The following is a 144,179-nucleotide window of genomic DNA, read 5'->3' as shown; positions in this document are numbered from 1 at the left end:
ATGGCCTCTATGAACCACTGCCGCAGTGCACATGGAGTCACAGTCTACCAATGCAAGATTTATGCGTTAGGTGAGCTGGATGCATGAACTGATACCTTGAAGGCAATGGAAGTTGGTTTGAATGAAAGTGTCTGCTAAATGCATAAATATAAATATTATTCCATTTCAGGTGGATTTAATCAGGGGGGTTTCTTGTCCAGTGTGGAGTGCTACTGTCCAGGCAGTAATGTATGGACGTATGTAACAGATATGCCCGTTGAGCGCAGTGGAATGGGTGTTGCTGTAACCATGGAACCCTGTCCTGGAATCCTGCCAGAGGAGGATGAGGACGAGGAGATGTAATGTAGAAGTTTGACCTGTGAACTTGTGCCATTTTGAAAAAAGCACATGTTGCATTTCCTTCAAACGACTTAATGCATGTAATGCCAATAAGGACATTTGTATGTAATTTAGGTTCATTTGAATTTTTTTTTTTTTTGATAGATCTTCCTTCTCTACAAAGTGTGTGTGATTTAAAGAGAGAAACGTTGATAATCACTGGATTAATGAACCTCTGATCACTTTATATGGACTAAATGAATATCCTGTGACTGAGACACACACAATAATTTTGTTGAACTGCTAAATACGTAATTTTGTGAGCTCGTTCTATAATACTTTTCATGCCTGTAAATGCACTTTTTAATGTGCATACCTGATTAAACACTGATATCTAAAGAAAGTTTGGGTTTCGTTTCTGACGACTTTGGGATCTCTGCTGTCAGGAGTGTTAGCAGTAACATTTTAATCCAAGACAGGAAAAATAAATCAAAAAAAAAATCTAAAAAAAAAAGATATTAAACCAAACATTAATTACAAAAAAAACACCTTATAATAATAATTATAATTTCATTTTATAATACTATTATGATAAATAGGTAAATATTATATTACATGTAATTAAAAAAAAAATCACAGATACCAATAATGCATTAGAAATATCTTTATGCATAGCCCATATGCAACAGGCTTCATAAAAAGTGTTACCATAATTACTTTTCACCACTAGGTGGCGGACTTCTACTTGCAAATGCAATGGGAGCACGTCTCAACCATACCAACACGTGTCTTTGCACTTGTAAAGTTTTACAGATCTTTACTTACACATTTTGATTTTCAATACTTTGCACTTTAAAATAAGCTTCTGGATGTCTGTTCACCAGTGTATATGTAACAGATGACGCCACAACAATTTAAATGTGCTGCTTCTACAGTAAATAGTTAAAAACAGTTACTAACATTCTGTACCAAAAAAAAAAAAATTTCAACACCTATGTTTTAAAGCCAAATTATATGTAATATCGAATTCATTTAACTTTTATATAATTTAAAGTTTTCCTCAAAATCGTTCAATTGCTGAACATAAAGAATGATGGGATATGCTTAGCCTAGAATTCTTTAGTGCGTTAAAAGCCACTGAGCTTTGGCATTATTCAGACCTGGGACAGTCTTGTGCACTTTGTAGTGGCCAAGAGAGCAAGTGTGTGTATTGGCACAGGCCCTTAGTATTGAATGAAGTGATGTACAGTAAATTGACATGATTTTAATGCAGGTGTTCTATATTAATGATTACAATGATAAACAGTGTTAATTCATTTGAGTAATTAAATCATTCAGAAACTTTAGTTTGATTAAATCTTTCAGAGATTAGTTTAGAAAAATAATTTGTCCCTTTTTTGAATAGTTATTTTTTGCATGACAACAGTTTGTGTGCTATTTTTTTAAAGTAATAAAGACAATTATTGTTGTGATGTCACAATATTAGTCATCCGTCAAAGGCTTGTTTACAGAAACTGCCAGAGCCTTTCTTTGCTTTGCCTCATCCACAGGTTTCAGTGCATTTTTGCATTTTGTCTCAGGGAAACCAGCACACGTGGAAACTTTTGTAAACCGTAATGTGTTAAGCGTTTGTATTGTTATGGTTAGGTTTGTTGCTGCTGTGTTAGAGCAAGGTTTGTGATTCCTACTCACTGTCTCCACATGTCATAGTTTACAGAGAGAGGCTCGTTACATTTCCACGGTGAGACTCAATGGTTTGCTTACCTAGTGATAACTGTTTAATCCACAAACACAGGGGCTCCACTTTATTTCTGCAGGTTCCTGGCTTTATCCGTATCAAATCATGAGGTGTCATGTCAACACTGGCATACTGGGCAAACAGATTCCAGTCCTTGGGCGGCTGGCTGGCAAATCCTCACCGTGTGGCAGGATGTGAGATGTGTGATCAGCGGGCAGTGGATCTGTCACACACAAACACACATGCTGAGAGACACATAAGAGTGTGGGTAAGAACACAAGGCCTTGTTTTGGCTCATCCTGAACTCTGATTGGACGGAGAGCAGGGGCCGTCTCTTCCCCGAGCCTAACAATATATCTGATGACTCACACAGCAAAGTATGACGCACTCTCCAGTACACAGACACATCCACACGTTCATGTTGTTAATGGATATTATTGTCAGTTGCCGCATCCAAGAGAGTCACATAAATACGCAAAAACCACAAGTTATCTTTACACCCTGATATTAGCAATATAACTGAACAAAAGAATTGAAATACGTAGTTCTGTAGGCCTGTTGACTTTATTTGTAACGTAAGGCGGGCATTTGTAATTCGAATGTGGCAGGTTTCCGGTGTCTTCCACTTCAAGTTATTTTTTTAAGTGTACAAAAACAGTCCTTTATGCTGCTTGATGTTGCAAACTAGTATTTGTTATCATATTATTTTAATCTATTATTATAATTGTAAACACACTGGTTTAGTGCACTCTTGTCTATCGGCTAAATCGGAAGACACATTTATCCTACAGGAAATAGCTAACTTCCGCGTTGGAAATAAAGGTGGATCAACTTAATCGGTTTACCTGTGTTAAAGGTACTGGGCCTACTTCTATGTAGTGTTAATTAATGTGTTAATCTTCACATTCACACATAGGAGGCGCTAGGATCCTTTCTGGGGCTGACAGCAATGACAAAATGACTGTTTACCCGTGCTGCTTTTGTCCTCATGTGGGGGGAAAAAATGATAAAATAGCTATAATGTCACCGCCTAATTTAAATAAATAAAACATCAGTCCTGCGCATACATCAATTGTCATATTTAAGTTCTAGACTACTTTTTAAGGCTTAAATAATATGCATTTGTCGTTGCTGGCTTGATGATTAAGTCACAACACATCCAACTAACCTTGACAGATGTCAATCATAAGTGTAAAATGTAATATTTCTTTACACTTCAGAGATGTGAAATCCTTGCAACGGTTCAGTAATCACAAACATTTACAATGTATCCGCTCGCACAGAAAACGCGTAGCCTGCGTAAAGGGTAACCATAGCAACAACTGCTCGATCTGTATCTGTATCTGAGCGTGCATCGTCAAAATACTGTATTTCACACTTTTGAATATAAATGTACACATAACAGATATTTAAATATATGTTCCTTTAAAAAGTTGCTCACTGAACGTCCTGTGAATAATTCGCACACCAAATCTAAGCAACAGATAATATATAGGATATAAAGCTAGTCTTAAAATGATAAAACTCGAGTTTATACGACACGTAACAGGATTTGTCTGTATGTCCTTGGCCCCTGACTTTGGGATAAAATCAACTGGAGTTGCCGTGGCTGAGGTTTTATGTAAGTGGTCCACAACATATTTTAGCATATTAATCACAATACCAGATAAGAGCATATTTTATGTATATTTCATTTCATTTCATTCAAGTATTTTAATAACATTCTAAACATGGACTTTAATGTAAATACAGACGCCCGTCCAGCCGAGGATGACCGATGTCACGTAATGTCAACCATAACTTAACTCTGCGAAATACCAGCTGCATAAGCACGTAGAAAGATGGTTATCTCGATACGTGTTTGAAGAACAGCGTCGGCTCGGTCTAATAAACGCAAACTCGTTTCATCATGCACGAGACCATCTCTAAACGGTGTTAATGTGGAGGTCGTGTGAAATAGCGAATGACTGAATTGCTGCAAGAACGTCGCAACTTCTCTCGCAGACCACATCGTACAACTTTGAAATCCAAACTGTGTTCAAGACTTATTTTTCCAAACTAAGCTGAGAAGCACGAGTGGACGGTTTCAAGCTCCCCACTGTGTGAATTGATTCTACTATGGGTCTGCCTGAAAGAGGGCTTCCGGAGCCGGGGGGAAATGTAGACATTATTCCCGTTGACGCATTCAGTTGTTCAAATTATATTTAATACATGCTTGGCTTGATCACTAAATGTCTTTTTTAATTAAGTTCAGTCTTACTAACAGAAATTTCAGAACTTTACGCTCTTTTTCATTGCATACAGAACCTTACGCGTCCCTGCCTGAAAAAATGGAACATTCCACAATTTATTCCAGGGAAAGACTGACAGTTTTTTGGGTCATGAAGCAGCTGTTCAAGTCAGCGTCTCACCCTCCCTCTGCGGGAATAAGAAATTAGTACATTTGAAATTAGATAACCAAGATTTAAACTTGCGGAGCGCAAACAAATACAAATTTCACAATGCAACATACGGATGATAATAATAATAATAGCAATAACAATAATAATAATAATACGGGTTATTTTGCATATGTAAAGCAATGTTTATTTATATTTTGTAAATTGTCTGTATTTCAAATATCTTTTTTAAAACTGTTATTAACCTAAATTCACTGTTTGGTCAATATTTAATTAATCCTAAAACATTTTTTAAAACCATTATTGTATTTTCTTTGGAAAAGATAAAACTTAAAAAAGGTGTTGTTTACGTTGCATGGCCAGTTGTTTTGTCATTTATGATGCATTGACCATTGGTGAAAGTCTCAGCTGAAACGACTATGGGCACATGCCACCTCTTATGCCAATCATTTCTAATCAATTATTCAGATGGGAATGACTTCCGCTTGCAACATTACAGTTCTTTTGCCTCTGGGACTTGCAGTGAGTACCAGCCATAAGATATGCATATTTCACTCAAGATGATGGCACAATTTTATGCATATATTAGCATATCTGTGCAGTTAGTACTTGGCGGTGAGAATTGTAAGGCACTGTTGCATGCTGATACTGTAGAGTTTGGCATGAGAATGAATAGTGCATGAGAATCGAAAAGGATGAGGGATAAAGATGTGAATTAATGTGAGAAAAACTTTATATTAATATGAAAATCCAAGGTATTTATTTAATATTAATACAGCAATAGTATGAGTCACATTGAAACAAATGCTAAATAAATTAGGATTCCTGCCTAATTCTCTCTCTCTCGCTCTCTCTCACTCTCTCTCTCTCTCACTCCCTGCCACTGTCTCTGCATGAGAACAGCTGCAGATGCCCACTCTGCGTAAGTGGATAAAAACTATAATGCAATCCCTAGAGACATGAGGACATTGGTCAATTGGAGTTAGTTTAGATAAAGATTTAACCTGGATAATCGCTGCTGCTGTCCCTGTTGACGTCTTCTCTCCTGCAGACTTTCTCCTTGCTGTTTACCAGTAATCCATTGAGTTATATCAGGAAAGAGAAAGCATGTTGGTTTTAAACCGTGACATCATCTAACATGTATGACATGTTTCCAACAAGTAGAAAAACTGCTAAAGATAAATTGTTCTTTTAGAGATCTTATTGTCATCTCTTTTAATCTTTCATTCTTTAAACATGTAAAAGTATAGCAGAGTCCACACCTCAACTATAACAATAATGACACAGAGCAATGTTATTGCTGGAATGACTTCCAAAACAATTTTTTTTTCCAGCTGATGAAAGATGAAAACAATGACAGCCAATCAGGGTCCAATTAGTGTGCTTATAATAAACATGACGTTATCATGCATTGATGTAGACGCTAATATGTTTATTGTTATAGTTATTGTTCTTGGTGTGAATGGGCCTTAATGTTGGGTTCCATGTAACATACTTTGGAAATTGGATGTCAGAGCTGACGCCGAACCCGTGTTGACCATGTTCCAGTGCACAAGTCAAAAAACCAAGATGGACACATCATGTATGCATATGGAACGCTTCACAAAACCCTCTGCAAAACACGCTTAATTCTTCAGATGCTGGTCATCAGCAATACTTATTGAATTTGACATGTAAGTCAAAGCACATAAGAGATGACCTACTAATTTATACCCACCTCGGCCAATTCCAATAGATATGTGTGCATCTAAACACTGCCGCCAGAGCGGTACCTGTTAACACTTACATCGCCCTCAGTCTGTGCAAACCTGCTCTGTTAGACAGTGAGGGGCGCGGGGTCCCGCAAGGCCCTAATAGGGATCATATGTAGTCAGCATGTAGACAGAATCCAAGACCTCTGGCTGTGCAGAAAAACCCTGTCAGCAGCGGATCCTGGCCAGCCGAATGGCTAAAAGGCTGAGATTTGATTTGATGACTATGCACCTCTACCTCCTCTTTGCACTTAATCTTTTTTTCTCCTCTGTTGTCTAACCTGTGGTGCCGAGGTGGTCGAAGATGAGCTGTCTGCTGCAGGGTCCTAATCTAATATAATTATGGCTTCTCACCAAATCATCCCAGTGGAATCATCCACAGTCTTTGGTTTCTCTGTGTAACGGCCAGTGAGATACGGTAATGGTGAGTGCTCGGACGAGGAGGCTACTAAGAAGAGACAGAAATGGTTTTGAATGTCCAGATTAAGTGTCCAAGCTCTTTCCAGTAGAGACAACACACTCAAGGTGCATGCGACAAAAAAAGTCCAGCCTCAGATATTGTTTTAAACCTGCTTTACTAACTTGATACCTTTCTTGCTTTTGATTGGCTGTTCTTTTCTAAAGTATCATGACAGTATTATGTGATATCTAATAGACATTTTAAAGGCTATTGTTGAGATTCATAATACATAAATCAATACATACAGACACGCTGTGTTCACCTGCAGCTTTGTTGTTGTGTTTTGCTTTGCAAAGTCTGTTTCTCACATATGTGTCCCTGGACCACAAAACCAGTCATAAGGGCCAATTTTTCGAAACAGAGATGTATACATCATCTGAAAGCTGAATAAATAAGCTTTCCATTGATGTCAGGATATGACTATACATGATCTTTACTTAATATCCTAATGATTTTTGGCATAAAAGAAAAATCCATAATTTTGACCCATACAATGTATTTTTGATTAAACATTCAAAAATATGTACACTTATCACGTGATGACCACTAGCCTAAATAAACACTTTAAAAAAAAAGTTCCTTGATTGTTGCAGGTAAAATGTTCTGTGCTACAAACTCTGAATCCAAAATGTCATTTATGTGATTCAATGTGGCATGGCTGTCCCTCCAAAATATTAGATATTTAGAAAACTTCAGTTGTAAACAAGTAGAGATTAAAGTGATACTCTATCCCAAAATGAAAATATTGTCATTAATCACTTACCCCCATGTCGTTCCAAACCCGTAAAAGCTTTGTTCGTCTTCGGAATACAATTTGAGATATTTTGGATGAAAACAGGGAGGCTTGTGACTGACAGCCAAGTAAAATACACTGTCAAGGTCCAGAAAAGTATGAAAAGCATCGTCAGAATAGTCCATCTGCCATCAGTGGTTCAACCCTAACGTTATGAAGCGACAAGAATACTTTTTGTACACAAAGAAAACAAAAAATAACAACTTTATTCAATAATTCCTCTCCTCTGTGTCTCTCCAAATCAGTGTAGCACCATTTTGACAAATCTGAGCTGTACGCAGATGACATACGCTCTTCATAATGTTACAGTTGAATCACTGATGGCAGATGGACTATTCTGACGATGCTTTTCATACTTTCCTGGACCTTGACACTGTTATTTATTTGGCAGTCTATGGGACAGTCAATGGCCTCCAGGCTTTCATCCAAAATATCTTAAATTGTGTTCCGAAGATAAACAAAGCTTTTACAGGTTTGGAACTACATGGGGGTAAGTGATTAATGACAAAATTTTCATTTTTGGGTGGAGTAACCCTTTAAGTATTTATTGTAAATGTAAAGGTAAATGTAGGCTTTATATAAAAATATATTTTATACATACATACATGCATATATATATATATATATATATATATGTGTGTGTGTGTGTGTGTGTGTGTGTGTGCACGCAGCTCTGACTGAGTACACCTTTAATTAGACCTGTTGTTCATCAAATCTTCTGAAACGGATGCCATTGAGATGATGGGTGTCTCTACCAGGGTAGAACGTTTACAGAAAGGATAAACAGTTGCTGAGGCTATAATCTAGTGTCGAAAGAGTAGGACATGTGTGGATTACTGTCTCTCTATCCCTCTCTGTATCTCTCCTCTGCTCTCTCGGCACCTCATGACATTTCTAATTGAGTTAAATCTCATTATTCACAGCAGGCTTTGGGTCTGACACCCCATGCAGCCGTATGTCTCAAAACAGATCAACCTTACTTGCCACTGTGGTTAGCGCTCTGCTTGTCGGTTGAAAGAAGTGAGGGATTGGTTACTCCTCTGAGAGTGCTTCCTTTACTCTTGCCAGACTTCTCTCCCCTCAGCATTCCATTGAGAATACGTCCTCAAGTGAGTTTTAACACATACTAGAAACACTCTGAGTATGTGAATGATTTCCAGAGAAATCTGTGAATGAAATGTACCCCCCCCCCAAAAAAAAAAAAATCAAATTCAAATTCTACTTGAGATTTTATGATAATTTTGTTGACCATAATGAAAAAAAAATCATTTGCATATTGTTTTGGACTTTTACTACAGAGGGTGCTTTGTAATAGTTCTCTTTTAAATATAATTATAATAAACCCTTAGAAGAAAATGACGAGATTGACATTTGGTACAAATAAAATAATTGTGCATCTTTAACAAATAAATTGAGAGAACTGTTTAATCAAAAGTTCATATTAAAATCTGGTACTTTTTTGATTCTTGAATTTACGTCTTGTAATTGTCTCATGTTTGTGACTTCACTCTCACAACTGCAGATTTATTCCTCATGATTACAATCTTATAGTTTGTAATTGCGACTTTATATCAAATAAAAAAGATAACTACGACTTTTTATCTTACAATTATGAGAAAAAAATTCAAATGGCGAGATATAAAGTCAGATTTTTCTCTGTATTCTGAGTTTACATCTTGTTTTTTTGTTTTGTTTCTGCCATAGAATAAAAAATAAAAAAGTGCAATTGCAACTTTTCTCACAATAGACTTTATTTTAGAATTGCAAGTTTATTTCAAGACAATTCTGAAAAAAGACAGAATTGTGAGAAAAAAGTCAGAATTGTGAGATCAATGTTGCAATGACTTTTTTTGTTATTAATTTTTTTAATCCTGTGTTGGAAATGGGCTTCCATAATATCTTACATTTGCATCTTTGTATTGCACAAGTGCAACTTTCTTTTTCGTAATTGCTGTCTCACAATGTAACTTTCTCCCAACTGCAACTTCATTTCTCATTTCTCATAACTCTGACTCTATATCTCATAATGACTTTTTTCTAATTTAATGTTCATACAAATACTTGCTTTATTATTTACTCCGAGGCTAAAACAGGCTTCCACAGAAATTTCTTATTCTGAGATATGAGAAGGGAGAGATTTATGCAGTCATCTCCTTTTAATCTCATTGCTATTTTAGGGAAGCAATTGAGAAATTAAAGAGATCTCATTTGTATTCTTCATTCCTATGAAATTCTTGTGTGTTTGTGAGTTTAAACCACTCAGGCAAACAGACACTATTTCTCTCATTAGGGTTACGCCACTGTTTGTTTTAAAATACGGCTTTATGTGTGAACGATGAAGACTCCTGTTTGTGAGGAAAGAGTGTATTGTAGGGTTTTTGTGAAGTGCTGTCAGGAGTACTCCAGTGTTAACGGCTGAAGAGACGAGACCTGGCCCTTTGTACCTCTCGCTGTCTGTAGTTTGTACACATGCTGTGTGTGTAAGGGAATGGGGGCGGGGGACCACAGAGGCCCTGAAAAGGGTGGATAAGAAACTCTACAGCACTGGCTCAGGGCAAGACTGTCAACAATTTGTATTTCACCCCATTGAGACAAAACACACAGGCCTACAGCAGGGAACTTCATTCAAATCACTTCAGAGACATCTGCTTGTAATGTTTGTCAGTGTGTGAACATGTCACACCAAGAACTGGTGGAAAATAGTCCAATGTTTCCTTAAGATAGCATGAAAGTTTGTTTGAATTTATTTTTATTATTGTGTTTTTGACAATAGGGTATTTTGTTTTGCATTGAATATTTTATGTTAATGTAAAAAGTATTCAAATGAAAATAAAAATGATTAAAATTGATATATTTGCTTTTAAATGTAAGTCATCACAATTTCATGCAGGAAAAAAATAAAATTATATCACAAATATTGTATAGAACATGGTCATGATTTATTCAACCCAGGATTGTTATTGTTAACTAAAACTAAAACCATAAAACCACTTTTTATATAATAAACTGTAAAAGCCAAGACAACATTTCTCATTATCATTTAGTTTAAGCTGGTGTACTAAAATAACTAAAACTGAAATAAAATGAATAGAAACTATATAGATTAGACATACAAAAAAATTATAGTGGCAAAAAACACAACAAAATAACAAAAACATTTAACTAAGATTAAAAATAGAAAATAAAACAGAATTGAAAAAAAAAAAAACTATTAAAAATAATATCTCAGTGATACTAAAATAACACAGATTCACCCTAATTAGCCCTTTGATGCACAAGCTGTGAAAACCCCTTCTAATGCACAACATGGGTCTAAAATGACCCGTATTTATTTGCTATGTTATTTCATACTTCACAGGGGCATTTTTTTTTTTTTTTATCTTTTGAAATCAGTTTATTTCAGCATTCCATATTCCCTGTTCTATAAATTCCTTGATCCATGAATATTCAAAATATCTTTTTACAGTGTCCACAAATTAATATTTTATTTAATATTTAGGTTTTTTATTACTACATCAAGTTTATACACATGGGTCAAAAATTACCCATCTATGCAAGCATGATAAAACAAAAGAATAAAGACATTTTGTTAAAATAAGTAGCAGTTATTTAGACCAGCACATTTAACACTTGAAATATGTTTATTTGCCACTTTGTCACACATAACATGCACATATCACTGACAACCGATAACACTGAAATTAAACTGTCTGGAGTGCAACTGTAGTGAATTGTAGTGAATGTGACCGAATAGATGAAAATAAAATTAACAAAATAAAATCACACAGGTACAGCGCTACATCAAATGGCCATTTCAGTGCTTACATGCCTCACAAATGACAACCGGTTTGCGCTCCTTGCAAACAGGCCTGACACTGAACACCAGCTGCTGACTTGCCTGTCTTTGGCAGCTGGGCAGATCCTGCACCTCTTCCTCTTCGATTGACACTTCTGTCTGATGTATACCTGTGGCCGGGTGGTGGCTGTGTTTGTTTTTTTATCCCACGTCTTCCAATTGCCTCTGTAATATGGGTTTGAAGGTGATAAAGATAAAGATAAAGAAGATAAATAAAGCACAACAAGGAGTTGATCACGTATATACTGATTATATTATGTCACTGTCAGACAGAAACCTTGTATGTCCAAAACCATTACTTTTCAGAATCCCTGACAGACATAAAGGGGGACCAACAGCACTGATTTATGACAAAAAATGAAATGTGGAGATACAAGGTTTCTGCCTGACAGCATATATACTTGTATATAATAACATATTATTTTGACTTTTATTTTGTTGACCTAGCTTCCATTAGCTAGCTAAAATAGAATATGTCAACAACAAGCTAGCTAGTAGTATTGGACATGTTTCTCTGTCTCAATAGTAATAGATTTCAAAGTCCTTAGCCTAACATTCAAATAAAACATTTTCAGTGGTAATAAATTATAAAATGAGACTAAATCATCAATTATACAAAAGCAGCCATATTGAGTTGTGAAATGTGTGGCAGGTGAAAAGAGTTTTCTGCAGTAAATATGTTCCTACTTGAAAAAAAAAAAGGTTTCAATATGGGTCATTTCTGACATGTGTGTGAAATTGATGTAGTAATATTATATATATATATATATATATATATATATATATATATATATATATATATATATTATATATATATATATATATATATATATATATATATATATATATATATATATATATATATATATATAGGGAAGAAAGGGCAAATAAACAATGATTTTAAGGAAGTCTAAAACAACACATTAAAAGCCTATCTGGAATAATAAATGATAGAAAAAACATTTCTTTCAGATATTCAGCAAAGAAACACTGGGGTTGTGATACAAAAATGATTTTTATTAAAAAAGTAACAAAATAAAAAATAAAAATAAGGATTTGTGATGATCACAAAACAAGTTAATTGAGGAATTCCAGGAATTCCGAATGATGAAATTAATTTCTTGCAAAGATATAGAACAAATAAACTCAGTCGGGTCACTTTAGACTCATGATGTGCATCAAAGGGTTGAATAATTAAATCAACAGCTAATCAAATGGTATTTTTGCATTTTGCAGAGCTGAAATGTAGGTAAATAAAATGACTACTGTCATCTCCTTTGAAAAGCAGTGACTCTCTTAAATCTGTCATTTCTAGGTCTGTGTGGAGAGTAGTCAGAAATAGGCCAGGTTAGGTCAGGCTTTGTTTTATAATCTCACACTGACCTCTTTACTCGCTACTCTCTCGCTCTCTCTCTCTCAATCTTTCCTTCCAACCCCCAACTCTCTCTTTTTTCCTCTAATTCTCTTTTCCTCTTCTATCATCTCCCCCTCTCTGTTCACTCCACCACTTCAAAAGGCTGTTTATTTCAATCATAGCATAGAGTTTTTGTGCAAACATAGTATTGTTTTCATATACAGTAAATGCATGAAACTGTTTTTATCTCAGCCACCTCAAGTCCCTCCACCGACGACTCCTGGTACTGATAGCTAAAGATGCAAGGCATTTTCTGGCCAGCTAGTCGCCATACAAATTCACTGATCTCTTGGAGAGTTAGTATAGTAGATGCATGAAATAGTGCGTTGGTTTGTCCATTGATACACAGCCCATAACCTCTGGAGAAAAAAAAAATTATATTTGCTTTTTTATAGGTCTAGTCCGACAAGAGCCGTTTTATTGATGTCAGCATCCAAATTCTGTCTGTTGCAGGCCTACAGTTTTTATGAGGTCCTTGGAATTGGCAAGCGTGGAAGACAAGACGAGCCAACAGGAAAGACCGGCAGTGCAAACATGTTCATGTGGTGTAGAGGAAAGGAGAAAAATATCTGTAAACATACATACAACACACACGTCGCACGCACAAGTTTGTTTTTTTATTTTTGTAGGGACTTTCCATGGACTGTTTTTTTCTACTGTTCTTTTTACTCTAGCCAATTATTTTCAGGGTTTTTTATTTGTTGAACTGTTGTTGTTTTTATATATATATAATTTATTTACATGCAGTTTTGTCATTTATTATATTTAAATTAATTTTCTTATCTACAAAAAAGATACAATTCATTATGTAAATGTCCTGTCATTTGTGACAGTATGCCAGCAGTGTGCACACTGTCATATTATATGGGGTGAGTTGGAAGCCATGAAAGCAAATGAAGCAATAGAAGTCATGCTAATTAAATACCCCGTTTTAGGTATTTCAGCTAAAATTTTTTTTTTTTTTACATATCTATAATCATAGCTATAATATAAGCTATTATTTTCTTTTTAATATATTTATTTTATTATAAAGGATTTTGTAAGTTCTTTCACTTCCCCTAGAGACAGCCCTGCTCTGAAGGTCAGCAGCGATGCACTGATTCTCTGTGTAACTGTGATTGCATCCTCTGGAAATTCATTAATGCAAATACACAGAACTCACAAATAAGCTGATTGACATGCAAACAAGTCTATTCAATTAGCATGAAATCTGAATAAAAGCACTTTGAAAGTGCAGTATTGGGGCTGATGAGAGATGCAGGTCTGTAATTGAGCATGACCTACAAGGAAGTGCTGAAGAGGGTCTTGCCCTAATGCTGCTGGAGGGCTTTTGTTTTTCTTTTTTTCTTTTTTTCTGGCATCTGGGCAGGAGCAATTAAAGCTTTGCCATTTAAATAAATCAATCTAAAGATAGCAACAGATCAACCTCTGTTAAATGCCTAATTACTTAGGCTCCTCCCCCAGAATACAGGCCCCAGTTAACTATGCAAATGAACTGGCTCCTAACGATACTCCCACCTAAAAATGACAACCTAAAAATGGTCAAAGTCAAAAATATGATTTTATAATATATTATTATAAAATATATTATGTTATTTAATATATAGAAGTCCATCCTCATTACAGTCGCATCTCAGTAACCTGTCACTTAAGCATTAAAATGTTGCTTTTCTCTTGCCCCCCCCCCCCATTTTTGAGCACTGATTTCAATATTTCCATGGCTGATGATACATGTCCAATATGATTGTCTGTTTATCTCACAGGCCATAAGTAGAAACTGCTGGATGTGTAAGGGTCATAAACTCTCCCTGATCTCTGTCCTTGCTGCTGTTACACCCAGCCTCCACCAGCCCCTGCCCCCACCGGTAATTGGATGCAACAGTGCTTTCGCTCGGAAAGGGTGTCATTATTCTACTAGGTGCCAGGGACCACATTCAATTAAAATGAACTCGGGAGATGGGGGGGATTGCAGCTTCTGTCTGCTATGTTGAGTTCAGCCTAACAGAAGTTTCAAAGTAGTGCACTGGTGTGTGTGTGTGTGTGTGTGTGTGTGTGTGTGTGTGTGTGTGTGTGTGTGTGTGTGTGTGTGTGTGTGTGTGTGTGTGTGTGGCGCGAAGTTCTGAATATCTGAAGTTAAAAGTCATAGACTCCTTGATGAACAGATGCGTCCTTTGAAATGGAAAAAAAAATCAAACATAGCTGATTGTGTAGCAATCGATTCCATCTAGTTACACATCCTTATAAATCTTCAGCGCATATTCGCATGTAATCATGACTGGATGACGTTCTTATTACAGAGCTCTGACTTTGACACATTTTTAGTAATATACTACTGATTTTCAATGGCAATTCACTAGTTGTTTTTGTTTGGTGAAAACTGTGGTAAAGTACATAACTTTGATAAGTTTCTAAGGATACAGCATATTTTGGTCTTATTAAATCAGTTAGAATTGGTTTATTGTTTGTTTTACATTTTTATGTTCATGTTATTATTTATTATTCAATTTCAGTGTTATTCAGTGTTAATGGATACACAACTTGATCAGTTCTCATTTAGACAGTTATGCGGATCAAATTATGTAAATTTGCAGAATGATTCACTTACAAATCATTTGTTTAATGTTTAATGTGTATGTCAAATATAGCTGCATCAGGGCAGTACTAAATTAAAAATGCCTTTTTAAAACTGTACTGCACTGATGCAACTATTGCACATATTTACATACATTTTAAACAAATGATTTGTAAATGAATCATTCTTTTCAGTGAACTGGTTGATCAGGTCACAAAACCGGTTTTGATGAATCATTCACAAAACGAACCAATCAATTTCTAAAACTCGCTGAGTCAGAGATTCACCCCCCATATTATTTTGTATTGTGGAATATATTTAAATATCTATTTTGCCAGGACTTAGACAGAGAGACAAACAATTTTATCTTTTCTCTTTGTTGTCTTTCTTTTTTTTCTAGAAGAAAGCTAAATAGACTCTGCAAAAGATGGGTTATGAGAATGTGTTGGTTGTTTGTGTGTTTTAGATGTTTTGTGCAAAACAGTGTATTATTGTGGTGTGTATGTGTGTGCACAGAAAAAGCTGGAGAGAGATAAAATGTTTGTGTGTCCTCCTTGAGCCAGCACAGCAGGTTATTTCTGCATGCACGGTGCATCCACTTATTCCATGAAGAACATCTATCATTTTATCCTGTGATTAATGGCTGTCCTGAGCCCGGCTGCTACTAACGCAAATGCACTGAGAGGGAAATGACGGAGAGAAATACCACCAGCTGCATAACACACACACACACACACACACACACACACACACACACACACACACACACACACACACACACACACACATTCACTTACACCGTTCCCTTTGAAACCACATTCTGGGAACTCACTTTTCTGTAGACTTCAGAATAGTAATAATTCATCCGAACCATGAAATTCTGCATATTTTAATCAGGTTTTCCAGACAGCGAAAACTCTGCCATGGAATAAAAAGCAGAGAGATGTAGTTTAGGCATCATTATATATCCTTAGAGATCCTTAACAATTGGCTTCTGTCACGTTAAGCTAGTTTCTCAGGTTGTGTTGCCTGCTCATAGCACCATCAGTGAGAAAAACCACACGAGCGGCCCCGCTGCTCTTGGCCCCTGAGAGCAGCACAAGAGGCCCACCCATCTCAGTTTAATTAAATATTTCCCTCCTGAGTCGGCGAGGTGATGCCGTGAGCATTATAAATCAAGAAAAGGGCATCTGCTGATAGGCAAATGAAAACAGACTCGCTGAATAGGCAGCACGGGATGAGTGCAGCAGATTAAAATAAACAAAGAGGTTGACGTAAATAGCTCTCCATCCTCTCCCCCCGTCTCAAGTCACTGCCGCTTATTTGTCGTATACACATATGTGAGTTATGTTAATGAGATACTGGGAGTGTGTGTCTGTGTGTTTGCGTAAGGGGTATGTAGGTCACGTTTCCCTGTTATACCCCCCACCTCTCCTCAACCTCAGCTGGGGTTATTGTGATCTGGATTCTCACCAGACATACACGAACGATACTTATTGGACCGCTAACAGACTCTTTAGAATGCAGAAGTACGTACACATGCAAATAAGCAGATATTTGCATGCATACATGCACACACCTTAACTATATCTGGTGTCATTTATCAAATCTTTATATAGCACATATATACACACATGCTGCAATATGATACTCCCAGATCACAATATGCAAGCGTTCTTCTGTAGCTCTTTTCAGGTTTATTATAGTTAACTAAAAAAAAAAAAAAAAAATTTATATAAAAAATTCAGCTAGCTGCCAAGGCAACATTTGTTTTTTGCTCTTTTTTAACGTTGAAAACTAATAAAAACTATATAGGCATATTAAAAAAAAAAAAAACATAAATAAATAACTAACAAAAGCACAATAAAATTTATTTAAAAAAAAAATAGCATGATTAGCATGATTTTTGGTTTTGGCATGCTATTTATACACAGAAATGGACTTTACCGTGTATATGAAATGCACGTGTTTAACATGCATATATAGTAAGGTAGTAAGGACATCATTAAAATAGTCCATGTGACATCAGTGGTTCAACTGTAATTTTATGAAGCTACAAGAATTGAACTTTATTCAACAATTTCTTCTCTGCCATGTCAGTCTTCAACACAGACTGTTTTAACAATGTCCTTACTACCATTCTGGGCCTTGAACATTGTAGTTGTGTTGCTGTCTATGGAGGGTCCGAAAGCTCTCGGATTTCATCAAAAATATCTTCATTTGTGTTCCGAAGATGAACGTAGGTCTTACGGGTTTGGAACGACATGAAGGTGAGTAATTAATGACAGAATTTGTATGTCAGAAATAGTAAGAGTATTATTTAATTTCAAATTCACTTCTTGCTTATAAATGTTCTTCATTCAGTATTGGTAGTGTTTCAAATAACAAACAATGGATTACTGGTGCAATGTATTTTTATGCTTACTATTGTATTGCATTCATAACTTGGCAACATGCTAGCATCAAACTCTACTGTTGTCAACTGAGTCTGGTCTCCCATATGTTGTTTTGAACTGCATTTTATGTACAGTGCTCCAAATAATTCACTTATGAGGCTCTAAGATGGTTAGTTTGCTGCATTAGAAGCCACATAAGTAGGCAGTACGCAGTGGCAGCTCACTATAGTTTTTGAATCTGAGCTACTGTCTCTAGTATCATCTATCACAATACACTATACAGAGGTGGGTAGTAACGAGTTACATTTACTTCGTTACATTTACTTGAGTAGGCTACATTTTTTGGGTAATTAATACTTTTGGAGTATATTTAAAGATGGGTACTTTTACTCTTACTTAAGTACATTTTTAGTGAAAAAACTGTACTTTTACTTTGTTACTCTGGGCCACGCTCCTCTCGTTACTTTATCTTAATGCAATACAAGTTATAAATGCTTCAGTTTATTTCAAACGCGCCATCTACTTTTCTCTTGGCAATGAGCGATGCCCATTCGCGAATGATTCATTCTTTTGAATTCTGTTCAAAAGCTTGATCAAACCAGTTGGCAAACCAGTGAATTGGTTCGCAAATCAGATTCAATGATTCTTTCAGTTCCCTGCCGCGCGCGCTGAGCCGTCTGAAGTGGTTCACTCAGAGTTGTAACAGAAAGTTTAAGAACATCAAGAGCGTTGAAGACGTGGCTTTGGATCTACAGTCAATTGAAAGCAAATCTGCAAAGGCTATTGTTTGCTAGTGATGAAGATCTTTATTAGATGAACACATCGTGTGCTGTCTATGGTTCAGCAGGTATAACATAGATACCACTATGATATTACCAGTTTGTTGTACGTGTAGGCTAACTTATAAATTAAATACAATGTATAATTTTTTACATTAAATAAGCTGTCAGAGTATGAAATGAATACCCTCCAAACCCGCGTTAGTTCTGTTCCAGGAGGAATACCTTGGCCTAGACACAATTAATATTGATATTTCCACAATATTTATGTTTGCAGAAATGTATATTTGTTCACATTTTGCAGAACAGATGGAAGAAGATACGTAAATGTGCATTTGGTTCGTTATGTTCAGATGTTCGGTAACTTAGCCGTAGTGTGAGGAGTTTTAACTCTTCTGTGTCCGAGCTTATTTATACATAGGCTAATACATAATTAATATACTTTAAAATATAATTTAATTCAGTGATGCAAATCAGAATTTTCATCAGCTGTTACTCCAGTTTTCAGAGTCATTTGATCCTTCAGCGATCATTCTGATATATTGATTTATTACCAGCGCTGTAAACAATTTTGATGCTTAATATTTTTTGGAACCTGTGACAGTTTGTTTAGGATTCTAGAAAGCTAAAAAGAAAATCATTGATAGTAAATCAACATATTGGAATGATTTCTGAAGGATTATGTGACACTGAAGACTGGCGTAAAGGCTGATTAAAAAAAAATAATATATATATATATATATATATATATATATATATATATATTATATATATATACACACACACACATACATTACATAAATTGTATCTATATATCTAAATAAAAACAGACTATAGATATACAGTATATGATCCAAAGTAACTAACTACAAGTAGTTTTTTTATCCAATACTTTTTTACTCTTACTCAAGTAACTATTACTTTTAGTTTTACTTGAGTAAATATTTCTATAAGTACTTTTACTTTTACTTGAGTACAGTTTTTGGGTACTCTACCCACCTCTGACACTGTATACCACAGTACTGCATCCCTAGTTCACAATGTGTTAGCTTTCTTGTCTAGCTCACTTAAACTCTCTTTCTCCCCTTTTCTCTTTCTCAAGCGCACACACACACGCACACACTCACACACAAACATTCATCCCCCTCCTACTCCTTCAACACCCACAACACGCAACAGAGAGCAAGGAAGATTTCTCACTGGCACTAATAATGAGATCCTTTTCTCGAAGGCTACCCCTACCAATCCAATTCAATATGGAAACCACAAACACATTATGCACAACTGTCGTGACGAGAATCTGGCTACAGTGCCCACACTGCGGATGTCAAAAATGAGGCACATTTCACAGAGCACCGAAACCACTTTGTGCAGCTTAGCATTATATCTTCAGGGTACATTTAGTTTTAATTCTTAATTTTCTTCATTACAGTGCTTCCAAGGCAGTGTATTGATAATTCTCCAACTTTCTGGTCTGGGGTTATTCTAAATCTTTAACCTTAAGTGAACTTTTATGAATACCTCTTTCAGAACTCCATAACATTACACACTCATAACTCAGTTTTAAAGGGATAGTTCATATTCTTTTATGTTTTACAGAGGAAAAAAGTAATGTAGGTTTGGAAGGTGAGTAAATGATGACAGGATTTTAATTTTTTGGGTGAACTGCCCCTTTAAGTTTATTTAAAGTGTACTCAAGTTTGGGGTTTTGGAAATAAAAAATAATTTTTACGAAATGTAAGATTACATATTAAAAATCTCTCATTAACTTACACTAAATGTAACTGTGTCAATGATGCCATCTTAATATATGCATACTTCATTGTGACTGGTCTTCTTTTATTTGCGTAGCTTTTTTTTATTTTTACAATACACTTTTTTTTTTTTTTCTTCAGAACAGCTTTACAGAAAATCATAATGTTAATGTTTATTAAATCCTAAAATCTTCATGCCTGGCACTCTAAAAAAATATTTTTAGTTGTAAATAAAGCAGATTTATTGTAGTATGTTTTTTTTTTTTTATGAGAAAATACTATTTTAGTATTTCTGCTTCAAAATTTCATGTTTAATTCAACGTGTTACATGCTGGCTCTTTGTAATTGTTTATGAAATTGTTTTCTTCATTTTTTTCAGTGCTTACAGTCAGATTTTGCAGATTAGAGCTGCTGCAAACTATTTACATATTTAATTTTGTTTGTTATTTTCAACTATTTGAAGATGTTCTTTAAGTTTCATTCTCACCACCAGTGACTTTTTGTTATTAAGATGGTTCCATATGCACATATTATTAATTGCCATACATGCAACTCCATATTACATAGTTCGACTTGTAACACATGCTATGTCCTTCAAGCAATACCATTCTAGTTTAATCGTTATTGTACATTGTAGAGATTTAGGAAGGAAGGTTCATAATAATGATTGGGATGGAAACTGCAGCATTTATGTAAGAGTCATCACTTATTATACACATCAGGAAGACAGACTGACCAAAATAATATTTACATAAACCACTCTGAGCTCATCCACATCTCTGGAGTTGTAGCATTTAACTCAGTGAACACTTACAGGATTCAGTTGCTGATTACATTGTGAAGTATGTGGCCTGCCCACCTCACTTCCATGTATCTTGTGGCAGGGATGTTTACACGGGAAAGGGGGAAATCATGTTCCTGTTTATTGACTGCAACAGTGCATTACAGCAGACTCATAAGCAAATGACGTATTCCCAAAAATGGTGTTAACATTGATCATTAGATTCATATTGAGTCATTTTTCACTTTAATAGAGAGACAATATGTCTGCGCTGGAAGGAGAATTGTGTGGATTAGATGATGAGACAGCGTGGTATTATCTTCTTTACTTATGAGTATGAACAAATCCCTATGAAGGCTTATAATAACACCTGGAGTAAGCTATCCATTAGCATTCATATTAATCTCAATGACAGTTGCTCACTGGTGCATCATAATCTTTGCTGGGCATTTAGTTCTGGACTCATAACCAAGCCAGTCATCTGAACCATAAATGCCATGTGACTATTACTCTAGAGTTTTTGATTGGCGGAAGGTGCCAAAAACATGCACAGTCCCAATCCTTTCATTTGTAACTATCATGACCTGTGATGATATCGTTTAAAAGTTTGGGGTCATATATTTTTGTTAAATAAAGAATTAATATTTTTATTCAGCAAATATGCGTTAAATTAATCAAAAGGGACCATAAAGACATTCATAATCATATCCTGAATCTTTTTAAATATTAATCCACACAACTGTTTTCAACACTGATAATAAGAGTTGTCACTTGAGCAGCAAATCAGCATATTAGAATGATTTCTGAAGGATCACGTGACACTAAAGACTGGAGTAATGATGCTGAAAATTCAGCTTTGCCATCACAGAAATACATTTCATTTTAAAATATATTAAACTAGAACATGGTATTTTCCATTTTAATTATGTTTCACAATATTCTTGTTTTTACTGTGTTTTTAGTCAAATAAATGCAGCCTTGGTGAGCATAAGTGACTTCTTTTAAACATTTTTGTAGCACTAGTGTGTTCCTTAAATAACATACAAATAAATATTTGTGATGAACAAAACATTTAGTCAGAATAGGCTACATGGCTTCTTCTGAAAGGCCATCAGTGGATAAAGACACATTTTCCCAGCAGAATGGTGTAATTCCAGCATCTGCCAGCAGGGGCATACCTGCCCATGCTAACCAGTCAAACACAAACCCCTTGGTACATACATACAAGGGATGCTAGAGAATAAGAGCAACATAGAGTACTATCAGGCATTTTTAACTCTCATTCACAGTGACTTTGCCACGATTTAGCATACTGCAATACTGAGCTTCTGAGGTTTGGTGTATTTCCATGCAGTGATGCCATTCACCACACTTGTTCACAGCGCAGCATTTTTCCACAGTCACTTCTGCACAATCTGCCTTTACTCAGGCAATTCATAAGCAGAGGCACTTTCTCAGTGGTCAACAGTGAATGTTGCGTCAAAAATGCAATTGCACCCGATTGCCATTTAACTGGGTGTGTCTGTTTTTACTTATTACATAGCATGATTAGGAACAGAACTCCATTTTGCATGCTATTTCAGGCTAGATGAAGATAATATTTTGCTTGAATGTTTAAATGTTGGATGTTTTGCATCTGGTTGTTGTGGCAGTGCTGCAGAGGTGGAGAACGCAGGTATTTGCTATTCTCAGAGTGTCTCACCAAGTCCCTCTCACTATTTCCCTCGCCCTCCATCTTTTGCGTTCTCTCTATCTTCACCTTACCCTCCATCTCTCTCTCTTTATATCTTTTCCTTTCTTTTTCTTTCACCCTCCATCTCTCTCCCTTGCCCTCTCTCTCTCTCTCTCTCTCTCATCGGGAGACGCCTGTGGAATATAGTCATCAACATGATTTTTTTTTCCGCTCTCTGGAAGAGGCAAACCCTAACAAACATGTAGTCAGCTGTGCAGTGGCTCTGCCTTTCCCACACAAAAAAATAGCATGAAAAGATCACCCCGGCTTCGGCATCCCGCTCTTAACTCTTAAAGAGACACTTAAGTCACGACTCTACTTATATTCAGATGAAGCGAGTGACTCAGTTGTAACAGGTAAGGTGTACATTATCCAACATATTGCCTGGCTTACATGTATTGGTATTTACAAGATGTTGCTGGAACTATTGCCATAAACATGACTCAGCCATGCCTCATGAACCACAGGAGGAGGCCGGAGAGTGTGGAGGAACATTCTGGGTAAACACCACTTGTGTAATGGAGACGATGTGGTCAGGCCTCCACTGGTGTCCTTGTTGACCTAGTATCATAATGTGCCTTATACATGCTGTAAATCAGAGCCTGACAAATGCATTTCAAAACAAACATCACTTTTTCAACATTGATCTGTTCTTAATAAATGTAAATCACTTGGAATAAATGTTTGAATAAAAATAAATGTGAAATTTTGCCAGTAAAATAATATGAATATGAAGCCTATATTCCATTAATTTAAGTAATTTGTTTATAATTTTTTATCCTGATATTGAATCAGCATAATATTTTGACTTGAACTTGAATGGGCAAAATTAGAAAAGAAAAATTGATTAAAATCTTTATGAATCAAATGGTGGTGTAAACCTTGGGAATGTGCTCTGTCTAGTAATGTTTAACAATCTAAACAAGATTGATCAGTTATTATTCCCTGAGTGTTTAAATATCCAGTGCATTTTCTTGAAGAGCACATTTTTTTTTCCATGTTAATGTATTTCCTATTGAAACAGGAAGTTTGGGAAAATGAGACACAGCAGTCAATTGTAAATGTGGGATTCAAGCTAAATGATTGGAGAAGTTTGGCATATGTCACCAGACAGTGTCAGTGTAATTTCACCAGAAGATCAAGTTATAACATTATGACAATATGAGGTAAAAAAAACAAACAAAAAAAAAAAAAACACACTAAGACCTATAAAGTGAAAGTGACCTGACATACAGCCAAGTATGGTGACCCATACTCAGAATTCAACCCATCCATAGTGCACACACAGCAGTGAACACACACACACAGTGAACACACACCCAGAGCAGTGGGCAGCCATTTATGCTGCGGCAGAGCAGTTGGGGGTTCGGTGCCTTGTCCAAGGGCACCTCAGTCGTGTTATTGCCCGAGACTCAAACCCACAACCTTAGGGTTAGGAATCAAACTCTTTAACCACTAGGCCACGACTTCCCCCATAAAAATCTTATTAAAGGGCTTGTGTTCCTTTTTATTTTAAGAGCCGATAGGCTTTAGTTATATCACAGCCAAGAACTACGATTTGCTACTTTCAAGACATCTGCAGAGAGTTTTGGGGTGCAGGAAATTAGAATTAGAATTAAGACATAAATCTGTAGTACAATAATTAAAAACAAAAATTTAAATGTGTATTTTTCTAAAAATTAAGCTAACAGACAGACTAAAAATTTATATTTTGTGGTCTTTAAAACTGAATTTCAGAGAAACAACAACAACAAAAAAAGATAAATAAAATAAAAAATAAACGAAACATGGTCGTAGCCTTGCTTCTTTAAACTTTACAAATAAATATAATTGAAAAACAAATCATATGCACATTAGTTTCAAGCCCAACATGAGATAGAGGGTACTCTGTAGCCTTGGTCTGGCCTCTTCTTTTGATAAACAAATATATTTATTGCTGAAACAATTCCACAATTATTATTTTTTTAATTTTACTGAGAATTTAAATATTAATATTCAGTAACAGTAATTTTCAGTTAAGTTTGTTACTTGATTTACACAGGGCTAGACAGTACAACACTCCAACGATTAGAGCGTGCCTTTCCCTTTAAGGAGCCCCCCCTTCTCTCCACAGCAGAGGGAGGCTGAGCATAATCCTGGAACAGCGATTGAAAAAAAAAAATCCACCAGTAGACTGTTTCAAGTTCCCTAGCAGAAACTGTGCCTGATTTGTGGCCAATGCTGGAGATGTACGAAAAGGGAGGAAAACACTAAGCGGGTAGCTATGGAGATAGACCGTCTTCCTGGCCGCTTCCTTTGACAGGTGTTGAGTAGGTTAAAAGTCTTCAAACAGTGTCCACCATGTACGCCAAAGGGAAAGGAGCTGTCGTTCCATCCGATAATCAAGCCAGAGAGAAGTAAGTGAATTTGTGCAAAAACCTGCATGTTCTCTGATGCACGAGACGGCTTTCGGCGACTCTAACACTTTACTAAGTAGTTTCTTTTCAGATTCTGTGCGGTGTGATTGTGCAGTGTTCATCTAGCTGTGTTGCACAGCTGTTTTAATGTGTTTTTCCTTATGCATGCTACTTGTGCTTGCTTTGGAGCAACTCTATCATGCATTCGGATGTTACATGAAGGTTTGTACTGTGCAGATGCAGAAGGCTTGGATCAATGCATCATGTAGATGCTCAGATGCTTCTTGTACATGAGGCATAACGTTACAGGAGTCGCGAGATCACATCATCATGTTAGAGCAGCTGTACAAACTAATGTAATGAAATAGTTTGATTTGATGAGTGAGTTTGTGAAAGTAGAAGATTTTTCTTGATTCAACCCCCCCACAATTGCTCATTACTGTTATTATAAATTCTCAGTTTCTTACCTTTTCTGTTAATGATTTTTTTTTTTAGGTCTGTTGTTATACATACATAAGCCGGGGTTTGTATTTTGTGTAAAAACAGGAGGAGTTGCAAGACACGCAAGTTATGATGCTTTAGCATAGTGTAGTTTAAACAAAAGGGATGTTTAAGCTCTGCCATGTTTAAGCCACCAGACTTTAGTCTTTATTGAGTAAAACATTTGTATACTAATAAGTTTAATTGTTTACATAATTCATTCCAAAGCTTGTTGCCTGATAATGGAAATTTATAACTGAAATATCTATGATATATTTTTTAAAAGCCTTGCTTGGTGATTATGAATGACTGGAAAGGTCATTTAGTCAAAAAATGCAGAAACCCCTTAAATAAAATGTATGTCTAATCTGATTGTTGTGCTGATAGTGACCACTCAAAATGATGAGGATCAGAGTTAGACAACAGACTTTAAGGAGCTTAAATGGAAAGTAAGAGATGCTTAGTTTAAGAAAACGAACTGAAAGCTCATCCACCGTTTATACTGCTCATTCATATTTGTATTCTGAATGTTTAAGGCCTTTTGCATGTCCAGAAATGGCTTGAATGAATGATGCACCTCAGTGAACGTAATTCTAGCAGAGCTCACATTTATGTTTGTATTCTCAGTAGTGAGGAGTTTCTACGCCTGGTATAAACTTGTGGCAGAGCATTAAAGCACTTTAAAATCCAATTTATGAAAAACGGATCCATTGGAAGCACACCGTCTCTGGCCAAAGGAGCAGATGGATTCTCAGTTTGGCAGTGTCGATGCAAGGATGCAGCGCTTTCGTTTTTATCAGAGAACTTTTTAGGAACTTGTCATTTTCACCCTTTTCCCCTGTCTCGTGCATCTGTGCTGGGTGAATAATTGATAGGAGAGTTGAAAACATGATTTCCTAACGGTGCCTTTGTAGGACGGTTATGTGTGATTCATTCATGTTTAAAGATGGTTTTATCAGAAAGCCTCGGGCGAGATGTCAGGTGTGCTCAAGGCATACATTTGGCAGATTTCTTTGATGTGAGGACTCTGTGTGGGCTCTGTTGTGATGAGAGCAGAACAGGGGGACCCGTTTATCTCTGGTGATACTTTTTAGAGATTTTCCTTTGGAGCTGTCATAAACTGTCATCTGATTTGTCCTCACCTTGGTTCATGTGTAATGAAAAATGTCACATCCCTGAGTGAACTCTTCTAAAGGGAGGATTCATCCAAAACTTACTTATTTACCCTTATGTCATTTTAAACCATTATGCTGTTAATATTTACATGGAACACACAGTGGGACATTTGGAATAATTTCCAATCCCTGTTTTCCATATAGGCAGTGGCATAGTGACTAGTCTGTCAAGCTCCAAAAAGGTTGTAAATGTACAATAAAAGTAGTGCATATGTTTAGTCCAGCATTATTATTTTTTATATATTATTTAATTATTTTTTAACTAATTTTTTTTTTTTTTTTTCAAAACATTTAAAAGTTTGTGGTTGGTAAGATTGTTTTAATGTTTTTTAAAAAAGTCATTAGATCAACATCTGGTTGATTAAAAATACAGTAAAAATAGGAATACTGTTTAATGTTATTGAAATTTAAAATAACTTTACTTTATTAACATTTTAAAATGTAATTTATTCTTCTGATAGATTATTATCAATGTTATCCAGTTGTGCGGCTTAATATTTTTGTGGAAGCCATGATACATTCATTGTCTGATTGATATTTGATCAATTTAATATATCCTTGGACTCCTTGCTGAATAAAAACATCATATCAGTAAGATTTATTTTTGAAAGCTAGTAAATGATTTATCAAAAACTAAAACTAATTTTATTTTTACATTTAGTTAATGGAAAAGTTTTCATTTAGTTTTTATTTGCAGATATAACAGTGTTTCTGAAGCCATATGATAACTTTTTGTGATTCATTTTTCAAATCAAATAATGCATGAAATGATGCATCTCAAATATGCCACAGTTCTCACATCATGATGTCAGATGTGAAACCACTGCCACTTGATGTTTTTGACATACAGCCTGCGGCGTATTTTATTTGAGATAAATTTTACATCTTTAGGTGAACTATACTTTAAATGGCCCTTTTTTCTTCACTGAGAGTAAGGGGAAAAATAGCTATGACAATAGTGTTTTGCACCTGGTATTATACTGTAGGCCAAGCAATCTGACCTGTGTTTAATGTTACCTGTGCGCATGAGACTCCCCACAGTGCTACAAGTTGTCATGGTGAGGCTATTTTGCAGTAAGACCTTATGTTCCAGCAGTAACGTAACATAAGCTCTTTTTACCTCACTCACCTCAAAACAAACCCACCTATGCTGAACTACTGGAACATCACTGGACTCTGGACTAGGTCTTCTGAATGCCTCTGATTGGCAGGGCTTTCTCCTGCAGGGACATTGGAGATCTGGAAAAAACTGAGGGGGAAGGGGCTGAGAGACTCAGGGGTCGTCCCCCTGGGCATTCTCTCCAGCAGACCTCTTTTTGGGGCTTTTGAAGAGGGAGGCTGAGCTTTAAGACGGCATGCCGCAAGCTCCTGAGGCCCAAGCCAGTGACACTGTCTCCACCACCCCCTCCCCGTCTCCATAATATAGCTCTTTATATGTCCTGTGCTTCTCTGGGGAGAGAGCGCACCATTTAGATTTTGCTGATCAGGTTTGCATACATTTACGCCTGCTTTCAGTCATTTGAATGTGAGAGAGACTGGCATATAAAGACAGATGGATTAGAATGGTATGTTTAAAAATAAAATAGAATGTATTGTTTTTATTTTTTTTGCAGTACCTGATAGGGCAAGTATCACTATTACTATTGCTTGTACGTTTTCCATTCAGCATGTAGCCAAATTTCTCACACTGTTTGTGCTGCAAACATGAACAATACGTAAAATTATGTGGCTAAATGAGCAAAGTAGGCTTTGTTTTTCTAACTGACTTAATGTTTATAATTAATATTTTCACCTGGATGGTCATGTTACGTAATGGCAACAGTGAAACTTCTGTCATCATTTATTGATCCATAAATCTGTATGACATTCTTCCCTGGAACCAAAAGAAGATATTTAAAAAGATCTGTGTTCTTTTTCGGTCCAGTCAATGAAGTCAATAGGGTCTATTAAAGGGATAGTTCACCTAAAAATGAAAATTCTATAATTGTAATTCTAATTACTCACCCTCATGTTGTTCCAAACCTGAAGATCTTTGTAGATTTTCGGAACACAAATTAAGATATTTTTGATGAAATCCCAGTGCTTTCTGACCCTGCATAGACAGCAACGCAACTACCACGTTTAAGGCCCAGAAAGGACATACTTAAAATAGTCAATGTGACATCAGCAGTTCAACCTTAATGTCATGAAACTATGAGAATACTTTTTGTGCAAAGAAAACAAAAAGAACGACTTTATTCAACGATTTCTTCTCTTCCGTGTCAGTCTTCAGCGCGTGTTCTCAAGAGTACTACATTTGTTTCTTCTGTCTGCTTTCTTACACTTTAACGTGTTCATTGCGTTGCACTCTATGTAGGGCCAGAAAGCTCTTGGATTTCATCAAAAATATCTTAATTTTCATGGTAGGTAATTAATAACAGAATTTTCATTTTTAGGTGAATTATCCCTTTAAGGGTCTATTAAAAATCTATTATAATGTTCAAATACTACTTTGGTCACAATTAACCCGATATTTACATACTTATGTATTGAGGTTGTTGTTAGTTCTGTACTTGTTGTTATCCAGCTGAAATTGCTGTGATTAACTGTCTAATGAACTTGATCTAATTTATTTTGGCCGTATCCCAGTATTGCTTGTAGTGTCTGCTCTCGTAGCCAAGCCAGACGTTTCTTCCTGCCCGCAACCCGGGTGTTGTCCCATCAGCTGTAGTTCCCTGTTCCCATCCCTCTGTGATGTCTTTAAGTGTTTGGGCTTCCAAACAGGACCCTCAGAATCCAGAGGTCCTGTTCTTGGCTCTCGCACTCAATGTTCCTGACAACTCTACACGAGGTGCTCCTTGAAGGCACAATTGAATGAATGGTTTTCAATAATGCATCAGGGCCAGGCGCACAGTACCCCCCCTCCACCCAGATCACATGGGCCTCCCTGCCATGAAATTTTTATCAGCCCACTCCTGGGAATCCACAGTTTGATCCAGATCGTCTCGCGCTTCCCTCAATTTTAAGCAGATGGCAGCTGCTAGATGTTTTCTTCAAGCCCAGAGGTCGAACTCTATTGGCTTCCAAAACCTTGTTTATGGTGAGACAGGTAGTGAGATAAGTGGCTAGCAAATTGCAAAGTGGTACAGTTGTCTTGACTAAATTGGTTATGAGTAAGTCAGTCAGAGACATGCAACTATGTTTTTTATTTCTTTGGAACCCAAAATAATTTCAGTGTTTTGTCCCAAATGACAAGTCTCTTGTAGTTTATTTTGTGTGCTTCTACAGATAAAATGCCATGGTAGAATGTATCCCATTTTTTTGTTTTTCTTTATTCTTACAGAGAGTATAGGAGCTATGGACATTTTTTCATATGAATTAAGGTGTTAATATAAAAATGGCTGTGAGGGACAGATGTACTGTATGTTCAGTTACTCATGCTTTTTTAGAAAATGAATAGGGAAAAAAGATGTGACTATTGAATGGACGGTACATCTGAATGGACTAGGCTATATCCTAACAGCCTCGTTTTCATTCATGTAAAATTAAATATGGCATTTTTCCTGACTAAGCTCCTTAACAGAGCTTGTATGAGTGTCATGGGTACCATTCGAATGCAAGGCTTTGAAATGTATAGTGATATTCACTGAAATGGCTTTTGCTAAATAAATAATTATGCCGCAGTTCCGAAAACACAGTAGAGCCAATTTCTTCTTAAAGCAGTTTAATACTTTCTCCCTCTAGTCTCTGTAACAAAACCTAGACTTTCTGACCTGTTATTCTGGATGTAGCCTACATGTTCTGTCGTTCTTTTGTTACCTTGTAGGGCTATATATTTTTAAGGGAATTTAGTAAGGCTCAGTCTTGTTTACTCACCCTTATGTCGTTACAAAACCATTAATCCTCAAAACAGAAATTGAGATATTTTTAATGAAACCTGCAAAGTTTCTGGCCCTCCATTAAAAGTCCAGATAACCAAAACATGGAGGTGCCAAAAAGGTTATAAAGGTGTCATAAAGCAAATCCGTATGAATCGATCAGTTTAATGCAAGTCTTGTGAAGAGATGTGGTGGTGAACAGATTAAATTTAGGCTGTTATTTACATCTAAACATTGAAAGGTTGACAGGAGGGTAAGTAAACAATAAGAGAGTGTTCATTTTTGGGTGAACTATCCCTTTAAAAACCATCATAAAAAATAATTGTGATAAGATCACGATTCTGCCTTTTTTTTGCCATATCGCCAACTTCTGCTTCTGTTTGTCATGGTGTCAACAGGTGAACTGAAAGGCAGCTTAAGTTTAAAACCTTACAAGTAGATATTACTGACTTGCTTAAATTGCTTATTCCGTAGATCCTTTGTGGTAATAGTATCTTTTGATGGACTTTGTTTGAACCTCTCATCCATGGTTTTATGGTCGTCGTTGACTCCCTTTCCTCCACTGTCTCTCGGTGGGAGGCATTGTCATTCTGGTCACTCTCCCGCGACAGCACTCGATGGATGGAGTGCTGGATCTCCTCCCTGTCTTTCATATCCAACTTTATCACAGTCATTGACTGGCTGATCAGAGGGAGCTCTCCTCTGCTATTTATGAGCCTGCCACCCTGGACGCCTCCTTCCACTGACTCATTCAACTCCTCGCTGATGCCTGGGAAAGCTTCCTGCTCCCACACAAATACACGATTCTGCCCACTGTATAGCCCCTTTCACACTGCGTTTCCGGCAAATTCACCGGTATAATGTGTCCCGGCATTTGCACCCGGGTCGCTATATTTTGCACTTTCACACTGCCAGTCATTACCCGGAATATGTGCGTGCGTTCACACACAACCCGTAAAGCTCCCCGTAAAGACAGGTGATATCAGGGTGTGACGTGTAATGTACGAGTCGAAAACGCTAGGCACGTTAACTTTCACTGAAGCTGGTGAACGATCTCTGCTTCAGCGCAGAAAGTGAGGAACTAACTGATCTCTGCTTCGTTACAGTTTGCACATATTTGTTTCATCGCGAACGTTGATCTGCCTTCAAAACACGCTAAAAGAGTCGCGCGATAACGCGCGTCATCACTACGACACGGCATTAGATCTGGCTTTTGTTCACACAGCGCCCCTTCCGGGACTGAACCCAGCAATGTTACTAGGTCCCCGACCCGGATTCAATCCCGGAATAAATCCCGGGACGTGTTTGCTTTCACACAGAAGTCGACCCCGCAATGTTCCGGCAATTTGCCTGGTCCGACGTGCAGTGTGAAAGGGGCTTATGTGCATTGGACTGTATGTGCAAGGTTCCATTAGAACAGTGTTATCTTAGTTTATTTATATACTGTTATAGTTTAGTTTTTATTAATATTTTGAATTTGCTTTTATTTTTGTATTTTCAGTATTCATTTTTAGATATTTTATTAAGTGCTTTTGTCCTTTTTTTTTAAATGACTACTTTTTTTTCAGTTTTAGATTAGTTTTAGTTTTTAATAGTTTTCAGTTACTAATTATAGTGCTACAAACATCACTAAATTCTACAATTTTTTTGTTTCGTTTAAGTTTTCCATCCTTTTTTTTTTTTTTCTTTTATTTCAGTTTTATTTCAGTTCAAATGTTTTTAATAGTGGTAGTTAACTGTAATAACCCTGCATCATACAAATTTCAAGATTGTCAGTGGTTTTTATATGGTATTTAAATGATGGTTATTGTTAGCACATGGTTATGCTCCTGAACATTGAGTTGTAGTGCTCATGTGGGTAACACTAGTTCGAATCTGGCTCACAACATTTTCTGTTTCCCATTTTCTTTTCTCAGTTTAAGTGTATCTAGACTTAAAAGTGGAAAAGGGCGAAAAAATTTTGTCATCATGTTACTCATCCTCAAATCTGTAATAGGGTTCGACCTAGGGCTGGGCGATATATCGAACGATATGATCATGCGTATCTAGTCAGTAAAGCCGGCTCCCTGATTAGCGCTAAATCGCCATCACCTGCTTTCAAATGGAGCGGCATTTAATAGACAGAGCCGTAGTTCACTGACAAGGTACGCAATGAACGCGATATGAACTTTTCAGGGGTGATGCTAATACCGATTACCATTCAGATCAAGTTGACCGATAACCAATATTATGAACCGATATGTCTTGTGTAAAAATGACAATTGATGTCAAAATTAAGAATAACAAGGGCTCTGACAAAATCTTTCCTTAAATGCTCATAAATTATTTTATTGGCAAATCGGTTTTGAAAATGACCAATACGATAACCATAAAAATGCTTTAGCCTATATAAACACCAATAATTGCCCAGGCCGATAATCTGTCAACTTCTAACCTGTAAGACTTTTTTTTCTTCAGTGCAACGTAAAAGAAGATATTTTGAAGAATGTTTCAGCTCTTTTTCTTCATACACTGAAAGTGCAAAACAACACTGGACCATATTGACTTTCATTGTATGAGCAAAAAGCACCATTCCAAACCAATTTTCTAAAATATCATTGGAATATGAGGATGAGTAAATGGGTTAGGAACTATCACTTTAAGTCATCTTTCTTGTGTTATCGGTGTTTAACTTTACATAAATTGACCAAACTAGCCTATCCCTTTGTTGAGACATCAGATTTGGATGTCAACTCACGTCGTCATGAAAGAGCCACTCTTATGTATGCCATTATTGCCTTACCCATGGTGGAAATAAATGTTCTTGCCCCAAATACACTGCAGCCAGGCAAAAACCATGTTTCTACCAAATTGTGCCTGTCTCTGAATGTAATTTTGCCAGGAGAGCTTTGCGGGGCTATTTTCTCTCATGGCTGATGGAAGAGAAAAGGAAAGGACAGGAGCAGAGGTATGGTGCAGTTTCAGCCCCGCGGTACACTGGGAGCTGGGTAATTGCTAGCCCAAGTGGCTAAACAACAGACATAATGGATACAGTAAATGACAAAAACACAAGAACCGCAATGGTGCCGTCAGATTCCTGTGACAACTCCAGCTATGCATGCTTTGGCTGATCTTTCTGTGCTTTTCACGGAGCAAATGGGCTGTGGAGATCGGACATGCGGTCGCTACCGTTGATGGGCGTTTTGTGTGTTCCTGTGTACTTGTGTAATCAACAATCTCTAGTGAGGTGTCTGTAGCCACTGATTTTCTTTCTGAAACTTTTGAACAACATCCAAACTAGAGTGACGGCACACAACTGGGAATGAAAGTCTATATCTCTGTTCTAAAACCTTGCTGGCTGTATACATAAGCAGCTACCTTCTTAGGCAGCGTTCTAACCTTATAAGTGACTGATTTTGACACTCTACATAGGCAGCAGCATACTTAGCGATCTGCAGACGGAGCTTGACTTGTAGTTGATTTTCATGAAGTTTGTTGGTGTGTTTCTAGGATAATGATGCAATATTCAAATAAACAAAAAGACCTAGCACGCAATATAATCTAGTGATTTAAAAAAAAAATATTTTATGTGAATTTTTTATGATTGAATGACAATGTTTATATAACAATTTCTTCTTGTCATCTTGGAGTTATTATTTTCACTTACTTGCAAAGAAATCTGGGATTTCCTTCTCATGCCCTGAATATAACGCCTTTTCCTCTCTTGTTCTCTTCTAGATTAGCTTTATACGTGTACGAGTACTTGTTGCATGTTGGGGCCCAGAAATCAGCACAGACCTTCCTCACACACACAAAAACACACTTAAACACACACGCCACGCACACATGTTTGTTTTTGTGAAAAGTGGGGACATCCCATAGGCGTAATTGTTTTTATACTGTACGAACTGTATATTCTATCGCCCTACACCAACCCTACACCTAACCCTACCCCTTACAGGAAACTTTGTGCATTTTTTACTTTCTCAAAAAAACTAATACTGTATGGTTTATAAGTGTTTTGAAAAAATGGGGACATGGGTTATGTCCTCATAAGTCACCCTCTCCTTGTAATACCTGTGTCATACCCATGTCATTATACAAAGTTGTGTCCTGATATGTCACAAAAACAAACACACACACACACACACACACACACACACACACACACACACACACACACACACACACACACACACACACACACACACACACACACACACACACTTTAGTCTCTTTAGTATGACTTTAGTACATATTTTTGTAAAAAAACATATAAATCATCATACACCAAGTTGACATTTTATAAACATAATACTGTATATATTGAACATTTTACATAATGTATTGTATAATACACTGTATATATTTTATGCAGTGTGTCGAGCATTGCAATACACAATTTTTTTCTAATGTGGTGATATGGTATCACTTACAAAAGCATGTTTCCTATCAAGCTTGTTCTTTTCCGCTTTGCAATAAAATCTAAAATAAATCCACTTGTTTCGTTTGAATGGGTCAGAATGTTGTGAGTCTGCACTGTACTGCCACAGTAACATTGTTTTTGATTTTTCTTGTTCCACATTTAAATGAGAACCTTATAATCCATTTAATTTAACTGTTTGTGTCAGGAAATAACTTAAAACATTCCAAATATTCACTTTAATAAGAACATTGAGACTTCTGCATTAGTGCAGTGATCTGTAGTTGATTGCAAGGATACCATTTTTTCAGAACCGATCTGATCCAATACCAAAAATTCTGAGTATCTGCAGATACCAATCCAATCTGATACCAGCGCAGTTTTTTTTAAAATAAATGTAGAGTATCTATACATCTCTGTGTTGACCTGATCGTCACTTTTTTGTGTGTTAATCACAATCTACTACATATAGACAACTTCATTTTAATGAAAAATAACAAAGGAAAATTATATAATCTTAATCTATGACAAAAATACTATTATAAACTAGGTAGGTGGATAATTCAGCAGCAAAAGATACTCTAGAAAAATCACGGTTGCACAATAATTTTATAAAATCTAGTGAAATATTTTATTTAAAAATAAAAGTGAATATTCAGTTCTCTCTTCACAGCAGTTCAGTCAGTGTACTGTTTGAGTAAATGAATTATTCCGGGATATTGGTTTATTTCGATTCAGAGGGAGTGTCAGCCACGTTAAAAAAGTGAATAATTTAAGTAATTTGTGGATTAATGCTTTCTGGAGACGCGAACCATTTCAAACGATTCAGTCTGATTTGGTGAACTGCTTCAACCTTTTCACTAAGAAGAACCGGTTCAATCAAACGATTTGTTCGCGAACCGGACATCACTAGTACAAAATCTGTGCGTTAGTTTACTGAGCCTTTTCTTTTAACAGTTTTAAACCTCAGTTACTCTGCACTCTTGAAGAGAGTTTAATCATTTTGACTGTAGTAACCGAATGCAACACACAGTTTGATTGCTGAATGGAGGATGACAGACAGCTGCAGCGGAGAGAAGAGTTTATGTGAACTTGAATTTAATGTCTTCGATATTAATCTGTACCTCACATTGAACTATGGACCAAGTTCAGAACACTTGAAATATGTGCACAAAAATGTTCTGGTGCTTTATAATGTTTCTGTGCCTTTCGTGGGGCTCAACAATAACAAAGAATAGTATACACACAATAGCGGATTTGGATCGGTCTCGTCTCACCGATACCCAATCCGCAGAAAATTCCAGTATCGGAGCCGATACCGATCCTGAATATCAGATCGATGCATCCCTAATTTTAACTATATTGAAATGTTTGTTTTTCCCCATATTTGTACAGTCTCAGAATCTGTGGGCCAGTATGTGTACACCAACCATGTGCAAAAATATTAATTACCCATCATTCATTTCAGTTAATAGCTGTTTATGATACACGACTGGCCGGACTTTTATTTGCCGTTTGTTTGTGAGCAGTCATTTCCGTCAATTGCTCTGTTACCCCAGGGTGTTTTTCTTCCCTGTTGGCTTGGCAGCCTCTCTGCTGTGTTGCTGACTTTCTCCAGCACTTCTCAAAAGCACCACAAGTTGGTCAGATGTTTATCATGCAGTTTGGCAGGCCAACAAGGTGAAATTGACTGATAATGTGTTCTTAACCTTCAGACCTGCTTCGGTAATCCACTTTCAGCTGCAGTGAACAAACCTATCCTCTCTATCCTCTTAGATTTTCTCTTTTTCTCACTACATTTTCCTGTTTAATCATCCATATATAATTGTTATAATAGGCTAATTCTTTCCCTGCACTTTCCACGGTCAGTTTAGGTCCTTCTACTCCCTTATTACAAAGGAGAACATTTCTTAAATACACTGAGATTATGGCCTTAATGAGAGTCGCCCTGGTCATTTCCACACAAGCAGAAGGGATGGAGGGTGAAAGTGAGCCCCAAGGCCTGAATGAAGTGTAGGAAAAACAGAAGCCATGATTAATTTTGAGGGTCATGGCTCTGGATCGCTAAAGCCTGCTGTAGGTCTCCACACTGGTGGATTGACCAGGATGAAGTCAGTAATGACTGCCAAGAATATGCGCTATCTTTTGGATGTTGACTTCTGCAGAACACAAAAAAGATAGGCTATTTTGAAGATCATTTCAACTGTTTTTGTCCATATAATGTAAGTCAGTTGAGCCCAAAACAACGCTGGACTCCATTAACTTTCGCTATATGGACAATTTTTTATTTTTTTTTAATACCGAAATCAGTTTTAAGGGATACTCCACCCCCAAATGAATATTTTGTCATTAATCACTTACCCCCATGTCGTTCCAAACCTGTAAAAGCTTTGTTCGTCTTTGGAACACAATTTAAGATATTTTGGATGAAAACCGGGAGGCCTGTGACTGTCCCATGGACTGCCAAATAAATAACAGTGTCAAGGTCAATAAAAGGTATGAAAGTCGTCATCAGAATACTCCATCTGCCATCAGACGTGCAATCTGGGTTATATAAAGCGACTTTATTCAACAATTCCTTTGTCAACAGTCTCCTCTGTGTTTCTCCATATCACCGTATGCTTTTCCGTATCATCTGCACCACAAGGATGTGCTGTTTCTACGTGTATTTAGCTTTGATTTGAAAGAAAACAGCGCATCCTTGTGACACGGACGACACTGAAAAGCATACTTAGCATACAGTGATATGGAGAGACATAGAGGAGACTGTTGACAAAGGAATTGTTAAATAAAGTCATTATTTTTGTTTTCTACGCTTACAAAAAGTGTTCCTGTCACTTCATATAACCCAGATTGCACGTCTGATGGCAGATGGAGTATTCTGACGACGACTTTCATACCTTTTATGGACCTTGACACTGTTATTTACTTGGCAGTCTATGGGACAGTCACAGGCCTCCCGGTTTTCATCCAAAATGCCTTAAATTGTGTTTCGAAGACGAACAAAGCTTTTACGGGTTTGGAACTACATGGGGGTAAGTGATTAATGACAAAATTTTCATTTTGGGGTGGAGTATCCCTTTAATGCACTTCACATCTGAATTATGACTTCCGAGTTCATACGTAGGGGCTTCCCAGAAAGACTTTCTCCTCTCTGGCTATGGCATTTTCTCCAGTGTCATAGAAGGATGTGAGGAAAACAAGTCTGTTGTTGTGGTGGAGAAAGCAGGATGATATATGGGATCTGGATTGGGTCAGAGAGCAGACTGCGCAACGTCTTACAGGAGAATGTTACATTATCTACAATCTCACAACCTCTCTTTCTTTTTCTCGTTTCTTCCTGCTCCCTGCCTGTTGTAGATCCGATGGGAGAAGAACATTACGCTAGGAGAGCCTCCTGGATTCCTCCATTCATGGTGGTGGTAGGTCTCATGTGTTTTCTTTATATTTTATACATGCTGTCTATCTGTCTGTGTGTAAGCTAGTACTAATAAGTGTGTATTTCAAAATGGACAAATAATTTTGTTTTATTATTGATGCTCTGACATCTTGTCTAATCCAGGCTCATTGCAAGTTATTTCTCAGTTCAAATGTTGCGTGAAGTTCATCTGCACATACTTAATAGTGTTTACTAAGACAAGCATCTCTATTACTGTTATCCAGAGTTAGTTTGAGCAAACCTCAAATGTCTCATCATCATGCGGCGTTCGTTATGGCTGGTTTAAGCAAAAACAAAACAAAAAAGTTAGGATTTATTGCTTGTCACTGTATCGCATTGCACCTGCAGGGCTCAACAATAAGGATGGAGGATTCTGCCTGTCAACTTTTTTAAGCTTGTCAATTAGGTACAGTTATCTAGCTGGATGTCAGATGAGATTTTGTCAAATCCACAAAAATTACTCATGATAATTTACTGATTTATTGACTTTTCAGTATCATTTCAGGTACCTAACGATGTTTGTCATTTGGTGACACTGAATTATTTTCCTGTTACAATAAAATGTCAATACCAATTTACTTCGTATAAAATACAAAAAAAAAAAAAATTATAATAATTAAATACATCATAAGAATACACAAAGTTTATTTAAAGTCCACACATATAGGGAATAGGTGATCTCCTGAATTTTTCTGTTCGGCATCTGGGGATTGTCAGTTTATCTGAGTGGTGGTAGCCAGTCTCTAAAAATAGACTTGTGTACAGTAGCTTCCTAGCAAAATCAAGATGCAGTGTGCACAATCCAAGAAGGGAGAGGGCATCAGAATATCTTTGATTCCTTTCTCCCAGTATGGTTTTACAGACCAGTTTCTACACATTTTAGATGTTTTGATAAACTAAGTTGTGTCATTTAGAGTGTGTCGAAAAATACAAATCAGACAGAAATGTTTTTTCAATGTTAATGTTTTGAACTTCTTGCTGTCTTGGAGATTCCTGTCTAATTATAAGAACTGTCAAAAAAAATTAAATAATAATTGACGTGAGAAAAAAAAATTATAAGTATAAAAATTTATCATAATAATACATTCAAGTTTAAAAAAATAAAAAAAAAAAAAAAAAATATATATATATATATATATATATATATGTTTTAATTCTGTAAAAAATGAGTATTAAGGTAAGTTAATTGAATTTTTAAATGTGTTTTTTTTTTGTGTGTGTGTGTGTGTGTGTGTGTGTGTGTTGTAGACAACAAAAATGTGGACAGGGCAAGTTAAAATCTGAACTATGTCCCAACTGAGCAAGCAGAAAAAAAAAACAATTGGTGTTGAACCCTGACCTGGTTAAGCAACATTGTGAATGATACAGTTGAAATACACTGTATATACACTGTAATATACACTGAAAATATCCTCACTGTTAACTTAAAAGTGACTCCACCATAAAAAGAGAGTATATCTATTACAGTCTACAAGATTGTTTGTATTAACTTTCACTGTATTGATTAATACTAATCCAGACTTAAGTTTGGCTGTGACACCAGCCGTCAAACTGTATGTTTAACCTGCTGTGGTTTGACCCGTGGCAGTGGGTGTATTATTGGGTCAGGCAGCCTTTACGGAGGGCACGTCTGCCCGGGCCTGGCTCTCCCACCCCACTCCTTCAGACAAAAGGCCCAGATGGTGGGGCAAAGACATGGCCCATCCCTTTTCTAAACCCCTTCCATCAACCTTTGTCTCTGCTGCTATCCTTTGTTCCTGTTAAAGACCCCAAACACAGATTAACTCTTTGCATACCGTTCCCCCTTTGTGGCAAGTGACCGAATCCCCCGCTGGCCCAATTTGGTTATATTCTCCTCCATTGGGGGTGGCCCAATGACAAACTGAGGGCCAGCGGGAGGCCAGGGGGTCAAGACAGCTCACCACTTGGTAGTAGTCATATAGGATAAAAGGAGGATGAGAGCAGACTTGAGGAAAGAACTTCGTTAAGAGTCGTTAAACCTCACCTCCTGTGTGTTAGCGCCTTGTAACACTTTGTGGCGGCATTAATCTTCGCAAATGTGTTGGGTTCTGACTCCCCAGTAATATATTATTATTATAGTAGTATATTTATTCGGCAAGGATTTTCTATTAGTCATGATTCCGTTATTAGCCACCATAAACCGTGCCGATGTTCCAGTACCTGAGGTCAGCAGCTGCCTGAGGGTCAGGATTATCTCGTTTCTCAAATGCAAATGACAATCCACTGTACTCCTAATAATACACATGCAAAATAGGTCCTCACTGTAAAGTCCATATACGTATGGATGTGGCTGTATTACCCCTGCTTTTGTCTCGTAGCATCTTCACTAGTAGGATCTGCTTAATTGCCCCCAGAGAAAAGCTTAGTGTTTAAGAGAATCTATTAACATGAGAATGTAGTTAACTCTAATTAGCATCAGAGGCACGCGTAAAACCAGACTCATTGTAATGTCATTGTTTTATTTGCAAGGAAGTGCCGTGACGTAATTCGGGCAAACCTGCAGGTGGTGTTTTGAGGTTAGGCCATGTGTATGAGTCAACCGTAAATCTTTGCTACTCAGTTTATTTGGTTTTAGAAGGGCCATCCCTTTTGCCCTTTTTACAATACAATTCAAAAGTTTGGGATCAATAAAACCAGTTATGAATTGATCAAAACAAGTGATAGTAAAGACATTTATAATGGTAGAAAAGATTATTTTATATTTATTAAAGAATTCTGAAAAACTTCCGTTATGGTTTTCACAAAATTATTAGGCAGTACAATTATTTCGAATATTGATAATAATAAGAAATGTTTCTTGAGCACCAAATCAGTGTATTAAGGCCTGTTCACACCGGGACGAATTTCACGCGCGATATTCGCCGACGTTTAACGCCTCGTGACTAAACAAAGGGCGCCAATGTGAGTGTGCACACCGACGCGAAAAAAAACGCCACGCGTAAAAAAAGCGTCATTTTTTAAGAAACGCCTCGGGTTCGTTTTTTTTGCTTTGACGCACCGCGTCAAAAACTATACGACCAATGAGGGGAAATGGCGCTTTTGCACACGTGGCTGGAGCTTCTGAAGTTACAGGAAAACACACAACTGGGGGGCGCTCAAACACAAAACTGTCTTGCTGAGCACACATACGTAACGGCGAAGAAGAAAACGCCAAGTAGCGTCTACACTGCCGGGAAGAAATAAGACGAAGATGCAAGGGCAAGATGAATGTAGAGTTGCTGGTCTCGTTGGTGTCGGAACACACAGAAAAAATTGTATATGACAAACGCGACATGCGATTACAAAAAATCTTGATAAAAGAGAACTAGTTATTTCTAGTATTTCTGTTTTACATTAAGCGCCATCTAATGTCAGGGAATGAATTTGCATGTTCACTCGGCTCATCGTCAGCAAAAATCGCTTGGGTGTGAAAACAAATTAGAATCATTTGTGACATTGAAGACTGAAGTAATGGCTCCTAAAAATGTCCCAATGTCAACAAAAAATATTTAGAATCATTTGTGACATTGAAGACTGAAGTAATGGCTGCTGAAAATACAGCTTTGTCATCACAGAATACATAATTCTTTCAAACTGCACCACCCAAGTTGTCTAAAGCATGGGCACACTTTATATGAAATACGTCAAAGCTGATCATAGCACATATCATAACATATCCATTCATCTGTCCAAAACGCTCAGAAAAACTTACATAATAAAATAGCCAAAAAAATCAACAAATACAAAAATAATTCCAAAACAAATTTAATAAAAAAACAGTTTTATCTGTAAACGTTATTAATACAGAGTCAAATAAACATTTAGCTACGTTTAGCAGAACTGTCTTTTAACAGCAAGTGAGCCACCCTCAAATAATTCAAAAAGCGGAAATGCACATATGCATGCTTAATAATTCAGTTTTTTAGAAACTTTTTAAACTGTTTATAGGTTTAGCATAATATGTAACATACATTAACATTAATTTGTGCAGTTATTGTTACTGCTGTAAAATCACAAAAAATTACTTTGGAATCTCATGTAGACAGTATAAAAGGCATTCAAATTTTTTTGATATTTTAGTTGGTTTCATTTTTAAATTAATTTTTTATATAAACAGTGGCCAAACCATGGTAATATGCAATTATCCTGTACATTAGTTACAATAACTTAGAACTATAATATTTTGGTGGAGAGTTATTTAGTGTTTATAGTTTAACACATAAGCATCTGTGCATTTAGAAGTTTGCCATTTATTCAATTTTATCATGTAAAATTATATTAAAATGTGCAAGTCTGTGGTTACGTTTTATCTAGCCATTTATCTGGAGTTTTACGGTTTCTCCCTCACTTCCTATCTCCCTCTTTCTCTCCCTCCATTTCCCCCCTCTCTCTTTCCATGTATGTTTCTAGTTTCCTCTCCCCATTAATGTTCCCTTCCCCCTCATTTTTATCCTCTCTTCTCTCCTTTTCCTGTGTAACTCTTTCACTTGCTGTACAAGTGTTCAGGAATGTTCTTTATCCTGGTAAACATTTGCAGGGGACAAAAAGAAAGTTTCCCTTGCATTGGCACAAAATTATCAATAGGTTTTCCAATGCAGGTCTATAATATCACCAAATAGTTTTATCTGATATAAATATATCCTTGATAACCAATGTTTATTTTCCACTTCTTGGTGAGAGCAACAGCAGGCACATGTCGTGTGCCGGTGGTTAGTCTTTAGCCTTTCCCCCCGCCGGCCTTTTTTTTCCAGGAGATTTTATAGGTTATCCATTAAATCGATATCTGAAGACCTGGAGCGATCTAATTTGGGCCATTTAAACAGGTACTTAGTTTCAGTGCAGTAATTAAAATACCATTTGGACACAAACCTTGTTCCCCCTCCAAACAGCCCTGCAGGACCCAAAGACTCTTAATTGAGGAAATCCCTGGCTTAATTGATCTGTAACCTGCTGTTTGTGCCAAGCGGGTGTGAGAGAAAGAGTGTGTGCAGTTCTCAAGTTTGACTGGACTTCATTTTTACCATGCTGGCTTTGCTTGATGCAACTTTTCTGAAGAGTAATCAAGCTCAGATGAAGTTAAAGCAAATTATTGACTGCTTTTTTTGTGGTAGGATACTTATAGTATGTGTATTTCAAAAGATTTGACTTCATACATGTTGTATATAAAGGTCACATTCTCTCCTGTTTCCTGTTGCAGTGTATTCTGGGATTTGTACTGTGCCGCTCCAGACCGCCGGGAGACCTGCGAGCACTCCAGCGAGGCCAAGGCCTTCCACGACTATGTGAGTGACATACAGACTTGACAGTCTTTTAGCTGAGCTTCAACTTCTAGTTCAGTGATGATGTGTGTCGGGGGCGGGGCTTACCCTCTATCTGTTGTCTAAGTTTATTGATGTGAGTGTTTAGTGAACGACACGAGGCAGATTTGCTTACCAAAGTGTCACAGGATACGTTAAGTGAGCTGAATAGAGGTTTTTCGCGTGAATTAGTGTGTGTTAGATGCGTTATGTGTGTACATGAGTGTTTTGTTCTAGATCATTTTTCTTCCTGGTTGTCCTTTTTAAAAATGCTCATGGTATGTAATTGTGTGCATTAGAAAGACAAGTATGGGATGTTTATTTCCGTTTATTTTTCTGGCAGTGGCTTTTATAAAGCAGCTGCACGGCGTCTCGCGAACACAGATTTGTGCAGATTCTTTAATTTGCACGGACAGACATGTAATCTTATTAACATACTGAATGCTGTGCATTCACAGATGTAATATTTCAGTAACAGTGAAAGGCATAATGAAATGTCAGTTGTTGTTGCCGGGATGCCCGCAGGCTTGAGTCAAAGCAGGAAGGATAGCTCAAAACAGGTTGACTGTAAACGTCTGGTTATGCATATGGTTTGTTAAAATTCAGGTCATATGAGGCTTGTTGACTTTTGTGTTGCGATTTGATTTTTAATTCAAGTATTGATTTTCTTAGTCTTAAAAAAATGACAAACTAAGTTAAAGGAATTTATCTGGTTAAAATGATAATATGGATAGTACACATGAATACAATTTAAAGATGCAAATTAACACTTAGGCCTATTTTACACAGTATATGCTCAAAATGCATGAAAAAATTAAAATTGTATATTATCCATTCAGAAAGCTGTTGGTTTCGAACAGTTCACCCAAAAATGTTTCTTCAGCTGAACAGATTTGGAGAACTACAGCATTGCATCACTTGTTCACCAATGGATCCTCTGCAGTGAATGGGTGCCATCAGAATGAGCTGATAAAAACATCACAATAATCCACAAGTAATCCAGAAAACTTCAGTCCATCTATTAACAGCTTGTGAAGCAAACAGCTGCATGTTTGTAACAAACAATAACAAACTATCACTAAAATGATACAATTACTTGTAAATAACCAGTGATATTCCTTTAATTTGTTATGTGTGCTTGTATAGAGGTCTGTTCTACAAACTATGTTCTAACATCTGATGAAGAAGCTTCAGAAATCTCATGGACACAAGCTAATACAGAAAGAGAGCGATTAAAAAAAAAAGTGATTTAGTGGATAATGGGATCAGGGTTAGTTCAGGGGGCCTGACCTCTAGTCTGTCTGCTGAACTTGACTGGTGGCATTTATGGAGACGACAGCCCAGAATGGGCCTGCTCAGTGTCAGGAGTTAAGTCAACATCTGGAAGCAAACAGAACCAGTTTCATTCCACTGACTTGTATAAAAACCAAATATTTGACTAAAATATTTCCAGAGGAAATGTACCCCCCCCCCCCCCCCCCCCCCCCCCCCCCCCCCCCCCCCCCCCCCCCCCCGGGATGTGATTTGCAGTATTTTACTGATAGCTAATCATGCAGGCCTCATGCATGTCGTTGCTCATTGATCTTAAATGTATTACTTGTTTAAATGACGTGGTTAAACATGATTAAATATGCACAGCCTTTTCATTAGAAGTGCAAATATTCCATTTTCCCAAACCCGCCAGATAATGTTCTGATCAGAGTGGGGTTTTTTTCATTCCGCATTTCTAAAACTTTCCACCCCCATATGCTGTTGTTTTCATCAGAACAACATTATTTTTTAAATAATATTACCCCCATATGCTGTTGTTTTCAGTAGAACAGTGTTATTTATATACTATTATTTATTAATATTTTGAATTAACTTTTATTTTTAAATTTTCAGTTTTCATTTGAAAGTTTTGTATTTATTTTAATTTATTTTAAATTTAGTTTATTTATTTTTCAGTTTTTAGTAATTGTAGTAAAACTTCAGTTAGTTGCCAAGCCGACATTGCTTATAGTAAAAAAAAAAAAACAGCAACAACAACAACAAAAAACACTGTAATATAATATTGTATAATGTACATATTTGATACATTTATTCACACATAGCTAAATATTATGACATAGCTAAAAATAAAAAGCTAAAAATGATTACATCAAACATGCTCCATAGGCTTCATATTCATTCTGAGAGCTTTATGTACAAGTTATTGATTTCAGCAAACTTGGAATATAATGTACGAGTCAAGGACTATTTTTGGAGTTTGATGTTCCTATAAACTATAGGTTTTCAGGTATTCCACTGAAAAAAGTATTTTGTTGGAATGTGTATGTGTTTGTGTGTGTGTGTGTGCGTGCCCATGTGTGTTGTGGAGCTGCAGTATCATGTGTGCCTGTCTTGGCAAGGTCTTTGCTGCTACTAGGGTGTCCTTTGAGTATCAGTGATTTATTTTTCATAGTTCTTATTCTTGATTTTGATTTGCTCCCTTGTCTTGAGGTTACATTGTCTTGTAGAGGCCGTGTGCTCTCTGTTTGTGTGTTTTTTTGGATAAAACATTCTAGAAGATTAGTGTCTCATTGTTCGTAAAGAATCCTCTTTGTTTGTTGAGTGAGTTGGATGGTTTCCATGTTTTTTTTGTGTTGTGTTTTTTTTTTGTATTTTTTTGTACTGATTTAGTTTTGTTTCTAATTCAGCTTGTAGAATTATTTGTTTTAGTTGTTTATTTAAGTTTTTTTTGTAATTGGTTGTGAGTATTTAGGATTGTATGTAGAATTTTTTGTGTATTGTTACAGTACCCTGTTTTTAATACTAAATATATAATTTTGTATTTGTTTAGTAGATTTTTTATAGTTTTTTTTTGTTTATTTATTAGTGGGGGTGTTTTTGTGTTTTTTAATGTTTTTGTTGTGGGTTGTGTTAAGTTATTTTATAGTTTTGTTTGGGTAGTTGGTTAATTGTTTTGTTTATTTGTATTTATGGGTTGTTTGATTTGTTTTTATGTTTGTAGTGTTTTTGTTGGATGGTATGTAAACAACAACAAGAAAAAACACTGTAATATAATATTGTATAAGTGTGATATATTGATACATTGTATTCACACATTTGCTAAATTTATGTAGTGTTTACATAGCTAAAAATTAAACAAGCTTAAAGATGATTACATCAAAACATGCTCCATAGGCTTTTATATTCATTCTGAGAGCTTTATGTACAAGTTATTGATTTCAGCAAACTTGGAATATAATGTACGAGTCAAGGACTATTTTTGGCGTTTGATGTTCCTATAAACTATAGGTTTTCAGGTATTCCACTGAAAAAAGTATTTTGTTGGAATGTGTATGTGTTTGTGTGTGTGTGTGTGCGTGCCCATGTGTGTTGTGGAGCTGCAGTATCATGTGTGCCTGTCTTGGCAAGGTCTTTGCTGCTACTAGGGTGTCCTTGAGTTCAGTGATTTATCATGTTCTTATTCTGATCCCTTTGCTCCCTTGTCGGGTCACATCTCTGTAGAGGCCTGTGCTCTCTGTGTGTGTGTGTGTGTGTGTGTGTCTTCAGGCCTGCATTGCCCACACCTTCCTGCCTGCTTTTGCGCTGCAATCAAGACGGTCAGGAATCCTCTCGGTGTAAAATAATGGAATATAACGGTCTAATCCTCTAATCCCAGGAATGGTTGAGGGCTAATCCAGGGATTTTGTGGGATTGGTGTCTTGGCAATAGGGATGGAATTTTGGGACGCAACACCTCTAAATGCCGAGAGTCGTCTGTGTGCTCTTCACTTTCTGCCGGGCTTGAGTCGTAAAGCTTCGTAATGAGCATTGATTAAAAACACCGCAGACAACTCACAACAAGCTTACACCTCAGATCCGGTTGACGATCCAAGTACACGGCATGTTAGTCCTGCTTGTTAAATCTGGATGCAAAAATGTTATTTTACATAATATAATGTAGTATTATTATTAATTATAATAAAAGTAATTTTTCCTGATTTAATTTTTTTAAAGGGACTAGAATAAAATAGTAAAAATAATAACTAATAAAAAATATTTAAATACATTTTTGATTTACTTGATTTTAAAACAAAATGTTTAAAATCATGTAAGATTAAGACTCCTAATTATTTTAGAAAGATACTTAGAAAGTGACTGCCATATGAAATCACATGACCATCTGAAAATTTAAAAGCCACCACCACATTAACTCTTTCCCCACCAGCATTTTTTTAAAAAGTTGCCAGCCACCACCAGCGATTTTGATGATTTTCACTAAAATTTGATGGCCTCCTGTATATTTTGTTGTATGTATATTTGAATATGCAATACACCAAAATAAAGATCAGAGCCTCTACTTTTAAACAAAAAAATGTTTATTCTAGCTTAAAGCATTCTTTTTTTATCAACACTTGAATATAGGTAGGTTTCACAAAAAATGCTAGAAAATCTAATTTTTATCAAAAACTACATCTGGATAATATTCAGTATGATTATCAAAGCATAAATCCAGTAAATCGCTTCTATCAACACCTCCAAAGCTTGCACAGACATATACCACTTCCTGAAGAAGTGTTTTCTTTTAAAAGACGAGATAACTCGTCAGTGGCAGGGAAAGAGTTAAACAAACTTCAGACAAATTTACATCAAAAGTATTTTTTAGAGAATGCCAACCACAAATGCGATAACGAAGACTTGGCAAAACAAGTGTTGCTGAAATGTGTTGCTGAAATGTTCTGTTACTGCTTCATCTGCACAGTTTCTCTCTATATTTATTCATATTTCTTTTTCCATTTTATAATACTTGGTCTACGACCTGTTGCTAGTCCTTGTTATCTTTCATATTTTAAATTTTCTCTTTAATATTGGCAGCAACCTGGAATTTTTTTTCTCAGATGAATGCCTCTTAAAGGGAAAGTTCACCTTCACTTGGTCCCCATTGACTTGCATAGTGATCCCATGCTATGGAAATCTGTGGGGACCAGCAACTGAAGGTGAACTATCCCTGTAACGTTTTAACAGACGTTGCTTCATAAACATTGAGGTTCGAGTCCTGCTTGCAACATACCCCGATCACAATCATGCTCTTTCTCCCCAGTGTAGATATTTGTTTATGTCATAGTGGTACAGTATTAGGATTCCAATTAATCATTCTTAGGGTTGGTGGCTGCTATGATTTCATCAGGAAGATTACTGTAGTAAAATATGGAAATTGCATGCTGTATGTAGATATTGTGTATGTGCATCTGCGTTTCTCTTTCTCTTTCCCCTCCCCCTCATTCCCTCTCATTCTCTCTGGGGAAGATTGATTGGGTAATCTTGCTGTTTCCCATGATGCCGTTCGCTTGCTAGCTTGGGGGAAGGAGAGCCAGTGCGGGCAGTATGACGACACACAGGAATAATGATAATGAAGGAACGCGCACACACATGCACGGTTACATCGGAGGAGAAGCGAGGGTATTTGTTAAGAGAATCCCTAGTTAAAGTGAAGAACATACGCATGTCCTCTAAATTATTTTCTCTCACATATACTCTTTTATTTTTATATGGATATTGCAGGCAAAACAGAAGAGTGCTTTCTTCGTTATAAGAGAATTTTGTCAGCAAACATAAAACACAAACACAAGTTTTTTTTTATTGTTTGCTTGAACATGGCGCGCTGCCGTGAGTAAAAAGTTAAAGCCACTGGCTGTTTATGATTGCTATCCAGTGAGGCGCACAGGGCTGCATTGAGCATGCTCAGTAGTTAATATTTGATCCAGACTCACTGGAGGAGGACTGGAGTGGAGTATCAAGAAGGTAAGAGAGGGTAACAAGGAGTATTTGTAAGGGTATGTATTCTTATAAGTGAAGAGATTTTTCCTGTTCATAATCCAAATCCATGTCTTCACACTATTCACAATCCAAAATATGTTCACCCCTTCAGTTTTTATAAATCAGAACACGTTTGATGTTTATTATAGAGCTTTAATGAGCTGGTCCAATCAGCATTGACTGTGGGCGGAGCTAGGTGGTTTAAATGACCTTTTTTTTTTTACTACAGTTGCAGCAGGGACATAAAAGCAAATGAACATGGAAGAGATGTTACGCTTGATGCTTTGTGTCAGGAATTTTTGATTCTTTTTGCCTATGGTAAACAGGCCCTACAGGTCAGCAGTTATTGGACGAGACAGCACATCCCCAGATTTCTTCACCGCACACACTTATGACCAGCACTGCGTCAGTTTATTAGTGCTGTGTGTGTCATGTCCAAACAATGATGAGAATGACCCTCACACGGTTTACAAGTTCTGCCTCACTGTGTTGATCGCATCCTTATGGTTGAGCCTTAAAGGTGAACTGTCTGATTTTTTGATGGTGAAATACATTTACATTTAGTCATTTAGCAGACGCTTTTATCCAGTGCGATTTATAAATATGGGCAACAGAAGCAATCAGACCAATATAAGAGCAATAATATGTAAGTGCTGTGACAAGTCGTGATAACATTTTTTTTTTAATATATAATAAGTAAAAATAAAAAAAGTATATAGAATAGAAAGAGGATAGAGAATGGTAGTGTTAGAGGGTAATTTTATTGTTTTTGTTTTTTAATAAATAAAAGGAAAAAAGTAGAGAACACTAGTGTTAGAGGGTCCATTTAAAAAAAAGAAAAAGAAAACATAGACAGAAAATAAATAGAATACAAAGTGCTATAGTGTTAGAAGATCAAGGTTTATACTTCCTCTTATCTCAGCTCTTTTTTTTAAATAGCAAACAACTTGGATGATTTAGTTCTTGCTAGTTGGTTCAGGGTGAATGTAAGTTTTTTTTTATTTTTTTTTTTTTAAAGTTTTCGTACATTTTCCCTCTATGATAGTTTTACTTGGGGTGTTTTCAGTTTATTTAGTTTTTAATTTTAGTTAAGTTAATTTTAACTGCTATATATATTTTTAAAACAGATGAACTACATTACACTTTCCCAGTGCAGTCTGGTGTTTTTGCGTTTTATTTTATTTTACTTTTTTGTCTTTCAAATTTATTTTAGTTTAGTTTTTAGTTATGTTATTTTAGATTTTTTAATTTCTTTCAGTTAATTTTCATCTTTATTTTTAAATAATAATAATACTGAGTTGCAGGGTGCAGATGGTATTTGGTGTGTTATATTCTCATTCTAGAATGCATTTGATTTGACAAACATCAGTGCAGTGCAACATGAGTCCAACAGTTTTGCTCTGTTTTCATGGAATAAATGTGTAAAGACTTTAAATTTGTATATCTGCTTTACTTTGGTTAACTTTTCTTAGTACTTGATGTAGCTATAGAGCAAAATTGTCACATTGTTGGTGACAAAGGTTCAAACCTACAACCTTTCACTTACCAGCCCAGATCTGCCACGCCACACTTCTCCGGTCTCTTTCTTCTGGTCTTCCTCAATTACTCTGAACCCCATTGCTCCTCTACGCTCCTTCCCGTTAGGCTCTCTCGTTCTTCACACAAATGTTCTCTCTCTCCGGTAGGGTTGGCAGGCAGTGCTGGCAGGATGCTCTTGGCGCGGCGTGCGTCTGGTGCTGTTGTAGCGCGTTGGCTGGTAGCAGCTTGTGAGGGGTGGCGCCAGTACACCAGACTCAAGTACCAGCTGGGCATCCAAACTCATCCCTGAACCAAAAGAGGCTTCCTTGGATTGCTTTTCTTTTCTTTGTGTGTTTGCGTTGGTACGAGTGCCTGTACATGTACACACTCAGACATGTTTGCATATGCTGCGTGTTTATGTGTGTTTGGACACACGGCCTACGGCAGGCTGTTTTCTCAAGAGGGATGCAATACTCTACATCTGTGTACAACGCAATCTATGCTTATTCAGACGGCACACACGTTTTTTACGTACTTCCTTTCATCTGAGAACCGCTGCTCCGCCTTAACTAATGACTTCAAACGTGAGTTTCAACACAACAGATTACTCGCTTTCCAGTTACGCTGTTACATTATAGCTGTTGACACAAGTTGTGTTCGTTAGCTCTCAACGAGACACTAATTAATGGGACACACAGTGAGAGGAAATGTTCATGATTGAGAGTGAGAAGCTCAGCTGGTGTAACTGTAGTTTCTGTTTTTTTGTTTTTTTAATCCAGCCACATGATTGCAATCAAACCACCAGGGTTCAAATGAATGGTCACCCAATATGTGTCAACTGCTAATGATGTTAGCAGAATGACCAGTGGGCAGTATAATGCTGATATTTTAATAACTACTTTTTAGGTGAAAACATAGATATTCACATTCATATTGCTTTAATAATAATAATAAATGAATTAATGTTCTTATTTAATTTAACCATTATTGATATTTAATAATAATAATAATAATATTTTTAAAAAGTGCTTATTTGAGCAATGTTGATATTTATATTATAATAATAATTTTAAATAGTAAAATGTAATATTCTTATTTAATGTAAGCAATTTTGTTATCTATTATTGTTATTATTATACATATATCTAAGTTACTTAAACACTTTTTATTATTTTATGTTATAAAATTATTAACAATAACAACAGCAACAATAATAATAATATTTAAAAAATAAATGCGTATTTAATTTAAGCAATGTTGATATGTAATAATAATAATAATCATTTTTGAAAAGTGGTTGTTTAATTTAGGCAATGTTGGTATTTAAAAAATAATAATAATACTTATAAATAGTAAAATTGTATGTTCTTATTTAATTTAAGCAGTTTTTTGTTATATTATTGTTATGTAAATATCCTAGTTACTTAAGTACTTTTTATTACATTTTTAATTTTTATTATAGTAATTATATAATTATAGTAATTAATAATTATATAATTATAGTAGTTATATTATTATTAATAATAATAATAATTCATTTTTACAAATAGTAAAAAAAAATCTAAATTAATTTAAGCAATTTGGTACTTATATACAGTAGCAACAACAACAATTATTACTATAATTTTTTAAATAATAAGGTGAATGTTTTTAATTTAACCATTTTTTGTATATATATATTGTTATTATTATTATATAAATATCTCAATTACTTAAGCGCTTATTTTTATTTTATTTTTTTTTTAAATAAATGATTAAGTGCTTTTTAATATAAGAATTTTCGACTTAGGTGTATATAGGATCCAAATGTCTTTCGATCTTTGCAGTGAGGTCTCGATGCTGAAATCTTGTACGTTGTAAAGGGTGGCAGTTTTTCTGCAAAATGATGATGATGATCCATAGAGATCGGCCTAGAAAGCAGATTTTTTTTTTTACTATCTGGAGTTGTGTAGGGTCTCATATATTATCATCATATATCATATATAGAGTCTTGCATATATTGCAGGCAGTGACAGTAATGCTGTCAGATTACCGTTGTCATTCCAGCAGCATCTCATGGCTCCCTGATGACTACACCTGCACCTTTATGAGTGTGTGTGTGTGTGTGTGTGTGTGTGTGAGAAAAAGAGCAAGAGTACGTGGTGCCTTCGGTCTCGCTCTGAACCAACATTTGAACTTTGCAGTGTTGACTTTTGTTTAAAGAGAACTTCAGAATAGAGCTTTATCAGTACCTGTCCAGACCAATTTAGCAGGCAGACAATGATTTAACGTTTTTTTAATAAGCCTGCAGAGCTGCCTCCGCTCTTCGTGACTTAAATTTCTCGTTTATCAATAAAAAATCCAGACTGTAAAGGCACCATTACACCTTAAAATATTTCAAAACACTCCAAGCTCAATTTGCAATAATACTCTCGTGCCGTTTGTCGATATAGGGTTGGAATAGGGCTGAAGCGTGGCGGTGGTTTGTCACAGCTGCGGTACAGTTAGACCTCAGGCGGAGGCCCGCAGCAAGTCTCGCTACACACACCACATACACACCACACAACACACAGACACCACAACACACCCCTCTCTCTCCCCTACACCCTCTCCCCCTCTCACAGCGAGAAAAAAGAATAAAGTGAGAGAAAGAAATGGAAAAAGAAATAAAGGAGAAAGGGAAGTAAAGAAATGAAGGAAAAACAAAGATCTCTGATTTTTTTTCTTGCTGCAAAAGCACCACTGCTTGCATAGAGTAACCAGGCACAACACGACTGAAATCTCTGGCCATTCTCTGCCAATCACCTGGTTTCTATTTCGGTAGTTGCGCTAGGTAGTCCTGGACTGTGTGCAGTCTTATTGGTCCAAAATCCCACCCCATATATACAGATTTTCCACGTGTTTTTTTTTTTAGGGAAGTTTCTTTTGCTCACAAAGGCTGCATTTATTTGATTGAAAATACAGTAAAAACTGAAAAATTGTGAAATATTATTACAATTTTTAAATACCTGTTGTCTATTCGAATATATTTTATAGTGTAATTTATTTCTGTGATAAAAATCTGGATTTTCAGAATTACTCTAGTCTTCAGTGTCACATGATCACATGATGATATGATTTGGTGCTCAAGAAATGTTTCTTATTATTTTATTTTATTTAAATTTTATTATTATTGATTTTTTTTTTTTATCCTAGAATAATATTCACTTATATTAGACTAACTTATTTTATTATCATAATTGTTTACTTGGAGAATGTTTACACAGCTTGGTTTATTACATGGCCAATCTGCTTACACTTTTATGCAGATTGTGCTTCCTCTGAGTCCAGTCCATTGGAGCTCTCTGCCAATTTTAAATCAATAAAGTGAATCCGCAGTAATGTAGAGCAGTACGCCGCGGACAATTAGATGCATGTGATGCTGCGAGCTGCACGCTCCAGGAGGCTCAGTTGTGTGACGGTTGCACACACACTCACAGTGTTGACCCACTAATTAGTTAGATCACATGTCTAAATTCTTATGGATTTTGCATTAACACAAATGAAGTGTTTGACTGTAATTTCATTCGTTTAGTTGTTAATGAAGACACTGGACAGTTGCAGTGATCAGATGAGTGACCTGACAGGATCAGTCACTCACTGAAGGCGCACGTCTCTGCCTGTTTGTGCATGCCAAAATATTTTGGAGTCAATCAGTGCTGTGTTAATGATTTGGATATTTACGTTGGATATTGAGTTGAGTTGAGCCAGATTTTCCTTTTCTTTTTTTTCCTTTTTTTCCCCAGTTTTTTGACCTTATCTTTTTTCTTTTCTTGCTTTTATTTTTGTCTTTTTTATTTTTGTCTTTAAGTTGAGATAGTTGGTACTCATGTGTTTCTTTTCATTTTTCTTTCTTTCTTTCTTTCTTTCTTTCTTTCTTTCTTTCTTTCTTTCTTTCTTTCTTTCTTTCTTTCTTTCTTTCTTTGTCTTTCTTTCTTTCTTAATGTTTCTCCTTTATTCATTTCAATTTGCCATGTCGCTCATCTGTTTCTTTTCATGTTTCTTTTTCGTTTGTTTTGTCTTTTCTTATTTTCTTGTGTTTTCCTTTACTCTGGTTTTCTATCCATTTTTGCTTTCTATTTTCATTTAATTCTTTCATTCTTTCTTAATTTTCTTCTTTATTCATTTCAGTTTGACGTGTGGCGCTCATGTGTTTCTTTTCATTTTTCTTTTTAATTTTTTTCTTTACTTCTTTTTTTGTGTTTTCTCTTACTCTCTTTTCCATTTTTCCTTCTCTTTTCCTTCTATTCTTTCTTTCTTTCATTCTTAGGTTAAGGTGTGGTGGTCACGTCTTTCTTTTTTTACTTTCTTTTTTCCGTTACCTTTTCTTTTCATTTTTTCATTTCCTTCTCCTTTATATCCCCCCTCCCATATTTTTCTTTCTTTTAAATAATTATTTTATATTTTATTCCTGCTTTTTCCACTTTAGATTGAGCTATGATGCTCATGTAGGTGTTACAAGTTTGAGTGCAGCTTGCAACATTTCCAGAATCTTTTCTCTTTTCTCTCTCCTTCACTGTCTGTGAATCTATTTAAAGTCACCAAAAAAAACAAAAACATAAAAAGCTTTTAAATCTGTTCAGGATCTAGTTCCTCATGACTTCATCAGCACTTAGCTGGGAATAATGCAGTAATGACTAGAGGATTTTAATGTTTGTAAAAGCTGCAAGATTAACATTTTATTCAGCAAATAGATTTATTTTCCTTTTTTTCCCCCCAAGTCATTACCGTTACGGAGGAATGCATTTCTGCTCTGCTCACTGATGTCTGTGAGCTTCTCCCCCATGAATTAATGAGTCTTCTTCATGGAGACGGAGAGGAAGGAATCTGCTCTTTTAGATATGTTCTCAGCCATTCTTCAACCTCTGGAGTTGTTTTTAATGTGGTCTTTTCTTGTGTTGGTATTTAGATCTAGCGTACATAAACAGACTCAAATTGGTCGTGTTCGCATGTACAGCATGCACACGTTTGGCACGGTGTCCATGGCAACGTTAATGTGCAAAATACTGCTGTTCTTATGTGCTCTAGACCGTCCTTGGCTCTTTGTCGTCCTCTGTCATCCGATGACATTGTCATGTAGAATTCTTTTCCTCACACACAGATCACATGAATTTTTCCATATTCCATTTTCTGTTTTTGTTACCATTGTAATTCAAGGGATGGTAATGATGGTCAACTAACTGACTAATTAAAAAACACCAACTGTAGTCCTCTGGTTTACTATAAGAATCTCTTTTTGCACAACTTTTGGGATTGTAATGTTGATCAGTGGAGTTAAAAAGCGGACTGAGTTGACTGACCAATCTAAGCATTTGTCTTCATTGTGTGGTTAATTACTCAAGGTTGCAGGTGTGTGTCAGAGAGGTCACAGGATCACCGCAGGGCCAGCGTGAATGTCATGACTAACATGATGAACAGGCACTTAACCTGACACAAACATGCTTAAACACTGCTCTCAGTCAAAGCTAGTTTCATTCATAAAGTTACAGATTGGCCTCCTGAACTTCAAACAAAAGAAGCGTTTTTTTCCAATAATATTTAAATATGTTGAGGTCTCGGTTTCAGTGTGTTTTGCTAAGCCAGGCTATTTAGGGCATATTACCGTAATTATTGTATATGCTATACTTGTTGATTTATGTTTGCAAACAGTAATTGTTTGACAATGTTACTGTTGTAGTTTATTAAATCTAAAGTGTTCTTAGACACTGTTGATGGTTTCATGTATTCATCATATTATCATAAGAATTAGTTTTTGCAAACAGAGATTGTTTAATTAAATTTTTTTTGCCTGCCATGGTTGTAGAAGTTTTCCCAGACAGCTTCTCTATTTGTGACTTATATTTTTCAGTCACCATATGTGACTTTTTCCATGATGGTCAATTTATTGACTATTCCAACAACCGACCAGTCATTTAGTGAGGTCAGCTAATAAAGAACAAAAATATATTTCTTTCTTTTTTCTTTTTATCTGAATTTCTTTCTGACTTTATTTTCTGAAATCATTTAGATTTTTTTTTCTGAATTTGTTTTTTGTTTGTTTGTTTGTTTGTTTGTTTCTTTCTTTCTTAGCTTTTCCTGATTCCCCCATGTCTTCCTGAAAATATTTCTTTTTTCTTTCTGAATATCTTCCTTTGTTAGTTCCTTAATTTTTTTCCATTTCTTACTTACTATATATATATATATATATATATATATATATATATATATATATATATATATATATATATATATATTATTTTTATTTTTTTTCCCTTCCGAACTTCTAAGAAACTAATCCGTTTTCATTCACTAAACAGCCATACACATGTGGACAGATGTCTTTGAGAATTGCGTTGTAAGTTCAGTTTAGAATAGACCGCAAATGTTTCTCAAGAACTCTGTGTTCTCTCAATTCGTCAAACTTTAACTAACTCTAATAGTTGTTTGGACAGAAGAAAGGAGACCCACATACAGACATGCTGACGGTAATAGTTTCAAACTGTGTGATGCTTCATTCTTGTCCTCTCTAAATCAGAGAGTGCAGATTAATACAAATCCATCACTGACCAGCCGTGACACACACACGTCGTATGTACAGTCGTATGTTTGCATGTTTGGTCTTCCCCACCAACGAGTGTGATTTAGTGAGGGCTGATCATACACACACTCTTCCACCCACTAGCTGTGTGTTGTGACGTGTTCTTCTCTCTTTATCTGGCAGCGGTGTGAAGCAGTCACCTCCTGGCATCTTCCGTTCAGTCCTGCTGTCATCATCACCATCAAACTGACAGCGAGAGAGCGTGTGTGCAAACAGCGTTATCCCGCCTCGTTCCTGTTACGATAGGAGCCCACACACTCGCACTGTTTTTTTCACTGCTTCCCGTGCTCCCTATCCAGCTTTCTCTCTCTCTCTCTCTCACACACACACACACACAATCTCTTGCGCCTCCTTTTTTATCTTTTCCTCATTTATATTTATGTTGGAGTGTCTGGAACACGTGCGGTTTGTTTATAACGGAAATCTCACTCCCCCTTTCCCCCATCGACTTATGCTGTGTTTTTCCCTATCTTTTCCATGTGCACACATACACACACGGATCTGAGGACGAGGGGGTGAAAACCAAGCGGATTACAAAACCAGTTTAATCTGGCTAAGGCACAGAGGGAATTTTCCCTCCCTTTTTGCTGCCCCCCCCCCTTCATCGCTCTCTCCCTCTTTCTCCTCTGATGGTGACAGAGAAGGTGACTGAGGAGCAGAGGCTCTGATTGGTTAAATTACGGCACAGATGAGCTGGCCAGACGCAGGCAAAAGTCATCAGTTATCTCGCACAAGACCTCCCAGCCCCTGCATTATCAGCCCTTAATGTGCTCACTTCATATTCACGCAGGAGTTATTGCATCGGACTCGCAGAAGGGAAATGGAGTGACTTCGCCGAGCTGCTTTTACCTCAGCACTGAGGGGCGCAAATGACAGTTTGAGGTATCACAGTTTATGTAATGGAAGTCTAAATGATAGTCTGAAGTCAGCGGACAAAGACATCTGTTATTTTTCCTCAGGCCAGACCGCCTCCTCTTCATGTGTTTCAGAGTTTAAAGTGACATCTCTCATGTCCTGTTATGACATATCGCCCCCTTAAGCCAGAACAGGAAACCCCCTTTTGTTCTCGCAACTGACTTCTATTAGCTACTGGAAACAGTTGCATTGAACTTCTGGAGTGAGAGCGAACAATTTTGCAGAGTGCAAGCCAATCAAGCTATGCCATTTTTGCGTATGTTATGTGATCTGGCTGGATTGGAGCACTATTGATACTTTACGATGACACTCATCCGTCACTAACATGTTTTGCTGTCTCATTTCCTATCTGTCATTTGTGGCAAAGTTGGATTTTCTTACTAATGGTTGATGCTAATTGACCAGCCGAAATAGCTGTGCAAGTCTGTAGTATCACTCTACAGTCTTTTTATTCTTGCATAATAAAGACTCAAAATTAATATTTAATATCCATTTACTTATTTATTTGATAAGTTGGCAGGATAATGTTTAGTCAGCAGATCATTATCTTAACATAAACCATGTAATGGTAATAATGATCATCCTGTTGTGTCCTGTTGAGCTGATTGCATTTAGAAATGTATCAAAGCAAACTATATATATATATATATATATATATATATATATATATATATAAAATCACATTATCACCATTTATTTTACTCAGTATTTACTCTAGTTTACTAAAATATTAACAGAAAAGGTGCATTATGCATTGACAAAGTCGGTAAGCCCAAATGAGCCAAATATTGGCCATACCTATATAATTCTTTTCTCAACTGAGAAAGGTTCTCTCTCTTGCACTGTTTCTTCTTTCCTTCTTACTTTGTTTTTTACACACTCTTTCTTTCTTTTCTCCCTCTTTTATATCTTTCTTTCCCCCCACTGCCTTCTTGATCTGGGATGCCTGGGGGACGGAGTGCAGACAGGACCCGTCTCCATGGCAACAGCTTCGGCAAGCTGCTGACACCCATCCCCTATTGGTAAAGGGTGATGGGGGGGTTCGATAGGGGGGAGGGAGGAAGAGAGGGAAGGCTAGAGGCAAGCGACACTATTCCTTCTCTTGAGATTCGGCGGCCTGTGCGTTCACTCACAGAATTAGCATAGAGCAGGAAGGGGGAGGGAGAGTGCTTGAAATTTTCTTAGGGTGTGTGTGTGTGTGTGTGTGTGTGTGTAAGAGAGTGTGATGGGGGTACAACTCTCTCCAGCAGGGCTCCAAACAAAAAAATCGAGTAAGGAGCCATTGGCTCCTATAAGAAAAAAACTTAGGAGCCAAATAATTTTTTTAAGGTGCCACAGAATAAACGTGTTTTATTTATTTTAGGATTATTATTATTTATTTATTTACATTTTAACATTTCAATCATACTGTCATGTGTTTATGTCTCATCTTTTCTTGACTTTATCAGCATTGTAATCCATCTTGTAGATGACCTGGGAACTAAGGTTCACTTAAAGTGGGAACTAAATGTCTTTTCCAGCTTCAGGGGCGCCCCCAAGGGCCGTGGCCACCCCTAGGATGATTTGCAGTGGCTACTATTAATTTAAATCTATTTTAAATCTATTAATTTTAGATCTATATAATTTATATATCATTTAATATAGTTACTATCACACGAAGAGTGACGTTTTTCTCCAGAAGATGTGACATTGATTTCATACAACAGTTCAATAAACAAGAAGTTAATATCAAGAGTTTTACGTTTTAGACAACATATTCACTTTTTGCGCTCTATTTCTAAAAACAAAAATCATTCCAAACACAGCCACTGTTTTGCGTCTCTGAGCAACATGATAGTGTTTCGTAAAGGTTAAAAAAAACAAAAAAAAAGCCTCAGCTGTCAGCACACTTAGAAATAAGATATCAGCACAATAACACACACAGCAAAATATTGTCTAATTTTCGTTATCGATAAAATCCCAGAAATCACAGAGATATAATTTTTTTGTCAATATTGCAAACCCTTTATTTATTTATTTATTGTTTTTGATGTGCCACCCCAAGATTTACTGTGGCCTCATCTGGCCACCCCTATTAAAATTTTCTGGGGGCGCCACTGTCCAGCTTGAGATCTACAGTCACAAAGAATTGTTCATTACACAGTCTGTACCAGTATCATGGAGCATAAGCATCACTTGGCCACTGAGTGTAGCTTGGGCTCCTCCTACATGAGACATTTCAGTAAGTTGTACTGTAGGATCTCTTATAAAATAGCCTACCTTTTGATGTTAATTCATGTTCATTATGTACTATATTAGTAAAGAGACAGATTAAATGTGTTCACTTGCCCTTGAACTGAGGCGCTAAAAGCGACCGCGCATGCCGCATTAAGGAGCGCCAAAACTGCATTGTTTGAATTTCGTTATGAATTCGGAATAATTTTAAAGCTGATACTTTTTATTAAAAAGTGACAAAGCACAGAGCTTTTTGCGATTACTGGACCGCAGTTGCACTTCAAATAACGAAGTTCACGCATTAAATGAACACAAACCAAGATCTTGTTTAGAAGAAGTCATATTAGTAATTATTATAAACGAGAATTGTTAACGATTTTGCAAATTTTCACACAGCTGACAGCTTTACCTGTTCTAGTTTGTTCAAGTTGTGCACGAAATAGACGCTGTATTTTCTGCACTTTCCCTTCTTACGTCTCCGTCATTTCTCTCTCGCTGCACAGCGGAGCTGCGTTTATCAGACTGTGTGCGTTCAGCACTGATGTGCGCCAGAGATGAGGACTGTTTGAAACTCTCTTTTTCCACTAAAACTTTGATGCGCATCGTCTTTTTAATACGTGAACATAACAAAAGATTTGATCGCAAAACAATTAGGGGAAAAAGGCAGAACATTCACATTTTTAAGTTATAGGCCTAACATGTAAATATATACCCAGATAGCAATAACACTCGGGCTGATTCTGGCTGAAATGCGTCTCTGTCGGTTCAGTCTCGGCATCGGTGAGAAAATAATGGGCCAGAGCCACGCCGACTCTACAAAACACTTCTGGCTGACAGACGGCTTTTTCCCTCTGGGCCGATCTCGGCTGAAAGCTGCTGTACACGCGGCAGGTCCACACTCGGTGTAGTTGTGTGTATTAACCTTCGGCCCGAGTTCGTTTTATCACAGACGGGGCGCTGCTAGAATGAAGCAGATCATCCGCATGAGAAAACTTTTTTAGCGTTAAATCCTGAGGAGCTTTCGGCGGGTAGTCGCCAGTGGCGACCTCAGCAAAAACGTCACTCGCAAATTAATATTTATGGTCGCAAATGCGACTGTTTTAGTCGCAGTTTGGAGCCCTGCTCCAGGGTCTTAAAGTCTCTGGTTCTAGGTCAGTCTGTTGCCTGGAGGTTTGCACTGTCATTGTTTGTATTATATTGTGTTATTGTGTTGTATTATTTAAAAACATTTTTAAATACAACATGGTAACCACTGTTTCTGATGGATGTTATTGTTAGAGTTATTATAACTAAAATTTGGGAGAGATAGACTGTTATTCTTTCTCATTAACAAATATATTACATTGTTCAAAAGTTTGGGGTGGGTAAGATTTTTTAATGTTCAAAGGAAGTCTCTTATGGTCACCAGAGGTGCATTTATTTCATCAAAATATGCAGTAAAAAAAACAGTAATTTTGTGAAAATATTATTACAGTTTAAACGCAATCTTTCTGAAATCATTTAAATATGCTGAATGGTGCTCAAGAAACATTTCGTATTATGATCAATGTTGAAAGCAGTTTTTTTCGTGATGATTCTTTAATGAATAGAAAGAAAAAACATTTATTTGAAACAGAAATTTTTCTAACAGTGTAAGTCTTAACTGTCACTGTTTATCATTAAAAAAAATCAAATCATACTTACCTCAAACTGATGGTTGAACGATCATATAATATAATATAATATAAACACTTTTCTGCTTAATTGGTTCTGTCTTATTGTTGTTTTTATTTCTATTATGTAAAATATTCATAACGCATGTCAAAAAGTAGAAAACAAATGACTTTTTTTCATGAGATCTCAAAATCTTAAGTGTATAAATATTAAACCGTCAAGAACCACTTAATAGTCAACACTGAAATTTAATATAATTAATAAAATCTCCAAAAAATTCATAAAGCTTCTTGTACTGAGATTCCATACACATTTATCATGGTTTCCCAAGTGAAATAAATGTAATATTGGTGTTGTGGCAGTAACCATGGTTATTATGGTAAAATTTAGTAAAGGCAAAGTTTCCTGGTATACTTTGAGGCTTACTGGTTTTCCATGATGATTCTTTTATAATGACATTAGATGTTTCACATAATGGGAAAATGTTTTTGTATATTTTGTATTGAAAATACGCTGCTAAAGGATTTGTAGCTTTGTGCATCTAGCAACCGTACCCTGTAATGGCAGTATGTCAGCGTAGACATGATTACAAATGACATGGAAGTTCCTTTAAACATTCACATGTGTGTGCGTGAGCTATACCTCAAATCAGATCCAGAAGTTGGATGGAAAAGGAGCGTCGACAGTAGGGGAGGGGTTAAACATCTAAAGGAAAACAGAGATCACTCTAAATGTATAGTTAATGCCCAACACACCCTACAACACACTCAAACACACACACTTTTGCCTCTTGTTGCGTAACGCTGTCTCACACGCACCAGCACAGCGGAGGAGAGTGTGAGAGAGAGAGAGAGAGAGAGGGATGAAATTCCATGACATTGAGGGATTGATAAAGCTGTATGTGCTGTGGTGTGTGGCATGGCCTGCAGGGATATTTTGAGGTGTGTTGTTATTTATTCATGGGGACGCTGGTGCTGGTTGCCCCAATGACATGCAAGTGCCTGTTCGCAAGCTGCCAGCTGCCGAGAGGAAGCCCTGACAACTTTATTCAACTCCATGCTCTTTATCTGCAGCATCTGATCAGGGCCAAAGCAGATTTAAACACCACACGGTTGTTCTCAAATTATTTTTGTGGAGAAATTATGGGATTTCTCACCCAAAAATTAAAGTTTTGTCTTCATTTACTCACCCTCATGTCGTTCTTACTGACTTTCTTCTATAGAACACAAAAGAATATATGTATTTTTTGTCCATACAGTGAAAGTCAATGGGGTATATACATACAATGTGTGTATGCATATATATATATGTATGTGTATATATTTTATTGTATCTTTTTTAATATATATATTTTTTGTATATATGTGTTTATATACAGCGTTTCACAAAAAAATAATATGAGGGTGAGTAAATGATGACAGAAGTTAGATTTTTGGATGAACCGTCTCTTTAAATAAATCTGGTTGGCGAATTATTTTATTTAGAAATATAATTCCATTATGTCAAGTAATGAGGTCATTTAATTTATATACAGGCAGGTCATACTAGCTGAAATTAAAAGACAGGGAAGTGTATTTGCTGCAGAGCGCCCCCTGTCGCTTTTAGCGCTATAATACAGGCAGGCAGGCAGTTTCATAGACCACCAATAGCTTCTGTAAAGCTTGAGATGTTTGTGTCTGCTGTCCTGTCAGTCCATCCTCTGAGCTCTTGCACTCTTTATGGGTTGAGATCCGGCTTTACACTGGATTAAGAGATGTTGTGGCCGGTTGTTTATCTGACCTGTGTGCACGCACCCTGCTGAGGACATTAGTGGAAAGCTTGCTCGGAGCACGCAGGAGGTTCTGCACCAAAACCAGGCACTTGAAACATGTGCCTGTCCAAATCATTTTGGTCATGGAGAGGTCATCGAAGTTCAAGCAAGGCTGAAGTGAGCAAGTGTAGAGAAAATCTTTACTAGTTGACCACCTGTATCAGCCATCTGTGCCAGTGGTGTGTGAAGAATAGCTCATCGCAAAAAAGTGATTTATTTTTGTTTGTTTATTGTCTTTGCGAGATTGTGAACGTAATGAAGAAGTCTTTCTCTCCTACAACTTGTTTTGCCTGCCTGCTTAGTTTAGAAGTTTATTGAAATGCCATAAAGTCTTGTATAATTTTAGTTTATTTTGTTTATATGGAATTGTTTAGAACTTTGCGACAAACAAAATCCTTTTTATTAAGAAGCAACGTAGTGAGAAGACACAGAATTTTAAATCTGCTTCCATATATAATCTCATCCCAAAGGCCCAGTGTTCACCCATATTTATTTACAGTAGCAGCTCTTTGTGTCACTGCAAAAGTGTGAGGAGGATTTGTTGCACGTTTGAGCCCAGGTCAGTGTGTAAGGAGAAGCGTGCCTGCCAACGGCTTCTGGGTGGCAGAAATGTAATCACAACAGTGACATTTAGCCTTCTCAGTTAAGTAGACATTTCTTCACATTTTCAGTTAGTTAAGTAAAAAGATATTGAGAGCAGTTGAGTAGGTTTTCTTCTTTTTTGGCACTGTTGTTGGATTTAATGTTATCTACATAATCACATGAGTGGATCTATTAAGTGCATTTATACAGAAAAGTGCACAAAACCAGTATTTTAACCTTTATCTGATATTTAAAGGTTTTTGTCCAATTTGTTTGCATGCACTTTTATTCATTTTTTATTATTTAATAAATTCAATTTTAGTATCAAAACTTTTAAAATTATGGCAGGTTTGTTCACTGCATGGCTCTTATTTATAAAAGTTATTTATGTTTACTTGAAATGCTGATTATGGATAATTTATCACACACTACCGTTCAGAAGCTTGGGTTTGTTTTTAAAGAAATTACAACTTTTATTCATGTATGAAATTGATATGAAAAAAAAATCCACAAAAGTGTTAAGCAACACAACTCTTTTTAATGTTGATAATAATTAAAAAAAAAATAGTTTTTTTGAGCATGAAAATCAGCATATTAAAATTAAGGATCATTAAAATGAAGAAAATATGTGACTGCTCACCCAAAAATGAAGGTTCTGTCTTCATTTACTCACCCTCATGTCATTCTGTCTGACTTTCTTCTGTAGAACACAAAATAAGATATGTATTTTTGTCCATACAGTGAAAGTCAGTGGGGTCAAAAAAAGTTGCATTTTAAGATATATTTAAATTAAAAACAGTTATTTTTAATTGTAGAAATATATAACAGTATTACTGTTTTTACTGTGTTTGATTAAAAATGCATCCTTGGTGTGCAAGTAAAAAAAAACTAACCTTAAACCTTTGAAGTGTATATTTATTATTAAATTATTACAAAATATATTAAATTATTGAAAAAATTATTATTACAATTATTAAAAAATGTGAAACTGTATTTTATTTGAGTCTTAACCCCATTCATATCGATGTGTCAGTTGGTGGTGTTCACATTACACCCACAGTAGAAAATTCATTATGTGTTGCCTGTGGATTAAGGGAGCAGGTTCCAGTGTTACTGTACTTAATGTGCTTTCTTTCAGTCCTGCCTTGTATCTTTTAGCTGGGGCATTGCCTGTAACTCTCCCCGAAGCTACGAGTTTAAAAGTGCACTGCCTCATTTTGCATTGCGGATTTTCCGCGGGCCAAAAGGTGCGCTCCAAGGTGTCGTCAACCCCCTCTTACCCGGGTCACAGAGGAATCGGACACTGTGAGCGCACACCAGAAACTCCTCGGTGCTCTCCCTGTACTGTTCTCCATCCCTCTCCTGTTTCTCTTCTGCATAACTGCTTCTCTACCCACCCCTCCCTCCCTCTCAGTGCCTAATTAATGGCATTAATTATCTCCAATTAGCAGTGTGGTCTTGGCAGCCGTTTCTGTCCCCTCATTTCTTTTGTTTCACAGTGGGGCTGTCACCGGCCTAATGAAAGGCTACAAGGCCTGGCTTTCACCTCTCTCTCTCTCTCTCTCTCTCTCTCTCTCTCTCTCTCTCTCTCTCTCTCGTTCTGTTAGAGTACTTCAGCACGTTAGCCTCATTAGCAGTAGTTCACAGCGCCGGAGTTAAGTTTGCCGAGACGGATCTGCTGTGTGTTTTCCCACACAGGTGTTTATCTCTTCTTATCATCTTCAGAGCTCACCAGCACTCACTGGCATGTGCAGCTCATGTGAAACAACACCCTCGGTATCTATCTGTTTGCTTTCAAAAAGACAGCAAAACAGTTTCCAGGCCGCAGGTCTGAGCTGAACGCAATGACACGATGAACGTGCTTTGGCTCTGAAAGACAGCTTTGGTTAACCTGCTGTCACTAGTCCAATTATCACATAATAAAGTAATATGTCAGCGACCGTTTTATAGAAGATTGTCAGTATGGGATGCATGTGCTTCCATTTGACAAAGCTGGCGAGGATTGTATTTGTGCTGAAGAACATGAAAGCAGTAAAGATGATGATGGTGTCTCTCTCAGCCTTTAAAATATTTCACAATATACATCCACAAGCTATAGGAATTTGGTCACTAGTTGTTAGTGTTAATGCTACTTATTTTTTATCCTGGGTTTTACAATAGTGCAGCAACAACACAAAATATAACAACACAAACTCGTACAAAATATGAGTTTGAAAAGCATTGTATGTAATTACAGTGTGTATGTTATGTTCATTTATGTATTTTTTTTATAAATAAATCATAAATATTTAATTATTATAAATGTTAATAAATGTAACTAAAAGAGTTAACATGAATTAACAGTGAAAAATACTTTTTTAATCTTAATTGATTGTTAATTTAAACATTTACTAAAACATTATTAAAATCAGAAGTTGCATTTGTAAATTTGATTTTTCATGTTTTATTAACTAATGATACAGAAAATGTAATATATACTGTAACACATTTATTGCTTATTGTTATTTAATGTTAGTTTAGTGCCTCTCAATAATTTCCCCCCAGTGTTGCCAAGTCTTCAGTTTTCCCACCGAATAGGGCTTCTTTTATACTGTTATATGATTTTGTTGTGATTTTGATTGTGATTTCCCTCAGAATGAAACTGGGCTAGTTTTGTCAATGATTGCAATTGGGGTGGTTTTGTTATTGATACCTGGCAACCCTGATTACCCCCCTCCTCATTAATTCTACTACAAATTTGTCTTTATTACTATTGTTCTTATTGCCATGGTGCTACAAGTGTGACTTCTGTCCACAAACAAACATTTTAAACAGACTAAAGATGGAACATTACATGAATACATTTTTAGCACAGACGACCTGTGGAAACTGGTTTTAGGCCCACATAGTTCACATACATAGGAAGGATTTAAGGTTCTGGTTGATCTGTGCTTGGATAAGCTTTAGTTAGTGGACTATCCTCACCTCACGACTGACTTTCACTTCACTTTCCTTCACACCTTCTTACACACGCACATCTCCCATTCAGTTAACAACACATCTGTCTGCAGCTTGATTATGCATGCAGGTCTCTCCAGCTAATCTTTATAGACTCAACTACAGCTACACAGGAGAGTACGAGAGAGATGGGAACAGAGCGAAAAGGAAGAGAGACACACGGGACTGAGAAAACCAGGGATATGAATGCCATCAGGAGTGATTTGGAGAGGGGGAGATGTGGAAAGGTTAAGGACGCTCAACCGAGCTGAAGGGTTCGATCCTCGCCTCCCGTTTTGCACTCTGCCCGCTGAATCATTTTTAATAACCTGCACAGACGCTTGGAGGTCTGTTCTGTATTTACAGGAGCAAGTCATTCAGAGATGCCACAGGTCCCGCTACTAGGACCGATAACATTTAGATATGTGAAGTTTTAATTGACTGAACTTCAGCTTGAAATGTAAATGAATGAGAGAAGCAGCCTCGGTTGTGTTTTTATCAAGCTTAGTTTCTTAAGAGCTGTTTGTTTGTGAGTGGGAGTGTGGTGTGTAGGAACTGGTTTGCAAAGAAACCTGAGGACACCAAAAATTTATAAATAAACCATCATGTGTCGTGGTATTAAAAAAAACAGACCATTCTTTGATGTTTTTGGACATGATGCCATAACAACATCATCATTTTTGGACACTACTATGATAGTAAAATTTTTGAAATGCAGATCATTTTTTATATTTATTTTTATAAAAAATGCTAACTCTAGCATTTACATGCAACTTTAAAATATTGCTGTATTTTACCTCAAAATACTGGATTGAACTTCTCAAGTAAAAAATTAATGTTTTAAATTCTCACATGAACAGTTTTGGTCTCCAAACACCAATAAGTATGTGAGAAGGAAAACTATGTTATTTTTAAATTAGGGTTGAGTAGAATAAATAAATCTTAACACTTTATGTATTACATATGTAATTATATTTAAATACAAAATATATAAATTATTATATATATTTGTGTGTATATATATATTAGGGCTGTGCGATATTGAAGAAAAATGCAATATGTGATTACTCATTAAATAATGCGATATTCAATATGCGATACGATAATGCTTAAAGTGCCACATGCTCAGATGAAACAGTTATACTAAGTTCTGTGAACTTCTATAACTGTCTTGTGTCATATATATATGGTTATTTGTATTTATGTATGTATGTATGTATGTACCAAGAGTTCCTGTAAAACCACAACAAATTCCTTGTGTTTGCGCACACTTAAGTGGTGAATAAAGCTCATTCTGATTCAGATTCTAGCACCCCTACAACAACTTCTGAAAGTGAATGGTAGTGTTTTACTCTAGCATTACATAAAAATGTCATTTTAACATTAGTGTAATAATTTTAACATGAGTGTAGGAAGTGAATAATAAAAAGGAAAAATAAAACACTGCTTAGTATTTACTCTATGAATTCAGTATGCACTGATTCTTATTTAAGCTACAAAAGTTATTTAGGTAAGAGCAGTGAGTGATTTTTTCTTTGTCTTTTGTTTATGGCCCCAAATATTGCAAGCCGTAGCGATAGGTACGTTTGCGATATTTAGATAATTTCGATATACTGCACAGCCCTACTGTATATATATATATATATATACTACATACATACACCACACACACACACACATATATATATATATATATATATATATATATATATATATATAGTGCTGTCAAATGTATATGGTATATATATATATATATATATATATATATATATATATATATATATATATATATAGTGCATCCAAAATAAAAGTTTTTTGTTTACATAATATATGTGTGAGTACTGTGTATATGTATGTATATAGAAATACACACATGCATGTACAGTATATATTTCAGAAAAATATTTTGTTTATATATTAAATATATTTATATATAATATAAATTATATGAATATAAATGTAGGTAAATACATGTAAATATTTTTAAATACATAAATATGTAAATATATACTGTTCGTGTGTGTGTGTGTATGTGTGTGTGTGTGTGTGTATATATATATATATATATATATATATATATATATATACATACAGTACACAAACATATTATGTAAACAAAAACTTTTATTTTGGACACAATTCATCAGATTTAAAATCGCGATGGTTTGACAGCACTAATATATATTTGAATTTATATCAATATATATAATTATTTAATCATTTTAATATATATTTTATAATTATTTTATGTATGTATAAAACCATGATATTTCTATATGATACTCTTACCATGGTACCCCCCCCCCCCCCCCCCCAACACTTTAAAAAAATATTTTTTTTTAATCAGAGCCATGTGTGTCTATTTTGTCAAGCACTGGTTGTCGAATATTAGTTTTGCAATTGGTGTTGAGATGTAAACCCCAAGTGTTTATGCGAACATGCTGGAGTGTTTGTTTACTTGTGCAGTGGGTATTGAGTACAGTGCCGAAGCGTAATATCAGAGAGAGCGTGTTGTGTGTGTATGTTTATGTTTACATGAGTACTGTTATTTAGTGGCTGGTGTAGAGGTGTGTATATCGAAATGAGCTGCTGTTTAATGGCTTGATGAGATGATGGCAGTAATCAGTGAGAAACGAGACGAGCGCTGAAAAGCTTAGTCCCTCCCTTTTCACATGCATGCACACATACACTTGCACATGCTCTCCCTACTGGCAGATGATTGACGGCCTGAGGGTTTTAATGGCACTGTAGAGGCAGAGCTGAGGTCGGAGTTGTCATGGCAACAAGTCAAAGGAGGCCTCTTTCTCCCCCTCTTCCTCACTCTCTCTTTATGCACCTGAAACAGAGCCGCATCTTACTTGCAGGACTGGGTTTTACTCACACACACACACACACACACACACACACACACACACACACACACACACACACACCACACACACCACACACACACACACACACACACACCACAACACACATATACACACACACACACACACATTCTGCAGTTCTGTGGTGTCCCTCCCCTCTGTCCCGCAGTATACACAGCTCTTTGTGTATTTAAATGAAGCCATATCTAGCCACCGCAGTCTCTCTCTCTCTCTACTCGTAAAAAAGAGCTGGAGCCTGAGTACTAATACTCTCTGGTCGCCCCGGGTTACGGTTCACCACGCCCCCTGTCTGCTGTGTTAGCTGGGATTGGTTGGGTTGGCCAGGGGGGACCAAGCATGTGTGTGTGTGGCACAGGGGGTGATGCTGTATAACAGCTGTATAAGAGCCAGGGCGTTGCGGCTTCCAGCGATCCCACCCTATGTTTACATGAGTACTGTTATTTAGTGGCTGGGGAGAGGTGTGTATATCGAAATGAGCTGCTGTGTTAATGGCTTGATGAGATGATGGCAGTAATCAGTGAGAAACGAGACGAGCGCCGAAAAGCTTAGTCCCTCCCTTTTCACATGCATGCACACATACACTTGCACATGCTCTCCCTACTGGCAGATGATTGACGGCCTGAGGGTTTTAATGGCACTGTAGAGGCAGAGCTGAGGTCGGAGTTGTCATGGCAACAAGGCAAAGGAGGCCTCTTTCTCCCCCTCTTCCTCACTCTCTCTTTATGCACCTGAACAGAGCCGCATCTTACTTGCAGGACTGGGTTTACTCACACACACACACACACACACACACACACACACACACACACACACACACACACACACACACACACACACACACACACACACACACACACACACACACATTCTGCAGTTCTGGTGTCCCTCCCCTCTGTCCGCAGTATACACAGCTCTTTGTGTATTTAAGCGTGTGTGTATGAAGCCATATCTAGCCACCGCAGTCTCTCTCTCTCTCTACTCGTAAAAAAGAGCTGGAGCCTGAGTACTAATACTCTCTGGTCGCCCCGGGTTACGGTTCACCACACGCCCCCTGTACTGCTGTGTTAGCTGGGATTGGTTGGGTTGGCCAGGGGGGACCAAGCGTGTGTGTGTGTGTGGCACAGGGGGTGATGCTGTATAACAGCTCTATAAGAGCCACAGATCTCAGGGTGGAACAGAGAACCAGACCCTGTTCACAGACACTCACCTCCCCTGAGTATTGGATCAGTACCAGCTGCCAGTATCACAATGTGTGCGTTTAAGAGCACTCTACCTCAGTCTTCTTTCTTGCCTGCCACTTGAGTGTGTTTTTGTGTATAATGGCTAGACGATATAAGCTGAGAAGATTATATCCTGATGTTTTTCAACCTTTTGTCAAAGTTTTTTTAAATCTATAAATCTATTTATTATTTATTTTTTTATAACATTTTATTATATGGAAAGTGTGACACTTTTCTGCTGACTGTGGACTTCTTTTGACATTTCTGAGTGATGATGCAAACAAATCATAGTTTTGAATTAAAAAGAACAGTTTGAACAGATTTACAGATATAAATTGAACTTGTCAGATCTAATTGTGCTTTTTGCAATTGAATTTAAAAATCGGAATTTAATGGAAGTAGCAACTGATTTTTTTTTATTCCTTTTTATTTTATTTTTATGATGTACATCCAGTTATAAAGAGTTATTAGTGGGACTTGGTTTTAGTTCATTGGATATTTTTGGATGGAGGCAGATCTGAATGTGAGCTTGTAGTTGTTTGTAAGAAAGGGATGGAGTTTAAGTGAACTAAATAATGGGAGATGTTTGACATAATTTATAGAGATGCACCGATTGCAATTTTCTTGGCCAATTCCGATTTTTTGTTAGTGTGATCTGCCGCTACTGATTTTTGCCGATTCCGATTTTTTTTGTAAGAACTATAATTGACAGCATATACAAACAAAAATCTACTTTTCTTCAAAGCAAAGTTTTATTTAAATTAAAAAACACAAGTAAAAAGTCAGTAATAAAATAAGAACAAATGAAAAATTTGCAAACAACAGCACAAATAAATGCAATTGAATTAAGACAGTTATGAAACTAAGTTTTTCAGGCTAAGTAAGTTTTTATTCAAGTAAGAAATACTACAGAAATTAAAGTAATCGAAGCAAAATTTTTATCAAATTTAATTTCTGTATTCAACATTGTAAAAATTAAATACAAAGGAATGCTTACCATTAAAGTTATAAAACTTATTCATTTAAGAGCAGAAAGTGATTTTCTTTGTCTTTTGTTCTTTGATTCTTTGATTGATGAAAATTGGACAGTGGTCCCTTGTAGAGTTTATCCACGGACCTAATATACTGTTACACAACATGCGTTCTCTTTCTCAACTATTTAACGTCCCAAAACTGACTGTGTTTAACTGCATACTCGCCAAGACGGGCATTTTGACATAATTTTGTATGTATTTGAACGTTTTAGCACAGGCAGGGCTCCAAACTGTGACTAAAATAGTCTCATTTGTGACAATAAATATTAATTTGCGAGTGACGTTTTTGCTAAGGTCGCCACTGACGACTACCCGCCGAAAGCTCCTCAGGATTTAACCGCTAAAAAAGTTTTCTCAGGCGGATGATGTGCTTCATTCTAGCAGCGCCCCGAAGGTTAATACACACAACTACACCGAGTGTGGACCTGCCACGTGTACAACAGCGTTCAGCCGAGATCGGCCCATAGGGAAAAAGCCGTCTGTCAGCCAGAAGTGTTTTGTAGAGTCGGCGCGGCTCTGGCCCATTATCTTCTCACCACAGAGACGCACTTCTCACAACAGAGACGCATTTCAGCCAGAATCAGCCCGAGTGTTATTGCTATCTGGGTATATGTTATAACTTAAAAATTTGAATGTAATGCCTTTTTTCCTAATTGTTTTGCGATCAAATCTTTTGTTATGTTCACGTATTAAACTGAGACGATGCGCATCAAAGTTTTAGTGGAAAAAGAGAGTTTCAGACAGTCCTCATCTCTGCCGCACACCAGTGCTGACGCACACAGTCTGATAAACGCAGCTCCGCTGTGCAGCGAGAGAGAAATGACGGAGACGTAAGAAGGGAAAGTGCAGAACATACAGCGTCTATTTCGTGCACAACTTGAACAAACTAGAACAGGTAAAACTGTCAGCTGTGTGGATATTAGCAATATCGTTAACAATTCTCGTTTATAATAATTACTAATATGGCTTCTTCTAAACAAGATCTTGGTCTGTGTTCTTTTAATGCGTGAACTTCATTATTTGAAGTGCAATTGCCGTCCAGTAATCGCAAAAAGATCTGTGCTTTGTCACTTTTTAATAAAAAGTACCCGCTTTAAAATTATTCCGAATTCATAACGAAATTCAAACAATAAATACAGTTTTGGCTCTCTTTAATGGGGCAGGCGCGGTCGCTTTAGCGCCTCAGTTCAAGGGCAAGTAACCTATTTAATCTTTCTCTTTACTAATATAGTACATAGTGAACATGAATTAACATCAAAAGGTAGGCTATTTTATAAGAGATCCTACAGTACAACTTACTGAAATATCTCGTGTAAAAGCTCATGCAGTGTTTCAAACCGCGGAAAACGTGTAAAGATTGTAAATATTGCAACGTAATATTATGCATTTACCTCAGAATAACCATTCAGTGTCCATAAGCTCATCAGTCAGCTAAAAAAATAAAGGTACTTAAAAGGTTCTTCACAGAACCATTTTTGGTTCCACAAAGAACCATTCAGTCAAAGGTTCTTTAAAGAACCATCTCTTTCTTTATAATCTGGAGAACCTTCTTTCGTCACAAAGAATCTTTTGTGAAATGTAAAGGTTCTTCAGAAGTTAAAGGTTCTTTATGAAACCATTTAAACAAAAAAGGTTCTTCTATGTCATCGTGAAGCACCTTTATTTTTAAGAGTGTATGACATTTCCAGGAAGCACTGAGGAGGAGCCCAAGCTACACTTAGTGGCCAAGTGATGCTTATGCTCCATGATACTGGTACAGACTCTGTGTAATGAACAATTCTTTGTGACTGTAGATTTCAAGCTGGAAAAGATATTTAGTTCCCACTTTAAAGGGATAGTTCACCCAAAAATCAAAATTATGTCATTAATGACTCACCCTCATGTCGTTCCAAACCCGTGAGACCTCCGTTCATCTTCGGAACACAGTTTAAGATATTTTAGATTTAGTCCGAGAGCTTTCAGTCCCTCCATTGAGAATGTATGTACGGTATACTGCCCACGTCCAGAAAGGTAATAAAAACATCTTCAAAGTAGTCCATGTGACATCAGAGGGTCCGTTAGAATTTTTTGAAGCATCGAAAATACATTTTGGTCCAAAAATATCAAAAACTACGACTTTATTCAGCATTGACTTCTCTCCCGGGTCTGTTATGAGCGTGTTCACAACACTGCAGTTTAGTGATATCCGGTTCACGAACAAATCACTCGATGTAACCGGATCTTCTTGAACCAGTTCACCAAATCGAACTGAATCGTTTGAAACGGTTCGCGTCAACAATAAGCGTTAATCCACAAATGACTTAAGCTGTTAACTTTTTTTAACATGGCTGACACTCCCTCTGAGTTCAAATAAACCAATATCCCGGAGTAATTCATTTACTCAAACAGTACACTGACTGAACCGAGCCAGATAACGAACGAAACATTGACTCGTTCTCGAGTCAAGAACCGGTTGCATCGGTTTTCAGATCACCGGTAGTGATGTGAAGTTCTGTTCTTCTCCGCGAACCGGTTATTTCGGACAGTTTGATTCAATAAACCGGTTGCCGAAAACGGTTCACCAGTTCTTTTGCGCTCGACGTAATGACTTCATTGGCGATGATTGCCCTTGATTCAAGCCTTCGGTTTACCCGCGCTCATAACATTAGCACAGAATCGGTTCAGAATCAATCACCAAAAGAACCTGTTCGGTTCAAACGCGCTGTGTGTCAGTCTGAATCACGCATGCGCAGTATCATCAGCTCCTCGGTTCTCGAACCGGACGCGTCCGACAGAAACGGTTCTTGACTCGAGAACGAGTCAATGTTTCGTTCGTTATCTGGCTCGGTTCAGTCAGTGTACTGTTTGAGTAAATGAATTACTCCGGGATATTGGTTTATTTGAACTCAGAGGGAGTGTCAGCCATGTTAAAAAAGTTAACAGCTTAAGTCATTTGTGGATTAATGCTTATTGTTGACGCGAACCGTTTCAAACGACTCAGTTCGATTTGGTGAACTGGTTCAAGAAGATCCGGTTACATCGAGTGATTCGTTCGCGAACCGGATATCACTAAACTGCAGTGTTGTGAACGCGCTCATAACAGACCCGGGAGAGAAGTCAATGCTGAATAAAGTCGTAGTTTTTGATATTTTTGGACCAAAATGTATTTTCGATGCTTCAAAAAATTCTAACGGACCATCTGATGTCAAATGGACTACTTTGAAGATGTTTTTATTACCTTTCTGGACGTGGACAGTATACCGTACATACATTCTCAATGGAGGGACTGAAAGCTCTCGGACTAAATCTAAAATATCTTAAACTGTGTTCCGAAGATGAACGGAGGTCTCACGGGTTTGGAACGACATGAGGGTGAGTCATTAATGACATAATTTTGATTTTTGGGTGAACTATCCCTTTAAGTGAACCTTAGTTCCCAGGTCATCTACAAGATTGATTAAAATGCTGATAAAGTCAAGAAAAGATTAGACATAAACACATGACAGTGTGATTGAAATGTTAAAATGTAAATAAATAAATAATAATAATCGTAAAATAAATAAAACACGTTTATTCTGTGGAACCTAAAAAAATTATTTGGCTCCTAAGTTTTTTTCTTATAGGAGCCAATGGCTCCTTACTTGATTCTTTTGTTTGGAGCCCTGACAGGTAGCCAATAATTTTGGTATTTGTGGCTCACAAGGTGTTTGAGACTGAGTGCAGCTTGTGCGCTCCACTAATATAGATCAGTGGTGGTGCGCGTGCTTTTGGTGTAAGCACGAAAGCTGTGGGAATTACTAAAATAATGCACAATACAAGCACTTTTTAACCGGTGCAAATGAGACGTGTGTGAGAGAGAAGTGGTCGTCGGAGAGAAGAGAGAGAGAATGCGCAGTTGACATTATTGCCTGCGCCGCTGGTAACAAAACGGATCGGCTCGAAATCGGTGAGACTGAGACTGATCGGCCCGTCACCGATCATGAGGAAAATCGTCCGATTCTGATCCCTGGCCGATCGATCGGTGCATCTCTAATAATTTACCAGAGAAAAGTCTCGCTTCACCAGAAGTTGGAGTAAATTTTCATTTCATCCGACTTTAACATTATTGAAAGATGAAAGATGCTAACAAATCAGTGAATCATAGTGTTTCATTAATTAATTGAAAATGGCAGGTTGAAGTAATTAACAGAAATGAATCGAACTTGCCAAATCTACTAGCATTTTTTCTACTGAAGCTTGTATTACTGTCTTAGCACTGTCATGCTTTTGAGAAACAAGACAAAGAGGAATTGTGGAACTAGTCTAATGACACAGTCTTTAAAAAACTTAATGGCCTAATATAAAGCACATTAAAATCATCACAATGTTGCTTCATTTTATATTGCCAGCAAAGTCATTTTCAATATTTAATATATTGCAAGGACTTCTGTTAACATTTGAATCATGGTGCAATTAAATGACTGAATCATAGTTTTGAATCGATTCAGTTTGATTCATTTAAATGTTCAATTGAATTAGAATTATTTGAACTGCTTCTTAAAAATGAATCAAACTCAGCAACTTTCGAAGCTGTTTTGCTACTTGAAGTTATTATATGACAACATCATATAATGACCCCAAGGGTCATGCGTGTGTGTGAGAGAGACTGTGTGAGTTTGTGTATGTGTGTATGTGTTTGAAGTTTGTAGAGAGGTTTGAGTTACAGCAGGGGGAGGGAGTGTGTGAGCCGAGTGCCAGCTCTTGCTCTTTAAACCTCCCTCTCTTTCTCTTTTTCTTATTTCTCCTTTATCTCCCCCCCTTTCCCTCCTTGTTTAGTCTCTTTTTCTCTCGTTTTCACTCACACATACACAGACTCACACAATGCGCCTCGTCTCCTTCCATCTTCTCTCTCTCTCTGGTAGAACAGGGCAGACTGGCAAGCGCACACAAGCCCCCAGCAGCAGCAGACTGTTAAAGAGGTTTGAAAGAGGGAACGGGGCCAACAGAGGAAAGGGGCCCCAGTCTCTAAGTGTTCCACTAGCTCAGGAGATTCCACTTGAGGCTCCTCTCACTCTGTTTGCTTGTTTTATGCCCCTTTTACCAGGGGAAGTATGTACACAGATACACAAGAGCCGAGCTGTAGTGCAGGCGTTTTTCTGATGCAAATAAACGTCTCGTGTTAACACTCTTTGAGTTGAATGTGCGGGTTTACCGAGAGTGATTTCACTTGTGTAAATGCACACTGATACTTAGCATTCTGCTTGTTTTTAGAGCCGTGTAGCGAAGTTGTACAGCTTAAAAGCTTTGTTTGCTGTAATTACACAAATTCTGCTATTCTGTTTCTTTATAGTCTGAGTTGTATTGTTTCTGCTCGATTGTTGTTAAAGCATTTGTCTCTTGAGACAGTTGTTTTATTTCTTCTCCTGCCATATTTGGTTGTTTTATTAGTGTTATGGGTAAATAGCATTGTCTTAAAAGCATTTACTTGATTGACAAATGCATTTAATGAATATATTTTAAAATAGCATGTATTGCTATGATGGCAAAGCTGAATTTTTAGCTTTGTGCAAATTTTTTTATTGTGAAAAGTGATACTTCTTTTTTTTTTCAGGATTCTTTGATAATTTGAAAATTAAAAAGAGCTGAATATATTTGAAATAAAACTATTTTATATTCCATAAAATGTGTACGTTTCATATAAAATCTATAAAATAATCTATATATTAGTGCTGTCAGATGCTTAATTGCTATTAATCTCATCCAAAATAAGTTTTCGTTTGCATAATATACTGTATGTCTGTGTGTGTACTGTATATATTTATTATGTATACATAAATACACACACATACAGTATATATTTGGAAAATATTTACATGTATATACATTTATATATTTATATTCTTATATATTTATATTCTTATATTTAATATATAAACAACACATATTTCTTAAATATAAACATGCATGTGTTTGTATTTAAATATACATAATAAATATACACAGTAAACACATATTATGTAAACAAAAACCTTTATTTTTTATTTAATTGTTTGACAGCACTACTATATATTAATATTGAGAATAAATCATTTTTATTTTTGTAAATATTATTCAAACTAAATGTATTTTTTTATCAAAATGATAAGTTATGTAAATAAATTAATCTCTCTAATTTTATCTACAAATTAAAACAATATTCTCTGAAGTTTTTGTTTAAAACATTTGGAACAGAAAATTAAAAATATATTTAATATAAATGGCAGTTTTTAATGTTAGACATGTCAAAATGGCGATTTTAATAAAAAATTAACTAATATGATTTTCATCTTTACAAATTCGGCATTTAACATTTTTAAACAATATATGAGGACATGATGGAGACATGTAAATGTACTGCATAACACTCATAACCCAAATATCAACATCAGGTTTTGAAAAACCTGTGTTTTGATGCCATATTGTTATTGATAAACCAAACAATGCACTATAAATCATGTCACGTCGAAATCAAAGTAGCATTGGTGTAATATTAGTATTGTATCAGGGTTGTCTAATATCTATACTTGTTCTCTCTGTCTGTTTCCCAGAGTGCAGCAGCAGCCCCCAGCCCCGTAATGGGCAACATGCCCCCCAACGACGGCATGCCGGGTGGACCCATGCCCCCTGGTTTCTTTCAGGTAAGCACAGCTGGTTTCATTCTTTTCCTTGCCTTCTTTTCCATTCATAACCCTGTCACACCTGCGCTCCATTCGTTCGTTCATCCATTCATTCACTCTCTCTCGTTCTGTGTGCGCGTGGGCCGCTGGTGGGTCTGTCTGTGGCTGTGGGCGGCTTGACAGCAGCCTGGAGCTCTGCTGTCTGTGTAAGATCATTCTGAACTTGTTTTTTCCAAACAGTTTTATTCCTCACCGGTAAAATGGAGGCTCAAAGCATTAAGTGTTAGTGGAAAGTAGCTGTATTACACTTCCTATCTCAAGTTATTGAGACCCCAATAGTTGCTAAACAGCTAATATCTGGAGTTTGGATGTTTCTGTAATACAGCTCCCATAATGAATCAATGGAAATAGTTGCTACTGATCACCAATTAAATGTGTTACAAAACATTTAACTGTGACTGAGAGAGAGAAAATTAATGAATGGGATTTCTTCATGTGCTTCTGAATGACTTTGTGCCTCTTTAAAATCTTTTGTTGTATTTCTTTCTTCATTGCTAAGCTTTCTCCTCTTTCTTTATCATACCTCTATCCATCTGCTTGCAGCTTTATTCATTCCATACTGCAGGCCGTGTAGTGTTCATGAAGGTGTTATACTTGTTGAAATGCGATGTGGAAATTTACAATTTTATCTCTCTGATCAGTTTCTTAAGCTATTTTAAGTGGAAACTTATCAGTCTTCTTTATTAGTAGTGTCTATACAGCAACATTGAAGTTAAACTCGATTTTATTTGTTCTGAAGAAAATGCGAGTGGAGCTCTCCTGTGGAAATATTGGAAATACCGTTATGCTATGGCGTTGCTTTGCAGTTGCTAAGGAGTTCTGAGTGTTTTTAATGGTTGCTAGGTGGTTACTTGTTGGCACAAGTCAAAATAAGCCAAGGCTTTATGATATTCTGTTCCCTAGATATGGTCCCTCCCTTCATTCTCATTCGTGTAGAATTTTAATATTGGCCATTATATATGCTATTGGCCATAAGATGAAAATAATTAACAACTTAATGGTGACAGCCAGTATTTGAATATTGGTGTATCGCTAATTATTAGTTGCTTCTTCAGATCTCTAATCTTCAGTCTGAGCACTTGTAATGGTGGTATTAATTATAAATTGCTCAGACATCAGTTTTTCATCAAAATTTCCTCTACTTGTCATGAGCTTTTTTTATTTCCATTTCTGTCTTTACATGAAACCTCACAAGCACTTGCATACATGCACTGACACACGTAGCCTCATAATTAAACATGCTTGTACACATCCACAGCCCTTCCCATGATGCAGCGGGGGTGGTGGAGCGTTTGCTCAGTGATGGACAGGCCTGGCATTTGGCAGTGTTGGTGATAAGGCAGAGCCGAGGGAGGACCGCTGTCTGGAATCTCTGCTGTTTGCGGAGGAAAGGGTTAGGAGAGAAATATAGGGGAAAGGTTTGAGGAGAAGGAGGGAGAGGTGCGGAGGAGATTGTTTTGAGAAACAGAGGAGTGCTATTTATATCAGCTCAGCGCTGAGGGAGAGAGAGAGAAGAGGTGTGAGGTGTTCTGGCGTGTTTGAGTGTGTGTGTGTGTGTGTGTGTGTGTGTGTGTGTGTGTGTGTGTGTGTGTGTGTGATTGCTGCTCCTGAGATTAGTTTCTACCACATCATTGAGAGACCAGGACTGTGTGGGTTTTGGTTCATTCATCTGTTTAAGAGAGATGCACAATATAGAAATTTTAGCTCATACTGCTGATACATTTTTTTGTAATAACAGATATAATAGATTATGATCTGTATGATGACGTCTGTTGATTAAATAAAAGTACTTCAATCTAGGATTTTATATGATTCTTGTAAAATTAGGAAACAAAACAATTTAATAGTAGAAGAAATCCTTTTACCAAAAAATACTACGATACTACGTTTTTTTTTTTTTTTGGGAGGGGAGGTTTACCACATTTATACCATATTTTTTAGTTATGTACCATTTTTATAGTACAATGGTGTACAATTCAATTTTAACATTTTTCAAATAAATGCTTTAAACTGGAAAAAAAAATAAGCAGCTGTTTTTAACATTGATAAAAAATAAATGTTTCTTGAGCACCAAATCAGCATATTACAATGATTTCTGAAGGATCATGTGACACTGAAGTCTTTAATAATAGTGGCTGAAAATTCAGCTTTGCCATCACAGGAATAAATTACATTTTAGAATATAATTAGAATAGAAAATTGTATTTTAATATGAAGATATTACTGTTTTAGTGAGCATGAGACTTTTTTCAAAAATATTAAACTCTTTCTTCTTTTTATTAACAGGTTTAAATTTGATTTTGAACTCCAGATTTTTCATATGAAATATGTAAAAATGTATGTAAAGAACAAGTTGTGGTATCGTCTGCTTCCAATATCTTTCTAATCACACCAGTCAGGATAATAGGAAAATGCAGATATTTGCCAATATGTATATTGTATAGGAAGTCAGGTGTAGTGGAAGTGAATGGGTGTTAGTGAAGGACCAAGATTGTTTAGCAGAGAAAGGCAGACAGCAAGCAGCAGAGTGAGCGCTTCCACTGCTGTGTGTGATGAGGTGTAATGAACAGTCATGACCTCAGTGCTACTGTGAGTTAAAGAGGCCTTGAGCATCCCTAGACCCCTCTAATCCTTCCCTCAGACCCACTCTGAGCCAGGGAAAACACACACTCTCTCTCTCTCTCACACACACATGCTCATGTATTCCTGTTGTTTCGGCACATGGTTTCTGGGACAGTCAGTGGAGCAGCTCTCATGCCAGACCCCGCAGTGATCCTCTCTCACAGGGAGGTCAGAGATGGGTCACGGTTAAATCGGAAACAAAAATCTCCCAAAAACCAGCTCAAAAAGTCCTTACCTAAGCTTTAAGTGTTTATCGGTGCACATTATTCATGCATGTGTTTATAAACAGGCTGCTTGTATCACTAAATGAATGTTGTCCCATGCAATTAAATCAACCTAGCAGTGCTTAAGGGGATAGTCCACCCAAAACTGAAATTTTTTTCATCATTTACTCAACCTCATGTCGTTGATGAAAGAAGTAATTTTCAAGAACATCGGTAATCAGTTTCCGTTCCTGTTGACTTCCATAAAATATATTTTGAAGAATGTTGCAAACCAAACCGTTTCTGCTCCCATTGACTTCTATAAGAAGATATTTCGAAAAATGTTGATAACCAACACTGACTTTGTTAGGAAGATATTTGAAAGAATGTTGCTAGCCAAACAGTTTCAAGTCCCATTGACATCTATGAGAAGATATTTTGAAGAATGTTGTTCACCAAACAATTTCAGTTCTCATTGACTTTTATACGAAGATATTTTGAAGAATGTTGGTAACCAACTGTTTCCTTTCCCATTGACTTCTATAAGTAGATATTGTGAAGAATTTTGGTTGTGCCCTTGAGCAAGGTACCGAACCCCCAACTGCTCCCTGGGCGTCGCAGCATAAATGGCTGCCCATTGCTCCGTGTGTGTGTTCATGGTGTGTGTGTGTTCACTGCTGTGTGTGTGCACTTTGGATGGGTTAAATGCAGAGCACGAATTCTGAGTATGGGTCACCATACTTGGCTGTATGTCACGTCACTTAAAAGATATTTTGAAGAACATTGGTAACCAAACATTTTGGTTCCTATTGACTTTAAGAAGATATTTTGAAGAATTTTGGTAACCAACCGTTTTTGTTTCCATGGACTTCAATAAGTAGATATTGTGAAGAATTTTGGTAATCAAACAGTTTCAGTTCCCATTTAATTTAAGAAGATACTTTGAAGATAAGAAGATATTTTGAAGAATGTTGGTAACCAAATAGTTTCAAGTCCCATTGACATCTATAAGAAGATATTTTGAAGAATGTTGATAACCAACATAGACTTTGTTAGGAAGATGTTTGAAAGAATGTTGCTAGCCAAACAGTTTCGAGTCCCATTGACATCTATGAGATATTTTGAAGAATGTTGGGAACCAAACAATTTTGGTTCCCATTGACTTTAAGAAGATATTTTGAAGAATGCTGGTAACCAAACGTTTCTGTTCCCATTGACTTCTATAAGTAGATATTGTGAAGAATTTTGGTAACAAACAGTTTCAGTTCCCATTGACTTTGGTAAGAAGATACTTTGAAGATAAGAAGAGACTTTGAAGAATGTCGGTAACCAAATAGTTTCGGTTCTCACTGACCTCCATTGTGTGGACAAAAATGAGGAAGCCTCAAGTAAATGGGGCCCGAAAAAGTTTAGTTACCAACATTCTTCAAAATATCTTCTTTTGTATTATGCAGAAGAAAGTAAGTCATAAAGATTTGTATCGACATGAATATAATTAAATGATGACAGAATTATTCCTTTTAATTCTTTAGCATATTTTGTGCCTTTTGGCCACTTTTATTCATACAGACAGTAGAGAAAAAAAAGTCTGTACTGAAAAAAGTGTCCAGCTGCATTTGTGTATCAGAGCATCTTTACTAACTGCTATAGGACACTTATTAGACTCTGACTGTGCTGTATCTCTTTCAGTTGTGTTATTTTTGTTGCCGTGGGTGGGTCAGTGTTGCACCCTGGGCAGATGTGTTGTTCTGCAGCTGCGGTCTGTGTGGCAGTTCTGATCATCAGCGAGAAGATTTCCGGTGGTGCTGGATGGATGGTTTCCTCAGCTGCTCTGAAACCAGCGGGAGGGCTTGTCTGAGGTCTGAGCACTGGCCAAAGGTCAAGAGGCGGTAATAAGTGCGGGTCACAGCCACATACACAGACTCGACAGGGCGGTGAAAAAACTACTGAAAAAAGCCTCTTCTGCTGCCTCCCTCATAAGATTTTTTTCTTCTTTTGTTTAGTCACTGAACTTTAAAGACGATCCATTGACATCATTATGTTTAGCATAGAAATATATGCATATGTTTACTGTATAATCAAATAGTGAAGATGCTCACAAATAAATATTGTTGCACTTCTGTTGCTTTGTTAACACTGCCCCCGAGTGCTCGAGAAGAGCTATTGCAGCTGTCCTGTGGCCGTCATCCAGTGTGTATGAATACTGTCAAACTAACTGCCCCTTTAGGGCCTGAGAATGGAGATTGAAGGGCTCTCTATTGATAGCCATGCCAGTAAGTGGCAGGTTATTATCTTCTCAAAGGTGTTGGAAGTGATTTTATATATATCGCTGTTTTGAGATCTTTCCCCAATGAGGCAGGACTGCAGTGTGACTGTGATTGGATGAACACTTCTGTAGGAACACTAATATAGATGCACAGGACCCATAATGCCATATTTTTCGTATTCAGGCTTGTTGTTCAGGGAGGGAGAGGAAAAGAAGCAAAGCTCCTTTGTTGTTTGTTAGTTATTAGTCATATAGTCTCATGTTCCTTACAGAACCATTTTGGACTTGAGCTTAATGGCCTGTTGATCATTAATGAACACTAATGGAAGCTCTGTGCAGTAGTTATATGGAGTAAAGGGTTTAATGGGTTTAATGTGACACATTTCGTGGAAATATTTCTGTAGCACGTAATGTACACGAACAGTGATGCGTTCTAAACTAATTTGACTTGTTTTGAAGAAAATGTGTGTGGCGTTTGCTCATGCAAAACTTGTCATCGTAGTACAAGGGCCTTGCTATGCGCTTGCTAAAATGATATGAGTGGGTGCATCTTTTTTGTTTTTCTTTATTAAAACTTGTGTACATAATATTTTAAACTTAATGCAATCTTTTATTTGATTTATTGGTATAATATTGAATCTCAAACACTGAAGTTAATCTTCGGAATTTTGCCTTGTTTTGTCGAGAACTTTCTGCTTGCAGTAACGGTTGTTTGATTCTCCTAAAATTTGTCAATTTTTCATTGATCTCTACACACTAGCTTTGGATTTCCTCACCAGTATTTAGTACCTAGTGAATGAGTGTGAGTGAGTTTGTGTCGTGTGTGTTTGTGCAAGGGCTTCGGCAGCAGCAGGCCTCACTGGAAGGCCGTCTGTGCATCTCTCATCTCCCTCTTCTCTCTTAAAGGGGCCTCCCGGCTCGCAGCCGTCACCACACGCACAGCCTCCCCCACACAATACCAGCAACCCCATGATGGGACCACACGGCCAGGTAAGACACACAGCAACACTCACACACACACATGCACACCGTGTCCTTGCTCGCACACTCGGTATACACACGGTCACACTTGCACAAATGAGTGTTTGTGACGCTGGCAGCAGCTCACTTGGGCAAGATGAATGGTGTAAATGACATGGTTATTTATAATTCCTCTTCCTTTACACAGACATAGAAACAAATTCCTACAACTAATTGTAGAGTTTAATTGACCATCCTGTGGACTTTAGTCAGGGATGATTCCATATTTAAAAGGAAATTTCAAAAGTCAAAAATGAAAGTTAATTTCATGTTTCATGTTGTTCTAAATCAGTGTGACTTTCTATCTGTAGATCACAAAAGTAGAAATTTAGAAAAATTTGCTGGCAAATATTTCCATGGAATTGTAATAAAATGGGACTGAAGTTTAAAAAAAAACAAACGAGCAACAGAAGTATGACAAAAGTGAGCCATTTGACTCTTTTGTTATATTTAAAGTTTTCTGAATTTAGATTTAAGAAAAAAAATATGACATATAGCAAAAGAAATACCAATATCTGATTCATGAATAAATCCGATACTATTGACTCGCAGCAGCTGCTTTATAGCAGAATTAGGATTTGCCTCTTTTTTTTTTTTTTTATTGATTCTATAACTTTGCTTTTTAATACTGTGAAGATGCTTTGAAACAATCTCTCTAATCTATAAAGTGCTTTCAAATCAAAGATGACTTGAGTTAAATCTGATCTTTTCAAAAAATCAGTTAATCTAGTTTATAAAACTGGACTGAATGATTTGTTCATGAATTGGGCTGGTCTGATTCTTGAGACTTTTCAGGATTTTTTTGCTGAATAGAAAATTCAGAAGAACAGCATTTATTTCAAACCTTTTGAATTGTTTTGAATTATTGTCTTTACTGTTATTATGAATTATTAATATACATTCATGTCTTTACTAACACCTTTTTGGTGCTTGAAATCTTTGTTCCCCATTCATTAAAATTGTATGGAAAGGAGCAGCCAGCACTGTATTCAGAATATTTGTGATGCACAGAAAAATAAAGTCATAGAGGTTTATAATGGTAATGATGATAAAAATAAAAAAATAAAAATTAGATTAGAATTGAAAGCAAGGCTGTGAGGAATAGAAGTACAGTTCAATAGGTTGTACTCTTGTGTCTCTCATTTAGCCAAATCTGGAAAACATATGGTTGTGAAAATTACATTAAGACTGACGGCCTTGTTTTCTTTGGGCGTACACCCTAAGGTCCATCCCTCCTTTGTCTTCTCTTTCTTTTTTCCTTCTTCCTCCCTCTGTTTCTCTATCCTGTATACGTTGACTCCCTTCGAACAGGATAAATAATTCAGTCTCCTCCTTGTTCTTGGAGATGGCCCTCACCCCACCCCCCATCAATAGCACATTAATATTGTAGAGCCTCCCGCCACACAAGCGCCCTCACAAACACACATACAAACGCACACTGACTGTGCAGAAACCAAAACGATGTGCATTCACAAAACACAGAGAAACCTACACATATCAACTCTCAAAGACACTTCCGCTTCCTTTCTCCAGGAAAAAACACACACGCTGCATATTAGAGCACTATGGTTGTAGAACATCTTCCTACAATGGTAAAAACACTCCAATTAGCTGTAAAAACACATGCACACACACACACACTCCCATATGGCCTATCCCTCATCCGTTCAACGCTGACATGTTGCAACAGAGCACTAAAAGTTGGCGAGAGTCTCTCGGGGAGCTTCCCACAGGCCTTGACCACAGAAGTGGCATCGGGTTTCGTCTCTAGACATGCAGCCACACGGCTCTAATGGTTTGTATGTCAGGACACAGGCACGATACTGCCCTCGTTTGGGTTGTTGTGGTCACTTTCCTTCCTGACCAGACTTTCACTTGAGAAGCGTCTAAGTGCAGCCACTCGAGGTCTGACTTTCCTGATGCTCTCCTGTGTGTTCGTCGAAACACCACAAGAGTAGTGTATGTGTGTGCACGGTTAAAAGGTGGAACGGGGGCAGTCTGTGTTTACGGACAGAAAGGAGAGATGTCAAATGTACATATTTGATGTCGTCTTGCATTGGCTTCTGCTCTCCGTGCATCTGTCTATCCATTCCATCTGCTATAGCCTGGCCTGCTGCACTCATTCATTCTGGTCTTTATAATACTCTCGCTTTCTTCTTAAATAGGGCAACATGTTGCTAATGAAGTTTTTTCTCTCTTCTTCTTCTTCTTTTAGCCTTTTATGTCTCCACGGTATCCGGGTGGACCTCGGCCATCTCTTCGCATGCCAAATCAGGTGAGGGAACATCATCACACCGTCATGTTGAAATTGCATACAAATAGTTCTTCCATTTTTACACACTCTTAAAGGGATAGTACACCCAAAAATGAACATTTTGTCATCATTTATAATTTACTCACCTTATTTTGTTCCAAACTTGTATGAGTTTCTTTCTTATGTTGAACATAAAATATGATATTGCTGGTAATCAAACTATTGATGGTCCCCATTGACTTCTATAGTATTTCTTTCTATTTTATCCTACTATGGATGTCAATAACAGTTTGTTTCTTCAAAATTCATTAAAATATCATCTGTTTTCAACATTAGAAAGAAACTTACACAGGTTTGGTACGCCATGTGGGTGAGTACATGTTGACAAAATTGTCATTTTTGGGTGAACTATTCCTTTAAGGGTCACCAAAATCAAGAAAAACCTGGAGATATCAGCATGAAATAAAACTAAAACGATTATTTATTTTTGTTAATGGAAAATAACACTGAAATGAATATAAAATATAAATCGACGAAAAGCTTAATTGAAAATTAGAAATGTTGGCAAATAATATGGCAACTAACTGAAATTTAAAAGTTGAAGTACTAATATAGAAATAATATAGCTGCATACATAGGGATGAGATTGACGTTCATACATGCCTATGATGCCCCAAAATGCTAATCTAAAATGATTTTAATTGCAAATCATGTGTTGTATGTGTGTAAATAGATTTTCTATTGCATTCTATTTACATTAATTTTATTCATTATAAATGTAAATTATTTCTGACTGTTACATCAAAGCCAGCTTGTGATATTTCTGGTCTCTGGTGTTCTAATATAAAGTCATTGTTATCACCAAAGTACTGTAGCAATACTTGATATTATGTGTAAAGATTTTCCAGGCATGTTGTGTAAAAGGTTATGGAATTTATATTTTTATACCAATGGACTTCCATTGAAAATAAAGGACAAAAGGAATTTGTTTCCATTTGTTCCTCACCTCCATTGTAAATATGATGTACGTTTTCTATAAAACACATCCCATGTATTTTGTTGACCTTCATTCATTTATGTCCTCCTCAGCCTCCTGTAGGAGTTCCAGGATCACAACCACTCCTGCCAAACAGTTTGGACCCAACCAGACCACAAGGTAACATCTTGGTCCAAAACTTCATAACAACAGAGCCATTTACATGCAGACTGATGAATGATGTAGTATCGGCTGTGTAATAACTCTTATCTAATATTTTTACAGGACATCCTAACATGGGCGGTCCGATGAGAATGAATCCTCCCAGGGGGATGGGTGGCATGGGCCCTCAGGTAGACACATATTCTTCCCCGTTTTCTATTTGTTCATCCTCTGGTAGTCGGCCCAAGTCAAACGCCACAGGACTGGAACCCTGTTACTCTTCTTTAGTCACCTGTGCTGAAAGCGGAGTTCTCCCCACTTCCCTATCTCTCTTTGTCCTTCTCGTTCTTGGCAAGCGAGGTACCGCACAAATCGGCAGCTGGTGCAGCATCTGTTCGACAAATTGGGTAGAGCGCAAAACAAAAGCTTGGGTTAGAAAGAAGCAGCCTCAGGCCTGAAAGCCTCTGTCACACTTTGCCCTCCACCCACGGGCAGCCAGACAGGTGGGCCCCCGTCTGCCTGAGCAGAACTTCGTTAGCATAGTGTCAATCGCATCCCAACCGGTTTGGTTGGATCCCCACCGCTGTGGACAACAGTGGATGAAGGGCAGGGATTCCTGCAGTGTGTAGTTGCTGCATTTTCAGCCCCACAGCAGAATCCCAAAATCTTGAACTTAAAGTAATAGTTCACCCAAAAATGAAAATTCTGTTATCATTTACTCTCCCTCATGTCGTTTCAAACCTGTGTTAGTTCTTTCTTATGTTGATCACAAAAGAAGATCCCTTTAATAGCACAAAATAATGCCAAGATGACGCATCTTTTCAATTCAATGTGCAATTATTTATTTGTTTATTTTAATACATTTATTATTATTATACATTTTTACATTTTTTAATATTTTAATTTACATTTATATATTTAATACATATTTATAGAAGATGTTAAACATATATACATATAATAAAAATTAAAAATTCTTATATTACTCTGTAAAAAAAATTGTATATGTGTATATATATATATATAAAATTGTATATGTGTATATATATATATATATATATATGTGTATATGTGTGTGTGTGTGTTTTAATAATTTTAATAAATATATTTGTATATATTTATTAAATATACCTTATAATTTTTTGAAAAGGTTTTGCTCGTTTTAATAAAAAAACCAACAATTTATTTACATTTATTTATTGTAATCCATATATTAGTAAATAATATAATTCTTATATATGCAATTATAATTTGATCTAATTAAGTAATTTATTTTTTTTGTAATTTATTTATAAACACAGTGATAAAGGTTTATACTGGATTCCAGATTTGAGTGGTTCCTTTAAAAACGATTGTTGAAATGTTTGTGTTTTTGTTTTCTTCGTCCATTGTAGAACTATGGTGGTATGAGGCCTCCTCCCAACTCTCTAGGTGGTCCAGGCATGCCCGGAATGAACATGTGAGTCCTTCAACATGAAAACACTCCCTTTCCCCATTTAATTAATCCTGTTAAATCATGTTTGTCAACTTCCTTCTGTCTCTGTTATGTATTTCTATACTTTTTGGCCCTCCCGTCACCTTACAGGGGTCCTGGAGGACGTGGCCCGTGGCCAAACCCGAATGCTAACTCGGTACGTTCATACATACGCTGTTGTCTGCATGTAGCTTTGTGGCTGCAGACAAAAACGTGACATGACCACACAAACTTAATATGGTTGCACCATGACACAGCAATGGTTTCAGATTATATATGAAAGATTATCATATTCATAAATCATAGTATTATTATTATTATTAAGTGGTGTAGTTTAATTGTCATCCAAGTAAATGAATTATTCTTTTGTTTGGGTGGACAGATAGCATACTCCTCCTCATCTCCAGGCAACTACGTGGTGAGTACCAAACTTTAGTTTACTTTCTGTAGGATGTATTAATTGTCTTGAAAAAAGAGACAATTTCCAAGCGATCTTCATAATATTTCATCAACTTGCCCTGAAACTACTTTCATTTTTGGATGATGGGACATGCAGGGTATTGGTTAATGTTAACAAATAGCTATTTTAGCATTATTTTATGCTACTCTTAAAGGAAATGAAGCCTTTCCAAAATATTGGCAGTAGTTTAACACAGTAATGTTGTTTTTGTTAATGGATCAGAGGTTACGGTAACATGCTCTCAAGGGTGATCTTGACTTTCAACATCAGCGTCCTAATCAAAAACCTCCTCAAAAGCGTGTGCCAGGCATGTTTTAGGAGAAAAACAGTCTTCTAAAACATTTTTAGCTTTTTGCCTCTCCGTCTTTAGCTCAAAGGAAAACTGCAAAATTTAGTCTTTCCTTTTAGAAACTAAAAGCATAACTAAGCAGATATTAAAGTTTCTAAATGTATTGATTTTACTTGAGCAATTACTATCCTGCATAGTTTTGCCGCTAGCATTGCCTCTCTTAAAAGTAAAATATCTGCACATTAGTCAAAGCAGCTTAATGGCTCCCCTGAGCCTAGTGTCTTTGTTTAAAAACTGCTCCTCTGGTAGTTCTCTGATAGTTTGGCAGGTACTATTACACACTGAGAAGCTAAGCACTGGTTTGTGTATGTGTTTCCTCCCTCAGGGTCCTCCAGGAGGAGGCGGTCCACCAGGAACTCCCATAATGCCAAGCCCAGGAGGTACAGTAGATCTGTTCTGTCGCTCTCCCTTTTGCATATCATTCACACACTCGCTCTCACCTCGCCTCTATAATCGGCACAGCCAGAAACAGTTCGTGTCTCTCCAGGAAAGAAAGATGCTCAGCACTTCACAAACACCCTATTTAACACCCTCCTCCCTCCTTCCCTACCCACCAGCCAATATCACTGCAAGGTTACCTGTATTTCCGCTGGCAGGGAAACAAAACGTGATCAGCTCCACCCCTCCCACTTTTCATGTAATTCCAGTCGGCATGCTTGTGTTTGTGATTATAGGTGTGAGCGGTGTCTCCCTCTCTCTTGCTCTCACAAGCCATAAATCATTAAAGAAACACATTTATTATGGTGATTAATCTAGTCCAGCCATGTTCTGTATTGATCTAGTGTGCTGCTAAAGCATTGGTCATCCATATATGCTTGGAAGCGACTCTGGTCTCTTATTTTGGTGAAGTTGTGCTGGTCTTAGAAGCAAACTTTCTGCTCTCTTCTCATCTAGACTCCACAAACTCCAGTGAAAATATCTACACGATGATGAACCCTATTGGACCGGGAGGAAACAGACCCAATGTATGTATACCCCCATCTAGATATGCATTTACTAGAGTAGTTATACTACCATTCAAAAGTTTGGGGTCTGTAAGATTTTTTAAAAAGTTTTTAAAACAGTTGCTCAAGAAACATTTCTTATTATTCTCAATGGTTGGTTGATAGTTGCGGTGATTCATTTATTTTGGTGGAAATATTGATTAATACAAAATAACAGCATTTTATGTCAAATGTAAACCTTATGTAACATTACATTTGCCTTTACCGTCAATTTTGATCAATTTAATGCATCCTTGCTAAATTCATCTCTTTCAAAAAATGTATATTACTGACTCCAAATATTTGAACACTAGTGTAAATATCTCTCCACTTAATGATTTTTTTTTATATTTGTGATGTATTTCCATAACACAGCTACACTTTTTGATTCCCAGACATACTACATTTAATTATTTTACAGCTCTATTTTACAATACATGATTCTTATTGGTCAGTTGTGGCATTTAGCAGCCAAATATGTGTGCATCATGATTGCTAAACTGTAGAATTGATAGTTGTTTGATTGCCTTCATACTGTAGCTATGCTAGTTTCTTGTGTGTTAGTTCTCATATCACTCCATGGTCTCTTTCTTCTTACATAATACTACAGTTTGAACTCAAATCAATATGTAATGTCCAATTATTTATTTATTTGCTTAAGTAGTAATGTAATAAGCTTTATAATGTACAGTCATTATCGCAAAATAAACCCCTTCAGTGTGATTTAAGACCTGTCTGGCTTTATTTGTAATAATAAGCGCCTGACTGTACATTACGCTTTATTTATATTAATCCTAAATGTCAAAATATGATCATTGTTTTCATAAAAACGCAGACATGCTCTTAGTGAAATCAAAGGGGACATGCTCTTCCTTTTCAAATGAATGTTTATATCTCAGAAGAAGTCTTATGTTACTCAGGGCACTGGATGTGGGATGGTTGGTTGAATGTGATTGTTTCTCTGTGTTTCTCAGTTCCCCATGGGTCCCGGTCCAGATGGGCCAATGGGCGGCATGGGTGGCATGGAACCCCATCATATGAACGGATCGTTAGGTAAGCTTTAAGACTGCACTGTTATTCAAAATAATACCTATATACTACTTTAAAACATCTCAAAAGGTGTTTATTTAATAATAATTATATATACTTTATTTATTTATTTCAGGCTCTGGTGACATGCCTGTTTACATCTGTTAACTTAAATATATCTTTCTCTGGTCATTTCATGTGTTTTTGCATGATGCATTTACACTTGTCCAGTTTCGTCTGGAATGTGGCCTAGACCTCCTCCTGAAGTGGTTTGGGTGATCGGATATATATCGGTCTCGAATGCATTTTGGAGGGCTTTTACACCTGGTCTTTTCACGATCAAAGAGCTATCCGATCAGACAAAATGCATGAGGTGACCAGGTGTAAACAGCCCCTTAGATTGCAAATCTGTGTTTTTTTTTTCTTTGCTGTTTTCACATCTCAGCCTGAACTGTTCTTTTGCTTCAGAACTCCCCCAACAACATGGCAGGGATGAACAACCCACCGGGCACACCGCGGGATGATGGAGAAATGGGAGGAAACTTCCTCAACCCATTCCAAAGTGAAAGTGTGAGTAGATTCTGACCCAGACCCAGAGACCTGCCACTTTCCTCACCTGCCAATCATATACAGTACGGTCCAAAAGTTTGGAGTCAGTCAAGATTTAAAAACAAAACAAAAACCAAGTTAAATTAGTACTTCTATTCAGCAAATATATTTATCAAAAGTAACAGTAAAAACATAGTTACAAATTTTTCTCCACAGCATCACAACAGTTTTTAACATTAAGAATGTCCACCAAATCAGCATATTAGAATGATTTCTAAAGGATCACGTTACACTAATCATGAAGACTGGAGTAATGGCTGCTGGAAAGTCCGGTTTGCCATTACAGGAATGAATTACATTTTAAAATACGTAAAAGATAGAAGTTATTTTAAATTTTTACAATAAGTCAAAATATGAATATTTGTATTGTTTAAGTAAACACAGCCTTGGTGAGCACAAGAAACATCTTTCAAAAACATTTTAAAATCTTACTGACCTCAAACTTTTGACCATTAGTGTAGCTCCGCCCAGCAGGCACTCAGAAGGCCACACCCACTGACCATGTTACTTACAGAACAGAATATCAAATCAATTTAAAAATCAAAAAAAAAAAAAAAACTCTGAAAATGATTTGATTTGTAAGTGGTATTGATTCAGTCCAAGAGTGAGTGCTGGAAATGGCTTTTGTTATAAAAGACCAGCAGTTTCCTGGACAGACACTTTCCAAGTTTTCTGTCCTTTGGTTACTGCTTTGTCGACAAAATCATGCATTTCCTTGCTGTATTTTGGGACGGTGATGACATAACCATCTTGTATTTGCTCTGTGTAGACTTCTCATGATCTCACCACCGCTGTATATCCCCCCCTCCCCTTTGTCTCTTTCCAGTATTCACCCAACATGACGATGAGTGTGTGATTTCTTCTTGTTTTGTTTTATTTGGGCTTTTCTTTTTGGTTTCGTTTTCAAACCCCCTCCGACCGCCCCATTCCTTTTTTAACCCCGTCCCCTCTTCACGTCGATCAACCCCTGGCCCCCTCTGCCCACGGAACTCTGGCTTTTTCTGCACAGCCTTCTGGGATGCCCCACGAGCAGAGGACTCACATGAAAGTGGCCCATCCCAGCTTGTGCAAAATGGCCACCGGCAACAGGAAACAGTCCCAGAGCCACAGGAAGAGCTTGTTGACTGAATCTCCCTGCCTCCCGGACTTCCTCTCTGGTTCTGGACACTAACGGGGCTGAACACACACACAGGAAGGCAGGTGTGTGTTTGAGCAGACACACACTTCACCGGGCTGCTCACTTTATGATCTTTATGAACTCGCTCCACTTTTTTGATTCATTTTTTTTAATCTTGAATGGATGCAGTCGTTTTTACAGTGGATAATATCTGCACCTTTTTCCTCCATTTCATTGTGTAAATGCAAGAGGAAATTCTTTACGATGGGTTCGGCAATGAACGTTATTCATTATTCTGTGTATGTATTGTATTATTCTCAATTGTTGATTTTATTTTTATTAATATTGTAATGATGGTTACTGATTAGTTTTTTTTTAAGGGGCACATTGTATGTAAACCACAAATTCGACAGAAAAAAGCACACCTCCATAATGCACAATAACAGTGTCATGACTTTTGCAGGAAGTCTACACTACGTTTTGTGTTTGCTGTGAAATCTTACCTCCCGCAGATTAAAAAGGTAGCCATACCTTTTCTTCTACGTCTCTAATATATACAGGAAATGTAGTTTAATTGTCCCTGTTGAGTGAACGTCTGAGGCCATGAGGCTTGAGGCCGAAACCAGCAGTGACTTTAACCTCCTCAGACCAGCCTGTGCATACAACAACACGTTTTGGAGTCTCAATCTATCTGTAGAGAGGAAGTGATGTCATACCAGAGCCGGAAACATCCGGTTATACAACTAACTAGTGCTAAACTTGACTTAAAAACATGACAGATGTCTGCTCACCGTGATTCACCACTTATTTATTTGTTGTTTTCGTTCATGAATTGATTTATCGTGCACACGTCTCGCATGCGACCCGTCAGGACATATTGTACACATGTAAATATGCCAGTCTAAGATACCTCCTGAAGATTTGTACCCACATGCTTTCCCTCTGCATGCATCTGAACAGGGTGTCTCTAGTCACATGACATTACAAATGAGGATCCTGTTGGCTCGGTGCTCATCATACTGGAGATTTTTTCGGGTGCAGGAATAGAGCCCTCCTCCTCAGACAACTTTTGTTAAGTATGTGTTCTGTATTATGTCTAATCATCTTCAAAAACGTGAGATGTCAGCCACATCCAGGGCTTATTTTTCTGAGCTTATGAGATGAGAGGATAGTAATAGGACTTCCAGGGACTACTGAATGAGGGATACATGAACTAAATGTGCTCACAGCCTATCTATTTCATAATATTAACATTCATTTTTTCATGCATTTGGTGTTTCGCATTTTCTGTCTGTCTTTTAAAGGGATAGTCCGTTCAAAAATGATGGACATTTACTTGTGTTGTTCTTGTTCCAAAACTGTGACTTTCTAACTAAAGAGTTTCAATTGCCATTGACTTGCATTGTAATTTTTTTCTATATAATGAAAGTGAATGGGAATTTTTTGGTTACCAACATTCTTCAAAATATTCTTAAAGATCTTCAGTCTATCCTGATATTTTGAAGAACATTGATAAAAAAACAAAATAATTTTAAAATACATTTTTAACAACATAATTAATCTACCAAACTTAATCATCCTCAATACAAATGATTCAAACATGAACCAAAACTGTTTGGTTACCAACTTTCTTCAAAATAAATAGAAGATACTTTAATCTATCTTGTTAAAGAAGAATTTTGAAGAATGTTAGTAAATAAACCGTTTTGGTTCCCATTGATTTCAATTGTAATTTTTGGACATACAGTGTAAGTCAATGAGAACGGAAACTGTTTGGTTACCAAATCTTCAAAATATTCTTCAAAATATTCTCAATATTTGATGAGTTAATCTTGTTACAGAAGATATTTTGAAGAATGTTGGTAACAAAACTGTTTCACTCCCTATCATTTTTGTTCATTCAGTCAATGGGAAATTAAACTTTTTTTTTTTCCCTTCTTTTTTTCTTTTTGGAAGAACAATGTTGATAACTACACTTTTTCAGTCAGCATTGACTTCAATTTATTTATTTTTATTTTTTTTCATACAATGGAAGTGAATAGGAACTGAAATTTCCAAAACATCTTTTTGAAGCTAATTTCAATCTGTCTTTTTAAAGATTCTTTTGGAGAACTAAAAAGTTTCATTCTCTATTAACTTTGTCATTTTTGACCATGCAATGAAAGTCAGTGGAAACCGAAAGTATTTGGTTACCAACATTCTTCTAAGTATCTTTCTGCTGAAAGTCACTCAGGTTTGAAATGACATGAGGGTGAGTGATTTTTGGATGGCCCTATCCCTTGAAACAAAATGTGTTTTTGGAAGTAGGTCTCTCAGTGAAATGGTTATTAGGGATCAGAAGGAACCAGTAAATATCAGATGCTAAAATCCTCCTGCTGATTACATCCACACACAATAATCACGCAGCACCTGTTTTTAAGTTCTCCACAGCTTGATGACACGATGTACACAGAGAAACACATTTATACAGCGTCTATCTTATATTATCACTTTGTTTGTTTGTAAATACTGTAAAATGCATTTTGATATCATTGACATGTTTTGATATTTCAGTCACTACCAATGAATACTACGAGATCTTGGGGGTAAAAAAAAATGTAAAGGAAGAACCCATGTTTGTAGTTAAAGAGTCGCCATTCTCTGTCTTTGACTCTGTACAGGTGTACTAAATCATGCAAATGTAAAGTTTTGTCAGCCTCTACTTAGTAAACGACGTCTGAGAGCTCATGTTTTAGGAGAACAGGAAAGTAAGGGGTGTTTGAAGTGGTACCGTTCGCTCCTTGTAGACTAGACATTTACAGGAGGGATGTATGTGGAGGGCGAAAGCCTCACGATCCGTTCTCTCTCGGACGTGTCCTCACTTTGCACTTTCCAGACAGCAGCCCACCTTTTAACACATTGCCTGTGTGGACATACATGAACACAGGACTTGTCTCTTTATGTGCAAAAGGGACCACACATTGCAAACTTTACTATGAAGGATTTTTATCTGTTTAAATTTAAAAAGCAAAAACAAAAAAAGGTTTAAAAACTTGTAGGGATTTAAAAAAAAATAAAGGTAATAAAATGAAGAGATCTCTTGAGATGAGAGTGTTTTATAGGCTGCGGTCTCTTCTTCTCAGCCAGTCCTCTGTATGTAAACCACTCACGTCGTTGGCCATCTCTGTAATTCTATTGTGACGCTGTACGATACTGTAACATTAGCGAGGAGACGAGTTGCGGAAGGGGCTTCAGATGTGGGAAAGAAAAAATATTGTCCTCCACTGTTGTTCTTTCTGACAAATGAAAAGCAGTATTGATTATAAAGCAGTCTGTCTTCGGGGTTTGCTTTGTATTTTATGTTTAGGGTAGTTCGGATCCTTGTCTTAGGGACTCTTTCTGTCTTGTGTAGTAAATTAAGATGTTCTTTGTATGTTTCTTTATATTGTAAAGTTTCTTTTAGATTTAAAAGTTGCTTATTAAAAAAGGATGGAAAAAGTGCTTCAATAATGTTTTTTTTCTCTCTCTCTCTGTTTGGTTTCTTTTTTCATGGAGTTGTTGCTTATTTTTGTTGCTTGTCCCTTCATTGTAGATACAAATTTAAGACTAATAAAATAACATAACCCCTTTTACCAAGACTTTCTGCTCTCCCAGCTCTTAATTTATTATTAAAAGTTTATTTTGAAATGTGTGAGTTCTTTTTATGTGTCGTGTTCACTCCACCTGCTTTTGTAAACTACCATTTTTAAGTTTATTTAAAGTCTCTTATGCTCACATTTCACTGCATTACTTGATCAGAAAATCATTAAAACATTTATATTGTGAAGTATTATTAAAATAGCTAATAGCTATATAATCTAATGTATTTTTAAAAAGTAATTTATTCTTATGATGGCAAAGTTTTCAGCAACATTCCAGCCGTATTCAGTGTCACATGATCCTTCAGAAATCATTTTAATATGCTGATTATTTATTTATTGCTGAAGTTCATATTGTTATCAATGTTGAAAACAGTTGTGCTGCGTAATATTTTTGTGGAAATATAGATTTTTGTCATGATCATTTGATGAATAGTAATTTCAAAAGAACATTTGTTTGATAAAGAAATACTTTAAATGTCTTTGCTTTCAGTTTTGATCGATTTAATGCATCCTTGTTGAAGTAAAGTATTAATGTATTTAAAAAACAAACAAACAAATAAATAAACATACCCCACACTTTTGAACAGTTCTGTACATCTGCAGTTAATGGGACATTTTATTTTATTTTTAGCATTTAATTTTTTTCCCAGTCAACTTACGGGTATTTACTGTACATTCTCATCTTACACTGATTATAACCATTTTTAAACTATGTTTTTTTTGTTTTCAGATTCCAATTTGCATTTTATAGCATTTTATTATTGAAAAGATCCGTGAATTAATTCATTCAGACTTTAACATGGTTAAAAATGTAAATGCTCTTTTGCTCCTATTCATGGCTTCTACAAAAATAATTACACAGCAAAGTCATTTTCAACATAATAAAAATAAATGTTTCTTAAGCAGCAAATCAGCTTCTCATCACATGAATACATTTTCAAATAAATGTCAAAAAGTTATTTTAAATGATACAAATATTTTTTTCAATGTTACCTTTTGATCTAATAAATGCAGTAAAGGAGTAATAGAAGCTTGTTTTTAGAAATCATAATTATTAAAAGCGTTTGATGCTTCAGAACATGATGGTGTGCATGTTCTGAGGATATTTATCTGGCTGTGCTGGTGAGGTCTCCTCTGTCAGAGGTTTCTAGTTTCATCCTCTCTCTTGTCCCCAGAGAACTCGGTGTACGGCACCGACATCAATCTCTCTGACAGGAAGTGCCCCTCTCATGTGGCTGGAGAGAAGAGGGTACGGCTGTTATAAATCGCCACTGCTGTTCTTCAAGGGAAGAGTGTGAATATTAATTAATGCGGTGAAACAGTGACCCTTGGGCTGCAATTAATTTCAATTGAGGGGTGCCAGCGAGAACTCATACAAACAGCATTAATGCTATCAATTCTCCAAGGTTGTGATGTCCCTGAGGTATAGAAATATTCAGATTATACATGACTCTCGTGATGAAAAAGAAAGTGCTGAATGAAATGTCCCCTTCATGCGGATTTACCAGTGTGAGGTGTATACTGTGAAACACACTGCAATGGCTCACAATTAATTCTTAAAAAGCGCTTTGAATTCATTCCTCAGATGTCCATGAGCTCTGAATCATGTTTAAAGTGGACTACACAAGGGCACAATATTTGTTCACAACAGTTTTACAGGAATGTTCATTATCTCCTAAATGACCTTTTGTAATGTAGGGGAGAACAAAAGCTTCAGCCTTCAGGAAGCAGATATGCAGTTTGACTAAAAAGAACATTATTTCAAACAGTAAAGAGTATTACAGTTTGTTTGATTTTTATTTTTATTTTTCATTCATATGGCTCACCCATATTAATTAAATAGGCCTACGTGTAGTATTGATATTATGGATCATGTCTTTCATCTTTTTATTGCATGTATTTGGTGGCATTGGCTCATTCATAGGAAATAGTGCCATTAGTGACTGAAATTTTCAAGATTATTATTATTATTTTTTTTTTTTTCAAATGTAATTATATCTGGTTAAGGCTGAAGTCTTATTTATTACCATGAGGGCTTTACCAATTTTAAAGGACCCAAATTAATATATTCCCTCTGATATTCAGAAAAGTGGTCAACAAATACAGGGTTTTTATTTGGTCAATATTAAATTAGCCTACTACATCCAATCTTAAACCTGCACTAAAGTGGTTTACTGTCACAGAAGGTTATCATTTTGTATATCTGTACATTAGTGAGTAGATTTGTGAAGCATTTCTCCGAGCTGCAGAGTAAAACACACATTATAATTCAAATAAATAAATAGATAGCTAAAAAAAAGACATTAAGCGTTTAATTAAAAACATAGCCTACATAGTGAAAACATGCTATTGTAATTTTTTATGAAGTACAAATGTTTATTCTAAGTAATTTTTACCGAAGCAGAAAACCATCTAATGTCTAATCAAATAATTTTGACATTTACACGAAAGATGGTGTTACCCAGAAGACGTGGTTTGTCCTCCATACCGCAGGGCGGCGCAGTGTGCGCGAGCGTAATTCTGTTCGGGATCAAAGGTTGTTTCACAATCCTCGTGTTGTCAGTGCTGTGAGGCTAGTGCTAGGAAGGATCAAATAAACCAAGTAAGATCACACTTTCTCATATAAGAAAATTAAATATATTGAAGTAATTCTGTAGAGATTTACCGCATATTACTCTTGTTGTGGGTATACGCAAATATTACGTTGTTTAATGGTTATGTTGCTATAAAGGACATATGACTTCACGTCAGTTGTTTAAAACGTCATGCTTTTATCTCTCATGTGAGTGTGCGATGTCCGATGTTTATTTAAAGAAGTCGGAGATGTGCTGGTAACATCAGTTTAACGTAACATACAGTAAAATACAGGTTTTGAGTCAAACAGTACAATTATATAAATGGTTATTTTCTGTATAAGAGGGTTTTTATAGTTGGGACAAACACCTAGTTCAATGATGTGTTGAATTATAATAATTGTGTATAATATTATGCATTTTTTCTTGTATTTTTGCTGTAGATTTTAGTTGAACAGCTATAAAACTTTTTTGTGCTGTTATTTCACTGTTTATTAATTACATAATTTTGGGCAAACAGTATTTCGATGTATTTTTTTGACATTTCCATGTACAAAATAACAGCAACATTTTTGCAAATTAATACAAAATTACACAAACAAACCCTAAACTGTCACAACAGTAGCCTTAATGTCTAAATACTTATCCAAATGCAGTAATAAAAAATTATGAAAAACGTTTTCTATTCTCAGCACCTAGGAATTGCACAACCTTGTATATGTGTTTATACAGGCATCTGTTGTCTCTACAACATAGTACATACGTGACCCTGGACCACAAAACCAGTCATAAGGGTCAATTTTTGGAAATTGAGATTTATGCATCATCTGAAATCTGAATAATAAAATAAGTTTTCCATTGACGTATGGTTTTTTAGGATAGCACAATATTTGGCTGAGATACAACTATTTAAAAATTTGGAATGTGAGGGTTCAAAAAAATTAATATATTGAGAAGTTGTCCAAATGAAGTTCTTAGCAATGTGTATTACTGTTCAAAAATTAAGTTTTGAGATATTTACAGTAGGAAACTTACATAATATCTTCATGGAACATGACCTTTACTTAATATCCTAATGATTTTGGCATAAAAGAAAAATCAATAATTTTGACCCATACAGTGTATTGTTGGCTATTGCTACAAATATATCCGTGCGACTCAAGACTGGTTTTGTGGTCCAGGGTCACATATGATTTTTATTACTAATCTTTCCCCAATCATTCGATTTTAAATGTATTTGCTCCATTTTAACTTAAGTATTGCATTAATTGAAAAATAATAAAACATTTGTTTTCTCTAAGAGTTTTATTTTATTTTATTTTTTTATATAGAAATGAACAGTGCTTTATTGAGAGAATCGTGAAATAAACAAATAGAAAATATTCAATTAAAAATATTATTAAATAAACATATAATACATAAAATTCACAATTCATAATCACTGTATATTTTTCTGCAGTCATGTCGTACACGTGCATCAGCTGCCGTGTGCAGTTCTCTGATGGGGAGGTCCAGCGGGCACATTATAGAACAGACTGGCACCGCTATAATCTGAAGAGAAAGGTTGCAGACATGCCTCCGGTCACTGCAGAAAACTTCCAGGAGCGAGTGCTGGCACAGCGGGCAGCGTCTGAGCAGCAGAGTCAGAGCGCCGGACACGGCTCGGCCTATTGCGCCACCTGCAACAAAAAATTCTCCACTGAGAATGCTTACAGCAATCACATCCAGTCCAGTAAGCACCTGCACGCTGAGAGGAAAGCCTTGGCTGCCGCCCAGGAGACTGTCCAACGAATGAATGAGAAGAATTTGGAGAAAGGGGCGGGGCTAGATAAAGACGCACAGAACGAAGCGCTTCAGAAAGCACTCAGGGAGCAGCAGAGACACACCCCCTCTAAAGCCACACCCACAGAGAAACGGGTCAGAGCGCGGCCGGACAAACCTCCTCGGCTGCAGTGGTTCGAGCAGCAGGCCAAGAAGATCACAGCAGAGGAGGGTGAAGAAGAAGAAGAAGAGGAGGAGGGTAAGAATGATCAACAATAAAATACAAATTTCATTTCAGTTTTTGAATTTAAAATTACTGTTTTGGCATGATTGTAGTTGTCATGTTTAATAATATGAAGTTGCTGTAGAAAATTCCATATAAATAATCCTGAATTGACCGATTTGCTTTGAAACCGCTAATTAAGAATCTTGTTTTTTCTTTGAGAATGGGAGGATGTAGATGAGGATATGGATGGTGATGATGATGATGATGAAGAGGAGGAGGAGGAGATGGAGGAGGACTCCACATCTGGGGCAGCTCCGGCCCCCGGGTCCATCCCAGTGACAGACTGTCTGTTCTGCGGACATCATTCGCGCTCACTCGCCCGAAACATGACGCACATGACCAAAACACACAGCTTCTTCCTCCCTGATATTGAGTATCTGGTGGACCTGAGAGGATTTATTTCATACCTAGGTAAGCCAGAGAGAGAACTGAAGTTGTCTTTTAAAATATTAGTCATAAATTTGCATTAATCAGTGTGTTCCTCTGTAGGAGAGAAGGTTGGTGTTGGTAAGGTGTGCTTATGGTGTAATGAAAAAGGGAAGTCATTCTACACTACAGAAGCAGTTCAGGCACACATGACCGACAAGAGTCACTGCAAACTATTCACAGACGGAGACGCCGCTCTCGAGTTTGCTGACTTCTATGACTTCAGGTACACAGACATTTGCTGAACCAGGTGTTTTTTTCTTTTTTTGGATTGTCATTTTATATCACATGATTTGTAATTAAATAAAAAATGACTGTGAGCAATGCTCACAAAGTTGTATTAACACTAAGTACCAATTTGAACAAACTTCTATGACTTAAAAAAAGTACAAATAAATGAACATTAACCTACATTATTAAATTAATCAGTAATACAACAAATTCAGATTATTATTATTTTTTTTTGTGTACAAATGTTTTTGTTGTAACATATAGATAGAAAAAAGTGTTCACCATCACTGAGGTTCTAGGCTTCAAAAATTATATCTTAAATGTGAGCAATAATAATCTCTGTCCTTGTAAACATACAGGAGCAGTTATCCTGATGCTAAAGATGGAGATGATGTGGAGATGAAGGATGGTGAACTGCCTGATGAAAAGACTGTAGCGTTTGATGATGAGACGCTGGAGCTCACTTTGCCCTCAGGTACTGATGAACAGCTGTGTTTACAACACGTTTCTGTATAACCCTTTTATGACATTTAATTATTGACATTGGCTTGATGTTAAGATGATATATTAAGCATGCCAGGAAATATTTCCTTTTGAAGAATAATTACACCTTACTGATTCCATCAGGCTTTTACTCAAAAGTAAATTTCTCCTGATTTGAGCATTTAATTCAAAATTAAAACCAAACTTTGTTTTTGCTGTTTATTACAGGTGCAAAGATTGGCCATCGCTCCCTGATGAGGTACTATAAGCAGAGGTTTGGTGTTCAGAGGGCATTGGTTCCAGCTCATAACCAGAAGGCTGTTGGTCGAGTCCTTAAACAGTACAAAGCACTTGGATGGGCAGGAGACTTTGGTAAGTTAGGTTTCTCAGGAGCTGTCTGGTGATAGTTAACTTTATTTCTGCACCATTGACTGTTTAAACCGTGTCTTCTCTTGCAGGTAAAGGCTTTGTGAGCCAGCAGCAGAAGGACATGCAGTACGTGCGGAGGATGAAGTCCAAGTGGATGCTGAAGATGGGCATGAGCAATAACACCACCAAACAGACCCATTTCAGAGCACAAGTCATGTTCTAAACTAATTAGTTGCATCAGCATCAGTAGATATTCAACTTTTCAGAATTATTAACAGTAGTCTGAAATTATAGTGTTTGTGTTGATTCAGCTGAGATGTGAACTACTGTTAATGTCATAAATAAAGGTGGAACTTCATAAATGAATGTATAAGGCAACATTGTGCTTTAGATATCCAGATGATGTGCTTTAACAACATCAACATGAGATGCTACATAAGGGTTTGAAAATTGTTCATAATGACCTTGTAAAAGACGAAACATATTATAAATAAACCTGCTTCAGATTTATAATACTGTATAAATTATCAATAAAATAAGCAATGCCTGACTCGATGTTTGGTGGTTTTTTTTTGTTTCAGAAAATAAAAAATAAAATGTGACCCTCTCTGTGAAATCCAGGCTAAAGTCTCAAAATCTATGAGATAACGAGCATCAAAGTTTGATTTCATTCATTAATTTCACTATGATTTCAATCTTTGACATGGTCAGTTAAAACGTACATGAAGCCATTGTTTTATAATGTGTGTGGTAGAAATAATAAAAAAACAATAATAATACAGGAACCAAACGCTTACCCTCTGGATGAATGTGCGCCATTATACTCCTCTCCAACAGACAGCGCTGTTTCACTTTGTAATCATTTTGCAAAAACTCAAAGGTCACGAGGAAGTTAATCGTAACATTTGAACAGCCCTGTGCTGTAGGAAAAATGATAATAATAATGGAAATAATGTGAAACCAGCTGAAACTCCCTACACTTCTGATACAGTAGGTATCCCACCTGACATGTTTTGTAGCAAGATCTTGAATAAATTTAACGAATGTTAATGAACTACGGGTCAAAGCACCAACATGTTTATGTCAGGCGTATTAAAGCTGTTAACCCTTTAATGTAACAAATGCAGACAGAAACCCTGGTGAAATGTATTTTATTTGTTTTTATTTCAATAGCATTTTGTAGTTACTTGGGTCAATAGTATTTGTCGTTATGAGCCTTTACCAAACTTCACTGACCATTAATGTTACTTTAAATAAATATAACAATCTATATAATACAGTAATAATATATCACAATATAGCATGTAATATCATATTTATATTCTGACATTATGTAATGGGTTTATATTCTGATACAGCATTATTACTATTATGGAATATTCTGCAACATGTAAACAGATTACCATAACCAGATTCAAGATAATGTATTTTGTTCTAGAAATATGATTACTGTGTGCTGTGGTGACTGTAATAGGTTTGCTGGCGCGCTGTGTCAACTATTTATTCATATGCGATAAGACTGAAGTTAATGTACATCTAATTGTGTTATCTGCCCATTGTTTGAGTGGTAAACTTCAGTACAATTTGAATTGTAAGTAATCTGTGTCATCTTCTCTCCACTATAGATATGGGGATCTTTCAGAGGTTTGCAAGAATTCCTCTGAAGTCCACATATATCTGGTCTCTGTGTCGACAGTACAGCACTGATCTCACTGCTGTAGACAGAGCTCTGATTCAGCATCGCTGTGTGCACAACAGAGGGCTGGGAGCCAGTCCAGGCAACCCCGGTGCTGCCCCACCACGTTTACCCTTCTCCAGGGTCACACAGGAAGACCTTGCCTTCTTTAGAACACTGCTGCCTGGAAGAACCATCACTGATCCAGACCTGCTGAAGTCCAGCAATGTAGACTGGCTTAAGACAGTGGAAGGTGAACTCAATTTGCATTTCCTAAAGAATAGTTTTCAAGCTTTATGTATGTTTTATCTGTAAGTAAGTGAGCGTTTGTCACATTTTAGTTAAAAAGTTTGGGGTCAGGAATATTTTCAAACAGTAAGTTTGTTAAATATTATTACAATTTAAAACAACTTTTTTATTTCTGTAATGGCAAAGCTGAATTTTCATCATCTTTACTCCAGTCTTCAGTTTCACAAGATCCTTCACTTTTAATATTTTTATTAGATTTAATCATTTTATAATGCTGATTTCCTGATTCAAGAAATAAAAAATACTTATTTTTATTAATGTTGAAAGTATTTTATTTTTTTGTGGTTCTTTGATGAATAGGAAATTCAAAAGAACAATATTTGTTTAAAGTAGAAGTCTTTACTGTCGCTTTTGATCAATTCATTGTGTCCTTGCTGAATGAAATCATTATTTCTTTCAGACAACAACGAAAATAATTTAAATGGTAATGTGTTTATGTGACATAATATGATGCAAACATATAAGATGGAAACAATCTAAAGATTCAGCAGAGTCTAAATACAATATACACTAAACTAAGTGTAGTGTTTAGGAATAATAATATTTCAGATTAAAAAGTAGCAGTATTTTAATGAATGTGTGTGTTTTTCTTGAGGTAATAGTGAAGTACTTCTGAGACCTAAAACAACAGAAGAGGTCTCTCAGATTCTTAGGTCAGTTTTTCATGATCACATTGACTTTTACAGAAGGTTACAAAAATTGTACTATTAAATCATCCATGTTTTTCACAGGTACTGTAATGAGCGGAATCTGGCAGTGTGTCCGCAGGGAGGAAACACAGGTCTGGTGGGAGGAAGTGTCCCTGTTTTTGATGAGATCATCCTTTCCACTTCTTTAATGAAGCAAGTCATCACATTCGACAACATCTCAGGTGTGTTTGCTAAATCACCTCGTTTTCATGAAGCATCTATCATCAGTGACAAATTTAAATATAAAAGAACAAAAGGATACTTGTTTGGCTTCCAGGTATCCTCACTTGTCAGGCAGGCTGTGTGTTGGAGAACCTGTCTAACTATCTAGAGGAAAGAGACTTCATCATGCCGCTGGATCTAGGGGCGAAGGGAAGCTGCCATATCGGAGGGAATGTGTCCACAAATGCAGGTGGTCTCAGACTGCTGCGCTACGGGTCGCTTCGAGGGACAGTTCTGGGCCTGGAAGTGGTGAGGTCCTCCCCTTTAACAGAAATGAACACCCCAGACATTCTGATAGATGATGTTCCATTAAAAAAAACACTTAGAACTGACTCAACTTAGACAATGAAAGTGTCAAATTAGTATTGATTTCTTGCTCATACAGTTTGATAATAATACATTCATGCTTTTGTGTTAGACTTGAATCATTAAGAGGAAGAAATCAGCCTCTTTTTATATGATGCAAAGGATCGAAATGGCTTTAAGTTGTATTCTTTATGTCTCACATGTGTAGGTTTTGGCAGATGGGCGGATTTTGAACTGCTTGGCCACACTTCGCAAGGACAACACTGGTTATGACCTCAAGCAGCTTTTCATTGGCTCAGAAGGGACATTAGGAGTCATTACTGCAGTTTCCATCCTGTGCCCCCGCAAGCCTAAAGCTGTCAATGTAGCTTTTTTAGGTAAAATGACGCATCAAATGTAAAGCACATTTTAAACTTGTTAATGTGTTGCGGGCTGTTCAAATCAAATTGATAAATATAACTATAAAGTTTTAATAATCATTCTAATTCTGTGAGAATAGGGAACTCTAGACCATAGTTGTAGAAGAATTCTGTTGTTTCAGAATGATTCTTTTTCCAGATGATGAATGATTAAACTATTGAGAACTACTCAGAATCCACAAGACTTTAAAGAGCTTGAGCATTTAAAGCAGCAGACAACATAAATGCAGTGTGTACTTATATATAATAAACAGAAGATTATTATCTTTTGGTGTGGATGCTAATATAATATATATGTTATCGTTTCAGTGAAATCTCAGGTCTCCTTTTCATGCAGAATGTGTGGCTACATCCACTTATTGCAGTTCCTCATGTGTCCTGCAGGGTGCTCCAGCTTCCAGCAACTGCTGGAAACATTTCAGTGTTGTAGAGGGATGCTGGGAGAAATCCTGTCTGCTTTTGAGTTTTTAGATGCCTCCTGTATGAGCTTGCTGGAGAAGCATCTGAAACTCACCAACCCCATCACAGGTGAACACTAGTGCCTTTACTGTTTCAAAGACAAGCATGGGTATCTGTGTTCTTAAAGTCGAGATGGAAGTAGTAACAGATCTTTTCTTTTGTGACATACATCCAAGTGAGGTTGAGTATCAGAAAATACATAGAACTGGGGACTTGGTTCTGTTCTGTGTTTATTCATTAGATGGAAGCAGATTTGAATGTGAGCTTAGAGGTCAATTGTAAGAAAGTGGCAGGGTTTAAGCAGACTGTATATGACTGGAGAAGTGCAGCATATATCACCAGAGAGAAGTTTATCAATTGACCAGAAGACAAAAGTCAAAAAAACAAAAAACATGCATGGCTGAATCAGTCAGAATTAGATCAATAAAATGCATTTAGAAAATAAATATGGTGTGAATTTTCATTTCATGCCAAGTTTTAGTAGGTAGATGTTTTAAAAATGTTGGATAACCCTCATTTCTTTTCTTTTTTTTTATTGGACTTTTTGGAATGATATGTGTTGCAGAAAGTCCCTTTTACATTGTCATTGAGACCGCTGGATCCAACGCAACCCACGATGAAGAAAAACTACACAAATTCCTTGAGGAAGTCATGACATCATCTCTAGTAACTGATGGGACAGTTGCAACAGAGGCGACAAAAATCAAGGCACTCTGCTCGCTTCTGTTAATCAGCAAAATTCAACACGATTTTGAATTTGACATTTGTTCTGTCTAGTGCTGAAGATCTTGTGTCATTCACAGGCATTGTGGTCTTTGAGGGAGAGAGTCACAGAAGCTTTGACACATGAAGGCTACACCTACAAATATGACATTTCCCTCCCAGTGGAAAAGATCTATGATCTAGTCCAAGACATGAGGGGGCACCTTGGAGACATGGCCAAGAATGTTGTGGGATATGGACATGTTGGTATGGCTACCTTTTTGTCTTAGAATGATTGCTGGACTGTTTTGAGTCGGAAATTAGAATACACCTCAGAACTTTTGGCCCGAATTGCAGTCTGGAGGAGTTGAGGTTAGTTACTGAAAGTTATAGCCAGTCTGCAGATTTTGGGCAGTCATAGTTGACGGGTGTCTCAGAAAATCATGTAATGAATGAAATTGTGCACAGATTCTGTTTTTTTCGCTTCAGTCCATCCAGTCATAGTGTTTTAAAAGACAACTTTCAAAATCATTCAAAAATTTAACTAAACTTCTGAACTTCTGTACCTATGTGCACAAACCCTTAAACAGTGTGTTCAGACCCAAACCCCAAAAGTTTTCATGGTTTTCATTTTTTTTTATTTTTCAGGTGATGGAAATCTTCATCTGAACATCACTTCTCCCTCTAAAGACCCCGCTCTACTGGCTGCCATTGAGCCGTATGTGTACGAGTGGACATCTAAATGGAAAGGCAGCATCAGCGCAGAGCATGGGCTCGGGCTGAAGAAGAGAAACTACATTTACTACAGTAAACCCTCAGAGGCTGTCGCCCTCATGGGCAGCATTAAAGCCATGCTGGATCCTAAGGGCATTCTCAATCCTTACAAAACACTGCCAGACAATATACACTAATAGTTTCTTGGTGTTCATGATTTATATGAAAAGTAAGGCTGTTTATATATTTGCCACAGTGTTATTGTAATACTGTCATTGTATTGAATTGGACTGTAGTAGATCAAACTCTTAAGTATTTAATTTGTTCAGTCTTGTTTTTTAGAAGTCATGCTTTAAAGTTTAAACTAAGCTATACTATGTATATTTAACCCTCTAGATGTTAAAGCATAAAACTGCAATTAACTTGCGGAGTAGAGTTGTGCTTAGGCTCCGCTACCCTGTGCGGATTAATCTGATGGCCCGTGGTAACAGATAATAAGTGCAAATGTCGCTAACAATATGCGTGTTTTATATGTAATCTCAACTACATCCTATGCATATCTATAGCTAACAACATCAAACTCTCCCAATAATGAAATTCAGGAAATATGCAAAATGAGGATGTAATAGCTTATGCCACTGTTGTTTTGACTTGTTGAAATCAGTTTTAAAATAATGTTACAAAAGTTACTTAAAAGTTACATTGGAACAAACCCTTCATCTAAATTAAATTACCCATATTAAACAGACACTTAATATTTAATGGTATTCCTTTATTTATGGATATGACAAACACACATGGACAAATGATCAAAATATGCATTATTATTATTATAGGCTTACCACCATAGTGATTTAGGTTAAGGCAAATGTATAAAATGTGAATTTTGAATAAAACCACACGGAATTGCAGCATCTTTGAGCACTCATAAATTAACCAATGGTGTGTGGGAAAGAACTACCTGTTGAAAGGCAAACAGTAAGGAATTTGACATTATTCTTACAATTGTGTTTGATGGTCCATTGAAGCTATTGAGCCACATCAAATGAAGACCATCTAAAAATGTAGGTTGAAAAGAATGAAATCAGCACTGAAGTCTTCAAATAAAAGCCCAGCATGAGATTTATTTTATTTTTCAGCATGTAAATACACCAGATTTTGCCTAATGTTCCTAACTAACAAAAAGCTGTTCAATCCAATGAGACAATAAAATAATATTTTGGTTAACAACGGCTGAAGACTTTTTAATGGCATAAAAACTGATTCCCTGCCACATACAAATTAATTCATAAAGGATCTGTCCATCATGCTAAATGGAAAACAAATGTTGTTCCTTTCTATAAGAAAACTAGATCTGGAAGATAGCAGTGGAACTACATCTAAGCTTATTTCAGAGCCAATTTTTAAAGACAGATACTAAAGCAGTCTACAACTGACCTTGCGCCTGCAGATCGGTTGGCATTTACATTCTCATTAGCTTCAGCTGGTGTACTACCAGCTATAAAAGCATTGGTTATCAGAGAGAGGCTGCAGACCTCCTGTAAACATCTCCACAGATAAGAAGGTCATTTCCCAGCAGACTCAGACAATGGGGAACCTTTTCCTAAGGCTTCATTAAGCTCATCTCCCTGTACAGGAAAACGCAAGACAGATGCATGACAATCCGCAACATTTTTTAAATTTACGGCTAAAAAGAAAGCATTATCACAGCATAGGCAACCTTTTGTTAAGCACAAGGAGGTAACAGAAAAACCATTCCAACTGTTGTAACAAATGAAAAAAAGCATTTTTTTTAAAAATTCATAACCGTGTCTTGCATTTAAGTTCCATATGGATTCTTCATTATAACATATTCACAGTTCATAATTCCTGTAGTCTAATTCCTAACATCGTTCCCCTGTAGAACACAGATATGTAAACGTTCGTCCGTTTTTGGGAGATCAAAAGTGACCAGTGTTGAGCGTCACGCAGCCGCCTCATGTAGTGTCATGAAAGCATCAACAAATTCTAAATTAAACGCCACACAACTCAACCCAAACCAAAAGCAACGTACACTAACCATTTCGACTTGGGACATAACAATAGTGTTTTCCTTTATAAACCTCATAAATCCAATATTAGAGTGACGTCGCACTTTTAAATAGTCAAAAACGTCTCAAATTTAAAAATCATCAGCATTCTCTCGGTTTATGGCGTATGCGATACAAAAGTGTCAAAAAGCATAAGGTTAAACAAATATGCAAATTCACAAAACCAGAGTCTTTTTATGACTATGACTAGCTCTGTCACCTTGAACACTCATAAGTAGGGTTTTGTACAGAGCATTTGCAAATAATTCAGGCCCTACTGGACAGCGGCTGATTGTCAGTGAAGAAACATCAAGTATGCATGCCATAGAGGGCAAAGAGAAAGACAAACAGCTACAAAAAAGCACTACGATGTGCTACAATGGCTTTTGTCAGGCAGGCATAGAGGCAACAGGTCAGAAAGGCCTTGTGTCAAAGGAAGCCCTCATGGGCTGCTATGAGCTTGACCAGACTGGGATAAAGAGATAAAGTTCACACACAAAAAATGAATTCTTTCATCATTTATTCACCCTCATGTCATTCCATAACCCATTTGACCATGTTTCCGATGTTTCTTTCACTTTCAGGGAGCCTGACAATCCATGATCACTAAATGCACTCCATGTGTGGAAAAAGAGCAGTGTGAACATTCTTTAAAACGTCTTTTTTTATGTTCCACAGTTATTAAGGTTTGGAATGACATGACTGATGACAGATTTTTCATTTTTGGGTGAACTACCTTTTTAACCACTGTATTCTGATCACTAAACAGGCCTAATTAAAGACACTAGTCTGTAGTTCTCTACTGTATATAGTAGCATTGTGTAACCAAAGAGCTTTATAACACATGTCCACTATAGCAAATTTAGAAACGGTGACTTACTTTATGCCTATTTATCTACAAGAATCTTGGAAAAGCTCAAAAACATCTGATTTCTAAAAGCAAGTGACATTACATCTATAAAGTTCTTCTGGTTGTATTAAGAATCATGCGCACACGTACACACATTATGGGTACTGATTGTGTATCTGTCCTCTTCGTTTTTCCGAAAAGTACAAATCTTAAAAGTTTGCCAATGGTTAAATAGACAATGTGATGATGCTAAAAAATTCCATGTTGGAGGGTTCAATTCAAGGCCTATCAGACCGTGTCTGTATTTTTCTCCATTACACTGTTTCTGGAGGGGAAATGGGAGTCCCACCGGGTTCAGTGGGAAAAATGATCCATAAAAGAGAGCGTAATTCTCTATAAAAAGTTTTTAGGCCAATGGACAGGAAGAACAAAGCGAATATGTTAGAGTTGGGACAGATGCCAGCGCTCGAATCCAACGGTCTGGTTACACACAGTGTCTGTATAATGAGCGGTCAAATAGTTCTGCGGCTCTCTCTCCTCAGCAGTCGGTTTTGCCCTTCTCCAGTGAGCTGTGGATTTTATCCAGAGTCTTTTTGATGCGCAGGGCAGTGAGTCGAGCCGAGGGGTTCTGGTACCAACACTCTTTCATCAGCTTCACCAGAGCAGACAGGGTCTGTGACCACAAAAAAAAAAAAAAAAAAACAGAAATTTGCTTTCAGATCATGGTGAGGATCTGTTAACTACAATTGTTAACATTTATATATGGAAAATAAGAGATTTAGTTCCTTTTTTTAGTCTAAAGACCGTCTGCTATAGAGTGCTGCAGGGATAATGCATTTTTATAGACTAATCTGGAAATCTGCATCACCCTGGTTCCCTTAACAAAAACCCACTAGGATTTTTCCATTGGCTTTTGTATCACTGCAGAAAATAAACTCTGTGACCAACAAAAAAGTATTGTTTTGACCCGGTTTGTTCATAAATTAATAGCTTTAATGGATTTTGAAGCCTAATCGCCCGAAGTAAAAAGCTAAAGTTAGGCTAGAAACAAACTACATTCCCCACACATTACTTCAACATCACCACCAGCCCTCGACAACTCTTTTAGTATTTACCTAAATTCTAACAGTTGCAACGTTTTAGTTAGCATGGTTTGCAAGATTGTGATCATAAACACAACGAGGCTGTGAAAGCTGACTAGTGAGTAGATGAGGTTTTTTTTATTTGGTTTGGTGACGTTTAATGTCCCTGATGACCTTATTATTAGCAACTTTTTCATGATTGTGTAAAAGCTTAGCAAATTGGGTGGGGTAATACTGATGTACTTTATGTCGTAAGAATAAAACATGAAAATATCTTCACCCTGAGTTCATCATAAAACCTAATTTCAGTAATTTAACCAAAAACCCATTCAAAAAAACCCATTAATTTTGGGACAACAGAACCGGAATTGCAAAAATGCAAACTCGCTTCTGTTTTTTTTTTTTTTTACTCATTCATACAGCTCTCTATATGAGGGGACTATTAACTTAGCCACTCCAAGGTAAACGTTTACAGGGATACAGAGAGTGTCTCATCAGTACTTACAGGATCTGAAAACCAGCGGTTGGGAATAAACGGCCTTTGTTGCTCCACACAAACCACTTTCCTCATTTCGTCAAAGCTGGGGTCATTAGGCACCAGGTCGTAGAAAGGCGGCTTGTATTCTTCTACAATTCCTATAGGATAACAGTGGATGAAAACAGTGAGTCGCTGAATGTTCATTTGGAGAACAGTCTGATCTATATTGTCTTTAAATGCTGCAAACAATTAAATATTTCTGAACAGAGTCCAGTAAGCTGACCGTTACTGATGGTTCTGCGAGCGATCTCCCACAGGACCAGCCCAAAGGCCCAGATGTCCACCCTCTTATAGGCATCAAAACAGTCTGTCTGAATGGTCTCATCTAGAACCTCTGGTGCCATGTAGCGCTTAGTTCCCACTTTTGGATTATTTCCCACATCCAGCTGATTGTCAGACTGCGTGTGTGTTACTGCCAGACCTAGAAAAAGATACAAACAGTAGAAGTGTAAAATCACCAGACTGTCTTTTTAAAAATAAAAAATATATATTTATTCAATAATTATTACCTGCACAGGTATGGAAGCCTGTTTCCACCATTGAATAAAATTTATTTATTGCACAGGTATGGAAGCATTTATCCATCAATTAATAAAATTTAATAAAATCAGAATTGGGGAATATAAACTAACAATTATAACGCAATTGCGAGATCCTGACAATTCTTTTTTCTCAGAATTGCGTGATACAAACTCGCAATTATATATACAAGTTATATAAAATCAGAATTGGGGAATATAAACTAACAATTGCGACTTTTTTTCTTAAAATTGCGAGTTCTGATTTTTCCTTGCAATTGCGAGATTGTATCTCACAATTCTGATATAACTCGTAATTGCGTGGTAAAAGTCAAAATTGTGTGATACAAACTCTGAAATTCTGAGAAAAAAATATAAAAAATTGTGAGATATAAACTCACAATTCTTTATTTCACAGAATTGCAACTATTTTGCAATAACCAAAAAAAAAAAAAAAAAAAACCCTGAATTGAACAATTTAAACATGTAATTCCAAGTTTTTTTTTTCAATTGCAATATCATACAACACTAAAATAAAAAAAAAAAAACAGATATAAACAAAAATAACAATTCGTAAATTCACAATTAACTTTTATTCATTGGTAGAAATGGGCTTCCATACACAAGGGAATAAATTATTTAATTATTATTTTTTATAATGTCAGAAATTACCCAGGTCAGCGATGCAGCACTGCAGATCTTTCTTCACCAGGATGTTCTTGCTCTTCAGGTCTCTGTGAGCGATGGCCGGTTTACCCTCAGTGCCAAAGATCTCTGTGTGCAGGTGCACCAGACCGCTGGCTACTGACGCCGCCATGTGCAGTCCATCTGCCATCTCCACAGCAACACGCTGCAGGTAGTCGTAGAGTGAGCCGTTCTCATGGTAGTGTGTGATGAGCCACAGCTGAGTGCTAGAGTTTCGGGAGGTCATATCAGAAGCCATGAATCCTGCAAAGAAAAGAGTTTAAAATAACATTACACAATGCACCAAGCTAGTTTTTTATTCCAGCATTTATTTTACATAAAGAAAAGATGCTATTGTTTGAGATAACAGATGTCCACCTCACCTAATATATTTTCATGTCGTAGTAGAACAGTGTTGTATATTTCTGTCTCTCTAAACCATGACTTCTCATCTCTGGAAGAGAAGATCTTCACGGCTACATTTTCTCCTTGCCACTGACCTCTCCACACTTCCCCATACCGTCCCTTACCTGAGAACACAGAACACAAAAATCATATCACATACATCATTATCCGCACTAGACAGAGATTACATAATTGAAGCCACAAAATATATAGTAGTGTCACAGATTCAGTCTTTTATGCACCTGTGATTTGACTTACCGACACACTCTACCAGGCTGATCTGCCGTGCAACCGTCCTCTGCACCAGGAAGGGCAGTCCTGAACCACTTCCTGATGTGCAGGAGTGATCCATCAGATCCTAGAAAACAACACCAGACTGATGAGTTCTTATCTAACTGTTAAAAACTGTATACAGAATAACTTCAGCTAAACCACTGCAACATACACCACTATTCAAAATTGATGATAATAAAGAATGTGTCTTGAGCACCAAATAAGCATATTAGAATGATTTCTGAAGGATCATGTGACACTGAAGACTGGAGTAATGGCGGTAGAAAATCTAGCTTTGCCATCAAAAGCATCAATTACATTTTAAAATATATTAAAATAGAAAACATTTCTTGTAATAATATATCACAATATTACCGTTTTAAAGGAGCAGCACTGATGAGCATCAGAGACATTTCAAAAACATACGTTTTTTTTTTAATCAACCCAAAGGTTTATTAATTAGTGAACTTTCCCATTACAATTATTCACTTTGCCTAAAAAAAGAGCTTTAACATTTTCTATACAAGATCTGATATTTTCAAAATATTAACAGTTTTTGTAAACTATAGAAATGAAATACCGCGAGTGTGCTGTCTCCAACATTAGATGCAATGAGCCCGTCAATGGCCCCCTGCTCAGTGTCAAACTCATGCAGTCTTTCCAGACGCCCGTGATGGAGTCTACGGCACACCAGCAAAGCCAGCACAGACAGCAAACCCAGAACCACAAACGGCCCCAACACAAAGAGAACCAACATCTCCACACGGTAATGCACAGCCGCCTCTCCCTGGACAAACAAAGAGCAAACAAACACAGCGAAATATATTCACCAGGGCTCAAATCTAGCCAAATGACATAATATAATGAAAAAATATATATATATATTTTGAATTGTTTTCGCTAGAATGTATTTTTGGAACACAAAACAGATTAATGATTTTTTTTTATATAATAAAGAAATTAAGTACATTTAAACATGTTGCTGAAATGAATTTAATTGTTTAACGTCTTGAATTTATAAAGAGTTAATTGACTTACTTGTCAGCAGAAGTCGAAGAAGGGTCTCTTTGGAGACATTGGCATTGCACATGTGTTGAGAGCAGCATTCTATGACATGACTAGCCGAGGGCGTTGCGGAGCAGGTCATGCGCTTGCTCTCCGGCCCGATAAGGCAGCCACGTTTGAACGTTGTCACATCTTTGCTAATGATAACAGAGGTGTAGCACTGGTCTCCGGTGCACTGCTGCTCATTACAGTCACTACCGACACACATGCAGTCAATGGAGACATCTGGAGGGTGAAAGAAAACAGAAAGTCAGGGAGTTAAATCATAAATGAAGAAAAAAGGGACCCAGTCTGTAGTCATTTGTCAGTTGTCACCAGCTGCAATAACTCGGGGAACAATGAAATCAATTAAGGAAGAGCAGCATGACGCAAGACCTCACAGACGAGACTCTCTCTGCCTGATAACTGAGACTGTTTTCTTCCCTTCTCTCTGCCTTAATTTCCTGTGACACTGAACTCTGTCGACTTTACAAATTGACTACACAGAATAAAGGCCAGAGAGCATCAGTGACACAGATCAATTAACCTAGCATTCATGTTTTATGCCCTCTGTGAGACTCGCTAACAGAGCGTGAGGAGAGAGGACACTGACACCTAATGAAAGCACAACTACGACTAGGTACACCAAACCTACTGCGTTATGGCTGGACATTTTGACTGTGCCTTATTAGTTAATGCCACTATAGTAATAGTAATTTATATTTAATAACATAGTAATTTAGTATTTTTACAATTTATTTTAAGAAGTAAGGAAGGAATAAATCCTGTAATGCAAAGCTGAATGTTCAGCAGCCATAACTCATTTTCAGTGTCACATGGTCCTTCAGAAATCATTCTAATATGCTGATTTGAAAAAATATTTAATATTATTACAATTGAAAAAAAAAGCATTAAAAATGACTCTTTGATTAATGTAAAGTTCAAAAGGTTGTTTAATATTACTTGTGATCAATTTAATTTACCCTTGCGTAAGTACTCATTTCTTTAAAAAGATTACCCACATCACAAAATAAATAATAATAATTAGTATTATTATTCATGATAATAACAATAATTAAACTATACAATAGTAATACGAAATATAATAATAAAAAAAGGAATTATTTTTTCATCATACTTTACCTTTAGCTGATGTCTGTAAGAACTGAAGCAGGAACAGGACGATGATTGGAGTACTGCAATGCCCCATTTGGTTCACTGCACTGAAAGGAAAGGTGCGAGGTGTTACAAATGCAAATTTAAACCAAGAAACACCACAAATCACCTGCTTAGTTTAAAAGTTATACAGAACAGTGGGCCAGAATCAATTACCAATAAGAGAACAGAACCGCAAAGATGATGAATTAATTAAATTTTTTGAGAGTGCAGCTGTGCTCTGCTTCTCTCTCTCCTGCCACAAATATTTCCACGCACACAGTGCGTGTGTGTGTGTCAGACAGGGGGCCGTCTCCATGGCAACCGAGGAGAGAGAGATGCCCATTATAGAGCGACATCAAAGACAGTGGAGGAGCACTTTAGGAGAGGCAGAAAGGAACAAGCATTTTGGGGTTGTAGGACTCACCATTACAGTGGAATATTCAAGGGAACTATTCACAAGGACATCATGACTAATTATAGACTACAAGTCCTTAAAAACTAACTTTTAAATGATATAGTTTTATTCAATGCCTCTTCAACAACTAAAAAAAAAAAATCTCCAAGACAAGGAGAGTCTTACTTGTACAACTCCTCAGGTGACTCTCAGCACTGCCTTTCAGTATGCGCACAGCCAGACTCTGTCTTCCCATTGGATCCTAAAAAAAAATATTGAAACCAATGCAGCATGTTAAACTTTTTCCACAGCAGCGCCTTTCTCATGCTCATTTCTTCAGGAAGGAGTGAGTGACAGGATAAGAGGGGTGCCTGGGAGTCTCTGCACACTGATAGTCAGAGAGCTGGAACGGACTTATGGCTTGATTCCCTTTAGCTGCTCCCCATATTAACAGACATTTTTTCACAATGCAAAGATCCCAAAAATACTCCTATTTTGCATTTTAATGAATTAATGGAGTTTTTTTTTTAATTTAAAATTATAGCATTTCAATTTGAGTGAATTTTCAGAACAGTCATTTTATTATTATACAATTTATTACATTGAATTAAAATAATTAAATTACAAATTATGAATTATCTTCTTTTGTGCTACGTCCGAACTGATTGCACTGTATTTTATGAATAATCATTATTTATTCTTAACTGTTTTAATTCATATTTGTATTATTTTTTAATTAAATTCCTTTTTATTGTTGTGTTTTTTATGATGATTATTTTAATTCCTTTTATGTAAAGCACAGTGTGTATGAAAATGTGTGCTATTTAAATAAAAGCTTGCCTTCCACTTTATAGACAGCAACAAATTGTGCTTCAATTGAATATGAAAGAACTTTAAATAGTGATGATTCTGAAATGTCCACTTTAAATAGTAAACATTTGCACTTGTTTAATTTTTCCAAAAGCCTAGCATGTTAAACATTTCCACAGGCAGCGCCTTTCTCATGCTCATTTCTTCAGGAAGGAGTGACGTGACAGGATAAGAGGGGTGCCGGGGAGTCTCTGCACAATGATAGTCAGAGAGCTGGAACGGACTTATGGCTTGATTCCCTTTAGCTGCTCCCCATATTAACAGACATTTTTTCACAATGCAAAGATCCCAAAAATACTCCTATTTTGCATTTTTATGAATTAATGGAGTTTTTTTTTTAATTTAAAATTATAGCATTTCAATTTGAGTGAATTTTCAGAACAGTCATTTTATTATTATACAATTTATTACATTGAATTAAAATAATTAAATTACAAATTATGAATTATCTTCTTTTGTGCTACGTCCGAACTGATTGCACTGGTATTTTATGAATAATCATTATTTATTCTTAACTGTTTTAATTATATTTGTATTATTTTTTAATTAAATTCCTTTTTATTGTTGTGTTTTTTATGATGATTATTTTAATTCCTTTTATGTAAAGCACAGTGTGTACGAAATGTGCTATATAAATAAACTTGCCTTCCACTTTATAGACAGCAACAAATTGTGCTTCAATTGATATGAAAGAACTTTAAATAGTGATGATTCTGAAATGTCCACTTTAAATAGTAACATTTGCACTTGTTTAATTTTTCCAAAAGCTTTCCCACTGACTCAACTAAGTGCAATCTGGATCATACTGCATATAGTGTTTATATAAATGTATACACTCAAGTTACAATTGTATAGCCAGCAAAATAGTCTAGAATAGCAAAAAAAAAAAAAAAAAAAAAAAAAAAAAAAAAAATAATAAAGTAATAATAATAATAATAATAATAATTATATATATATAAAAAAAAATATATAAAAAAATAAAAATAAGAAATAAAACACACTGACTGACATGTCTACGTTTTTACTGACCATGAGAACCTTTTAGGAAATATCAGAGAGAGCATTTATTGAGAGCCTGTTACGATCTAAAAGTCTTTAACAGGCAACAAAACAATCAAATGACGGACATGCAATGAATTACACACAGAGCTTTAATAGAAACGTTTATCCAGCAGATTATTTACAAAAGGCTCTTGTACACAAGAAGATGGTTGACAATAACACTACAGATTATCTGCTGTAACGGATACAAGCCCCTACAATTTAATCAGATATCCAAGCAAAGGCAACACAAAACAACAACAAAAATATAAATTAACACGCAAACACTGAAGCTGTCGACATATCATAATAAAGCCTGCATTATAACTGGATGTAATGTATCTAAAAATCGGCCCGTTTGCAGCAGCGGTGCTAACTGTGCTAACAACAACCATTATCTACTCGCCGCATTTATTTCCAACATATCAAAGTGACATTAAAGATCGCTTTTACCTTTAGCTGCGATGTAGAAGCATGTTTGTGTTATTGTTCCGTGTTTTTACTGTTTTCTTCGAAGTGGTGTTTTAGGCGCTGACAGACTGTCTGCCGCCACCCAGAGAGACTGAATAGACTGCGCCGTGACGTCACCATAAACAAGGGACGCGCGAGAGCATTGTGGGATACCGCAGTCCGCCGAATGTGAGTGAATGAATACATAAAATAACTTCTTTTGTAACCACACATTTCTGTCTTAGCGTTTGAGCAGATTTGTTTTTCGCTCAACCTCATGAATGAAGGATTTTTGTGTGTCTAAAAAGAATTGTACAAGTTTAGTAGCCTAATCACTGATATAGAGTGCTTTTTTTGTTTAGCTATAAATAAAAAGATCGTTTTTATTTAAAGAATTTTGTTGAATTTACTGTGAGCTAGTCGTGATTTCAATCTATTATATTAAAATATAAAGCAATTAATATTATTTTTTTAAGTGATACAAACATGAGAAGGTATATTAAAGGAATTTACCCAAAAATGAAAATTGGCTAAAAATTTACCAGCTTACAGGATTGTAAGACATATATGAATTTGAATGGTGCTATTGTATTATAGACTTTATTTTTTCTAGAAGCAATTGTTTAAAGCTAAAACGCCTTGATGGATTTTTTTTTTTTTTTTTTTTTTTTAAAGCTATAACGCCTTGATGGATTTTTATTTTTATTTTTTATTTTTTACAAACAAGTTTTTATGACAAGAGGTTAACTGATGAAATGAAAATTTGTAAATTACTTGTGGATTATTCGGATGTTTTTATCAGTTGTTTGGGCGTTCATTCTGGCGGCACCCATTCACTGCAGAGGATCTACTGGTGAGCAAATGACGTGATACTAAATTTCTCCAAATCTGTAAAGAGGAGACAAACACATTTACATCTGGGGTGGCCTGAGGGTGGATAAATTAAAAAAGCTAATTTTCATTTTCTGGTGAACTATTCCTTTAAGGCAAATCTCAAAGATCCATATTATTGCAAAATAAAGATGCTGATCATTACAGATCTGCTACACCCAACCTTAAAACACACCCAACAGCATTGAATTTTAGAAATCTTATATAAAATCTGATGTAACAACACCTCCAAGTTTACAATTGTAGGTTAGGCTCATCAGTTCTGTACTGTATCAATTTATCTGAAAGTGTATGATCATTTATATTACTATTTACAAACTATTAGAGAGACACACATAGCTGCTTAAAGAAAGCAAAATGTCCTTGCATGATAGGAGTCAAGGATCCAGTGGCCTGACAGTTTTTTGTTCTAAAATAGATTGTTGATTAATGACCATGTCATTTTCTATATGGGGAAAAAAGGATAGGGAGTCAGGGGCACCAGAGGGCAGGCAGATAAGGCATCTGACGGCCCTCAAGTGACTAGACACAATTCCATTCCGCTCAATATCATAGATTTTTCATGTATAATCAATGCAGTGTAATTTTTGGGGGCATTTATGGCACTGAGGTCAATGTCGTGTGGAACACAATTGCACCTCTGGGGGAAATTCACTCTTGCTTATTTCCTTTGCTTGCAACAACATGAAAAACAGAGGAATATATCTAGTTATTGCATTTAGCATTCTGGCTAAGTTCAGATTTACTGATAAAATATTGAACCAGTTGTCATTTTTAAGACATTGACATAAATATTTTACCGCTTTGAAAAAAGAACATTGTGTCTAAGAATTTTACATATGATTTTTTAAAATTCAATTGTGTTTCTTGCATTAATTAACTAGGATTTTTTTTTATTGTTTTGGCCAAATGTAGACGTCAATGTATGTGTACCTTTATAGGTTTGTTTTTGGCTCTGAAATGCTGTCTCCTGTCTCATAGTTGACTTGTGTCTCCTTTAATAAAGCACTGATTATAGAGAAGGTGACATGAGAATTAGGATGCAGAGTAGGTATCAAGTGACTTATATGCTTCCTCAACTGTATAGTGGCACAAAAGAATCTCCTGTTGCCCCTTCATCCATATCTCCAATCAAACTTGGCTTGTTTCGGACCTTTGGTTTAATCTTTAGGGGCTTTAGTGGCTGTCCACAAAAAAGCTATTGTGTCTTACTTAATTATAACCTCAGAAATGATCTGACCTGTCCGGTGCCAGGTGCAGTGAAGTGTGCAAAAGCTTGCATGCCATGAGGTCCCATTGGATAAGGAAAAGAAACACTAGATGCCCATCGTGATCGGATAAGTGGAAAATAACCTAACAATGTTAGATCTGAAAAAAAAGGCAGGGAAACTTCGGTAAAGACCTAATGGAAAGTTTTTCCCTCCCCTCTTGGTTTCTGAGACTTCTGGGTACCCTAAAAAGGGAGCAATATGAGCCCCAAGCCTTTTTTTTTTGTTTGACTTTTTGCTTTTTCTCTTTTTAACTTTACTTCCCACACCACCCCTGTGAGTCTGAGCCCATTCGGAAGGTTACTGTTCAAAGTCAGCATGGATCATCCAGGAGGACACCTTGCTGTGGTTCTGCTCATACTTGTTCTGGTTTCTATGTCCACTGAAAACAACATTAGTAAGTACTATATTAATATGTTTTAGCTTTTTGGGCTCACTATGAAATTGTCTGTTTTTAAAACTAAATGTTAATTTTTAGATTGGCTTTTTACACATGATTCATTTGTGATCAGAATGAACTAGGGGAACTTTATATAGCAATCATTTTAAGGAAAACGTTTGGACAAACTTCACTGAATTTATGTTTCTCATATTTTAATCTAAAAGTTTATGCTTAAATACTTGGCAGTATTTTTGCAGGCAAATATAAATGGTGCCATTCAGTATTATTTTATTTGTATTATTTTAATTCATTTATTACTTTAACTGTTATTTTAATAATTTAATTTAATTTAATTTAATTTAATTTAATTTAATTTAATTTAATTTAATTTTAATTTAATTTAATTTAATATGGAAAAGAAGATCCAGCATACATTCAACTCAATAAATACTTTTCCCCTACAAAATCCTCACAAAAATTCTCATAGAAGTGACTTCTTTGAAGAATCTGAAATATAAAATGTTTTGATTTGTATCAAAAGTTTTGGTCATCACTTTATCTCTTTTGGGTTTACTTAAATATTATTCTACAAATGTTGTGAGTAAACTTTTTGACCGGTATCCTATTTCAATAAAATAAATAACCATCACCCAAATTCAATTAAAAAATACTTATCCTGAAATGTATTTGATGATTGTCACTCTTTGGAAAAGTATACATTTTGAATTAAAATTAATTTTTCTTTGCAGTCAGGTGGTGCACAGTATCTGATGCCGAAGAGCAAAAGTGTTTGGATCTAGCTGGGAACGCCACAGCCAGGAACATCCGCGGACACCTCCTGTGTGTGAGGGGCCAAAGTCCCACTGACTGCATGAAGCAAATAAAGGTTGTAGACAATTGCTTCCCAAGATGCAAATAAAATCAGATATGGTGCATGAAAATTACAGTAATATTACAAGGCTCATAGATTTCAGATTGAGCCATACAGTTGTCCTAATTTTTGCTCCTCCTTTGCTTTTCTTGCACTCACTCAACTTCTCAACTGATTATTCAATCTTACAAAATGCTTGATATGTTTCACTTTTCCATTATATCAAAAATGATGGAATTTCTCAGTATATGGTTTAGTATAATTTGTCTGTGATGTAAACAGAATGGCACTGCAGATGCCTCTACTATGTATGCTGATGAGATCTATACGGCTGGGTTTTGCTATGGCTTAGATGTGGCTGTGGGAGAGTCTTATAACGGTGTGGGTGAGTATGTTTAAACTATTAACACAATTAAAACACCAGAGAGCACAGATCTGATGTCAATGTGTGTTCACATGTCTTGACCGATGTTTGTGTCTGACACAGATGGCATTAATTATTACGTGGTTGCACTTGCACGGACATCATCTAGCGATCTTTCACTGCTAGAGATGCACGAACGCAGTTCTTGTCACCCAGGGATGCGGACTACAGTGGGCTGGACCGTCCCCATCGGCTTCTTGGTCAACACATCGCAGATCAGCGTGGATGAGCAGTGCAACTTTCCCCATGGTGAGATCACTGCATTATGTGGCTCATGTCTAATAGATAGATTACCATGGCTTTGACATCTGGTTTAACTAAGTAATGCTTTCATTTTTTAATGTAAGTGGTTAAAAATGGTTCAGATGCAAATTGAGAATGTAATTGCATCTTTTGGCAGCCATTTAAAAAGCTATATCCGTTTCCCTATTGTTTCCAGCGGTAGGAGATTTCTTTGGCTACAGCTGTGTCCCAGGAGTCAAGGACCCAGAACATGATCCCAAAGGAAACAACCCAAGGAACCTGTGTGAGGCCTGCATTGGGGATGAGAACGACCGCCACATCTGCGCCAACAACCCTCGGGAACGGCACTTCGGGGAGGCTGGAGCTCTTAGGTGCTGTATGATCAGAGATGTGAGAGAATGCACATGTTTTAGTGGAATAATTTTTCAAAATATGAATGTGCTTCGTGTAGCGAGAATACTGGATTGCTTAATGGGTTCGTTTGGGGAAAAAAATAAAAATAATAATAAAATTCAATGTATATATGTACAATCTATATATAGGTTTTATATATAGGAAAAGTTTTTGAAAGTACATTTACCAAAATTTACCAAAAACAGTAGTATTGTGAAATATTATTACAGTTTAAAATAACTGTTTTCTGTTTCAATATGTTTTACATTTTCCTTTTTTTCTGTAAGGGCAAAGCTCCTTTTTCAGCGGCCATTACCCCAGTCTTCTGTGTTAGTTGAAAATGGTTGGGCTAGTGTAGAATTTTTTGTTTTTAAGTATTTTTTATGAACAGAATGTTTGAACAGGAAATTTTTGCAACATTCTAAATGTCATTATTCATTTAATGCATCCATTCGCAATACAAGTATACATTTATTTAAAAAAAAAAACTACTAATCCCAAACGTTTCAATGGTAGTGTATATATTTTATCTATATTTTTATATATTATTATTATTTAAAACACAGGTGTGTGGCCGAGAATCTCGGGGATGTTGCATTTGTTAAGCACACTACAGTCTTCGACAACATGCAGGGTAAGTAGTGCAAGGTGTTAGAAGAGCTAGTTAAACAGGAGAGCAAAAAATGTCCAGATGCAGTAAGAATTTCAAGTTGGGTTCTTATTAAATGGAATTTTTTTAAGGGACTGAAGGAGGACAATTGTAGCCTTCACTTCATGATCTGTATCATGTTTCACTGGCTGACAGACACAGGGGGGCAGCATTTCACAACAATGCATCTCTTTGTGTCCCTGCTGGGATCTGTGAAACCCTTGTTTAGTCTCAGTACTCCCTGTTAGCCGAGTAGAGGGATTACAGATGCTAGTTTAATAGAGATATTTTTTGTTTTGTTTTATAAAAGCCTGTGTGATTTACAAGCTTTAATTTTATTTTTTAAAGTTTCATCAGACAAATGTTGCATCTTGCCTATTGTTTTAGAAATTGTCACTGTCTGTAAAAAAAACCCCTCTGTCTGGCTTATTATTCATGTAGGCAAGAACCAGGAGTCCTGGGCGCTGGACCTGGAGCTGGAAGACCTGAAACTTTTGTGTCCTGATGGGAGAGAAGCTAACCTGTTCCAACACGAGAGCTGCCACCTGGCTGTGGTGCCAACCAATGCTGTGGTAGTGCGTTTGGAGGACAAATGCCGCGTTTACAAGTTCTTGGAACGTGTGCAGGTCAGGAGAAATGGCCACACAGTCACACATTGGAGCCCAGAATCTGAGAACAGTCAGAAAATCCAGGATTTTTTGCATTTAAACCTAGGAAAAAAAGTAAAAGAAAGGTATTTTGTGAAATAGGGGTGCAACAATACATTGTGTCACAATATATCATGATACAAAGATGCAACAATATGTATTGTGGATAGTGATAATGTGTATTGTGAATAGTTCTCCCAAAATGAAAGTTTAGATATAATTTAGGCTTTTATTAAAGAAAAACAATGGTAAATGCACATACAAAGAACACATCAAATAAGATAAACCAGAGAAAGCTCACGTTTATTAATTATTATAGCATAAATTAACATTATTTAATGAAATACAATATTTAAAACCTTTAAAATATATGATCAAGAACAGAGTGCAAACATATATAATAATTCTGTATTTTCAGCTAAGGAGAATTATAAGTATTTCTATTCTGGTTAATGAATAGTACTTTTTGCTAACTCTTTATGTCTTAGAAGTAATAATAAAAAAATAAAAAAAGTACCATTCTGGCTTTGTTTTGTGAGATTGTGAGAGCAAAGTATAATAATATTTTATTATGAGACTGGTACTGTGTATCGAAACGAGTCGTGACATGAGTGTAATGTTACACCCCTAATAAGTATGTATAATTCTGCACTATTTTTTGGCACAATTATTATTTTTCTTTAATAAAATATTTGACTCAAATTTAATGCTTAATATTTTAATGAAGAAAAATTTTATTAAATCAGAAAAATGTCGAATAGAAGCATTATAACTAGTAGTCTAAGGCTTATGGACCACATTGTACTGCGCGAGCGCACACACACACACACACACACACACACACACACACACACACACACACACACACACAAATGCCACAGATTATATATTGACATCATACTGCCAGACGGTTACGTTGTCTGTGGATATCAGGTTTGATTCACATTTTTATTACATTATCTGTGAAATAATATAAAAACAGTAAAAAGAAAAAACTGAAATCCCTTTTGTTCAATTCAGAGCATGAAATTCTCATTGGAAGTGTTGTTCCTGCACATTAACGGTCAACGTTATGATTAAATGAACCCTGCCAAAACCTATATTAACAGTGGTATCTCTGAACATCTCGAGTATTACACAGATTTCATCAGGCTGACTTATGCGTCCAATACATCCAGCCTGAGCCCTGTGGTGATCATTGATTTCCACAAAACACCGTCTAACATTACAGTGTGTCATTAGGGGAGGATGACACTATAGTGAGATCTGTTATGAAAACAGGACTAGCACACACACATACTGAGCAAAGCACGGTGCAAGATATGAGCAAAGATTGTCGAGAAGATCCAATATTTGCAAATGAAACAAAATATGCAAATACATATTTTAAACTAACACCCACACTCAGCCCTTTTCCTTGTTTGAGTATTCCAGAAATTCAGTTTGATTGCATTTTCTCTTTTTCTTATTTTGTTTTACTCGTTTCTGTCTTCTAGAATGCATTTGCCAATGCCACTGAAGGATTCTCTCTGTTCAGCTCGGTGAATTATGGGCAACCTGATGTGCTGTTCAGCGATTCAACCAAAAAGCTGCTGCGTGTTATGGGGACCTACACTTCCTGGTTGGGGCCCAGTTACACCACCATACTGAAGGCTTTTGAGTGTGAAGGTACAGTGGAGCAGAGCTGTTATGCAGTTATTGTATTATGCAAACATCAATGTAAATGTTTATTCAGGGGCTTATATTGTTCATATCAGAATTTTTATAATTTTTTTTTAAGTGTCTGCTTATAACGTGAATGTGCATCATTAAGGTCATTAAGGACACAATCCTAAAAAATACAATAACCATTTTATTTTGTCACTGCTCCTTTAAGACTAAAGTAAATGTCTTACAAAAGTTTAAATGACCTTTTTCAGACATATTTACAAAGCATGTTATGCACCAGTGCACCAAGATTTTTTCTTATATTAAATTTTGTATGTATTTATACAAATTAATAACTAAAACCTAAAATTATTCTGCCTGTTTTAGATTATTATTCTATATTGAAAACAGTATACAAGGAAAGAAACATTACAGATACAGAAACACTACCACTCAAATTCATTTATTTTTGAAAGAAACAAGTACTTTTATTCAGAAAGGATGTATTAAATTGATTGAAAGTGACAGTAAAAACTTTAACATTGTTACAAAACATTTCTAAATGAAATATATGCTGTTTTTTGAGCTTTCTATTCATCAAAGAATCACTGAAAAAAAATGATACTACATTTTTTAAGGTAAGTGGTTGCAAACAATTTTAGCTACATTTAATAAAAAAGTTTAGTCAACTAAATTTATTTAATTGATTGCAACCACTTACCTTAATTTTTTTTAGTAAATTCAATGAATCATTTTTTCAGTGATCCTTGAAAATGTATCTCGATTTCCACAAAAACTATTAAGCCGCACAACTGTTTTAAACATTGATAATTGTTGAAATCAACATTGAGGTCCAAATCAGCATATTAGAATAATTTCTAAAGGATCATATGACACTGAAAGACTGAAATAATGATTTCAGAAAATTCAGCTTTGCATCACAGGAATCACTAGTTACTTTAAATTGTACTGTTTTTACTGTATTTTTGATCAAATAAATGTAGTCTTGATGATTATAAAAGACTTCTTTTGAAAAAAATCCAACGACCCCAAACTTTTGAATGGTAGCAGTCCTTCAAAATGGTGAACAAAGACAGTGTTTGCATGTTACTTTAGTTTATTCTTTTAAAATGTTGTTCATTATGTGATTAAGTTTTCTATATTTCAGATAATGCGATAAAACCCTCTGCACTGCATGCATGAATGAACTTCTTTCCTCTCTCTCTTACACTACAGGTTTGTGTTGATCTGATGAGGAAAGAGGAAACCATAGATTTCCCCTCCATCCTTCTCACACTAACTCTAAAGCACTCTGTGTAAAGTGTGTTACTCTATATGGGCTGAACGCCAGTTCTCGCCTGTGCTTTGTAGTACTGCTATTACTGTTCTGTTCTCACAGTGTTTGTATGGCTTCATATATCACATCTACTTGATATTACACCTCTTTAAGTCTTTGTTCCTGCCATGTGAAAAATATAAAAATAAACACTAAAAGATGTAAACTTCTATGCAGAAAAGAACCGCAGAGGAACACACTATAAATCATGAAGGAATTCTGCCTTTGTAAATCCAAGTAAATTCATGACAAACCAACCGAGGAATGCAAAATACACATTCTGCGTTCAGGGCCAAAGCATACTTTATGCAAGTACATGAACGCAAGTGCTTTTAGTTAAACAGCTAAAAAAATGTTTTGCGTAATGTAGCAACTCATATTTTGTCTTCTACAGCAACTTTTTTCTCTCAGATCAACTAATGTTACATACCTGAATAATATTACATTTGTTTTAATGGCACAGACATTGAAAGTTAACAATCATCCCTTTGGATACTGAGAATTATTACAGCCACAATGCAAGAAAACACATTTAGATACACTACAAAAAATAAATTTCTTAGTATTTTTGTCCTTATTCCATAAAAATATCTAAAAATTCCATAAAAGTACATTTGCTTGAGAAGGAAAATGACTAAGTCTTGTTTTCTTGAACAATTATCAAAATTAGGTGTGTTTGATCTTAAAACAAGAAAAATATAAGCCAATGGGTACGAAAAATAACGTCATTTCAAAGAGAAACCAAGTTAGTATCTTATGTCATTTAATGTATCTTGATTTAGGAAAGTTTAAATATTTGTACTGGAAAACAAGACAAAAATAATAAGTAAGAAAATCTTTTTTGATTTTGTTTTTGCAGTGTACATATTCATTTGCATCTGAGTTTGTGTACTTGCACATAGTATGTTTCTGACTTAAGTTTGATCAAAGCTTTTAACTTGAAAATGTTATATTCTTTGTGTATCTGAAATAGTGGTGTGCAGATATCAAGGGATTAAAAATGAGAAGATACAAATAAATTCAAAATATATAAAGATAAACAAAGCAACACACAATAGGACATAAAATGTTTAAAGGCGGACAGATTTATGGTTGGTTGTTACGTAACAGGTGCTTTAAAGGTGCTGTTTCCGGACCCTTCAGGATAACACATTACCAACTTGAACTTCAGTGTAAATAGTCTTGTCACTCTTAGATTTACAGAACCTTCTCTTATTAATAAAAATCTATGTTGACAAACATTTGCAATCCTTATTTCTACATTTAAGCCAGCATCAACACCAATGACTGAAATGAACTTATCCAATAGTCCACATAAATGCAGAGGCGTATACACTAGTGTGTGAATGCTAATGTATTATTAATGACAATATCGTCTCGCATGAATTCATAATGAGCTGTCTATGACATTGCTAATGAACATTAGTAATTGAGATTGCAGGTTAATTGAGGATTTTATGCCAATGTCCTTGAAAATGTTTGTATGAATTTTGTACGCTCACATATCTTATTATTGATTATCTCTGTGTTTTCAGTGAATGTCTCATCATTTATTTATCTTGAATACAAGTTTAATTATCTTGGCTCTCTCAGGCTCTGCGGCAGTACATTCTGCTGCTTAAGAAGCCTACGATTAAGCCATCAGTACAGGTGGACATTTTTAAAAATGTCCAGGTGGACATTTTTAGTAAACTGTTTCAATTGCCACACTCCGTGTCAAACAAAGAAAATATTTATCAGCCAATGAAACTGTAGAGACAGGAAAAGTATTTTTATGTTACAAGAAGAAAGTTTTAATGGTACCAGATGGTCCTACAGCTCGCACATTGAATGTGTCTGTTTATGAACACAGGCTTCATTAATCTGAGATGTAGACGACACTCACCAGCAGCAGTGCAAGATGAGCCAGTCATCACCACTGCTGTGACTGCAGCCTTTGTCATTAACACAGACACAAGTTAATGAAGTCTGAAGCCTTTTAATCCATTTGTATGCGGCTTTCTGCGAGTATACATCCCCTATAAATCACAGCAGACATTTAATACTTGTGTCAAAACTTGCATTGCTTATTGTCAATGACGCAGGGAAGCCTAAAGGGGCGTTTACATGGACAGTGATTCTGTTGCAATTGTGAAGTCTTTTGTCTTCGAAGAAAGTTGCTGTAGATTAGCATTTATGCATTTAGTAGATACTTTTATCCAAAGCGATTTACCATAGAAGAGCATTAGCAATACATCACAGAGCTAATATTCACAGTATACAATTCCACATTTATTATAATGTTAGCTAGAACAGAGAAGAAATGCAAAAGTTTTAGTTTTTTTTGGCAAGTGCATTGGGATGTGGAGTGGTTCTGGCAGAAAAGTTGTCTTCAGCTGCTGGTTTCAGCAGTTTGGGAAGAGGTTGGCAGCTCATTCCAACAGAGAAGGTAAAGGTTTTGGAAAGTGACGTCATGCCTTGTTGTGAATGAAGAACAAGGGACATCTTGTTTAGTGACCATATCAGTGATCATGGCAGAACTGAGCATGCTTTACTTTATGCAACTGAGCAGTGATGTAACATGCCAACTACTAATGGGAGCGCAAACAGCAATCCACTCCCTGATACAGTCAAGTATGTCTATAGCCAACAGCAGTTATATTTAATGAATTTAATTGCTGTCAGTGTGAACAGGGCTTAAACTGCCAGAGCAAAAGTCTAACTATGATGATTAAATTGATTATATGAATGCATATGCATATAGCTGGATTTTTCTCACTCTTTTGTAATAAAAGAGAACTTCTATGCACTTTAGTGTATTATATTCATAGAACGTGCATTATATTTACACCAGAACTAAACGAGCATATGAATTTAACATTTAAATGTCAAATTTTTCATGAACTCGGCAGAGGCTTTGTTACTCATTTTACTTGCAGAAAGGTTAGGCAATCATAATGGAGGTCATTTACAAGCAGGGATTAGACAATATCTCTGTTAATATTATATTTCTGTTTCTATCTCTAATACATAAACACAGTATACATCCAGACTTCAGTGATTCTCTAGTCTATTGCACAGCAGACTCGGTCTGAAAAATAATCTGCCACTTGCTCAGGTAAAGGATTGGGATGGAGGCAGCACTCATTCTTTCAGCATAATCTTTCCCTGCATGAGCAAGGCGGGGTCTCAGGTAAACCTCACATCTCTGCTGCTCACAATCCTCTCGATCACATTTCATAGGCTTATCCCGGTAGTTGGGGGCACTCCTGAGAGAGAGGGGGTCTGACGGGGCCAAATGGACACCATCTGGATACAGAGAGTGGTTGTGATCAGTCAGGCACGGACACGCTCAATGGCAGCATTCACTCTCAAACTCTCAAACTGAGAGGCCATGGGCCAGAACTAAAATAGCTAAACCTCTAGAGACCTATAACAGTAGACTTTCACTGTGTGATGAATTTTTTTTGTTGTTGTTGTCAAATGTTCCTACACTCCAAAACAGAAAGATGAATGTTCGGAAGCATTTCAAGCCTTTCAACGGCACATACTCGTATGCACTATGCAGTAATGAGAATAATTTTTATTATTTAAATCATGTAGATTTTCAGTAACATGTCTATTTTTGTTTAAATATAACGTTAGAAACAAAGACGTGTGTACTGTACAGTCGGTCGTCTGTTTACAATCAGAACAAGTTTGATTCGGAAAAATGACTCCTTTGAATCGGTTCTTTTCAGTGAATCGGTTGAACCAGTCAAAATGTTCTTAGCTCCAAGGGATGAGTTTGAATTCGTATCGGATCTTTTCCAGTGGAAATGACTCACTCTAAGTTTAGCTGCCTACAATAACCATATATCCAGAAAGTCTAATTGCAAATAATTCATTGTTACTTAATACTAAATTAAATTACTCTCTGGAAAACTCTCGTATCAAACCGCGGACTTGCGCTCTCTTGTTTAAGACAAACGCAAATGAGGTAGGCTAATCTCGCGTCCCAGTTATAGATTGTATAAATGATACAGTATTCTTTTGTTACTGTGTTGTTGCGGTGCTGATGTGGAATGTTGTATACGTTGTAAGTGATTCTTTTTCTTAGTGGAATCTTTACAATGATTCACGTCAGTGTTTTACGCCCATATTCTGTGAGTGAACGTAACGTCTTTTTTTTATTATTATTATCTAAAACAGGATTGAAAAACGTAGGCCCTGTTCTCCTGCTGTGTAAACGTATGTTGACAACAAAACTGTCACCGTATACAGACATTGCATGTATGTCAAAATTATAAGTGCGTGTTATAATTGGGAAATGGATAGAGAATCGTGTCATGGTGATGTGAATTTGATTACAGTCTCAAGGAGGGACACTGTATTCAGCGTGGTGACTGACAGCAGAGGTGAAGGAAGCCTGCAGTGAATAACAGAGAAGGAAAATGAACACCCACACATGATGGGTCCTCAGGACATCAGACAGCTGCTATTATGTCTGGAGGATGAAATATTAAAGAAGAGCAGAAAAAGAGATCAAGGTATTTTTTGTACTCTTCAAATAAAGCACACACACTTCTTTTTTTTTCTTGATGTGCTAAATTTTTACTGGAGGTTCCTACAGGCACACACATCCTTGCACTGTCCCTCAGTCTTTTTCATTTCAAATTAGTGAAGAGCATGCTTGAGATGAAACATGAGATATGTGAAGAAAATGAAAAAGAATCAAGGTAAATATTGCACATTTTAATTATTTCTAAAGTACGTTAATATTTAATTGTATGTATAATGCATACAATTCTAGATAAATTGAGTATGTAGTGGAATGACACTGTGATGCTAATGTTCATGACTTCAAAAAAAAAAAAATACAAGTGAGAATGAAAAGGGAGTGATGGAATGACAGAGTGGAAAAGAGGCACTGACAAACCATCTAACTATGCTTACACTTTCACTGCTAACACAGCGGTGCTCAAAACAAGCATTCTGTTCTGAAAACTTAAATTCCCACATAATTCCCACTCCTAGAATATATAGTTCTCCTCAGACCACCCATTGGACTGTTGTTGCGAGTCCAATGAGGGCATAAGCTGGCACCTCTCACACAAAGCCAGATCTGTGCGGAGTAGATGGCAAAGAGGCCCTGTATTTGGCAGCCGTCTTGCCAAAGCACTTTGCTCCACAGACCTTTCAGGTTCCCTTGTGCAGTGATCCTCACTTGTGTGGGAGAGAACTCTGGCCTGCTGGTGTACCCAGGCTCACTATTACCACAGCCAGGCTCTGGCTCCACAAACAGAGCCTCAAGGAAGTGTACTGTAACTCCTCTAGATTACAGCTTCAGGTCAGGCAGATACAGTATACGTATACACTACATGGTGATGTGTGTGAAAGTTATTCTGCTCCATCCCTGTCACATATCGTTTCAGCTGAAGTGCCGGGTATGATAAGGGATGCATGTACAATTGAATGTGACTTACACAGGATTTTCTCCATCCGGTAAGCTGAGCTCCTGCGCTTATCAAAGAGCTCTTGTTGGATGTGTAATGTATCAGTTACTGCAAACAGGCCTGGTACGCCTGACCCTCAGCTTTCACACACTCTCTCCTTCTTTCTCCATCCTTCACACCGAGGCTTTGCGCTTGGATGACATAGCAGGCGGTAAGGGGCGAGTGGATATTTGATTGATTAATGGATTAATTATTCGACTCCTTGGCTGATTGACTGATTCATGATTGATTTTTAGAATCGAATTTCCTGAAGGAAACAGCAGTGCTTTCAAGACAGTATGAGAATAGTGTTAAAGTTTCAGGCTTTGGTGTGTAGTATAAATAAAACGCCTTATCAGGGCTGCTTTGCAATTCTTTACACACAGCATAAGTCTTGTTTTCATTCGGCTGCCCACAAGAATCGACTAGTGATGGGTGGATCGATGGTAATATATTGATACTTCCGATGCATAGTTTTATGAATTGTTTTTTTCCCCCATTAACTTGTGGATTTATTATCCATTAAATGTGATAATGGACTTAGACAAACTAACAAAAATAAGTTTTGCTAACAAAAATATGTTTAACTTTTTGCTAATGTTCTTAAGTTATAAAAACTTTATTTCTGAATATTCAGAAATAAAGTTTTTATAACTTAAGAACATTTTTTTTTTACAAACATTTTTCTTTGGTTATGCAAACGTTAAGGGAACATTAATTTTTTTAATCATTTTTACAAACGTTAATTTAGATTTGAAATAAGTAGTAACATTAAAAAATGTTAGATGACATCTACAACACAAACATTTAGTGAAAAAAACAAAAAAACTTCCAAGAATAATGAACAAATAATTAACCTTACCTAAAGAACTAATAAAATTAGAGAGAACCTTATAACACAGAATGGACAGGCTCCAGAATCACAGTTATCCCCTTTTGATGATGGCCCTGTTTATCATAAACTTTGCAGATGAAAAAAAAAAAAAGTTAGTTTGTGTATGACAGGAACTATTTTATGTTGAATTTAAAGAAAGCAGACCATTTGCAGTTCATTAAATATTAGAAACCCTGAATATAGAGTGTAAGATAAGACTAAATCAATTACAGAAATGTAATACTTAGAATACCATAGAAATCAGCAAAGCAGCACTGCCTTACAAGCAATCAAAAGACAACAAAAGCAAGGTGAAGCACTACATAATTTGATAAATATCTGTACATGAGGAAAACCCTGACCTGGAATGTTGAAAAAATGTATTGTGTAGTTTTACCGCAACCCCTGTACGTTTATACTGTTAAATCATTTTAAAGCTTATTCTTTTCATTAAAAAACACTGTGAGCATTTTATATCACAGCTGGTGAACATGCTAATTTCATGCCTGTGTTTTAAAAAAGTGCATCAGTCAGCTGTGTTTGTGCTCCATCTGCAGCACTTTGGCAATAAACAGAGACATTAAATTAGATAAAACACAATTTGAGTATAATTGAAGTGAGCTCTAAAGTATGTTGTGAATGATGCAGGATCATAGTGAATATAAGCCAGGTACACAACTCCCTCCAGCTACTGAGGGATGAAAATTGACACATGACAACATGACAACATGATGTAGAACAGTCATCCATCAAATGTCACGGCTGTAGTCAGGTGATACATGCCCAAGGTGTGTGATTCTCTACTTTAAAGCGCACACACACACACACACACACACACACACACACACACACACACACACACACACACACACACACACACACACACACACACACACACACACACACACACACACACAAACACAGGCACACATCCTCAGATGCTTTTGGAATTTGCAATATTTTCCACCTGCCTGAACTCATCATTAGCACTACGGTAATTGCTTGGATCTTAGATTGCCCACTCATTACAGAACTCAAACGATCCTGCATCCAATTAGAGATAAATCTGCCTCTCGTAAAAATGTAACTCTCCCCATAAATTTATAATTCCTCTCTATTTAAATTATGAATCCACAGGTAAGATTGGTGCAGATGTCATATCAGACATATTTATTGAATTAATCTAAGCTAAATTAGAGGCTTATGATCAAAGAAATATATATTGTAGAGTAACAGTAGACACGGCACATCTATAAGAAATATCATACATCTATATTTATATAATATTTTGGTACAACCAGTACTTCTCATAAATTTAACAAAAACATGTTTACAGTTAGAAACTGTAGAGAAGGATATGATGCTTTAAGTCTCTTTACAGCAGTTCTGTGTATTCACAATCTATATGCAGGTGCAGTACAACAAAACTTGCCAAAATGTGCTATTAAGCCAAGAGCTCCAGATGTTCATGCACCTCCCCAAGAGACTGCATGCTCATCTGATTTACATAATTATGTATGTCACAAATTAGACTGACATTTACATAAGACTACAACTCAATCAGGCCTATGAGCTTTGCTTACCAGAAATATTAGGCGGTTAAATACAGGTTTTGCTGTGAACTACAGATCCTTATTAGGGCTAAAATAGAGGTTGAAATATAAGACTTCAAATAACTTTATTCACTAGGTGGCGCTATTTTACAGCTTAGCATCTCTCCAGGTGATGGACATGCCTGGCTCAGCTCAGCAGCACCATAATGATGTTACATGTCACGGGCATTTGTAGATGCATCACTGTGTGTACAATTTATCAACACACACTGTCATTCTATCTGCCTCCTCCTGAGTTCTGTCACAGAGGCCCAACCAAACAGCCACCAACTACATCCTTAAGGGAAATAAGACAAATTTCAAGCAGACGTGTGTGTGGAAGCACAAACTGATATATTTCTGAAATAACGGCCTGCCCACAGACAAAGTCAATCCAAAGAAAAGATCCGGCCGGCGATGTGGTTCTGTAGGAGTGTTTAAGGATTTAGAGCAGTAATGTTGATGAGTGCGCTAACAGCAGGAAATGAGGGCGGCAGGGGAGAGAGGACTCAGTGGAGGGGAACACAATCTCCCACTGCCCGACAGATGACTTGCTGAGTCTCGCCTCCTCATTACCATCTCGATTTCTGTCAGTGTGTGTGTGTTTACGCATTTAAGGCCATAAACCAAGCCTCTGCCTCTTTTCAGGGTCTCAATTTAGACCCAGCTAACAGGGAGCATTCTCTCTCTTTCAAAGTTATGGAAGTTATGGAGTTCTTTTAGTAATGTTATAAGAACATTCATTCAAAATTATGTATTTGGTGTTAAATGATGTTCTCAAAAAGTTAGCATAGAAAATTGCATTTTTGTCAAAGACTACATCCATATCGGATTCAGAATGATGATTAAAACATAGATGGAGTAGATTGCTGCCATCAACACAACCAAAGCTTGCACAATCATATATATCTGCTGGCATTTCATTCTGTAACCTTAGGCATGTTTTGATTTATATGCTGTTAAATGTTTGATGATTGCATTCTTTATTTTACATATGCGTCTGCTTAACATGCGATCGCTTGTTTGTGCTTCTTCTTCAGTGTTTTGTGCCAGAGATTCAGTACTCTTTTAGAAGATGTGTAATAGCGCCTCCTACCTTATTACAGTGAAAACACTGAAAGCCGGAAAATTGTGTGAATGTCAGGAAGCGTGGTCTTAAAAATGATGGAAAATCCTTTCAATGGCAGGGAAAGAATTAAGTTGGGAGCTCATTTAATGTTTTTTACTATGTTACTGCTTGTTTAAGAACATTCAGAGAAAATTCAAAAGTATAATTCCCATGTTTTCAAAATTATAAAATTAACTTTTGCATAACATTTTAAAAATCAAATGTTTTGAATGTGAAACAACATTTTTATTACTTAATGGGAACGTTAAAGGAACATCTTTAGAATATATTTTTGTTAGCTGTGTAGGCAGGTAGGCAGACTCAACTCCCACAATCCACTGCATCACATTAAGTGATGCACAATTCAATATTGGTGAATCATGTTGTGTTTTGCTTGGTTACACCCTGTATTTGTACATTATAGCAAAATGAAGTATAAGAGAGTGTATGAATGTGGTGAGTTAGATTAGATTAATCTACGATTTTGTGGGATGATTTGCATAATCAATACTCAACCCATACACTCAAATGAAAGAATCAATATCACTTTGGGGGCTGAAGCATGCCATTTAAACATGACTATTACACATTATGAGTCAAACAAAGCATGGTCATATAGAAGCAGAAAATGTAAAAGCCTGTGGTTGTTTCACACGCTAAACCTCAGTTTCTATTAAAGACCATTGTCTTAATGGATTTCTTTCTTTTGTGCAGGGGTCTAACTCTCCCAATTGAGATCAGGCAATTTTCTAAAACTAAACAATTTTATAACAACAAGGACTGAAAATTAAATATATGGATTACATAAAAAGTAAAAAAAGTTAAATAATATCAAAAAATATGAAAACAAAAATATTCACTTATTTTTAAGTTGCATTTTTTTTTCATAAATCGTTTTTATTATAATGTTTATAGGTAATATACTGAAATATAAACTTTATTCTACATGCTTAAATTTAAACAATAGTTTAATAGAATTCAACTCAGTTGAATTCTCTTTCTGAAAAAAAAAAAAAAAAACCTAGAGTATGGAAATAAAACTGCTTTTTAAATCAAGACTATATTTCCAACCTTACCTCAGAGACATCTAAACTGAATCAGGCTTCAACGACGTCACATACAGAGTGAATCAGGAGTTAATATTTTCCCTGATGAAAGATGCCTTAATTGATGCGGAATGAGAATGCAGTATCAAAAGAGGCTGGGCTCACCAAAAAAAAACAACGGCGCTCTGGGTGGACCAAGAGCAAGAAAGGCTTTTTTTAATGGCAAATCAATTACTCATTTGCCCGGCTCCTCTGATTAATTACCCAGCACTTAATGTTTTTAACGACTTTGTGGACTAACTGGACTATTTAATCACCCGCAGCTCAATCCACAGGCAAACACTGACTTTTCCCATTCCATCACAGAGGAGAGGGGAGAGACGCCATCGGCCGGCATCCATCACTCTTTGCCTCCCTCTACCTGAGCAATCATTAATGGAGAGAGGAGAGAGTGCGGGCAGACTGTGGATCAGTCTTTCTTCTGGTTTTGTTAGAGGAATTGTAAACATCCCCACAGCCATTTGTTGGTGCGTGTTCGCTCTCTAATAAATAGTGGGCGGCTCTAGTCTGAAGGGCAATGCTGCCGTTGCTGCCGCTGCTGCTGCTTTTGTTTGTTCTCTTTCCACCTACAGGCGAAAAATTCAGCATCCAGTAGATGTAGTGACATTCCAACTGCCGGAATATGAAATCATATGTCATAAAATTACAGTTGCTGTTTTTTCCGTGAAGCTCTTTGTGGTGTTAGCAAGGTTTTGTATCCTGAAAAATGTAGCTCAAATGCTTGAGAGAATATCAGCACAGACTGGCTGAAATATGAACCCGCTCACACAACAGATCTGTGGCGCATCATTAATTTCACAGAACTGCTTACCCCGTACTTGGCACCGGGATATTCATATTTCCATTCATATGCCACCGTATAAATATATTCTCTTTGTATATCAAACAGAATGGCAGCTGTAGTTGTTATCTCTTGTGAGCAGGGTAAACAATAAAACCACCAGGGCAGGCCAAGACAATAATGGTCAAACCCTCCTCAAAACAGACCAGGATTTGGCTAATCCAGACCTCCGTATTTCATTTCACATGGGCAGGATTACCGTGATTTATTGATATCAGGAATCCCTTTCTATCACAGAAGTCTGTTTGTGTCTGAGTAACAGTGGGAGTTTTATACCAGCTCTTCGCTGCAATACGAACAAAGCTGTCTGCTCTGAAAGAGTGTTCATAGATTTGTTGATTATAATGGAAGCGTTGTGTCACTTGCAGAGTAGATGGCACATTTTTACTTACTCTGAAGTGTTAATAGGGCAGCTATGAATTTTTCTGGAGATAATCTATTCCGTTCAGCACCAATGACACTTTGGCGCAATATGTATTTTAGTAGGATGTGTGTGCACATATGCTAAGATATATGTGTGAGTGTGTGTGTAAAGCTGTCAGGGGACTAAGATGGGGGCTAATGAAGCAGCCTCTGCTCCATCACTTGGGCTGGTGAAGAGGGATGGCTTCAGGCACAGTTCCTTAACTCAGCGTTCTGCTCAAGGTTACCAGACCTTACTGTATTTAATGCTCCATAATACCTGACAGAAATGGGCAAAATATATCACACACCCACACCTGCCAGATTTTCTTCTTTCAAATCGCACCCCCCTGAAAATCGACTTCTCATTGATGTACCGTATAGGGCAAGTTGTGTATTTAAAAAGAGTTTTGGATGGTAAATACGTAATGAGGATTTCTGGTCTAATGGCTTTTAGGGATTTTTAAGAACATTTCATCAGGAAGGTCAAGTGGTTGATGTAATACTTCTGACCCCTTTAACCTCAATGAATGCCTTAAGCATACAAATTAATGCACAAAAGACAAATCTTTTAATTTGGAAATAACATTCATGATAAATCATTCACAATAGGACCAGGAACATGCACTAAGAAAATAAAAAGCATAAATTTCTTGAAAACCACATTTGCAGCTCGCTACGTCTCTGCCTTCCATTAATGCCTCAGTCATAATCAGATTCTAGGTTGCTGTGCATGTCTACAGTGACATTTACCACTTGATAAATATACAGCCATTTAAACATAGGCCTTTTATTCATAATAGCAAATCCATAATCACATAGACAGGCACTTATTGAGATGGAGCTTCATAATGAATATGGGCTTAATTGTTTTGTTTCATAAGGATTCTAAAGTTTGGCATTTAGCTGGATGCTTATCAGACAGACGAGTTTGATTCTAACAAAGTGCGGCAGAATCACATTATTCCTGAGGAGATGAGCTGAGATGGAGGTTGACGGAAACTCGCACAGAAGGGAAGGAAAGTGCAGAGCTGCATGCATTGTTTTAAGACTAGCAGATTAAATGGAAAAAATAAAAAAAATATATATAGTCACATCTGCTTGGATTTCTCACAGTAGCACTTTAAAATAACTCATTAACCAAGATTAAGTAGTTCATAAATATGAATATGTATAAATCACGTTTAAGACATTTTTAATGGCTTATCTGAATGTGGATTAACTAATGCCGTTTTGACAATATTAGCACAGAGAGCACCATTCAGAATTTTATTTAGGAAGCAAACACGATTCAGATTTGTAATTCAAATTTGAGCTTGAGGAAGCAGAAATAAACTATTAAAACTGAAAATCATATAACTGCTGTAATTGTAGGCCTTGTTTTAAGTAATACTGTACATTTCATTTTTGTATTCAGTAAGAATAACCTATAAACACCATAATTGGGCCTGTCCTGAAACATAGATAATATTAATAATCAATGCTTGAAATACCACTCATAAAAATGAAATAAATAAATTAGATGTATTTTAGCTAAAATAATGAGAAAGGTGAGATAATGAGAAAGCCCTGAATGTTAAACAGACAGACTAAAGATTAAAAAAAAACGACTCCAACTTATGAACTGAAAATAAGCCAAATGGGCAGCAAATGATGAGGACAGGTTCACAAAATGCCATGGGCCAGATTTAAAACTGCATGAACACTGTGGCTTAAGGAATCTTAAAATCGAACCATAAGGCCGTGGCTCCAACATAGATTCCTTTTTGTACCACTAGAGATACGTCATGCATCATGTTCACTGTCATTCTGTCTAAAACTGCATGTGCTGTACTGTATGCCTAAAGTGAGAAGAACACTATGTGCTCAATATCTTAAGTACATAATATTCAAGACTCAACATGAAACATTTTGTACACACACAGACAGATACATATGAAATGTCAAATATAGATATGGTCAAACACAGCTTGACAGTCACAAATACAAACACACACAAAGATGCTGTCTGCCACTCTATCAATGGTTAAAGCCAGCTGATGTATCTGCTGGCATGGACAAGGGCACTGATAAAAGTATCAATCTCTACAGGCAGAGCCCATCCACATTGATTCCACAGCCATTCATCAAACAGCAGGAGTAGACCTCCATCCTCCCTGCCCATCTCACACACTGAGGGGGAACATTTAGTCCATGCTGGCCAACTTCAGCTGGGCACTTAGACTCACAAAAAGGAAGGTCCAACCTCAGCGGT

At 36.4% G+C, this 144,179-nt stretch overlaps 6 protein-coding genes and 2 long non-coding RNA genes across 9 annotated transcripts in view; 6 read left to right on the top strand and 2 right to left on the bottom strand.

Annotated features, from left to right (window-relative positions):
• Window positions 1–721, top strand: part of LOC109111365 (kelch-like ECH-associated protein 1A) — an 8,572-nt gene extending 7,851 nt beyond the window's left edge. Inside the window, exons 5-6 of the mRNA XM_019124298.2 lie at window positions 1–70; window positions 170–721. The exon at window positions 1–70 is cut by the window's left edge and continues 107 nt beyond it. Coding sequence (XP_018979843.1) covers window positions 1–70; window positions 170–342 — 243 coding nt within the window. The 3' untranslated portion in view covers window positions 343–721. The remainder of the gene's footprint in view (window positions 71–169) is intronic.
• The window catches only part of LOC122136261, a 12,256-nt gene extending 7,807 nt beyond the window's left edge, over window positions 1–4,449 (bottom strand). The window contains exons 1-2 of the long non-coding RNA XR_006154054.1: window positions 3,225–4,449; window positions 2,083–2,279 (exon numbers count right to left, since the gene is read on the bottom strand). This is a non-coding gene — a long non-coding RNA (uncharacterized LOC122136261). The remainder of the gene's footprint in view (window positions 1–2,082; window positions 2,280–3,224) is intronic.
• A 20,434-nt stretch (window positions 4,450–24,883) lies between these two features.
• On the top strand, window positions 24,884–96,687 carry LOC109054200 (single-stranded DNA-binding protein 3-like). Its single transcript, XM_042719172.1, has 19 exons — window positions 24,884–25,139; window positions 34,369–34,433; window positions 35,096–35,101; window positions 38,412–38,475; window positions 43,690–43,774; window positions 79,526–79,615; window positions 87,981–88,040; window positions 89,109–89,175; window positions 89,281–89,348; window positions 90,552–90,616; window positions 90,743–90,788; window positions 91,014–91,049; window positions 91,766–91,820; window positions 92,335–92,405; window positions 93,398–93,476; window positions 93,589–93,615; window positions 93,684–93,825; window positions 93,911–94,022; window positions 94,888–96,687. The coding sequence occupies exons 1-19, from the start codon at window positions 25,084–25,086 to the stop codon at window positions 94,915–94,917; spliced, it is 1,224 nt and encodes a 407-aa protein (XP_042575106.1). The 5' UTR covers window positions 24,884–25,083; the 3' UTR covers window positions 94,918–96,687.
• A 4,565-nt stretch (window positions 96,688–101,252) lies between these two features.
• On the top strand, window positions 101,253–105,477 carry znf622 (zinc finger protein 622). The gene is made up of 7 exons (XM_042718742.1): window positions 101,253–101,400; window positions 102,831–103,391; window positions 103,578–103,829; window positions 103,908–104,070; window positions 104,435–104,550; window positions 104,787–104,930; window positions 105,017–105,477. The coding sequence occupies exons 2-7, from the start codon at window positions 102,833–102,835 to the stop codon at window positions 105,148–105,150; spliced, it is 1,368 nt and encodes a 455-aa protein (XP_042574676.1). The 5' UTR covers window positions 101,253–101,400; window positions 102,831–102,832; the 3' UTR covers window positions 105,151–105,477.
• Window positions 105,478–105,769: 292 nt separating this feature from the next.
• d2hgdh (D-2-hydroxyglutarate dehydrogenase) lies at window positions 105,770–111,336 on the top strand. Its single transcript, XM_042718739.1, has 10 exons — window positions 105,770–105,917; window positions 106,553–106,855; window positions 107,507–107,564; window positions 107,643–107,782; window positions 107,878–108,071; window positions 108,337–108,505; window positions 108,932–109,075; window positions 109,572–109,714; window positions 109,810–109,975; window positions 110,357–111,336. The coding sequence occupies exons 2-10, from the start codon at window positions 106,555–106,557 to the stop codon at window positions 110,617–110,619; spliced, it is 1,578 nt and encodes a 525-aa protein (XP_042574673.1). The 5' UTR covers window positions 105,770–105,917; window positions 106,553–106,554; the 3' UTR covers window positions 110,620–111,336.
• An 884-nt stretch (window positions 111,337–112,220) lies between these two features.
• Window positions 112,221–121,943, bottom strand: acvr1l (activin A receptor, type 1 like). Its single transcript, XM_042718741.1, is given in 11 exon segments — window positions 112,221–114,014; window positions 114,929–115,059; window positions 115,185–115,382; window positions 116,152–116,427; window positions 116,547–116,693; window positions 116,827–116,926; window positions 117,422–117,622; window positions 117,848–118,131; window positions 119,029–119,108; window positions 119,624–119,699; window positions 121,802–121,943. Coding segments are annotated over 9 exon segments (1,539 nt in total). The 5' UTR covers window positions 119,096–119,108; window positions 119,624–119,699; window positions 121,802–121,943; the 3' UTR covers window positions 112,221–113,879.
• Window positions 121,944–121,996: 53 nt separating this feature from the next.
• On the top strand, window positions 121,997–131,798 carry otomp (otolith matrix protein). Of its 2 annotated transcripts, XM_042718740.1 has the most exons (10): window positions 121,997–122,651; window positions 124,239–124,354; window positions 125,089–125,225; window positions 125,493–125,595; window positions 125,698–125,883; window positions 126,074–126,248; window positions 126,837–126,904; window positions 127,361–127,545; window positions 129,063–129,234; window positions 130,450–131,798. In XM_042718740.1, the coding sequence occupies exons 1-10, from the start codon at window positions 122,554–122,556 to the stop codon at window positions 130,458–130,460; spliced, it is 1,251 nt and encodes a 416-aa protein (XP_042574674.1). In that variant the 5' UTR covers window positions 121,997–122,553; the 3' UTR covers window positions 130,461–131,798. The 2 variants fall into 2 exon arrangements, with proteins under 2 accessions (XP_042574674.1, XP_018927009.1); XM_019071464.2 differs by lacking the exon at window positions 121,997–122,651 and having other exon boundaries at window positions 122,658–124,354; window positions 130,450–131,797.
• A 2,552-nt stretch (window positions 131,799–134,350) lies between these two features.
• LOC109100731 lies at window positions 134,351–135,136 on the top strand. The gene is made up of 3 exons (XR_002019628.2): window positions 134,351–134,507; window positions 134,720–134,758; window positions 134,881–135,136. It is a non-coding gene; the product is annotated as an uncharacterized LOC109100731 (long non-coding RNA).
• The last annotated feature ends 9,043 nt before the right edge of the window (window positions 135,137–144,179 follow it).

This window comes from Cyprinus carpio, chromosome B2, assembly GCF_018340385.1.
Source record: "Cyprinus carpio isolate SPL01 chromosome B2, ASM1834038v1, whole genome shotgun sequence".
Classification (NCBI taxonomy): domain Eukaryota; kingdom Metazoa; phylum Chordata; class Actinopteri; order Cypriniformes; family Cyprinidae; genus Cyprinus; species Cyprinus carpio.
Note: the sequence above shows the minus strand (reverse complement) of the source record. Positions and strands in the feature narration are given on the sequence as shown.

Bases quoted from the DNA above. Each gene is read 5' to 3' on its own strand.
- LOC109054200 (XM_042719172.1), top strand. From the start codon at position 25,084: ATGTACGCCAAAGGGAAAGGAGCTGTCGTTCCATCCGATAATCAAGCC. The intron at 93,616-93,683 runs GTTAACTTAAAT...ACACTTGTCCAG, and splicing joins TGACATGCCTGTTTACATCT to TTTCGTCTGGAATGTGGCCT. The intron at 94,023-94,887 runs GTGAGTAGATTC...GTCTCTTTCCAG, and splicing joins ACCCATTCCAAAGTGAAAGT to TATTCACCCAACATGACGAT.
- d2hgdh (XM_042718739.1), top strand. From the start codon at position 106,555: ATGGGGATCTTTCAGAGGTTTGCAAGAATTCCTCTGAAGTCCACATAT. The intron at 108,072-108,336 runs GTGAGGTCCTCC...TCACATGTGTAG, and splicing joins CAGTTCTGGGCCTGGAAGTG to GTTTTGGCAGATGGGCGGAT. The intron at 109,076-109,571 runs GTGAACACTAGT...TATGTGTTGCAG, and splicing joins ACTCACCAACCCCATCACAG to AAAGTCCCTTTTACATTGTC.
- otomp (XM_042718740.1), top strand. From the start codon at position 122,554: ATGAAAATTTGTAAATTACTTGTGGATTATTCGGATGTTTTTATCAGT. The intron at 125,596-125,697 runs GTGAGTATGTTT...TGTCTGACACAG, and splicing joins AGAGTCTTATAACGGTGTGG to ATGGCATTAATTATTACGTG. The intron at 126,905-127,360 runs GTAAGTAGTGCA...TTATTCATGTAG, and splicing joins AGTCTTCGACAACATGCAGG to GCAAGAACCAGGAGTCCTGG.
- znf622 (XM_042718742.1), top strand. From the start codon at position 102,833: ATGTCGTACACGTGCATCAGCTGCCGTGTGCAGTTCTCTGATGGGGAG. The intron at 104,071-104,434 runs GTACACAGACAT...GTAAACATACAG, and splicing joins GCTGACTTCTATGACTTCAG to GAGCAGTTATCCTGATGCTA. The intron at 104,931-105,016 runs GTAAGTTAGGTT...CTTCTCTTGCAG, and splicing joins TGGATGGGCAGGAGACTTTG to GTAAAGGCTTTGTGAGCCAG.